General features: G+C 39.1%; 11 protein-coding genes and 1 non-coding gene across 12 annotated transcripts; 7 read left to right on the top strand and 5 right to left on the bottom strand.

The window, feature by feature from the left end:
• Nucleotides 1–10247: 10247 nt before the first annotated feature.
• On the top strand, nt 10248–14197 carry LOC117305445 (monocarboxylate transporter 13-like). Its single transcript, XM_033790316.1, has 4 exons — nt 10248–10551; nt 11115–11258; nt 12232–13152; nt 13394–14197. Exons 1-4 carry the CDS (start codon nt 10248–10250, stop codon nt 13804–13806), a joined length of 1782 nt encoding a protein of 593 aa, XP_033646207.1. The 3' UTR covers nt 13807–14197.
• A 1802-nt stretch (nt 14198–15999) lies between these two features.
• On the top strand, nt 16000–20937 carry LOC117305433 (monocarboxylate transporter 5-like). Its single transcript, XM_033790306.1, has 4 exons — nt 16000–16342; nt 16988–17131; nt 18809–19930; nt 20540–20937. The coding sequence occupies exons 1-4, from the start codon at nt 16000–16002 to the stop codon at nt 20935–20937; spliced, it is 2007 nt and encodes a 668-aa protein (XP_033646197.1).
• Nucleotides 20938–29207: 8270 nt separating this feature from the next.
• LOC117305423 lies at nt 29208–29585 on the top strand. Its single transcript, XM_033790295.1, has one exon. It carries the CDS (start codon nt 29208–29210, stop codon nt 29583–29585), a length of 378 nt encoding a protein of 125 aa, XP_033646186.1.
• A 7287-nt stretch (nt 29586–36872) lies between these two features.
• LOC117305401 (uncharacterized protein K02A2.6-like) lies at nt 36873–37820 on the top strand. Its single transcript, XM_033790275.1, has one exon. The coding sequence runs from the start codon at nt 36873–36875 to the stop codon at nt 37818–37820; it is 948 nt and encodes a 315-aa protein (XP_033646166.1).
• A 335-nt stretch (nt 37821–38155) lies between these two features.
• Nucleotides 38156–48994, top strand: LOC117307476. Its single transcript, XM_033792239.1, has 2 exons — nt 38156–38449; nt 46113–48994. Exon 2 carries the CDS (start codon nt 46121–46123, stop codon nt 48560–48562), a length of 2442 nt encoding a protein of 813 aa, XP_033648130.1. The 5' UTR covers nt 38156–38449; nt 46113–46120; the 3' UTR covers nt 48563–48994.
• Nucleotides 48995–51187: 2193 nt separating this feature from the next.
• Trnas-gga lies at nt 51188–51260 on the bottom strand. Its single transcript has one exon. It is a non-coding gene; the product is annotated as a tRNA-Ser (tRNA).
• Nucleotides 51261–53341: 2081 nt separating this feature from the next.
• LOC117306897 lies at nt 53342–73822 on the bottom strand. Its single transcript, XM_033791459.1, has 21 exons — nt 73769–73822; nt 72886–73125; nt 72369–72632; nt 71360–71863; nt 70287–70584; nt 69550–69752; nt 68056–68175; nt 66916–67137; nt 65938–66090; nt 64854–65160; nt 63997–64261; nt 62935–63106; nt 61838–62057; nt 61139–61314; nt 59985–60113; nt 59213–59393; nt 58387–58413; nt 57411–57489; nt 57106–57155; nt 55254–55514; nt 53342–54380 (listed from the first exon to the last, which is right to left on the bottom strand). Exons 1-21 carry the CDS (start codon nt 73820–73822, stop codon nt 54286–54288), a joined length of 4020 nt encoding a protein of 1339 aa, XP_033647350.1. The 3' UTR covers nt 53342–54285.
• Nucleotides 73823–74653: 831 nt separating this feature from the next.
• On the bottom strand, nt 74654–83647 carry LOC117305390. Its single transcript, XM_033790264.1, has 7 exons — nt 83631–83647; nt 83030–83124; nt 80355–80797; nt 78255–78533; nt 76159–76389; nt 75056–75242; nt 74654–74775 (listed from the first exon to the last, which is right to left on the bottom strand). Exons 1-7 carry the CDS (start codon nt 83645–83647, stop codon nt 74654–74656), a joined length of 1374 nt encoding a protein of 457 aa, XP_033646155.1.
• Nucleotides 83648–84450: 803 nt separating this feature from the next.
• On the top strand, nt 84451–85791 carry LOC117305379 (the record flags this gene model as incomplete). The annotated part of the gene is made up of 1 exon (XM_033790253.1): nt 84451–85791. A coding segment is annotated over exon 1 (1053 nt), but the record flags the coding sequence as incomplete, so codon positions are not given.
• Nucleotides 85792–101590: 15799 nt separating this feature from the next.
• On the bottom strand, nt 101591–128407 carry LOC117307242 (leukotriene A-4 hydrolase-like). Its single transcript, XM_033791930.1, has 16 exons — nt 128244–128407; nt 123138–123277; nt 120913–121033; nt 117894–117962; nt 117438–117595; nt 117060–117132; nt 115882–116022; nt 113396–113419; nt 110222–110378; nt 108927–108952; nt 107292–107436; nt 106384–106487; nt 105556–105626; nt 104421–104571; nt 103502–103689; nt 101591–101906 (listed from the first exon to the last, which is right to left on the bottom strand). Exons 1-16 carry the CDS (start codon nt 128400–128402, stop codon nt 101774–101776), a joined length of 1860 nt encoding a protein of 619 aa, XP_033647821.1. The 5' UTR covers nt 128403–128407; the 3' UTR covers nt 101591–101773.
• A 6044-nt stretch (nt 128408–134451) lies between these two features.
• On the top strand, nt 134452–136737 carry LOC117305360 (octapeptide-repeat protein T2-like). The gene is made up of 2 exons (XM_033790231.1): nt 134452–134798; nt 136671–136737. The coding sequence occupies exons 1-2, from the start codon at nt 134452–134454 to the stop codon at nt 136735–136737; spliced, it is 414 nt and encodes a 137-aa protein (XP_033646122.1).
• Nucleotides 136280–138206, bottom strand: LOC117307188 (melatonin receptor type 1C-like). The gene has a single exon (XM_033791864.1). It carries the CDS (start codon nt 138091–138093, stop codon nt 137026–137028), a length of 1068 nt encoding a protein of 355 aa, XP_033647755.1. The 5' UTR covers nt 138094–138206; the 3' UTR covers nt 136280–137025.
• Nucleotides 138207–144179: the final 5973 nt, after the last annotated feature.

The raw sequence follows: 144179 nt of genomic DNA, 5'->3' as shown, positions 1-144179 counted from the left end.
CATTTCAAAGGTTTGGTTTTAACCGTGTAAATTACACAGAAGTTTTTCCGTCCGCTTTATTACATATTGTTGCGGTCTAAACTGATGTTTAGTGTAATGGTATTTTAAAGTTAAAAGCAGAGAAATTATCAAAACATATGCAGTTGATATTCGTTTTGTATATAACAAACTACCATTTTGAATGTACATTTAAAAACAAGATAAATGAATACAAACATACAATGAATTTACATAAATTTAAAACCACTGGTTACTGTCTGTTTTTTGGCAATTTTATGACTTAAAAGTCATAACAGATGATTTGGCCAAAGGCCACATTTTGTGTGTGAAAAGTTAATGCAATGTTTTCGTCACTCCATGATTATTGACTTATTGATAAAAGGGGCAATGACTTCAGCGATATGATAAATTTGTCCATTTTGGAAACAACGCATGTGATTTGATAAGATCAATGACATTTTTTGATAGTTTAGCTGTTTTGGAAAACTACCGCAAGCTTCTATAAAGGGAATTTTAGTCCCCTTTAAAAACCTGTTGTATACAACAATTTTTTATGTATTTAGTGATGATTTCAGTGAAATCTGAAAACTTTGTAAGCTTGTTCAACACGTTTTGAGATGTAGGCCTATGTCTTAAAATTTTGTAAAGTCTGAATTTTGTCAGATGCGAATTATTTTTAAGAACTTTTTTTCACTACCGACTGTCTTATTAATGCATAAATGTGACATTACATTAAAATCTTTATTTTCTTTATTACTGAAGACGATATTTTTGGTAAAAGGTCAAAGTATTCGAAGTTGATTTCTGCACTGTAAAGAATTATTGTTAACCATTTTAACCCATAACTTTCTGAACAGAAATAAAACTTAACAGAATTTTTCAATGATTTTCACGCAGTCTACTTTGCTTGCCTGTTGTAAAACCTACATAAAACTTGTTATGCAATGTTAACACATGCAATGGTGGGTCTTACTGATTGTTTCTTAGCGGACAGTAATAAGGGAGGTTTTTCTAAGATCTTTACCTACATGACTCAAGGTAAAACTGTAAAAGATAATAACTGAGCAAAAACGTCAATATCTCTGTTTAGAACTATAAGATCTTTGATGTAATTTGTATGGATTTCGTAAAACTGCTTTGGCATATTTTGAACCTCCTAGTAACTTGGGTTTATAGATCAACAGTATTCATCAATGTATATTTTGTCGGCAAAACAAACATTCCTTTGTTTTCTACGTTATTGAATTTTGACACTGAAAAAAACAACCTGTTGATCTTTAGGTATTATAATTTGCCATTAATGAACTTATTTCTGAGCAGGCGAATATAGTGTGTTCATAATGAAGTAGGAACCATCAAACGAAGTATTGACTTTACGCAATGACGTCATAACGCTGCGCTCTGCAAAAAAAATGTAACGGCGTTTATACAGTATAATATGGAGGCCGATTTGATAAGCCGAGGCTTGAATAGTAATCAGCCTGCGATGGACGGACATAGACAAAAAAAAACCCGGACAAACAGAGGACGTACGAACACAAAACAACTTACAAACAGCAACAACGCTTACTAATAACTAATATGGAAATATGATGTTTTTAAAAGAACAAGTGATGATATATATACAAGGCAATGTAGTCAATAACCAAAAGGTATAACGGTGATAAAACAGATGAAAACACACTTGATGGGCCAATGAGCTTAATGACGTCTATTTGCGACACATGCTTATTCAACGCACTGATCGGATACGATGAGAAAAAAAGGCCTGTTTTAGAAAAACATCCAAAATTATGATGATGCGTCTAAAGTTCAAAAACCTAACGCGAGTTCAAAATTTAGGCTGGTTTCAATTTCAGAAGCAGATAAGACAAAAAGGAAAACAAAGAACGGTTATCGTAAAGAGCAAACACGCAATTTGCATGCACTGCTCCTGACCGGTGCCTGACACATTGCGTATATCAAATGTTCAGTTAAGCAATATTTTCCTAACCAAACAAAAGTCATGAGTTTCTTCAAACTTTTACTCCACAAAATGGCCGCCTGTGTAAGTTCGTACAACTTCGCACAAATCAACGCATTTTCGAGGCATATAATATTGTGTGGATCATTATATTATTCTACTTTTAAAATTATCTTTTTAACCAATGCATTCTATAACAAACGGTTTTGAAACGCTTTTATAGACCAACTCGCCCGATCCAAGGCATAAATTTTCGAAAGATGATCAAAATCGTTTATAACAATTAGAGAGCTTCCTTAAAGGTACTGTACACGTTTGGTATTTGTCAAAGACCAGTGTTCTCACTTGGTGTATACCATCAAAAGCATAAAATAACAAGCCTGTGAAAATGTTGGCTCAATTGGTCATCGAAGTTGCGTGAAAATGATGAAAGAAAAAACACCACTGTTTAACGAAACATGTACCTTCCCTCTGACATCAAGGGTCGTTAATATGCTATTCTGAGGAATCGGTTACCTCCTACAATACTATAGTTTTATTCAGACACTAATGGTAATGACTCAAAATAATGATAGCATAAGACCTTTCAGTGATTACGAATAATGGGGAGAGGTTGATAGAATAAAACATTGTGTGAAACAGCTCCCTCTGAAGTGATGTAGTTTGCGAGAAAGAAGTAATTTTCCACGAAGTTGATTTCGTAACCTCAGATTTAGAATTTTAAGGTCTCGAAATCAACCATCTATAAAACCCACACAACTCCGTGTGGCATTTTTTTTTTCATTATAATCTCGCAACTTCGATGACCAATTGAGCTCAAATTTTCACAGGTTTGATATTTATGCATATGTTGAGATACACCAAGTGAGAAGACTGGCCTTTGACACTTACCAAAAGTGTCTAGTGCATTTAAAGCCATTATACACTTTTGGTACAGCAAAAAAAATCACAGATTTACAAATAACTTACAGGGTTTACAGAAGGTAATGGTGAAAGACCTTTTTGAAATATTATTCCATGAAGTGCTTTACTTTTTGAGAAAACATTAAAACAATATCAATTCTCGAAACGTGTGGAAAGGGTGGGTTTCCCGTTATTTTCTCCCGACTCCAATGACCGATTGAGCCTAAATTTTCACAGGTTTGTTATTTTATGCAGAAGTTGTGGTACACGAAGTGTGGGCCTTGGACAATACCATTTACCGAAAGTGTTCAATGGCTTTAAGGAAGAATATGTATATTTTATTTATCAAAAATTATCCCCCACAAAGTTGCAACTCTCGTACAATATTGAAGAAAACCTAAACAATGGCAAAGCGGTGTTGACCTAAGTTTTACGAGAATATAACAATCGGCCAAAGGTTGGAATTGCTTTCAGGTTATCATCTGATAAAAACTGTCTACTTTATCATGATTGTGCACGATTGGTGTATAAAGACGTAGTTTTGGTTCAAAGACCATAAGCCATTTTGAGGAATGATGAGCATAATAATATGAAATTATTATTGGGTAAACTTGTCTATATACACTCAAACCAAACAGTGCACTCATATTGAGGGCCCAGGTGCATGACGTCACCACGAGAGGGTGAGAGGTCGTTCGATTAGCTCTTGTCAGAGGCTCACCCGAGCGAGCACCACGCGGTCGACATAGGGCGGCCTACCCCAAAGTATACAATGGATTCGTCGCAATGTCCAGTGAGTACAGACTATGGGTGCATTCGTTTAGCTTCCCTGGGTCGACCCCGGTGTGTGGCGTTTTTTTTTCCCCAGGACGAACGTGTGCAGATAATAACCCACGTTCGTCCTGGAAAAAAACCCCGCCACATACCGGGGTAGACCCAGGGCAGCTAAACGAACGCACCCATTATCTGCATTGCATGCCTTCATGTAAGCAACTTTTCATTAAAGGCACTACACACCTTTGGTAATAGTCAAAGACCAGTCTTCTTACTTGGTGTCAACATATTATATGCACAAAGTAACAAACCTGTGAAAATTTGAACTCAATTGGTCGTTGAAGTTGCGGGATAATAATGGAAGAAAAAACACCCTTGTCACACGAAGTTGTACGCTTTCAGATGCTTTATTTCGGGACTCTTAACTCTAATTCTGAGATCTCGGAATCAAATTCAATATTTAAGTGGAAAATTTCCTCTTTCTCGAAAACTACGTTACTTCAGAGCATAGAGCTCTATGTTCAGAGGGAGTCGTTTCTCACACTGTTTTATACTATAAACAGCAGTTCCCCATGCTTGTTACTAGGTAAGTTTTTATGCTAACAATTATTTTGAGTAATTACCAATAGTGATCAGTGCCTGTAAACTCTTCATGGCCAAATTGAAAATGCGATTTCTGATTGGCTTCCTCTCTAGTGTCCAAGACCTTGGGATCAGGGAAACAAAAACACAAAGCGCCCTCCAAGTCAATCGTGTTTACAGTTTGTGGATTATAGATCAGAACGTTACACACAGTAAATCGCAAACAAGGTACTCGAACAAAGACTAGCAAGGACGGTTACAACTGCGTTCTGGTTAAAACAATTGTCAGAGTTCAAAATAGTTAAATAGTCAATATGAAGTAATACAGTCTGCTTCGTCATGTGCGTAGTGTGTGTAACGAGACTCACAGGGCATACCATGTTGCAAAGTCCATCTAAGGTAATAATTTAACGTGTGACTTGGTCGTATAATAATTGTAATTGAATAAACTGCAGAAAATAGCCCACGCGACCCGGGCTGTCGACAAAATGGAAATTCCTCCACGGCAGACGGCTGAAATGGAAGCCAAATTCGACGACACAGAGGTTATTCCGGACTACGTGGAACAGCCAACGACAGAATCGAACGCCAGCCTCGGCAAATCCATGGCCACTTTGGAAGCCCCGTCTGCCCGACCGTCCAATACTAGCCAAGAGGGTTTACAAGCCACACCAGCCAACTCAAACGCATGTTTTGATTTTAAGCAACCTACAGACGATATTATACCTACGGATTCCATCCTCAAACCAGCTTCTTGCGGTGCCCCGCCTATTAACGATCCTGAGGGGACACCCCTCGATCCCGGGACGGACACGGGTTGGGCCTGGGTCGTGCTCGCCGGTGCCTTTGCGGTGTATGCTGCTGCTCTTGGTTCTGCGACATCATTGAGTGTGTATCTAAACGTGTGGATGGATTACTTTGGTGCTAACGCAGCAACCGTTGGATTCGTAATGTCCACACATTCACTCATGCGAGGAATATTCAGTAAGTTGTGATTTTTTTTAGTTAACCTACAATTTTCTGTCACTGCATTTTATAACCCGTTGTGTTGTCGTCAATCCTGGTAAAATAGTTATACTCTTTCAATTATTTTATGAAGTGGTGTTTTCTTTGTTAATGAAGGGTCCACATTTTTACTCGGAAAATGACTGCGGGGCTTGCTTTATTTTGGCAAAACACCACTTCTAGGTGACTTTAAAGAGAACCATTCAAGCTGTGGCGGTGGCTATGTCCTAGGGTGTAGGTTCGGATCCCGGTCATGAGACTTGTGATCAAGCTTAACGGTACACCTATAAAGGCGGAGATGGTTGTCGTGATTGATTTAGCTTGAGTGTGCTTTAATACACATACGTTGCAGCGAAGGCCGTCTCCAAGAGGAGCTAATATGGTTTAAGGAATGAACAAATTTGCCCTGTGATCAGGGGTAATAAAGTCCGAGTGTCATGAGCGTCACTGAGTGACGGTTTTGAGCGATATATAAGAAAATACTATTATTAATTATTAAAATTATTTAATTTCTTTCTTCTCCAACTATACAATAAAATTGAAGTTAACAAAAACTAATATTGATCTCTTGTTAATCACTCCAACTTTGTAATTAAACTGAAATTAAAGATTAGTGCATATTATTTGCAAAAAAAAACAACATATTTGTTTTGTTCCTCGGCACAGGTCCAGCATCGGGGGCGCTGTGCACCAAATTCGGTTCCCGTGCAGTCATGATGGTGGGCGGAGCTATATTTGCGGGAGGTAACTTAATGGCCGCTGCCTCTCCTTCAGTTGGAATTCTCATACTTAGCAATGGGTTCGTTTCAGGTCAGTGTTGAACTTTAAAGTAAATTTTGTTTCATTGTGGCATCTTTCTGAAGGTTGGGCATAAGATGCTCTCACCCCAATGATTATTATTTTTAAATACCTAGCAGGGGATGCGCGGCACCCCACTAAATGGGCACAATTAGTTGCAAATATTTTTTGATGGTTAAGGGGTTATGTAAGATCAGAGGAACCTAGAGGTCGTGGTGTAGAATGCGTGTAAAATTGCACATTAAAACCGCACCCTATGTTTTTGGTACGGAATACTTTTCAGCGTGCTAAAAGGTATTCCCCGTTCTTGATTTATGTTTTTTAGCCGGCCGGAGGTCTTATTTCAGTCGCAGATTTCTTTTCGTAATTGTTTTTTTTTAATCTGTTGTTTTTGTTGCGCCTTTGTTTGTCAGTTCTTGAAAATTTCTGATTGTCGCGACAATGTTAAAATATTTCTTGGATTTATTTTTGGTCGTTTAAAATAAAGTCAATATTGTAACGCTTGAAGTTGTAGCCTGTGATTGATGATTCAACGCCGTTAATCTTTCTTTACTCAAATTCTCTCCTTCCAGCATTTGGCTCCAGTTTAACGAGAGCATCTTCCTTCCAGACCCTTACAAGCTATTTCAAGAAGAGGTTCACCCTGGCCATTGGGATATCATCAGCTGGTACCAGCATCGGGCAACTAGCGTTCCCCCCTCTGTACACCTACCTGATTGACCTGTACGGCTGGCGAGGATCTATGCTTATCATAGCGGGAGTAAGTTCACATATTGTAGCAGCTGGCGCCCTCATGAGACCGATTGGGCCAACCACAAGAAAAATGAAGACAAACCGTGGTCTAAAAGAAGCGACTTTGGACAACACAACCATGACAACGGATAGTTGTTGTGATAAAGTGAATGGGAACATCTCTCGGAATATAGAAGTGGACTCGAGGTTGACGAAATCAACCTTAACGATGGATGATTGCAGATTGAACAACTCGCATGAAGAGAAAGCAGGTGGTCTGACCATTCGCGAATCGGCCAAAACTTTGTCTGTAGTTTGCTACGTCAAACATCACCTCTCTGAGTTTAAATACTTCATGCTGGAGACGTATGGCCTTAGAAGACTGTTCCATAACGTAGAATTTATAACTTTACTGTTCGTAGCTGTTTGTCATGGATTCGGGAAGCTGGGCTTGGTCTTCACGGTAGCTCGGGCAGAATCAGTAGGGTTAGAACTACGGCTAGCCTCGCTACTTCTGTCCCTGATGGGGATTGGAAGTACCATTGGTAGGATCTCACATGGTTGGTTCATTGACAAAAAGTACATCACAGCGGAGATGGCATACGTTTTAGCTGTGTTTTCATTTGGTGGACTGATCGCCCTTACTCCGGCTTTAGTGACTTTTGTTCCGTTGGCTATAATTTATTTTCCGATGGGAATGGCGACCGGAATAGCAGGAACGCTTCTTACTGTGGTCGTCCGCCTGCACGTCCAGACAAGGGATGCCGCTGGAGCGTTCGGAACTCAGCTTTTCTTCTGGGGCATCGGTGACATCATTGGAGTGTTCGTGTCAGGTAAGCAACCTTAAACAATAAGAGTCAATAGTGTGAAAACTCGCTGGAACATTATTTGGGGTTTTGTTTTGAGACAAATGTAAAGATCTCGGGGAAAACAATTTATTGAAAACCATGCTCTACGAAAATCACAAACTTTAAATATTATGATGTTTTTCTCTTTTAAAGGTTTGATATACGACAACCTGCATAGCTATAATATCGCTTTCTTCATCGGTGGGGGCGCTTTAGTGACTGCATCCACGCTGATCTTTGTCATCTATGTAAACCAGAAAAGAAAGCAAAGGTATACAGAGATGACGTCGCCGAAGGAGAACTGGATCCAACCAGATGACACTTCAACAAACCGGTCCAATCCAGAACTGATGAGCGGTTCCGTCCCACAAAGTGACCCAGACTGTGGCTTTTCGAATCCTGCTTACGTTCTGACCCCTGGCGTACCGATGAGCGGTGATGACGTCTCAGTGCGAGTGTGTGACTTGCAGGAAAATGTCTCCCCAAAAGACAGTTTGAGCGTCATTTTGGCGGGAAGGGCTAAAACACCACAAACAGAAGGTTTAGGGTTACCCGTTGAAGATAACTTAAGCACAGACTGCTGACGCACTTCCATTTGAATATTGCCAAACGAACACATTGTCTGTTGATGGAAATGTACCATGGGCCCCGAGCCGAGTCATCTATAAACACTTGTGTATGACCTGTACCGTTAAGATAGCTCCATAAGAGCAGTTATGTACTCATTAATAGCGTATCGAATATAACTGTCCGGTTTGTGGTTATTAGTCGATACGTTAACAATGGGGGTGGCTGGGGCTTAACATTATAGGCCGATACGCCCCCGTTATTGTAATTGGATCAACTAAATCCTGACCAAGTGCGACGACTCTCAGTAAGCATTGATCTGTTCAGAGTGCTCGTTTCATACAATACAATACAATACAATAACATAATATCATAAATCACAAAAAGGGTAATTCAAAACCATACCATACACAACAAGCTTATATGGATATACCATCACACTACCTTGCAGGTTTACTGAAAAAGGGTCAGTTGGCAGAATACCTGGAAATTTGACACGGTGCTATGCACATACCCAATCATGTGAAATAATTATTATTCACTTGTTTGTTGTTCGGCTTATGCATTATAGACATTTTTTATATTTAGGAATGACCCTCTGACGTCAGCTTGGTAGGGCGCACGTAAAAAGTTACTCATCAGTTAAGCTACGGGCAGTACTGCTGTTGCGTTGTTGTTGTAATTATATTAGTCATAATTGTCTTTTGTTTTATTAAATTGCAAGGAAACTTATAAACCCTTATAAGGTGCTAAATAATTGGGTCTCAGAATCTGCAATAACCTATCTTTCTGAAAGTTTGTATATACTCAGCGCCTTGAGTACCTTGTTTGGTAGATACGTGCGCTATATAAGACATTATCGACATTATTGTTAACATTATTTGTTATTAGTATTAGGGACTTAATTTGTGTGCATCTTCTGCGTGTGGACCCAACAGTCATTTCACTTACATGGGACAAGATAAGTTAGAAAGTTGAATTAATTCAAAAAACGGGTCTTCAAAAAAAATAATGTCCAACATCTTGGAGGGCAACCACTAACCCCTGCGTCGCCACAATGTATAATATTTCCTTTCGTACCCCCAACAAAATAATAATTATAAGCTAATAATTCCTGGTTACGGGCCTGAACAAATCCCCTTTTCGTCGCCTTCTTTCTGTCATGTTTTTATTTTGTTTTATAATAAAACTTGCCGTTAGTTCAGAACTAAAGTGAAAAAGGGTTCATAAAAAAAACCCGAAATTGTTACATCAACGCGTATGATTATAACGTAACACTTTACTTTGAACCTTTCTGATCAGAAAAGTCCAGATTTCCAATGGGGGGGGGGGGGGTGGGGGTGAGCAAGGGCAGTCAGGGAGCACTGGCCCCTCCCCTTCTAGTCACGCCACATGCAGTTTCGATAATGCATTGTAGTGATACATTACCACATCAGAGCCAGTGTCCTCAATCGACACAACAGTATTCGGTCAAATTTGTTTTCCTAATCCAACGCCTTCGACGTCATCGCTGTAGGGTGTCGCATGATGAGGAGGTACTCGTCCGTATCTAGGCCAGTTCTGTTGTTGCATTGTTGTTGATAGTATATTACTCATCATCATTTTGTCTTGCTTATTTACGAGGAAAAAAACTAAGTGTTGACTTTCGACACATGGTGTTCATCTTTTGCGTGCGGACAAGTATAGCTATTATTTCACAATATATATAGGACTAGACAAGTCAGAAAGTTTAGCTGTGATAGTCATTTGTGTCTGTGTGGTGTCAAGCGAGCAATTCCTTTACGGTATGGTAACTCTCAAGCGGGTTCAAGCCCACACTGTAATTACGAAATCATCAGGTGCCAGTCAAAAAGACCCAGAGACTCTCGATTCTCACGTCCTTGCAATCAGGCATGCTGCTGATGAACTTCAACATTTTAGCCTCTGTGAAGGTCACTAACAACTGGTCCCTTTGTATAAACACAATAGTTTTGAGTATCGTGTATGCTGTTTTAAGACTTTAATTTCCTCACTTGATTGTTGGTTTTGTACTGTGAGCATAGCAAAATACGGACTACTTCAAGCGAGCGGGCACGATGGTCCCCGTCTCTGACGATCACCAATCACAGCTGAACGTTGCTCAACAAGATCCAAGCCATGGGGCAGCTTCCTCCACTGTAACAATTGAACACCTACCGGGAGAGTCAACCCTCCAGCCCCGGACGGATACGGGCTGGGCTTGGGTCGTACTACTCGGTGCCGTCGTGGTGAATTTCGTAGCTTTCGGGGCCTCGGCATCGTTGAGTGTGTATCTAAACGTATGGATGGAGTACTTCGATGTTTCTGCTGTGACAGTTGGATTTGTGCTGTCGTTTCGAACTCTGATAAAAACATTGATGGGTGAGTCTTTGCACTTATTTAATTTGAAACAAAACCATTTTAGTTTTAAAGCCATTGGACTCTTTCGGTACAGAAAAAAACAAAATTCACAGATTTACAAATAATTTACAGGGATTACAGAAGGTATTGGTGAAAGACTTCTCTTAAAATATTAGTCCATGAAATGCTTTACTTTTTGAGAAAACGGTAAAACAATATAAATTCTCGTTAGCGAGAATTACGGATTTGTTATAAACACAAGTCATGACACGGCGAAACGCGCGAAAACAGGAGTGGGTTTTCCCGTTATTTTCTCCCGACTCCGATGTCCGATTGAGCCTAAATTTCCACAGAATTGTTATTTTATATATAAGTTGTTATACACGAAGTGTGGGACTTGGACAATACTGTTTACCGAAAGTGTATAATGGCTTTAAATTATTAAAATATTGAGGGGGGGGGGGATGCTTCATGAGTTACAACTATTCAATTATTGCGCTACATGGACGATTTTATAAAGGGAAGTAGACAATTATGAAAACACAGTATAATAGAGTTATTTTTTGACTTGTTGTTTACCGCAGGTCCTGTATCAGCCGCAATTTGTACAAAGTTTGGGCCTCGCGTGACTATGATGGTGGGCGGAGTCGCACTGGTGGGAGGGTATGCAATGGCAACTTGCTCACCCACCGTTTGGATCCTGATACTCAGCAATGGGGTCCTAACAGGTAAGGTTTAGACTAGATGTTTATTTTGGTTTACTTTTCAAGATGTATCAAGAAATAAAAAAATTTTCTGGATGAAAAAACTGCCCCCAGTCCTGTTTTTTGTATATGTTTTATTAAACCACAAGAGAAACTGAGTTGGCAAAGTTTAAATTATTTTGAGTTAAACAAAGGGACTTTACTAGAATTGGATTTGAACCAACGACCTCCGGTTATCGTGATGGCACTCTAGCAACTGATGAACTGTGTATGACACGGCCTGGACATGGCTCAAGGACGGTTTTCCTATGGGCACGGCAAAGTACGAAGTTGGAGGCCTTCGAAGGGGACCGTTGGTGTGGGCTATCGGAGTTTCGTCCCCCCACGAGCCTGCACGGAAGACACGGTCCGTTATTGCCGTATGGTGGAGGGTCCCCCAAATTGTTTCAATAATATAGGGAGGCTGCCATGGGGCTAGATATAATTCAGCTTGTAGAGTGCCGTTGTCGTGGGAATCTCAGTGTCTCCCCATAGATTCTGTTCCCAATAAAACATAGGCTTGAGTAGGAGGAGGATTCAAAAGAGGGCGCCATCGGAATAAGTTTGAGACCCACAGACATGTAATACCTGTCATAGGCCGTGTCCGATTGGCGACTTCGGCTACAGCTACGGCTAGGGCGCGCGCGTCTGCCATTCTTCACCACTGACAGACGCGCTGTTCTAGCCGTAGCTGTAGCCAAAGTCACCAATTCGGACACGGCCTAAGATTTGATCACAGTTCGTTGTTTTCGCTGAGGTGGGGGGGGGGGGGGGACAAAATCTCCTGCGCAACACCGGCACGTTGAGGTCGTTGGTTTAATACATTCGATTTGTCTTTGTTCAATCAACAATTTGTTTTAGTTTTGTCAACCTCCGTGACAAAAATATACATATATTTATATAGAAACCGCCGTAAATGCAAAAATTATTAATGTTTATCAAATATTTATTTTTGTAGCATTTGGATCAAGTCTATCGCGAGTGGCATCCTTCCAAGCCCTTAGTGTTTACTTCAAGAAGAGGTTCACATTCGCCGTTGGATTGGCATCAATCGGTCTTGGCGTCAAGCAGCTGGTCTGTCCCCCTCTGTACACCTACCTGATTGACCTGTACGGCTGGCAAGGTTCCATGCTCTTGATAGCGGGAGTAAGTTTCCATGTTGTAGCAGCCGGAGCCCTCTTGCGGCCAATAACTTTAAGAAAGACAACCCTTGGTCCAGAAGAGGTTACCGACGACTCTTGCAACACGTCTGCTACAACAGAAGCTAATGTCTCTCCCGGACTGGACTCGCAGTTTGCAAATTCTAGCAGTAATATAGAGGACACTGGCGGTGACTCAGACACCAAACCGTCGTCTGTTGGCTGTGTCATCAAACGCCACTACTTCGCCCTCAAACATTTCATGTTGGAAACGTATGGCATCAGACGCCTTGCTCACAATAGTGCATTCATCATCCTGATGGTCGTATCCGTCTGCCACGGCTTCGGCAAACTGGGCTTGGTGTACTCCGTAGTCCGTGCTGAATCAGTCGGCATCGAACCCAACCTTGCGGCGCTTATCCTCTCCTTGATGGGTGGTGGTAGTACCATAGCTGTCGTCGCCCACGGCTGGTTCGTTGATAAGAAGTACATCACAGCGGAGTTGGCCTACTCTATAGGTGCGTTACTCTACGGCGTGCTTGCTGCCCTCACTCCGGCTTTTGAGACTTTCGTTCCGCTGGCGATCATCGCAGTTCCGATGGGAATGGTGACCGGAATGACCGGCTCACTCATCACCGTTATTATATGCTCTCACGTGAAGAAAATGGACACAGCCGGAGCGTTCGGAGCACATCTATTTTTCTGGGGTATCGGCGAAATCGCTGGAGTCTTTGTGGCTGGTAAGACTCGTAACCGAATTTGTGAACGTTCAAATAGTGAAAGATATAACAATTTTAAAAGAACAACTTTTTCTAAAAAATTATATAAATGAGCACACCAAGGTAAAATACTCAAATTAACAATAGTGATGTTTTAATAATCTTAAAGGCTGTAAGGGCCGGCCACACAAACAGACAAGCATGATGCTTTTGGTATTTGTATTTATTCAATTTTTGTTTTTCATTTACTTTCTTTATAAAGGTTTCATGTACGACAGCCTAGGGAGCTATGATTTCGCTTTCTTCATCGGTGGGGGCGCTTTGCTAATCGCGTCCATGCTGACCTTTGTCATCTACGTCACACACAGGAGTAAGCAGAGACGCCAAGAGATCGCCACTGTCGAGAGCTGCGCAACGGCTACTGTCGAGAACTGCGCAAAGGCTACTGTCGAGATCTGCGCAGAGGCTACTGTCGAGAACTGCGCAAAGGTTACTGTCGAGAACTGCCCAGATGCTACTGTCGAGAACTGCGCAGAGGCTACTGTCAAGAACTGTGCAGACCCGAGTGATTTTCCAACCAACGTGTGCGGTGCGCAACGTGAAGAGAGAGGTATTTCCAATCCTGCTTACGTTCTGACCAGTGATGACGAGTCCAGCGAATATAGTGTAACGTGAAAGAAAAATCAATGGTTCAACGAAGCTGACTTGATTGGTTGTCATCGATGACGCAAAGACAACCGGTCGTGACGTCACTCAACTTGGACGGTCACGTGCGCTATTAAGTGCGCAGGGCTTAGTGTTGGGTCCTCGCTCCATTTAGGGATTCCATACTTCTTAATAACTTTCCCTGTCTTTAAGGAGATGACACATAAACAAGAAAGGTCTGACACTGGTGACGTTGATCAATGGCCACTCTTTGCCACAGAACTAACGCACACACTATTGACAGTCGTTGACGGTGAATTTGATAATGGCTCAACGTGATTACCCAGATTCAGGAATCGAGATGGTACAATACATCATTCGATGAATTTGATTATCGTCTGGTTCAAGTCTAACTTCTACTAAGATTTTTGTTTGAAGATGAATAGTTTTATTTTAATACAGCTTAGGGGAAACGACTAGTTACAAACTGAAAACACATCATTTATTATCGAATTCATACCATATACAAAGAAGTCCATCTGGATTGTTGTTCAAAATCCAGAAAATTGTATTTTTCAGACCTCCAAAGCACCTTCTTGTTTCAATCGCAGCCACCGAATTTGACACGTTTATAGTGAAAAATAATCACTGACAAAATCTAAAACCATAATGTTTTCACGAATAAAAAATAATCCGAATTACACTTTGTTCCGGACTGTGTTTATTTGAAAACTATTAAAAAGTGTATTAAATGCTATTTACACGATAGCAATTTAACTTTGGACCCTTGCTTAATTTAAGCATGGTTGTAAAATGTATCCATATTTGACAATATTTTAAAGAGATCTTTCACACGAGGTATCTTTGTAAAATTTATCATCCATGCTAGAATTTTGCAAATGACCCTTGAAAAATTGCTCTCGTGTGAAAGGGGCTTTGTACGACAAGGGATCCTATAAACTATACCACTTATCTCGCGTCATATCAGAAGTTTGTTCAAAGGACCTGAAACCGCATAAAGTGTATGAATGGTGATGTGGCATATAGCGAATAATTTGAATTATCAAACTTCAACCCAACAATTTTAGATGGAGACTTGGGTCGAGGGTGATTTCGATTATTAGCCTAATAATTTTGAACAAATTATTTATTCATTTTAAAATCCTTAAAATAATGCAAGCGCTCATATTTTGAAATAGTTTGTGTCGGTTTGAGGTATGCCTACTGAAAACAAATCTAGAATAATTTGTAAAACAACTGACAACATGACATGAAATTTAACGAAAAGTTATTGTTTTTCCTGTTATTATATAAACATAATCTCTCGAATTCTAGTTCTAGCCAAAACGTCTAACGTCAAACTTACCGATAAAGACTGGTGACCAGTCTAATAATAGTCTAGCCATCAAATAACATAATCTCAAACTGGTATCGACTTACAACAGTTTCATGGCAATACTCCAGTCATAAAGAAGAGCCTTGCATGGTATTAATCAGGTGACATTGCTTACTTAAAGGCACTGGCCACTATTGGTAACTACTCAAACAAATTGTTAGCAATAGCGTTCTTGGTAACAAGCATTTGGGAGCTATTGGAGAGCTGTTGGAGAGAATTGGAGAGCTATTGATAATATAAGACATTGTGAGAACGGGCCACCTTTGAAGTAAAGTTTTTGAGAAAGGGGTAATTTCTCACTCAAATATTGAAAGACATCAGCTGAAGCCTTTTGTGATGCATCTAAAAGCACACAAATTAATGCAGCGAGGGTGTTTTTCCTTTCATTATTCTTTTGACCATTTCAGCCCAAATTTTCAGATTTTGTTATTTTATGCATAATACATTGGGAAACATCAAGTGAGAACACTGGTCTTTGATAATTATTACCGAACGTGTCCGGTTGCTTAACTGTCCTCTAAAATGTCACATTAGTACTTCACTTTATAATAATCTCACTCATTGGAAGACCTCGGTTTACATGGAAGAGACAACAGATCTCGAATGTCACGCAACTATAGTATTACGTAACAGACTACATTGTTATCATCAAATAAATATAAGAAAAACCAACAATGCAATGATGGGGCAATTTACATCAGTATTTACATATGTTGCAATACATGTCAAATGTTTCAATCAATGTGAAGCGCTGAAAAGTGGACGCTTTGTTAAAACACTAATAATTCCATGGGGCTGTGTCTGTCCATGTCTGTCAAATTATAATAATGGACTCGAAGTTAGAAGATCGTGTACTTTCGGGGGTTGACAAGCTCGACGAACAACCGTTGAAGACAGTTCATACAGATGCGAACCACAACTCCAATGATGGTCCGCTTAGGGGAGCGGAGCTGTCGGAAAACCCACCGGGGCAGACACCCTCTGAGCCCCGTATGGACTCGGGCTGGTCGTGGCTCGTCTTGGTTGGTGCATTCATCGTGTATTTCACAGCACTTGGTTCAGTATCATCACTGAGTGTGTATTTGACGGTATGGATGGAATCGTTTGAGGCCAGTGCCACTACGGTGGGTTTAGTGTTGTCAATTCACTCCCTCATGCGGGGAATGTTTGGTAAGTCTTTTTCTTTGTGTTTTACGACCTGACGCATTTTTTTTCCCTGTAGTACAGAATTGACATTCTCAATAATTTTCCTGATTTTTGTTTTAAAGGCAGTGGACACTATTGGTAATTACTCAAAATAATTGTTTTTCATAAAACATTTCTTGATTACGAGTAATGGGGAGAGGTTGATAGTATAAACCATTGTGAGAAATGGCTCCCTCTGAAGTGACGTAGTTTTCGAGAAAGAAGTAATTTTCCACGAATTTGATTTCGAGACCTCAAGTTTAGAATTTGAGGTATCGAAATCAAGCGTCAGAAAGCACACAACCTCGTGTGACAAGGGTGATTTTTTTCTTTAACAGTTATCTTGCAACCCCGACGCCGACCAATCGAGCTCAAATTTGCATAGGTTTGTTATTTTATGCATAGGTAGAGATACACCAAGTGAGAAGACAATTACCAGTTTTTAATCGATTTTGAAAAGAAAAAAAATAAGAAACAAAAACGGCACATTGAAAAGAACTACGACAGTGAAAATGTTCATGTACAGAAAAACAAACTGCCACCCGGACGTATATACATCACGCTGATCATTTGTCGGCCATGTTGAAACACTTAATTTACAAAATTGTATTTTTTATTCTGAAACTGCAGGTCCCATATGTGGAATGTTTTGCACCAAGTTTGGACCCCGTATAGTCATGGTTGCAGGTGGATTAATACTCACTGGGGGTTTCATAATGGCTGCCTTGTCCCCTACAATAGAAATGCTCATTTTAAGCAATGGATTCGTTACAGGTTAGTATTTCTATATTTCTGTTACTTTTAGTTTGATTTTCTTTCTTTTTGTCTCCTTTTTTTTCTGTGTCTTTTGATGACAGCTTCATCGCTTCGTACGTCCGATTTATTTTTATTTGTATGTATTCATTTATTTATAAGTATACAATTTTTTCAAGTTTAATAAAATAATATATAACAAAATTTTAATTCTCATGAGAGTTACTACAAATATATATATACGAATAGTAAACTTGCGGGTACAACCATGAGTAAAATATCTTTTGAATGAGTGGTGGCTCTGAAAGGAACCGGTTTGGTCTCGACGTTTCGAGCAGTACACTCTGCTGATGCGTGGCCGATGTAAGGGATGGTGACGGTTGCCTTGAATTCTGGTGGTCTGTCTTCAGGCGGGAGGCTTGGTTTGGGCTCATGTTCAAGTTTTCAAGAGACTGCTCCTTATAAAGCATGAAGTTATTTTTATCGTGTCAGAATTACACATTAGCGTAGCCTTGTCCAAGGCTCTTAAGGCAAGCACATGCTCGCTCTGATCTCACAAACTGCATAATTAGATACTATACCGCACGGTACAAAACAGTACTTGATACCGTGGGGTCGAACCATGTTTTTTCGAGGTTTCAAACTCGTACAACGAGGCAAAATCAGACTTCGTTTGTACGAAGTTCAAAAACCTCGAAAAAACAAGCTTCTACCCCACGGTGTCAAGTACTGCGAAGTACCGTGCAGTCAGAGCGGGCCGGTGCTTGCCTAATATTGGCGTTGTATATCGGCACAGAGTAGGCCTAAAAGGACCGAGTCAACTCGAAATCTTGTCTATTCATTATTCAATAGTATAGATTCCTTGCATTGGCCGCCATCTTTCATAAAACTTCTACGCGTGAAAGGCTATCATTGGCAACGAGTCGTGGCGTACACGCGTACACCCTTTTTAAATTATTTTATATCAAACATGGCGATCAATGACGTTAGTAGCAATCCATCTAACATTCACTGACACTGCGTATACGCATCCAACAAATTTCAACATAAATTTTCTCACTGTGCATGGAATCTTGACTCCCAAAATTTAGTAATTATTGTGATGATCATTACGTTGCAAGCTAATGTTAGTGTGCATTAGTTACACACATGATGTCAAATCAGAGGAGCGCCCTCACCCAGACGTCAAAAAGCCGCCGTTCATTGGCCAAACCTGTGCACCGTGCATACTAATCTGAGCGTAAGAGCAACTACAAATTTAAATATTAATAGCAAACTTGCGGGTACAACCATGGGTAAAAAACTCTTTTGAAGGAGTGGTGGCTCTGAAAAGAGCCGGTTTGGTCTCGACGTTTCGAACTGTCTAACAGTATACTCTGCTCGTCTTCATCCTAACAATAATTTGCATATTAATTTACTTTTTCTCCTGAAGACGAGCAGAGTATACTGTTCAAAACGTCGAGACCAAACCGGCTCTTTTTAGAGCCACCACTCCTTCGCCAAGTTTACTGTTAGTATTTATATTTATAGTTGCTCTTATTCTCCACACCATGCAAAGCTTCAAACACCATTAATCTGAGCGTTTTGATTGTTCGTCATCGATTAACCTCTAAGATGACGGCTGGACGACGTCCATGCAGAGGTATATAGTTTGAAGTTTGATCCTAACAATAATTTGCATTTTGTTTTACTTTTCAGCATTGGGGGCGAGTTTGTCGTTATCCGCAGTTTTTCAAGCTATGGGGATGTACTTCAAGACGAGATTCACCTTTGCTGTTGGTGTAGCGACATCAGGTATCAGCTTAGGCCAGTTGGCGTTCGCCCCTCTGTACACCTTCCTTATTGACCTGTACGGCTGGCGAGGATCCATGCTTATCGTAGCGGCGATGGGGTTTCACATTGTAGCGGCAGGAGCTCTTATGCGAACCAATGTGGCGAAGACAACTCGACCTCATGTACCGAGGTCAGCTCGACCTAAACACGACCTGCAATCTAAGAATAGTTATCATGAGATGGAAACTAGAACCGCTTCGGAAACAGCGGGTATTGTGCATGGGGATATGAATCAACAATATGGAGTCAAACCAAATCTGACTTTGAGGTCAACTGGAGAAGGTCATGGACACGACAGTCCTAGCTATACAACATTGAGCAATGGTGATATTACAGATAAATATGCCGGTTCCACAGAACACAAGGCTGGGTTCCCTCCTCCGAGTGACGGCCCACCATGCGTCGCAGTCGACGATGACAGAGCCGATCAAACGCCCATTCGCGAATCGACCAGACAGTCCTCTCTTTATGAACGTCTTCTGGAATACCTTTTCGGATTTAAATATTTCTTGTTGGAGACGTATGGCCTGAGACGTCTTGCCCACAACACGCAGTTCATCATCCTAATGATCGGAGCAGTGTGCCATGGCTTCGGGAAGCTTGGTGTAGTCTACACCGTAGCTCGGGCAGAGACGATCGGTATCGAGCCAGAGCTTGCTTCGCTACTTCTCTCGACGATAGGAGCTGGAAGCACCTTCGCTAGAGTCACACACGGATGGTTCATTGATAAGAAATACATCACAGCGGAGATGACCTACGCATGGTCCATGCTTCTCTTCAGCGTAACGGACGTACTTACGCCGTGGTTAGTGACATTCTTACCGTTGGTTATCTCGTCAGTGTTTATGGGGATGGCGGCCGGGTTGACTGCGTCCGTGTTGATAGTTGCCGTGCGTTCCTTCGTGGAACCATCCGATGCGTCTGGCGCTTACGGTGCGCAGTTATTTTTCTGGGGCCTTGGGGACATCATCGGAGTACTGGTAACAGGTGAATTCAGTTTTACGTTCTAAAAACCCTCCTACTTTGTTGACAGTTAGTTGTCATTCGCAACCATTGCTGGGTTGTTTAGTTTGGAAATAGTGTACGGAACTGTGGAAATGCATTTTAAACAAATACCGACAACTAATACGTCCACATCGAGGCAAGGGGGGGGGAATTGTCGTCCATTTTGTTTTTAATTATGAAAAAGTTTACGGTTGATCAATTAAATCCATTTCCCCCACAATTTTAAACAAGAGTATAATATTAACTATCAATATAAACCACAAGGGAAACTGACTGGGTAATGATTTTGGGGGTTGAACAAAGAATTGACTAGAGTGAGATTCGAACCAACGACTTCCGGATTAACGTGCCGGCGCTCTACCAACTGAGCTATCTAGCCCTACATTGGCGGTGTCCCTATTTTGTCAATATCTTTGTTCGGGGTGCCAGTCAGAAGCCATACAACCGTTAACTGCCGTGTAGCCAGGGATCACACCTTATAATAGTAATTGTTAACAAAAAAAAACGTCACAAAAAATGCTGTCATGCACTTTGGCATCTTTAGGTGCTCATCTATTAATTTCTCATGTTTCATTTTATTTATAATTACAGGTGTTGTTTATGACAACCTTCTTAGTTATGATGTCGCCTACTTCGTCGGTGGGGGCGTCCTCTTCGTCGGATCTATGCTGACTTTTGGTGTTTCCATCAGCCGCAGACGAAACAAACCTTGCAAACTACTCGACGCGGAATCTACCATCGAGCCGCCTGAAGAGACTGAAATACAGGCTGTTTATTCTGGACCAAGCCGGTTAGAACTTGGCGGCGCAGAGCAATTTGACGAAGACGCTGGATGTGTCAATCCAGCGTACGCCGTAACCGATGGTGAGGACATTTCAGTTAGTGACGTAGCCGTGAAAACTGGACTTTTGATGCAATCAAGTGAGAACGAGTTGCGACATATAGAAGGAATAGTGAACCCCATGACCATTACACAAGCGGACTTTTAACTGTAATAGACTTTTAAAGTCTCGTGTGTATTTATACGTTGGCACCCGTTAAAGTGCGTGATTGTGTTTCCTTAACGCGTTAAAAGCAAATGTAAGTACATGCAATACTCACAGCTAACATTTAATGTATTTGTCACTTTATCTATAAACAAAAAACCCCACCGTTATGCCACTAATATATTTGGAGAATTGTTATCTCTTCGTAAAATTGTTTAAAACAAAAGTCTGGTGTGCACACATTACGATTCAAGAATTTCTAATATGAAGTAATTTCGATAAATAATATATCGTCTCCAGAAGACGATCAGAAACGTCGGGTTAATCCAACGGTTCTTTTCAGAACCACCCCAACTCATTTAGAGATAGTTATTACATGGTGTTACCGCAAACTCTTCTATATCTTATTTCCACCATGCAAAGTTTCAAACCCTACAGATAGTCATCCAACCCATGGCGTTAATCGGTAGCACATAGACAAACACCAACTTGTATCACGCTTGGCAAGTTATGGCCTAGCGGTTTGATCAGCAGAAGTGGGTTCGAGACCCGGTCGTGAATAAAACCCACCACGTTAAAGAAAGCTTTACGTCACTGTTGGTTTATCCAATGAAATCACTGGTTCCGTAAAACAAATACGTGTCTTTATCCTTGCGAATAAAAACAAAAGTCCAACTTCTCTGTCGCTCGAATGGATGACTTTTGGTGACACTTGGTGGCAGCAGACTTACCGTGTTAGGGTAATACTAAACATTTGTTTTTATACTAGGCTAAGTATCTCCACAAAATAAAACCTTTTCACAACATGTCAGGCTATCTGCCTTTATTGTGGTATGTGATAGTTTTAAGTGGATACAATAGCAGTGCATTGAATGGATGGGGGTGTACACAGACAAATTTACCCAAACTAAAATAGTATTGATTATGTCCACCATAATTAAAATGATTTCACAATGGCTTATAGACCTTATGCATATGACGTCATTTCAGTTGGGCGCCCTCACCTAGAGGTCAAAAGGAGGTTGTTCATTGGCCAATACTGTGCGCCGCGCGTACAAATCTGTGCGTCTCAATTGTTTCGTCACCGTTTTTCTCTAAGATGGTAGCCTTGTCCAAGGCTCTTTACGCAAGCACCGGCCCGCTCTGACTTCACGATACTATACCGCAGGGCACCCTTGATACCGCGGGGTCGAAGCATGGCTTTCGAGGTTTCAACGAGGTTACAAAACGAGGCCGGATCAGAGCCTCGTATAGTATCTGTGCATTTCGTGAAGTCAGAGCGCGCCGGTGCTTGCGCGTAGAGAGCCTTGGACAAGGCTACTAAGATGGCGGCTGGATGACGTCAATTCATACGGTCTATAGGCTTATATGTGGGTATTCTTTGTTCATTAAACTGACAATCATGTAGGCTTAATCTCGAATGATCAAGTGACCTCGCGGCTTTGATGTATCATTAAAGAGTTTAATAAGCCGCCGAGTTGATGTTCATGTTGGCCAAGGGTATGATAGACTTGATTCAAGCCCAGTTCTCGTGCGAGAGGTCCCTAACGCATAATTATTGTGCCAACTAGGAAACACAGAGGTTGGGGATGGCTGCAGCGCAACAGTTTTCTTGCGTCAGGCGATGGGACTAAAAAACAAAAGGATTATCACTGTATTGGGACTTGAGTAAAGTCTAAAAAGGGTACAACGGGCAAGTGTACGATAAAGCTTTGTCGTTGTGGCCGTGACAGTAAAACCAATATTTTAACAATGTGTAAACTATAGTTAAGGTATTGTACAGGGCAGATGCTTAATGTCCAGTCTGACAGCTTGCTGCTGATTATTTCGCTATTATAAAATGTAGTTCACAAACAATTTGTCTTTGTGAAACATTCCATATAGAGTGAACTAATATTAAAGGTGGACACTATTGGTAATTATTCAAAATAATTATCAGCATAAAACCTCACTTGGTAATGAGTAATGGGGAGAGGTTGATAGTATAAAACTTTGTGAGAAACAGCCCCCTCTGAAGTGACGTAGTTTTCGAGTAAGAAGTAATTTTCCACGAATTTGATTTCGAGACCTCAAGTTTAAAATTTGAGGTCTCGTAATCAAGCATCTGAACGCACACAACTTTGTGTGATAAGGGTGTTTTTTTTTCTTTCATAGTGGTGAAACGATGTAAGTCATTTTTTTGAAATTTTGAGATAAAGCCATCTCACAGTAAAGTGAGGGCGCTCTTTCCGATTCTGAAAATCTTATCGTCAACCGATGAGTGGTTCAGAAGATACAAACTGTATGTTGAACTGTACAACTCAAAGTTTGTGACTTTAATTCACAAACTAGACATTAAGTGTTTGTGAACAAACACGAAGCTGTTCCGTGATGTTTTGCTTTGATTATGTGCTTCATTGCCCAAGGAATATATAACTGGAAAAAAAGTTTCAAAAAAGTTGTGTAGCTCTTGGTATTAGGTCACACTTCCCGGTTGACCCACAAGTAAAGGTCAAAATGGGCCCACAGCTACCAAAGACTAATCTGCAATGCCAAGGAGTCTATAACTGAAAAAGTTTAAGCAATCGGTTGTGAAGATCTTGATATATAGTCCCACTTCCGGTTGCCCAGAAGTAGAGGTCAACATAGGGTCACAGTTTTTCAAAGTTAATATTTATTGCCTTAGAGTCTATAACTGAAGTTTGAACATTGGCTTTGTACTTCTTGAGATATTGGCCCACTTCCGGTCGACCCGGAAGTAAAGGTCAATATGGGGTCAAATGTGTTTCAAACTAATCTTGAATGTCCAAGGAGTCTATAACTGAAAAAAGTTTGAAAATCGGTTGTATATTTCATGAGATATGGTCCCACTTCCGGTTGACCCGGAAGTAGAGGCCAACTTGAGGTCACGGTTTGTCAAAAGTTATATTTTATGCCTAAGGAGTTTATAACTGAAAAAAGTTTTATAATCTGTTGTATAGTTCTTGAGATATGGTCCCACTTCCGGTTGACCCGGAAGTAGAGGTCAACTTGAGGTCACGATTTTTCAAAATTAATCTCCAATCCCCAAAGAGTCTTTAGCAACAAACAGTCTTAAAATCGGCTGTATACTTCTTGAGATATGGTGCTGCAAAGATTTTCTGATTGAATATGCAAATGAGGGTCATGTGGTTAATTAGTTACTAGTTGCCATTTTTCAAAAACAAATTAAAGATGCAAACATCACGACATCGTCTTCTCAGACTCTCCCCAAGAGTCCTCAACCCATCATAGAGATGTTTAAACATTGCAATGAAAGTGACTGCACCCAATTTATGAAGTACTACGTTGTACCCATGATGCCAAGATTCTAATTGATTAATTAATTAATAGACGAACATTGATTGCTTTTATGGACTGAAACAAATCTTATTAGAATCAGTGTATTTTTCTACACATAATATGATATTTAGGAAACTAACAAATAAATTATTTAGAAGTTATTGTGTTTTTGACCAGTTTAAAGTATAGATTTGAAGAGCCATTGTGTTTGTGCACAGACACAAAACGTGCATTACATGACGTCATGGTGACGTCGTCCAGAATTTTATGTCGGAAATCACATCAACAGGACCTGACTAGTGTATAGCTGAAAAAAGTTTCAGGATCGGCGGTCTAATTTTTGAGATATGGTGTTAACTAGGTTTGCTAATTAAATATTCACAAGCTTAATTAAGGCTTATTAATTAAAATTTTTTACATTTTTTACGATAAGAATTAAGCTTATGTTCTAAGCTTCAATTTGGTATAATAAACTTACTCTTTCGTATTATGGTTTAGGAGATTAGGCTGCCGCAAAAACGTGTACAAACACTATGGGATTTAGGCGCCTTGTCAAAACGTCCCGGACGTTCCTCCGCTGACAGTCTGCGGACTGGACAGCAAATACCGCCGTTGCTAAGGACCTCGGACAGTCCGCGGAAGAACGGCCATGTGCGTTGAAGCGCGGCGAAGTTAATGAGCTATCCATGCCGGGCGCTATTGTTGGTATAACAATAAGTCTCATGAATAAACAAGTTGTATTTTCAGGTCATGAATATCAGCGGCTTGGACGCGGACCGGCCGTGCTCTCCCAGAATGGTACATTTTCAACTAGTGAGTACCATCGTCCTGGAAGCGGACAGGCTGCACCGACAAGATCATTGCACCACGCACGTTGGTAGTGCCAGCCGACCATCCTGCTCACGTGATAATCGCCAGCTACATGTTTAGACATTATAGTCAACCAAATCGGCGACTTTGAACCTCAACATTCCAGAGGCATTCAACAGGCATCAAACAGGCATTCACGAGGCTTGTATTTTTGAAAAGGCACAATATGTTGAGTCCCGGCTAAACAACTCAAAATGTTAATCACTTTATGAGTACGTCATCACCAAATAAATCCCTTACTATAAAAAAAAACAAGTTTGATTCGATGTAAAATATTTGCCACCCTAGTTAATAAAAGTTTAATTTTGTAAAAACAAGTTTGCACTGGCTGCCAATTCCGATCATTTTAATGGTTTATTCACAATAAAAGGTTTTCGCGGCCAGAGGCCGAATTAAAACATTAATTTGTGCATTACACACGTTGGACCATCATGTAATTGTTTGGTGTTTAAATTTTATTTAGGATGAACTGCAGTTTAGCGGTAGTTTTGCATAATACGTTGTGGATGGGTCATTGATACAGTGATCGATACATGGGTATGGGGGAGGCTACGATGCATTGTTTGGGAAGTCAGGTTTTCTATTATAGCGAAACACTATGAAACGGCGTGGTAGTCACAGAGAAAGGATGTTTTGACCTTGCTCCAAAATATGGAAATTATTATTATTATTATTATTACTAAGATTATTTATTATTATTATTACTTATTCTGCCATTTCAACATTAGATGAAAATACAACAAATACTTCCAGATGGGCTAGGAGAAACAAAAGCAAAATAATTAATGTGGTCCATAGACCTGCCTAAACAAACCATTTCTACAATTCACATGTTTCGGTCATGTAACCAAGCCTTAAAAATCACTCGTACGAGAAAATGGCTTTACACACCCTTAGTTTGCTTTTGCCATGCAAAGGTAAAGCCATTGTTCACCACCTGGGTTCCTCCGCGGTTCCGCCGGCAGCCGGTCCGCGGAGCCGCCGTATGATCATGCTTATTGATATTTAAATAAGCTTGGCTTCACAATAGCTGACCGGTCGCTCCGCAGAGCCGCCGGAATATTCATGTTTATTGACATGTAAATGAGCCGTCGTGGCCGTGGACCTTCCCGGTTGCTACGGGTTCTTTTGTTACAAAAATCCGCGGACTCCCGCAGAATGCACGCGGAATGGATCAGCTTGGACGTTTTGACAAGGCGCCTTAGGGAGAAACAAAGAATAATAATAATAATAACTAGACATTAAGTGTTTGTGAACAAACACGAAGCTGTTCCGTGTTGTTTTGCTTGGATTATGTGCTTCATTGCCCAAGGAATATATAACTGGAAAAAAAAGTTTCAAAAAAGTTGTGTAGGTCTTGGTATTAGGTCACACTTCCTGGTTGACCCGCAAGTAAAGGTCAAAATGGGCCCACAGCTACCAAAGACTAATCTGCAATGCCAAGGAGTCTATAACTGAAAAAGTTAAAGCAATCGGTTGTGAAGATCTTGATATATAGTCCCACTTCCGGTAGAACCAGAAGTAGAGGTCAACATAGGGTCACAGTTTTCAAAAGTTAATATTTATTGCCTTAGAGTCTATAACTGAAGTTTGAACATTGGCTTTGTACTTCTTGAGATATGGGCCCACTTCCGGTCGACCCGGAAGTAAAGGTCAACATGGGGTCAAATGTGTTTCAAACTAATCTTGAATGTCCAAGGAGTTTATAACTGAAAAAAGTTTTATAATCTGTTGTATAGTTCTTGAGATATGGTCCCACTTCCGGTCGACCCGGAAGTAGGGGTCAACTTGAGGTCACGATTTTTCAAAATTAATCTCCAATCCCCAAAGAGTCTTTAGCAACAAACAGTCTTAAAATCGGCTGTATACTTCTTGAGATATGGTGCTGCAAAGATTTTCTGATTGAATATGCAAATGAGGGTCATGTGGTTAAATAGTTACTAGTTGCCATTTTTCAAAAACAAATTAAAGATGCAAACATCACGACATCGTCTTCTCAGACTCTCCCCGAGAGTCCTCAACCCATACAGGTTCGCAGTGTGTTACAAGAACCATAGAAATGTCTAAATGTTGCAATGAAAGTGACTGCACCCAATTTATGAAGTACTACGTTGTATCCATGATGCCAAGATTCTAATTGATTAATTAATTACTAGACGAACATTGATTGCTTTTATGGACTGAAACAATTCTTATTAGAATCAGTGTATTTTTCTACACATAATATAATATTTAGGAAACTAACAAATAAATTATGTAGATGTTATTGTGTTTTTGACCAGTTTAAAGTATAGATTTGAAGAGCCATTGTGTTTGTGCACAGACACAAAACGTGCATTACATGACGTCATGGTGACGTCGTCCAGAATTTTATGTCGGAAATCAAATTAACAGGACCTGACTAGTGTATAGCTGAAAAAAGTTTCAGGATCGGCGGTCTAATTTTTGAGATATGGTGTTAACTAGGTTTGCTAATTAAATATTCACAAGCTTAATTAAGGCTTATAAATTAATTTTTTTTACATGTTTTACGATAAGAATTAAGCTTATGTTCTAAGCTTCAATTTGGTATAATAAGCTCACTCTTTCGTATTATGGTTTAGGAGATTAGGCTGCCACAAAAACGTGTACAAACACTATGGGATTTAGGGAGAAACAAAGAATAATAATAATAATAAAAATAATAAAAATCTCGACGAAAACAATAGCTGTTCCGACTGGATCGGAACAGCTAATAATAATAAAAATAATAAAAATCTCGACGAAAACAATAGCTGTTCCGACTGGATCGGAACAGCTAAAAAGATGTATGTCACACTTACACTTATTTTACAAACTAAAAATATGGTAAAATGGTGTATCTCTCTGACATACACCATTTTAGCAAATTAATCAACATTCCAAAGGCTTTTCAGTGTACCATTGTTATGCATCAGTTTGACGAGATACGCTTTCCTGTGAGGGTACATTATTTCGGTGAAATGATGTATCTTTGAATAAACTGTCACAGTTCCTTCAATAATGTTCAAAAACTTATAATAAAATATGGAAACTTATTTTTAATTGTTAGATTAGTGAAAAACTTTAAAAAATGACAATCCAATATTCTGAAATAAAAAGGCAATTATTTCAACTTGAAACCTATTTTCTTGAAATTGTTTTTTTTTAGCTACATCGTTTTACCAAAACAGGGCCGTGCCGCAACTTTGACGACCAATCGAGCTCAAATTTTCACAGGTTTGTAATGTTATGCATATGTTGAGATACACCAAATGAGAAGACTGGTCTTTGACAATTACCAATAGTGTCCATTGTCTTTAAATCAATTTGTATGTAAAAACCTAGGAGGGTGGGGGACACAACGGCTTGGTTTCGGTTCTTACATCCAAAATAAAGAATAATGTGTGGATGACAAATAATTTGATTTAGGCAAACTTTCACAGGTTTGAACTCCATATATTCGGTTGTGTCTTATTTCTCGATATGTGAGAGTCATTGAGACTTGGTGTTAGTGTCTAAAAAATACTTGTGTTTTCAGGGTCAATGAACCCAATAAGAAAAAAAAAACTCATTTGGTTAAGGCGGCAATTTTGAATTGCAAAATGGCCTCCAATCAAAAGCATTTTTGCCCATAATTATGTCGGTCTACGAGCCTCACAGAAACTTGGTGTTGGTGCCTATACCCATGTTTTCAGGATCAAATATTTGAACCTAATAAAATGATTAAAAAACCAAATTTGATCATTTGGTATAGAGAGCCACATTAAATCTTAAAATGGCTGCCGATCAAATTAATGTGCTTGTTTTACAATGCTTGGTCTATTAAAGACGCATTGTACGGGCAAGTTTTACGGGTTAACAATTCCAATAATAAAAACATATACGTCCGAGCTAACCATGACAATCTGGCCCTTCAGAGGTCACAAGCCCTGGCTTGGTCTGGGCCAATCGATGATACTATCTGGGCTAGATCTGACCAAACCGGTTCAGATGTTAACACAATTTCATGTTATAATTTGTTTTATGACGTTTTAATAAATTAAACATGTCAATGTAGAGCTTGTCAATGTTGAGACTTCCCCTGAACATTGCGTCCAAATGAAATGGTATCCGATCCTAACAAAGAGGCATCACTGGCCACGACCAATATGAGATCCGATCCTAACAAAGAGGCATCACTGGACACGACCAATATGAGATCCGATCCTAACAAAGAGGCATCACTGGCCACGACCAATATGAGATCCGATCCTAACAAAGAGGCATCACTGGACACGACCAATATGAGATCCGATCCTAACAAAGAGGCATCACTGGACACGACCAATATGAGATCCGATCCTAACAAAGAGGCATCACTGGACACGACCAATATGAGATCCGATCCTAACAAAGAGGCATCACTGGCCACGACCAATATGAGATCCGATCCTAAAAAAAGAGGCATCACTGGCCACGACCAATATGAGATCCGATCCTAACAAAGAGGCATCACTGGACACGACCAATATGAGATCCGATCCTAAAAAAAGAGGCATCACTGGCCACGACCAATATGAGATCCGATCCTAACAAAGAGGCATCACTGGCCACGACCAATATGAGATCCAATCCTAACAAAGAGGCATCACTGGACACGACCAATATGAGATCCGATCCTAACAAAGAGGCATCACTGGCCACGACCAATATGAGATCCGATCCTAACAAAGAGGCATCACTGGCCACGACCAATATGAGATCCGATCCTAACAAAGAGGCATCACTGGCCACGACCAATATGAGATCCGATCCTAACAAAGAGGCATCACTGGACACGACCAATATGAGATCCGATCCTAACAAAGAGGCATCACTGGACACGACCAATATGAGATCCGATCCTAACAAAGAGGCATCACTGGCCACGACCAATATGAGATCCGATCCTAACAAAGAGGCATCACTGGACACGACCAATATGAGATCCGATCCTAACAAAGAGGCATCACTGGCTACGACCAATATGAGATCCGATCCTAACAAAGAGGCATCACTGGCCACGACCAATATGAGATCCGATCCTAACAAAGAGGCATCACTGGACACGACCAATATGAGATCCGATCCTAACAAAGAGGCATCACTGGCCACGACCAATATGAGATCCGATCCTAACAAAGAGGCATCACTGGACACGACCAATATGAGATCCGATCCTAACAAAGAGGCATCACTGGACACGACCAATATGAGATCCGATCCTAACAAAGAGGCATCACTGGACACGACCAATATGCCACACAGGGGAAATAATTAACCAGAAACTGTTGACAATCACCATAATAACACAAGTTGACAACATCAGCAAGTACATAGTCGAACTTCCTGCAGAAAATAATGAGGAGATAACTGGGTTAGATCTTCTCTTACCATTCGATGTCCTCAAGATCTTGTCCTACCTTGTAGAACGCCACATCGTCAGAAAAAACAATACCACACACTCCAAAGAAACCTTCAACTTCATCCAGCCAGCCAGCCAGCCAGCCAGCCAGCCAGCCAGCCAGCCAGCCAGCAGTAGATTTTCTTGTCACTTCCACTTCTAGCTGAACTTATTTAAAGCCATTAAACACCTGAACAGAACAAAAAATAAAAGTTAACATATTTACAAACAACTTTACAGGGTTTGCAGAAGGTAATAGTCGATTCCATAAAATGCATTACTTTTTTAGAAAACATTTACCAAAACAATATTATCAATTCTCGATGATAAACGAGATAACGGATTTATTTTAAACACATGTTATGACACGGCGAAACGTGCGGAAACAAGAGTTGGTTTTCCCGTTATTTCTCGACTCCGATGACCGGTTAAGCCTATTGTTCACAGGTTTGTTACTTGATGTATAAGTTGTGATACACGAAGTGTGGGCCTTTGGACAATTACTGACAACCGATGTTGTGCGATTGCTTTAAGTCTCGGCTACATGGATTCAAATTCAGCCATTCTTTTCATTAGCCAGGAAAACACATTGTACACGAAGAAGGACTATTATACACATACTGGCAATGGGGTAACCAGTGTACGTCTACTTCCCCGAGGACTTTGAGTGACCAGAATAGGGACCATTTTCCCAATGCCGAAGGAAGTAAAGGCCCCTCTTCTGGTCACTCAAAGGCCCGAGGGGGAATAGACGTACACTAGTTACCGAATTATGGCAGTCAATATGTGTTTTATATCAGAGCTCGGTCTTAAATGTCAAGTAAGAACAGCGGAAATTTGGAAAAGACAGGAAGTTTTGTAGCTGCAGTTCACGGTTCAAGTCAAGAGGGGGCGCTGTAACCGGGCACTATTTTCAAAGACGGGTACTAGTTCCCGCAAACACGCGCGCGAGAACACTAGACTATATTAGTTCATCCCACGTGACCGTGTTTCAGCCAACCAAAATACAGAACAAGCAAGAGGTGTGTTACAATAGAACATATTCTACGCTATTCACCCTGTATAAAGATGTGTTTTGCACGCGTTGTCCTTTGTACTCTTGATGCGAATTTAGTGACTTTCCCAATGATTTACACAATGCCTAAAAATGTTTGTACTACATTTTTAGATTGCATCAAGTCTCTCAATATTGGCAAATCAGACCCCACCCCTTTTGTTGTATAGGCCAACCACAAACGCGAACACTCACCCAAAAGTCCACATAATAGTCCGTCCGCTTGGTTCGTTGGTTAAACCGAATACTAGTTTCAGTATGATTCGAAATTAGTAAATACATATGAACCATTTTTACTTGTAAATGTTCTTTTTGGCCTGCTTCGCCGCCAGTGCAGTGATTATATTAACCTTGATGAGAATCGCGACAAAATAAGGGGACTTGGAAGAACCAAGTAATTAAATTGGGCCACTGATCGACAGAGAAAATATCGAAGCGTTATTTGCCAAGATTTCACACAAAGGAGCAATTATCATTGTTTCCATTGTATTGGTCCAGTGCTTTGTTATATAGGTTTTCTCGGCCAATTTCAGAAAAAAAACAGCCAATTTCATTTTCATGCGTTCGAGTTAAAGCTGTTTTGCCTCTCCAGTTGTTACTGCGTTTCAAAATCAGAATTTGGCCATTCAATTTCGTTTTAAGTCGATTCCAATTCCTTTAGCACTCTGTTTAATTTAGCGTATCGTCATTCTTTTTCGTGGCACACACGCCTCAAGAAGCGTTGCGAATTTGAATGCTGCTTTGATGAATTGTTAAATATTGAATGATTATTTTTGTTTAGTCGAATGACGCAACATTACATTTGACTAATCATAAAACGAAATCGAATGACCCTTTTCAGTAGCATTCGATTTCGCGCGAAATAGAATAGCTTGGTGGTTAAATTGGCTGCTCATTTGCCGAAATTGACCGAGAAAACCTGTAACTTAGAGGCAAGTTCTATCAAGGGACTAAAGTTGACAATTGTCGACCATTGGGGGATTTTGCCTGGTACCCAGGATGTATGTCATGCAAAGAACATTGATTAGTGGTTGACAAATGGTCGCTGATCAAACTTGCTCTTGATTTTGAACGCAGTTACTGTATTTAAAGAAGAAACAGCGGCCTCATCGTTGTAATCAACTGATATTGTCATTTTGCGCTGTACCTACGTTGTGAGACTGTGCCCCTGTTATTCAGATCCAGTGATTCCATTGGGTATAATGATATCATTGGATAAATGCAGTGACTGAAAGCTACCGTAGCTTGGTTTGTTTAGATTGGTCTGACTCACCTCGGTTGGCCAATCAAAATACATATGGAAAACTTACTTTCGGTATCATGGATAAATGCAGTGACTGAAAGCTACCGTAGCTGGGTTTGTTTAGATTGGTCTGACTCACCTCGGTTGGCCAATCAAAACACATATATGGAAAACTTACTTTCGGTATCATTGGATAAATGCAGTGACTGAAAGCTACCGTAGCTGGGTTTGTTTAGATTGGTCTGACTCACCTCGGTTGGCCAATCAAAACACATATATGGAAAACTTACTTTCGGTATCATTGGATAAATGCAGTGACTGAAAGCTACCGTAGCTGGGTTTGTTTAGATTGGTCTGACTCACCTCGGTTGGCAAATCAAAACACACGTGTCACATAGACCTTATCGCAAATACCGGGGCGCGCGCGTAAAGCTTGGAATTAGGTGCATTGTGGTCTTGCTGGTATCAAAATTTGATCCATATCTATCCCACAATGCACCTCATTCAACAGTCTGCGCTTGCGCATTGGTATTTGCGATAAGGTCTATTCACACATGCATACATACAGGACTGGCGCCCTCTAGAGTCTAACCCCTACTCATGTACCAAGTGTTAACGTGATTAAAACTACCAAAGTTCATGATACAAGCTGAGTCCCTCTCTCTCTCTAAATGCCAGCAGGAGGCATTACATGGTGGCAGCGGTAAACTGAAGAGTTATGTGAGTAGCAAAACAAAGTCATCATATCAATAAAAGTGTGATTTTCTTGCCGTTTTTGCTCACGTAAACAAAACGTTGAAAACAGAACTGAGAACTTCAATTATACTATACTGTGTAATACAATACATTACGATGGCGTTCAGCTCTGCAGTCTCAGCCCCCCAGATGGACTGGGAAGCGCCAGATATTGTGGCAACGTTCTCCAGGTTCAAACAAAAGTGTGAACTAATGTTTTGCAGCGTACTAAAATCAGCAAATGATGAAGAGAGAGCAAAATATCTCCTCCTATGCACTAGGAGAACAAGGTTTAGATAAATACAATAGCTGGACCTTTGAAGAAGAGGAAGACAGAAAAAAGCCAGATAAGCTACTGTCCCGCTTCCAGAAACACTTGGAACCAAGGTCAAACCATCGTATCTACCGATACAAATTGCAAGACATGCGACAGAACGTCGATGAGGCAGCTGATGATTTTGTAACAAAGATGAAAGCCATAGCTGTCAAATGCAAATACAGAGACGACAAAGAAATGGAAGATCGTCTTGTTGACCAGTTGATCTGGGGTTCGTCACACAAAGACGTACAAAAAGTGCTGATAGGAAGGGACGAGAAACTAACGCTAAATGATGCCATCGATGTTGCTCGAAGCCATGAAGCAACTACAAATCAACTCAAGTCCCTACCAGAAACAAGCCGCAACTCAAACACAGCCGGCAAGACTGAACAGTCCATAAACGCATCACGCACAACCAGATCCAAACAGCCAGGAAAAGGAAACAAACCGCCTACATGCTACAATTGCGGCCGGGTGCACGATCTAAAACCAAAGAGCAACTGCCCCGCCTATGGTAGTACCTGCCGAAACTGTGGAAAAGAGAACCACTGTCAATCGGTATGCAGATCTGGGAAACCCCCAAAAGGCAAACCTCCACACAAATCTCCACGCAGACGAGTGCATTACTTTGACGAAGAGGAAATTATTGATGAATACCTCACCATTGGCACCATAGAAGTCAGCAGTATTGGTTCATCGGACGACACGAGAGATGAAGTTTTTGCAAAGTTACGCATAAACCAGAAAGGCAGAAAACCAATCATGCTTCGGTGCAAAGTAGACACTGGTGCTCAGAGTAACCTTCTGCCAGTCCATCTTTTCCGCATCATTTTTCCAGAGAAATTGGACAGTAACGGAAATCCAGAGCCCAGCACGCTGGAAACAAGTAAAATGGCACTCACTGCATATGGCGGATCCAAAATCAAGCAACTGGGCACAGTGAAAATTCCCTGCATGTACAATGACACAAAGCACAACTGCGTTTTCTACGTCACTGATGCAGCGGGCCCAGCAATCCTTGGCCTAAAGACATGCCAAGCCCTGAACTTGATCACATTACACTGTGCAGTGGAAACAACAACTGTGGTGGAAAATGAGCAAACAAATAATCCTGTCCAACTTCAACAGGAAAAGCTCACGAAAGATACATGCAGCGGTCAACGCGTTCACTTCGCTGACCCATCGGTGACGAGAACTGAATCACCAACACCACATCGTTCTCCAAAATACATCCACAGAAATACACCACTTCTCGAGAGGCCGAATATCGGGAGTAAATCTGACCTCCTCGAAATGTATCCCGATTGTTTCGATGGCACTGTTGGCTGTTTTGAGAACTTTAAATACCACATCAGTCTCGATCCGGAAGCCAGACCGGTTATACACCCACCACGTAGGGTTCCCTTGGAGATCAGAGATAAACTCAAGGGAGAGTTAGATGAGATGGAATCCAAAGCGATTATCATGAAAGTTTCCAAGCCAACAGACTGGGTTAACTCACTAGTGATACGTGAGAAAGCAAACGGCCGACTGCGCCTATGTCTAGATCCCAAGGACCTCAACCGAGCCATCAAAATAGATCACTACCCTGTGCCTACTCTCGAAGAAATCACACCTAAGCTATCCGGTGCTAAAATGTTTAGCAAGCTTGATGCCAGAAACGGCTATTGGAATGTCGAACTAGATGAACAATCTACGTACCTCACCACATTCAACACCCCTTTTGGCCGATACCGATTCTTGAGAATGCCCTTTGGTCTCAGGATGAGTCAGGATGTCTTTCAACAAAAGATAGACGAAACCTATCGTGGCTGTGAAGGCACTGTGGGCATCGCTGACGATATACAAGTATTCGGCAAAAGCGCAAGAGACCATGACATACACCTTCATGAAGCTATGGAACACACCAGACGTGCAGGGATCAAGTTGAATGCCGAAAAATGCATCATCAAAACGACTGAATGTAGTTTCTTCGGACTGATATACTCACCCGATGGAGTGAGGCCCAACCCAGATAAAGTAAAGGCGGTTGAAATGATGCAGCCCCCAGGTGATAGGAAACAACTGCGAACCTTCCTAGGGCTGGTCAACTACATGGGCCCATTCATCCCTCAATTAGCTGAACACTCCGCATCACTGCGGACACTCCTTCGTGAAGATGTTGAGTACATCTGGTCTCCATCACACACAAAAGTGTTCAACTCCATCAAAGCTCTGATAGCATCAGACACCACACTCGCTTACTACGACCAGAAGCAGCCTGTAATACTGCAAGTTGACGCATCAACCAGAGGACTAGGAGCAACCCTAGTACAAAAAGGTCGTCCGATAGCATTTGCATCAAAAGCTCTCACACCAGCAGAGACACGATATGCAAACATAGAGCGAGAATTACTAGCAGTCCTATACGGATGTGAGAAGTTTCATACTTACCTGTACGGTAGAAGATTTCTCGTGGAAAGTGACCACCGCCCACTCCAGCATATCCACAAGAAAAACTTAATGCAGGCCCCACCACGACTACAGCGTATACTTCTGCGTCTACAGGCTTACGATATAGAAATACGCTACAAGCCTGGTAAAGAGATGGTCGTTGCGGATGCACTCTCACGACTCTCCCCAGTGGAAAAGCATGAGATACCAGAGATGAAAGTCCGTATACACCATGTCGTGAGCGTGACACCAACAAAGTTGGAGCTGATAAGGCAAGAGACAGCCACAGACATGACCCTCCAGCTGCTGAAACAACAAGTCACAGACGGCTGGCCTGACAGCATCAAGAAAATACAATGCTCCATCAGACCATACTGGTCAGTCCGAGATGACGTAGCCATAGAAGACGGCACAGTCCTGGTTGGCAGTAGAATCGTGATTCCAAATTCTCTGCGACAGAACATACTACAACAGATCCACAGCGGTCACCAGGGCATCGACAAGTGCAAGCTGCGTGCAAAATCTTGTGTCTACTGGCCAGGTATACAAAGACATTGACAATATGGTGACAAATTGCCATGCATGCCAGAAATACCAGCGTTCTCAACAGCGTGAACCAATGATCAGTATGGAAGTTCCACCACGTCCATGGCACACCCTTGGAGCTGACCTCTTCCACCACGACAAGGTCTGGTACCTGATCATCGCGGATTATTACTCCAAATTTCCGTTTATCCGCAAACTTGACAATCTCACTGCAAGCACGATCACAAGAGTTTCACGTGTGCTCTTTGCCGAACAAGGCATCCCAGAGGTTATCGTATGTGACAATGGCACGCAGTTCACCTCTTCCCAATTCCGAGCCCTAGCACAGCAGTACGGATTTCGGATCCAAACTTCTTCACCCTACTACCCCAGAGGTCATGGATTTATTGAAAGACATATCCAAACAGTGAAGAGAATCCTCACCAAATGCAGAGAGTCAGGGGACGATCCCAACTTAGCCCTCCTAACTCTCCGTGCAACTCCACTCAAGTCAAACCTTGCATCCCCTGCTGAGCTACTGAACAGAAGAAAGTACAAGACGACACTACCTTCAGTACATCACCCCCCACCAGATCGTGACGATGTGCGAGATATACTGCAGGCAGACCAGTCTTCGCAAACGCAATACTACAACAGACGCTCTACCAGTACCCCTATCCAAGAACTCCTCAACGACCAACCCATCTACATCCAAAATCCGAGTAACAAAACCTGGAGCCAAGGTAGAGTTATGAGCAAATCAACTACTCCTCGATCCTACAATGTGGAAACGGAAAGTGGAAGTCAGCTCAGACGAAACAGGGTTCATCTGCGACCAGCTCCCCTGAGTTTTACCAGACCAACTCCTGTTCGCAATGCTCCTTCACAACCCCAGAGCAGACCGCTTTCTAACCGCCCCTCAGGAACACCGACAGTGACGCGATCAGGCAGGAGAGTGAACAAGCCAAACAGACTTGATTTGTAACAACATACCATCATGTTACTAAACACAACAAATAAACACACAATCAGACACACAGTCATACAATAAAGAACAGTTTAATTTGTAAGTTTAATCAACCTGGACTCTTTTAAACAGAACAATGTTTCTCCGGAGGACTGAACTTTTTAAGGAAAAACTGGACTAATGAACATTTGTTTTAAAAGATTTGAGATTAATCTTCATTTCCATTGTATTAATCTTTAAAGAAAAGGGGATGTCACATTCACACATGCATACATACAGGACTGGCGCCCTCTAGAGTCTAACCCCTACTCATGTACCTTTCCATCAAGATGGCAGCCAAGTATTAACGTGATTAAAACTACCAAAGTTCATGATACAAGCTGAGTCCCTCTCTCTCTCTAAATGCCAGCAGGAGGCATTACAACACGTATATGGAAAGCTTGAAATATTTCATACTGGTTGCGCAATGTCCCAATTGGCGTTACTTCATTTACAGCGTATTTACGGAAGACAGTACGTGACCACCGCCATTGTAGCCTATGAGTCGTGGACTGTGAAGTTTACCCAAGAGCTTGTACCTGATTTTAAGGTCTAACGTAGTTATCTTTGCTGCCTATTTTAACCTCTCTGTCGTGGCAGAATACCAGGTAAGTGTTCCCATGGTGGAAGGAAACTTTGATACTTGTGTAGGCCCGTGGTAGGCCCAACTTACAAATTAATCAAGAACACTCAATATTTCCAAAGTGAACTCATGTGAACTCAAATCTTTCCATGATATTAAGATTTCGCTGAAACATTTTTTTGCACATTTTCCGGGAACAATGATCAAATCTCAGCACATTTGAACAAGTGAAGTAATATGTTGCTATTTAAGAAGCACATTCTGTGAGATTAAGCAAATTTGTGTTAAAAAAATGCAATAAAAACATAGGAGCTTTGTGAAAACTTTATTCATATTAAAAATACAAAGTTATTGCATTTTGACGCTACGTGCTCGGACAATAATATCTATGATTTGTAGAGTGTCATAATGAGATAACATTATCCAAGTTGGTCAGCCAAGAATGAGATATAAATATCCATGATTTGTAGAGGGCCATTTGAGATAACATTATCCAAGCTGGACAGCCAAGTATGGGATAATAATATCCATGATTTGACAAGGGTCATGTCAGATAGTATTATCCAAGGTGGTCAGCCAAGTATGGGATAATAAATATTCATGATTTGAAGAGGGTCATGTCAGATAGTATTATCCAAGGTGGTCAGCCAACTATGGGATATTAGCAAGATTTGAGGACGGTCATGTGAGATAACATTATCCACGTTGGTCAGCCAAGTATGGGATTATAATATCCATGATTTGTAGAGGGCCATGTGAGATAACATTATCCACGTTGGTCAGCCAAGTATGGGATAATAATATCATTATAATATCCATGATTTGTAGAGAGCAATGTGAGATAACATCATCCAAGTTCGTCAGCCAAAGATGGGATATTAATACTCATGATTTGTAGAGGATCATGTAAGATAATATTATCCAAGTTCGTTAGCCAATAATGGGATAATAATATCTATGATTTGAAGAGGGTCATGTAAGATAGTATTATCCAAGTTGGCCAGCCAACTATGGGATAATAATATAATGATTTGAAGATGGCAATTAAGATAACATTATCCAGGTTGGTAGCCTAGTACGGGATAATAATATCCATGATTCGTAGAGGGTCATGTGAGATAACATTATCCAAGTTTGTCAGCCAAGTATGGGATAATAGTATCCATTATTTGCAGAGGGTCATGTGAGATAACATTATCAAAATGTTGGTCAGCCAAGAATGGGATAAATGTATCCATGATTTGAAGATGGCCATGTGAGATAACATTATCCAAGTTCGTTAGCCAATTATGGGAGAATAATATCCATGATTTGTAGAGGGCCATGTGAGATAACATTATCCAAGTTGGTCAGCCAAGAATGAGATATAAATATCCATGATTTGTAGAGGGCCATTTGAGATAACATTATCCAAGCTGGACAGCCAAGTATGGGATAATAATATCCATGATTTGACAAGGGTCATGTCAGATAGTATTATCCAAGGTGGTCAGCCAAGTATGGGATAATAAATATCCATGATTTGAAGAGGGTCAGGTCAGATAGTATTATCCAAGGTGGTCAGCCAACTATGGGATATAAGCAAGATTTGAGGACGGCCATGTGAGATAACATTATCCACGTTGGTCAGACTAGTACGGGATAATAATATCCATGATGTGAGGACGGCCATGTGAGATAACATTATCCAAGTTGGACAGCCAAGTATGGGTTAATAATATCCATGATTTGAAGAGAGCCATGCGAGATAGCATTATCCAAGTTTGTCAGCCTGGTATGGGATAATAATAAACCCAAAGGAACCAACTTCAAAAACATTAGAAGACAACCTACAGTCAAATGGAATGAATCTGACAACACTATTGGACACGGGCCCTCCAAAAAGATTCTGCTCTCGAAGTAAAAACATTGTGACATTTGTTCACAATAAGTGTGACCTTGTACATTATTTGGCTTTTCTGGCAGGCAAGATACTGCACTATATTCATATGGGAAAGTTGACATTTTGTGTCATAATTTCCATCTAAATCCAAGAGTTATCAAAGAAAAAGCTAAACAAGCTTTGAGATGTGCCCCCTTTCATCATATCAAAAGTTTAGAATTAAACAGTGCAATCTTCATAAAATGCAAGATTTTATGTTTTTTTCCATTAGGCTGTGTAGAAATCGTGCCTGCATGAACTCTATGCTTGGTGGCTCTTTTGTTAACATGTGAAGTCACAGGTCACATCTTCTATATATGAAGGTGTCTAAATGCGAAACTTTCCCATTATCAGCATGTGTGTGATCTGAGCCTCCTAAGCTAGCCCAAACCTAGCAGTCTTAAAGCATAATCATGTTGCCCATTGAAGCCGCTACCCCGTAGTTGGTTTGACTGAAAAGAACTGTGTGTTTAATTTTGTTGTACTGTATTTGTTTATTTGTTATTTACCCTGGGGAAACCTCTCAGTGAAACAATGTTTTTCAGAGTTGCCCAGCAACTACAAACACATTAAAAGTTTAAAATTGTGTTAATATAAAAATATGTTTAACTAGACATTAGGTGTTTGTGAACAAACACAAAGCTGTTCCGTGTTCTTTTGCTTGGATTATGAGCTAAAATGACCAAGGAGTCTAACATTGAAAAAAAGAAGAAAATGCTGAATGAGTTATGGTGCCACTTCCGGTTGACCCGGAAGTAGAGGTCGACATGGGGGTCATGGTAACCTAAGGCTAATCTCCAATGCCCAAGGAGTCTCTAACTGAGAACAGTTTGAAAATCGATATTGCCACACTTTGGGTTGACCCGGAAGTAGAGGTCAACTTGAGGTCACTGTTTTTCAAAATTAATCTCCAATCCCCAAGGAGTCTTTAACTACAGTCTAAAAAACGGCAGTTTACTTCTTGAGATATGGTGCTACAAAGATTTCCAAATTAAATATGCAAGTATGGGTCACGTGGTTAATTAATTACGATAATTAACATTTTTGGGGGTCGGTGGTTTGATGTTTGATCTAGTACGATTTGATTTCACAGAACTCTTAACCACCAAACTCTGCGCTTATGATCACCATTTTCCGCTTACTGTGTTTTTCAAACATCATCGTGTCATGCATGCACACAATGTTATGTTGGGCTAACAATTGAGAAAAAGAAAAAGCAACACTATCGATATAAAGATAAGAATCTAATTTAAATATTACAAAAAGAAATATTTTTTTAGTTTTGGGGGTTAACAAAAATATTGTTCCTGTGCGCAGATTCGAACTCGCATATATCAGTTAAATAAGCGCGACTGATGACCACTAGGCTATGAAGGCCAATACATAATTGAAGGGTTTACATGTATTTATATCAACAGAGGGGATTATGATCCGGCGAATTAATTCTCGTGTCATGATTTTGCGAACATTGTCACTAAATATGATATGCTAACGCGTTTAACTATTAAGTAGGGTTGAAATGTAGTATTAGATGCCTTTAGGGGTTTTTGACGAGGACGTCGTCGTCGTCAAAAACCCTTATTCAATTACGCACGTTAGTCCACGGAGGACGCCACCTCGGAGTCTAAATTTGAATTTTTTTTTTTTACTCATTTCTCAAAAACTACAACACCACAGCAAGGAATATGTATAAGGGAAGCTTTCAACTGTCATTATCTTGAAACTGCTGAAGTTTAGTGTTATTCTGTGGACACCATGGTATGTCGTCGTCGTCAAAAACCCCTATTTATATACGCACGTCCATTAAACGAAAACCCTTCACATTCGTGTGCAAAGTATGTTGGTCCAGAACTCGGTTAGGAAACGAATAAAAAGACACTTCGCTGTGGTCCAGAACGTAAGTAGAAAAACAAGAAAAGGAGACTTGAGTAGACTCCTCTCAAGAAGTCACAACTCATGATAGGTACATACTGAATTGCATTTACCATAGATAATGTTTAACAATAACATGGAAGCGACTGCATCCAGTTATATAGAAGTCGGATTTGTTTTCATAATCTCCATATGTTTTGTACACGTTCGAAAACTCACTATAAATGACGTCATTGTGACGTCGTCCGTGATTTTAGGCCGGAATGCACATCTACAGTATCCCAGAAGTCTGAAACTGAAAAAACATTGACGATCGGGGTACACTTTTGGAGATATGGTGCCAACAATGTTGACTAATTAAATATTCACCTCGCTGTAAGTGGCTAATTAATGAAGAATTTTTACATTTTTTACTTTCAGGTTAAAGTTTATGTTCTAAGCTCCAATTTAATATAGGATCTAACTCTTTCATATTTACGCTCTAGGATATTAGGCTTAAAATAAAAACGTGTACAAACCCTATGGGATTTAGGCAGAAACACAGAATAATAATAATAGTAACAATAATAATAATAAAAATACTAAAAATCTTGACAAAAACAATACCTGTTCCGACTAAGTCGGAAATGCTAATTGACGCACTCTCCACCAGTAGGAATAGCGAAACTGGCGGAGGTATTTATGAATTAATATTAAAAATAGAAAAACAGCATAATTTAAATAAAGACTACGGATATACCACAATCAGCACAACAACTTTACAACAAGCAATTTGAGGTTTTTATGAATTAATATTAAAAATAGAAAAACAGCATAATTTAAATAAAGACTACGAATGTACCACAACAGCACAAAACTTTACAACAAGCAATTTGCCATCAAAAAGAAAACACGTTTTAGCAGTTTGATTTCCTCGAGCAAGGGCTATGTACAAACCATGGCAGACACGGCATCACAATGAAACCTGTATTTGCACGTACTGTGTGTATGTGCCCATTCATTGTTCATCGAGCCTATTTTTTATTTTATTTTTGTATGATTTCCATTCTCTACCATACGTGCAAATATCGTTCTGCATCAATACACAAAAGTTATTTTGGCTTGAGCTAAAAGCTTTCACATTAGTCTGACGTCATCATTTTTGATGTAGGTGAGCGCTACGGGTCTCCCCCTGGTTTCCCCAATATTTCATACTGATTGCGCAAGGTCCCGATTAGCGTCACTTCATTTAAAAAGTATTTACGAACGACAGTGTGATTACCGCCATTTTAGTATATGAGTTGTGGACTGTGAAGTTTACTTGATGGATTCTTATTCGATTTTAAGGTCTAACGTGGTTCTCTTTACCGCCTCTTTTAACCTCTCTGTGGTGGCAGAATACCAGGTATAAGTGTTACGGTGGAAGGAAACTTTGATACTGGTGTAGGCCCAACTGACAATTAGGTGCCTTGATGTATATTATGCGTTGTGTGCATTGGAAGGGGCAAAAGTTGTCAGCAATGGTTTCGGGCTGGTTTTAACTTTTAACAGTGACAAAACAGACATACAATTATTGTACATTTTGATCAATACGTCTAACAAATTTCTTTTCGCACAAAAAGTATTATTTGCACTCGTTATCCTGTCAATAGAGCTTAGTTACCACTTTCCTTACTGAACATTAATTTTTTAATGAGACTGTTTTTGTAGAGTTTTGAATGCACTATCCTATTACTAATGTTTGCAACAGCTTTAATATTGACGATATGTGGGGACTCGGAAGTAACGGCCTGTACAGAGTGCCCCTTTAATAGTTGTGGGCCGGGGTTGTTCACTGTCCACTTTATGGAATGTATAAACATAACTTAAAGTAGTGCGTGTCTTATTATTCTAATCCATTCAAACCGTATAATAAATACTGTCGTTGATTCTGTAATCATGTACGTAGTGGGTTTACACATCACAAATTATTGTACCCGATCGTTGCACCTGGCGCATCGATAACCCAGGGGTTAGTAAAGTGATCAGGGGTGGATTTCACATGGAGTTAGGACTAGTCTTGTCTCGAGTTAGGACCAGTTACTTGTCCTAACTTAGGACTATCCATGCAATTTGTGTATCTCCTGTGACTAGTCCTAAGTTAGGACTGGTCCTAACTCTTTGTGAAATCGACCCCTGTCCACTGTGGGCCATTATGCGCCAGGGCACTTTTGGGGTGGAGTTCAATGACTCCGGACCTAATATGATTCATGTGCTCTCTTCTTGACAGGGCATTGTGTCCGAAATATCTTTGGAGGAAATAATATTATTTGTTGATTGTCGATGTGCAATTGGTGTAAATGGCGTAATTGCCCCATAAAGGCGCGAGGTGCCGGTACTGACGTACATGTAGCTCAAGTCACTCACGTATTAACCTTTGATATTTGGGTATCTGGATGATTGGATGATGATTTGATGGACAAGAACAACAATACATTATGGGAGATTTGGGGTCCCCTTCATCCTACTGAGTATACCTCAGAGAGTTTGCTGTCCCCCGCTGGAGAAATCCATCTGATCACCTATTGCTGTACTCCAGGGTCCCTTCGTAAGGATCGATACATAAACACAAGTTTTCTAATTATTATATTCAGTTTCCAACCTTTACAAAAAGATGCACAGAATGCTTCCGCAAGTTCCAAGTAACTAAGTAAAGGGGAGTTTTTTGTTGCCCGAGGTATCCAATTACCTCATGCTAGCACGCCAGTATTCTTATACACCCTACTTATGACTAATTTCAGTGCTGATAAAGCTATTCTTTTCCTCCCCCGGAGAACTTCCTCACACACTATTTTATCTACTCTTGGCTGGGAGTTTTTAAGTGCCAGGAGAAGTTTTCACTTAAACATTTTAGTATATAAAAGTCCTACTTCCACACTGCTTCCTCAACTTTGTAATGTTTTTAAAGGAACACGTTGCCTTGGATCTGTTGAGTTGATCTTTGAAAATCGTTCTGTAACCGTTTTTTGTAAAATGTATTTTGTTAGAAAGATATTGTAAAAGTAGAATACAATGATCTACACAAATATGCCTCGAAATTGCACGGTCTTCTTTTTACCCTGTCGACTATTAACACAGTCGGTCATTTATGGGGGTCAAAACTTTGACTCCCATAAATGGCCGACCGTGATAGTTTGCGACGTAAAAGGAAAACCGTGCAATTTCGAGTGATACTTGTGTGGATCATTATATTCTACTTTTAAAACATCTTTCTAACCATATGCATTTTATAACAAACGGTTTCAAACGCTTTTAATAGACCAACTCGTCCGATCCAATGCAACGTGTTCCTTTAACTATGCCGCCACTGCCCACTCATACAATACCGGATCGGGCTCACAAGGTCTTTTAGTTCCCCCACTTCCTAAAACAAACTCAGGTAAACGTCGTTTGGTCAACTCATTCAACCAACTCCCCCTTACACTGTAGCAAGTTTTAAAGTTCAATACAAAGATTTGAGTTTTTAATAATGGGGATTGTGTTTTTTTTTTTTTCCCTGGCTGGACCAGAATTTTAACCTTCGTCTCTACTGTATATTTTGCTTGTGAAGTTTTTGTGCTGTTGTGGTATATCCGTAGTCTTTATTTAAATTTTACAATTTTAATGTGTATGCAGTTGCTGGGAACCACTGAGAGGTTTCCCCAGGGTTAATAAGAAGAAAGAAAATTATTATGTTTGGTTTTTCAAATACTCTTTTGAACATAACTTGTGACTTTGTATGCAACGTTCTGGTTTTCCGTTGTCGACCAAACATACGATGGGGAAAGGTTGATGTCAACAAATTGTGCTACTTCTTTAATTGTAGGTGCATCTTTTGTTGTCAAAGTCTAGAATTTAGAAGATTAATAAGTTTGTTATATTTTGTTCCTCTTTGTAGTTACAATCATGGCTTCAAACATTGAACCCGTCCAGTCTGTGCGGTGCCCAGCTTGCTTTGCCAAGGACCCCGTGGTAAGAAAACTTGACCCGTTGGATACCCAGGATTTGAGTATTACTAGTTCAGGAAAGACGATATTATTCAAAGACGCAACAAAGATTTACCTTCAAGACCACTACCCAAACTTATCTTGTACCACTTACCGCGTTCCTGCCGCGCTCTTTTACAACGATGATGGAAATCTCGACTTGGCAACAGATGAGGAACTATTCAGCAATCCAAATCTCTTTGGTAAGGTTAAAAAGACAACTCCAGCTAAAGAGGTCGCACGTCGTTTCCAGAAAGACGCCGTGGAGAAGGTGGTCAAATGTTTCCACGCGTGGGGCTGTGAGCATGGGGGAGGCATGATGGTTCTCAGTGAGTATGACATGGGGAGATATCTAAAAGCTGTGAAAACAGGCAGTAAGAAATGGGAAACAATTGACGGCGAGCATGACGTCATGGTGATTAACCTCAACCATGGAGTTACATTCGTTCAAGTCAAGAGTGTCAAAACAACCAGCACCGACAAAACCATGTGGAGGCAGACACAAAGTGCCTTCAAACAAGTCACTAAAGATGAGAAAGCCTTCCGCGAGATGAATGCTGACCTAGACTTCATTTCAACGGTGCCCGTTGTTGGCTTTGTTGCACTGCCTAACCTGACACGCGATCACTTAAGTAAAATGGTAATGTGTGACGCTCACAAAAGACAAGTGCTGACTAGTGAAGATTTAGAGTCGCCAACAGAATTTAATGAGTCGGTCGGGAAACGGTTGCAGGCAGGAGAAAACCTTGGCTTAGAGAACTACAAGGAATTGTGCGGGAGATACGTTGGACTGGCGTCCATTGTAAAGATTCGAACTCTGCCAGACGCCATCAAGTTAACCAGTGCGAAGGTTGGGAAAATTCGGTTAACTCCTGAACAGAATGAGATAATCAAAGTTGGCAATCGAAAACAAGTTATCTTCGGAGATTACGGGACGGGAAAGTCTCTGGTCTTGGCTAAAATGGCCGAGAAAATAGCGAAAAGTGAAGAAGGACGTGGGATCATCTATGTTGTATCGTGTACAAGTATAAATCTGTCGAGTCGGTTTGATGAGGAGACGACACACGCAGGTTGTGGCTTGCTGTGCTCTCCAAGTCTTCTCGTGTCACAATACCGGAAATTCTTCTCTGAGCCAATGTCACCTTCCATCAAGATCATGTCCTTAGCTGATCTTTACTGCGACTGCTTTCCTATTACTATATATAATTACCCGACTAGTAATCGTAATCCGTTCTATCAAAGTTTCGAACCCAAATTGTTGGCAGAGCTCACCCGTCGCGTCATGTCAAAGCACCCAAATGCTCATATCATGTGGGACGAGGTCCCGTTTACCCTTGGTGGTTTAGACTGGAGCCACCTTGAAAGTAAAACTAAGTCTTGCATAAAAAACTTTGTATGGGTTAGCATAGCAACAGAATCATACGCCGAATTTTTTTTATCTACGAATTCCAAGAATTTAGTTTTAAGTAGACTTCCACCAAGCTTTCAGGTGGCATGTCTCACCAGTTGTAAGCGAATGGCGCGGAATAATTTTCGGCTTTACACGGCCTTGAAGCCACCTTGCAAAAACAAGTTCTTCCTTTCGACAAGTGGGAACGCAGTTGATGGGGGTGTTCCTCAGTGGTACCCTGTACATAATTGCTTCTGTGGAACCACCGACCCTTTGAAGTGCACATGTATTCAAACTCGTTTCACTCATACACTGAAGCATATGTGGGAGCGTCTTCCGGAAATCGACCCATCATCTGTTTCCTTTGTCTTGGGTGACTATGGTGTCAAGACAAATCGCTTCCTAATGGATGTTGTGAGCAAGGCGTGTAAAACATTAGAAATCCCCAGTACCTGCCCGAGTCCTGTGAGTCCTGTGCGTCCTGTGAGTCCTGTGAGTCCTGAGGGAAAAACATTATTAGTCTGGCGGGATTTGGACCCACGACCCTTAATGCAAGAGACGTCAGAGGTCGTCGCATCAGGGTCTAAGTGTCGCATTGTGGATATCGTCAGCTACAGAGGTTGCGAGAGTCCTGTTGTTATTATGGTCATTGTGCGCAAGTTGCCACACGGTTGGAGGGAACGCCGTATGATGATTTACGCACAGTCCAGCTTGTGTTCGATGATCTCCCGCGCTCTCGGCCAGATCTTCATTATCACTTTGCCACATTATCTACTGTTCCCGCCGCCGAGGGAAAGTTTGTCATATACGAATAATAATAATAAAAAAAATAATAAGACATTTGTAAAGCACGATAATAATGATGAGGATCGCTGCTACCCAGACTTAGAAGACCTAGTAGAAAAGAAATATCTCGTAAAGTGCCCGCTACAGAAACTTCATGCAGACACTCCCCCCACCAACGCAAGCTAGACGCAGACACATTCATCTAAAGGGACATTAATTTGTGACATCTGGTTTCCGATCGATGAACAACCTAACCAGTCAGAGCTAACGCAAAATAACACTTTAAAATAAATAGTTAAAAAAATAAAACAACTGTCCCAACTTGTTTCTTGTCAGATCATCGTCCCTCTATAATATCTTTGCTATGTAAAAATTAAGTTAAGCTAAATTGTAATAAGCTAAATAAGTTTGTTTGTTCGGGTTTTCCCCCCAAAGGCGCTCCACAACAAGGCCTGGGGTGTGTGCCCACACAACATTGCTTTTTGTTGTACCTTTTGTGTTTGTACAAAGTGGAAATAAATTGTTTGAGTTTATTGAAGTCATTAAAGTTACCTGGAAATATAATTTTTTTCTTCAAACATTAGAGTATAATTATGTTAATGAACATTAAAACAATACTTTCAGTAATTGTTTGTAACGGTTTATATGTTAAAAAAATATAAAGTTGTTTGGGGGTGACTCGGCCTACTCATTTCGTGACGTCAATCGAGGCAGACTTTGACTCGATCGAACATCGAACACACGTACGTGCAACATGCAAGTCCTAGTCGTGAGTTTGTACGTTTAAAAAAAAAGGTTAATTTCTTGCATTTTTACGGCAATGTCGACCAGGTGTATTGCTGCTGGTGTATTGCTGCTGGCAATGCCGTCGTGCTTCAAATATCGCGCCTCGATTGACGTCACGAACAGCGCCCTCTCAGGTCGGGCCTACTTTTAAATTTATTAACAAAATATTCTACGCATCAAAACATATAATTTAGTGACAAAGGCTTTATTTTGACAAAATACCACTTCCAGGACACTTAAAGTAAACACATGTAAAAATTTTATGCTTTTCACACCCGGCACATTTTTGAAGGCAACTGAAGTTATATAATTTGTCTTATTTGTTGGACACTTTTAGCAACTCTACAATTATAAGATTTACATGATGGCTTGCTTTGCATTTTGTGTTTAGTAACTTTTGACTTTGTATTGGTCTTAGCTAATGGGTTATTTCTTAGGGTTTTATTTTCTGACAACCACTGTATAGTAAATTTTAAATCTTTTGAAAACAATTTTTTTTTTTTATTATTAAATATAAATATTAAATTGATTTTCTTGTAGAACAACTTGGCTTCATCAAACACAAACTTATTATCAGACATACAGAAAACCAAGATGGATGTGATTCCTCTATGTCAGGACGTGACAGTCAAGGGTCTACTAAAGGTCGCTTGCGCTCATAATAATTCAGCATTTCTCGCTCCCTGGACTAAAATCCAAAAAGTCAAAATAACAAATTCGACTAGCAGAATTTGGAAATATGGTTTGGTCCAAAAAGTAAAATCAAAATTTTTGCTAGTAGATATTTTAAAAATTGGTTTGGACCAAAACGTTCAATTCAAATTTTTGCTAGTAGAAATTTAGATTTTTAGAAAATTAATGGTTTAACTTGAAAGTAAATCCTCATTTCCTTCTACAAAAAAATAGGCAAATTGCGTTTTCCACTTTTGATTATCCATAAGCCGGGTTTATGCGGCAAAAACTTCTGTATTTTCGGTAAATTTGATTCACCAGTATTTGAAGGAAACAAGCTGCAATTTAGAAATTCTAAAATAGTTTAGAAAACAGCATAGTTACACCAAAATGTGTATATTAAATTTGAGTTTTGACTGCTATATTATAGTATCCGGCTATAAATTTGCATATTGATGTCAACCTAAGACAACTTTAATGTCAACCAATATATTGTTAAAGCTATGGACACTATAGGTTATGACTCAAAATAACAGTTAGCATAAAAACCTACTTGATAACACGCAATGGAGAGCTGTTGATAGTATAAAACACTGTTATAAACGGCTCCTTCTGGAGTAACGTAGTTTTCTAGAAAGAATTAATTTTCCACGAATTTTATTTCGAGACCTCAGATTTAGAAGTTGAGGTCCCGAAATCAAGCACCTGAAAGCACACAACTTCGTGTGGCGAGGGTGTTTTTTATTTCATTCATATCTCGCAACTTCGACGACCAGTTGAGCTCAAATTTTGACAAAATTTGTTATTTTATATGTTAAGATACACAGAGTGAGAAGACTGGTCTTTGACAATTTCCAATAGTGTCCACAGCCTTTAAATTTCTTCAAGTTAGGATTTGGTTTGTATCGACATAATGCTCATTATGCAGTCCAACTTATCAATAAAAACTGCCATAAAAGTCAAAAGTGAAAGTTTAAGCTGATTACTTTACTTTAGGCCGACTATCTACGTGGACAACGTCAAAATACACGGTCGACGAGGCTGAAAAGTGAAGTCTTTTTTGCATGAAAAGAAGCCAAAACAGACTTAAGTTTCTTTTGTTTTAATCGCAAGTGCCCCCCCCCCTCCTCCCGTCAAAGACATCAGCCTCACATTATAATGTTTTTACCAACAAAACAGTAGTCGCTAAGTCAAGTAAACCATTCCTACCAAGCGACAAAACATTCTACGTTTTTATTATGAACCTACATTAGCCTTCTTTCATCAATTTTGGTTTTTACCCATACACCGATGTGTGTTAGCACTATATACTCAGTACTTTCCCGAGTCCTGTGAAAAAATATCACATGCATGTTACTCGGGTGGGATTCGAACCCACGACCCTTGCAATTCCAGAGCAGTGTCTTACCAACTAGACTACCGAGGTTGCCCGGTAGCAAGAGGCAGTTCGAATCCTAAATTGCAAGGGTCGTGGGTTCGAATCCCACCCGAGTAACATGCCTGTGATTTTGTTCACAGGACTCGGGAAAGTACTGAGTATACAGAGCTAACACACATCAGTGTATGGGTAAAACCAAAATTAATGTTCTTTATCCCCGATGCAAATTTAACATCTCTTATACTTCTTTCATCAAGAAAATATCTTTACTAGTAATTTTGAGAGTAGGCCCTAGCCTAAAGGATATTTTCTAGAGCAGTCATAATGTTTGTGTTGCATCCAATTTCACCGAGCTGTTTGAGCTTATGACTAAATGACAAAGTTAAGTTTTCATTCAAAGAATTGAACTGTGGCAGCGAATCGTATTAAACCAATAAGTTTCTTACCCTTCAGGTTTGTAAACTTTATTGCAGCGTTACACATTCCATTGTTCCGTCGGTTGAACACTCAGCGGAAGCAGCCGTCCTCGCTGTGGTGCCGGGTGCTGCAGCTCTGCCCTCGGCTACATGAGCGGTGCAGCTCTGGTACACGGCAGGCGGTGTATCACCGCTCTGGTACGGCGGGCTAAAGTCTTCTAGGTGGTGTTTAGTACCGTCTCCGCCAATAAACTTTTCCAAAGTGAATGTCCTCCTGTTGTCACTAATCCAGATTACCAGTGAGATGGAGCACGCAAAGCAACTGGAAGCTCAACAGTAAATCAAGACCAATGTGATGAGTAACTTGAACCTCTGGTCGTTCGAGCTCAACATCAATGTCAACAATTATTGTTGTATTGTTCGGTACTCAACTCCAAGGCGAATGATATAACAAGCCGAATCCTTACATGTTTAAACAAAGGCCAACTCACTGAGCATTGAGTGTATGCATAGGTTTTGAATGAGAAAGAAAGAGGGAAAGTTTCTTTAGCAGACAAGCAATGTGTAGAACCGCAAGCTGTGCCCTCTCCGTTGTATCATTGTATACGGTACATGTTTTCCCCATTCGGTATTGTCCAAAACAGCTGTACTAAAAGTACAAGAAACGCGCAAACTTCATTTGCATAACAAAGAGATTTGCACATAGGAATGCCAAAGAATTTAAGATGCTTAGAAACTCCAGAAGGAACAAAAAAGATGTTTCTGTGCTGTGGTACTGTATCGAAGGGTGTTTTGTGTTTGTTCAATAGCAACAGCTTTAGCGCAGGGAAGCGTTAGTGATTGAGTGAGAAAGAATAAAAAGTGAGCAACAATGTAACGTAGTTTTTGAGAAAGAACTAATTTTCCACGAATTTGATTTCGAGACCTCATGATCAGAACTAGATTTTGAGGTCCCGAAATCAAGCATATATAACAACTTTGTGTGGCAAGGGTTATTTTTTTTCATTATTCTCTCGCAACTTCGACGACCAATTGAGCTCAAATTTTCACAAGTTTGTTGTTTTGTGCATAATGTTGAGATACACCAAGTGAGAAGACTGGTCATTGACAATTTACCAAAGGTGTCCAGTGTCTTTAAAGTATCACTATGGTTTGTATATTGTGCAAGCTATATGCTCATCAGAGTCTGGCGAGGTACGCTGAGGGCCCTGTTGGCAGAAAGTTGAACCCTGCGTTCGCTGCGACCTCTGACAATCGAGCGTCTTTAGTTCAGGGTATCTGTGGAGCAGATTGGCCTACGTCTTTTATACTACACAAATGAACAAATATATAAATAATTTAACAAATAAATTAGATCAAATCAAATTGTCAAGACTTTTTTATCCATAATCAAGATTACATTTTATTCTCGGTAACCTTTACGTCAAAAACAAAATAATCATAGGTGTCGTCCCCCCCCCCCCCCCCCTCTTTGAAAAAAAGACACAATTTTCTTTTCAACAAAATTTATACTAATTCAATAACATTCAATAATGTAATCTGCTAGAATACCAAAAGATTCTTTTGAGATTACAGCGACATTAACATTATTCTCTTTTGGCAAATAGATACAAGTCAATAAAATTGGATCCACTAGACTTTTTGAACTGTCTCAAGAATCGTATTAGTTTAAATCTTTATATTTGTATACGCTTTTATTTGAATATGTCTACTCTCGATTTACATTCAAGTCGCGGCGGAATTGTTCTTAAAGTTTAAGATAAGTAAAAACACCAAGTAGCTAGTCGCTTGTGGTAAGAAACTATTGTCTTTAAATGTATATACTATTTTTCAAATTTACAAATATTGCAGGAAATGTACAAAGTCATTAATAAAACAAAATGTAATAAATAATCAAATTTAACGTCATCTAGGTTTTCCCTTCAACCAACTGGGTGGTGGCTTTTTAAATATTTAGCAAGTGATAAGAAATATATCAAACCTTTTTGCCCATTTTTATTTAAGTAAAATGCTTGTATATTATTACATACCTTTTTCTGATTTTGTCATCAAATAAGGTCAAATTTTTACAATCTCCTTTTTGCTCTTGAGCTTTGGCAAAGTAACTGTGTGCATTATTTAAGTAAATTGGTTTTACATTAATTTATTAAAAACACAGTAAACACGTTTTAAGACTATTCAGTGTACGTGCAATGCCTATACCCATCTTGACAAATGAACATTTATTAAAAACTAAAAGGACAATACTTGTGAAATGATGTCAACAAGCAGCATCTTTATTAGGAATAACACATTTGTCCCCTCATTTTCCATGGTTTCAATAAAACAATAGTTCCTATCATGCAATTAAAACACACCTGGTAGCAACGACCTTTCTACCAAAACATCTGCATCTGCGAAACCTTGTTTACAACTTCTAAATAACTTTTTTATATAGAAAACTAATCTACTGGCACTTTTTAAAGCATGATTAGCTATCAATACAAACGAGAAGGCCTTACGTCATCAAGAACGAGCTTCGTGATTGGTCAATTCATCTGGCTGTACACTTCTCCTCCATCATCAAAAGACCGTCCGAAATAAGCTGTGCATTGCACCTTTAGTCTCGGTGAACAAGTCAACTCGACCGACAGTGCAAAGTCTAAATGACGTAATGTTCAGGGGAATCCCCACGTGCCGATCAGCTCCCATGCACTCGTTGCATTGACGTCTACACTGGACACTTCTCGGCGGTACAGTCCCTCCGTAGCCGCTGAAATCAAACAGAAGTAAAGTTAAGTCAGTTAAAACTTGTTGTAGATTTAATAAGTTGAATTTGTTTCCTTTATTTTTCTGAAACACAAAATAGAATAAGTGTTTTTCCATTAGCTATTTTCAGGTACTATGGACACTTTTCTATGTCACTATTAGTTTTTTTTTTATACACCCAACCCAAACAGTACATACTGTTCAACATACCTCGACAGGCTAATTAGGTTGGTGAAGTGGTGTATTGCCTCGGACTCCCACCTGTGACCACGGTTCGAATTCCACCTGGGCACTAAGTGGATTGGGTTTTTAGTTTATTTCCTACTTGACTGCATTAGTTTTCCATGGAACAACGGATTTTCCTACATCTAAAACTGCAAATGTCTTGATTGTCTTCTCTCTTTTCGTTTGGCTATAATAAGAGTGTTGAGGAATATATCCAAATCCAAATATATCTACCCTTTTGGACACATGAAACATTTTAAAATTGCTGGCTATCGTCGATAGAGCATTTTACGAAGAAAAAATAACAAAAAAATGTATTCGCCCTCATTAAAATGCCCTAGCATGCCGAAAAGACAAAAAAATAAAATGACCGGCTTAGGTTTGATAATTTCTTTAGACTCGATGATTACAGTTTGCAATCCATTTTCTGTATAGCACAAGTTGTATGATTCATTCTTAATCTGTTTGTGTATTAGTTTTTGAATTTTTTTTCTCTGCATTTTTTGCATTGCTTGTTATGCGCAGTAGAGTATATTTAAATAGGTCACTGCGCAATATAAATTCCCGTATTATTTTTATTATGATGAGACTGGTCCTTGAAAAATTGATACTTGAATTATTTTTTAAATAATGCGTAAACTCAAAAACTTACCTCCCCACTCAAAGAATGCATTATTCCCCTCCGTTGCCATGACAATATCTGGAACATCAGAGACCTCAACAAACGGTACCCTCGACATTTCCATCAGGTATCCTTTACTCGATAAGTCCAGGTACCGTTCAGGCTCCATACTGGACCACGTTACGCCAAGGTCTCCACTGCGCATGATCGCTCGTCTGTTTTGGGACACCCCGAAGAGTTCCACCGTGTCCGGTTCCAAGGCAATGATACTGGCTACGTTATTGTCGATATCTGAAAGGATAATAATAATGTAGATAATGCACATTTTAAAATACATAAGTCATCATGGCACATTGGCATTAAATGAAACAGAAAATAGATTTGGAAACATTAAATACATGGACACTATTGGTAATTGTCAAAGACCAGTCTTCTCACTTGGTGTAGCTCAACATATGCATAAAATAACAAACCTGTGAAAATTTGAACTCAATTGGTCGTCGAAGTTATAATAATAATGGAAAAAACACCCTTGACACACGAAGTTGTGTGCTTTCAGATGCTTGATTTTGAGACCAAAAAAAATCTAATTCTGAGTTCTCGAAAATCAAATTCGTGGAAAATTCCTTCTCGAAAACTTAGCTACTTCAGAGGGAGCCGTTTCTCACAATGTTTTATACTACCAACAGCTCCCCCGTTACTTGTTACCGATAAGGTTTCATGCTAATAATTATTTCGAGTAATTACCAATAGTGTCCACTGCCTTTAACATTGTGAAAAGTAAGTTTGCTTGGGTAAAAAGTGGTGTCTTCAATCTTGTTTTGAAAGTCTCCAGAGAAACAAAGTTTCAAAGATGTTTTTTTTTTTTTTTGCATCGTTTATTTTGTGACACACACTATTAACGCCTACCTAAATATATATAATGAGTATGGAAGATGACCTTAGCTTTCGATCCAAACCGGACCTTCTTCAGAGGCATAAATATATAAGTATAAATAACATGTACGAGTAACATGCCTGTGATATTTTTTTCACAGGACTCGGGAAAGTACTGAGTATACAGTGCTTACACACATCGGTGTATGGGTAAAAAACTAAAATTAATATTTTTTATCCCCGATGCAAGTTTAACATCTATTATGTACAAGTATGTTTAACCACAACCATAAAATAAATGTCAGGTGAAATAAATGGAATTGAAATTTTGTGCCCTCTGTGAGGATTGCTGACCTAGACTTCCCCGATTTGTATAAAGTCGCAAGGCACTTGGTAGTCAGAGGTCAAAGGGTGGATTTCACAAAGAATCAAGACCAGTCTTATTTCGAGCTAGGACGAGTTACTCATCCTAACTTAGGATTAGCCTTAAGTTTTTAATATCTCTTAGGACTAGTCCTAAGTTAGGACTAGTCCTGAGTTAGGACTAGTCCTGAGTTAGGACTAGTCCTGAGTTAGGACTAGTCCTGAGTTAGGACTAGTCCTGAGTTAGGACTAGTCCTGAGTTAGGACTAGTCCTGAGTTAGGACTATAGCTCTTTGTGAAATTGACCCCGGCCTAATTGTGTACAAGCGACACCAAAGATCCAATCCCTTAGCTAAGTATAAGAACAAAAATGTGTAACGATCAAAATGAATGTGTATTTGGTTTGCTTTATTCTACTGCCGCAGAGTAGATACTCGGAGGTTCGGGAGATTTCTCAGTTCTGGTATAGAAAATAGACTGGAGTACTACTTTAGCTTATAGGATCGTAATTAACTGTACTGCCGCGGAGTCAGTTCTGAATTGGTCTCAACGTTTCGACACGCTTGCTCTAGTCATCGTCAGGAGACGATCAAAATGAACTATTTTATTTTAGTGGGAATTTACATATAAAAACGGCGCTTACCTTCCCAAGTCGTGCCATTGTCAAATGTGTATGAACACCGGGTCGGACCGCTGAAAACAAATAAACAAATCATATTAACGTACTGTTAACTTGATTGAACAAGAGCGAAACATCTTTTGAGGGATAACACAACAACCTTTGTTGGTTGTTTTTTGTGATTTATTTCATTTGTAAGCCTTTGTTGCATTATGGGGAAAAAAACACCCAAAAAACAAACTTTATTCTAAAATAATAATAACGATATTCTTTCATCAAACATAAATAAACGTTAAATGATGGCGGCACATTGTTTTCTTCCAACTTACTCGATGTACTCAAGAATGCAAACATAGACATATCCTGATTTGGGCTCCACGATGAAACCACGCTCGTAGTATGGGTAATCTGAGTGGGTGAATAATGTCAAATAAGTAATGTTATAAAACATTGTGAGAAACGGGTCCCTCTGAAGTAACGTAGTTTTTGAGAAAGCATTCACTTTAATACAATTGCTGAGGTTTCAACCATAATTGCTGTGGTTTCAACCATTTGTACATAATCTGCCTTGTCATTTTGTCAAGTAATCTTTATATTGTATATTTCTCTTTATATTTTTTATATGGAGCTGGTCTACTGTTGTAATTGCCTGCAAAGCATGATTAAAGTTTTTTGAATTGAATTGAATTGAATTGAATTGAATTTCTCACTCAAATAATGTTTGAATTGATTTCGAGACCTCGCGCTGAGGTCTGGAAATCAATTGCATCTTGAGTTCAAATTTTCACAGGTTTGTTACTTTGTGCATTTTGACAATATTACCAAAGTTGTCCATGTCTTTAAGTATCAATGTATTTATCACATCAATTGAACAATGACTAATGTCTAAAAGTTGCTCACTTTAACGGAAAAGTTACTACGGACCGATGTTGTATTTCATCCTTTTCCAGTTTTTTTTTTTATTTGGAAAAAATATTGAATAACATAATGGAGAAACCTGAGGTTCATCCACAGCCATTAAGAGAAACACTCTCAGGTCATAAATGTTGAAATAAAGCAAGTTTTAATATAAACTTTCACAAGTTCCCGACAACACTTTCAATAATTTTTCATTGAGGCGAGATCATCTAGTTTTTCTTGCTTTAATGTTCACTCTTATGTTGAAGGGTGTAACGGTTGTGAACTAATTGATTCATTTTCCCGAATGTTAAACAAGCATAATGAAAACGCTAACATTTACTGCGTCTTGCAGACTACAAAATATCTTTTAAAATATCTCTACATAATCTGAAATGTACAACTTACCGGGAAAGTCTGTGGTCTGACAGGCAGCTAAACAGAAATAGAAATAGATTTGATGAAAAACTACCGTATTCACACAATATTTCACTCAATGGTACATTCGTATGCAATGGCTGACATGGAAAATAACGTACAATACATCAGATGCAACCGAAATAAAAGGAACTGTAATGTGACGACTTCCAAATTTGTTTTGTTTACATTTTTTATTTGGTTGAACAAATAAAATCTAAATAATCCAGGATCCAATTTCATAGAGCTGCTGAAGAACAAAGTATGCTGAAGTAAAAAAAAAAAACTATCTTTGCTCAGTAAAACAGATTACCAGCCAAGTCTCCACACAACTGTTGTTGCTAAGTAAACAACAGCTAAATACCAATCACAAGCAATGTATATGGCATGACATTTTGGCCAGTAAAATAATAATAGTATAATAATTTATTTTTGTTATTGCGTCTTACATGAAAAAAAAATACTCAAAACGCTGTACAGAATTTTTACATAATATAAACATAAGCTAAAAAGAGATTACACTGTACAAGAAAAACGACAAAAATACAAACAATTAGATACACCAAAATCTGTAAAATAAGAAAGCTGTTTTCGTGCTTAAACAAATTTTGTGCTTAAGCAGTTCTTTAAATTGGCCAATCCAAGGCTTTGAATCAACGACCTCTGGATTAACGTGCCGGTAATACCCATAATTATTATTCACATATCCAGAAACAAATGTCCAACAGCCCTAATATTATATATTGTCATTTTTATTTAATGGCAAGATAATGCTGTTTATGAAACTGAAACATTCGGCGGGAAATGACAATCTTACCAGCCAGGTCAATAGTAACAGATCGTCTGCATCCAAGCAGCTCAAATCTCATCAACGGGAATGATGTATTCTCCAGGTAGCTCTGGGGACGTATACGGAGAAACGCGCCGTTGAACGGTAGGGGGATGATGTTCAGAGACGACGTCACGTTTTCGGTGTAGTTAAAATCGTTCACGAAAACCTGAAAAGTTTCATATGAAAAAAACAAAAAACTAAAAATCAAGAAAGAAGTGAGTGGGATCTATGACTTTATGTACCCGTTATGCGGAAACTATACTCAAAGATCAAGTATGGTGTTTTCTGGACTTTGTAATGAACATTTTAGTGATTGTCAGAACAAAATGTGTCCATAGGAGAGTGGATGAAACTGTCTTTGGAATGCTCTAAAACCTTTAAAGGCACTAGACATTGGAAATTACCCATAAATAATTGTTTCCATTAAAGCTTACTTGGTAACAGACCAATGGAAACCTGTTTATAGTATAAAACATTCTGAGAGACGGCTCCCACTAATGTAACATTGTTTTGGGGAAAGAGGTAACTTCTCACTCAACTAATAAAAACATCTTCAGCTGAAACATTTTAGGCTGATGAAAGCACACAAGAGAGTTGTTTCTCTTATTAGTCTCTTGCAACTTCGATGACCAACTGAGTTCGAATTTTCACAGGTTTTGTTATTTTGTGCTTTTGTTTAGATACACCAAGTGATAATATTGGTCTTTGACATTTTACTTAAGGTGTCCAGTGCCTTTGAAACAACAGCTCGGCATACCTGATCATAGTTGAACCACTCTAAACCGTCTTCGCTGTAACTCAACTTGTAAGACAAGACAGATTCACTGCTGTTAAATCCGGTCTGCATCATCACTCCACTGAAACGATGCATGCCACCAAATCGGATCTAAATCGGTCATGACAACAAACAACTTTATAATAATAAATCATATTTAGTGGAGAAGGCTCATCACTGAGACAACAAATTATTTTTCCTCAATTTAAAAAGAAAGAAAAAATACCATGGTTACTCCACAACCAAACTTAAAACAAAGATATTCATGTTCAAAGGTTCCGCACAGTGTAACCGGTAGGCTAAACAATTTTATCAATCAATTTTGTTTCCACAGTTTCAAAATCACAATCAGTATCAAATCATAGGCAATGTAAGTTGGAAATTAAGAAATAAATAGTTGTTTGATAAGATTAATTAAATGAATAATAAGCATGGACATTCGTGAAACTGTGGGGGACCCATACAGAATGCAAGGCTTAAGAGTATGGTTCCCTGAGCAAGCTTGTGCATTGAGCCGATAATTATTTAAATTAAGCCGATGATTTTTTAAATTCATTTAAAAACCAAATAATTATAAAAAGTTTAAGATGTGGGGGGGGGGGAGGTGGCATATGGGAAATCCCATGCAATCAGTTGTACGGACCCACTCCACACGCAATGATTTGAAACCAAGTGCAACTCGAATCAGCACCCACTGAGGTGAAAGAAAGTTAATAAATCAAGAAAAAACAACCAATTTTGGTATGTAAAAAGTCAGCGTAGACTATTTTGAACAATCCTTTTTTTAAGTCCAACAGAATCAAACGAAACTTGCCGTTGGATGGGTTTCTAGGGTGCCATATTTAAAATTAATATAAGATGAAGATGGTAACAATTATCTCCCCCATAGTTGGTTCGAAAAGAGCATTATTTTGGTAACAACTCACAATCAAGACAGGTGTCCACGACTCAGACAGCATTAACATGCTCCCTTTTCTCTCATAATCTGAGCTCTTTCTGGACTAAATTTTCGGCACTCTGGTGTTGTGGTATGGTTACCATTGTGGCAGCGCGAGGCAGATTTCTAATTAGCCCACGTGATTAAAAAAATTGTCCCGTGACATGATAATTTACATACAGCTCCTTTGATTCATTACCTCAATGTAATCGTTTCCCTGGTATGGATTCATATCTCGTATCGCTGGTGCCCATCCAGATTCAGAGTTGAGTCGAGCCATTTGTGGGGAGTAGGAGTCATTGAGATAGGAACTGGCTGTTATTTGGCAGTCTTGGATCTGGTAGTCATTCTCAACACCAAGAATCTCAAAGCATCCTGTAGTTATGGAAACACAGACAACAAATTGTAACATTAAAGGCACTGGATACTGTTGGTAAATGGATACAATAGTAATCATAGATGTTTTACCAGTATTTGTATGAGGGAGAGAATTTTTGTCGTTTTGTTTATTCGCTCTTGGATTTTACTCTTTGGTGTTTGAATGTATTCTAGTATAGTAGCTTAAATGCAATTCAGCCCTTTGACTGCAAAGTTTGACTATTATAAAACCAATAATAACATCCCCTTGTGTGAGTTTACCAACCTCCCTCGAAGGGAAGACCATCTAAACAAACAATGGCATAATTATAATTTTCTGCAAGGTGGTTTATGGGGCTAAAAATAAGACCTTTATATCCCATGACTTCAAAATGGAAATCCCACTTTTCCTAGATAGGTATTGCCTTGATTTGTATAATTCTTCTTGCATAATAGTCTGGGCATAATGGATCGAACATCGATCTTTTACCAGTCAGTAAGTATCGATTATCGATCTTCTACCCGTATAATAATTTCTTACTCTCAGTGTTGAATGACAAATCCATGATCAGGGTCTCTGTCTTGAAGACTTCTCCCAAGATGATGTTCCCATCATCGTCTGCTCCGTCGTGCTTGTAGTAGACGATCTCTATTGGCACGGTGGTATTGATGAAGTTCATATCAATTGGCATGTATCGATTAGGATCCATCGATATATTGAACCACACGGTGAAGGTATCGGTAAAATACATTTCTGCAAACTGATTTGGAAAAGAAAATTGATTATCTTTTATTGTTTTCTTTCAGGAAAGGCGTATCTAACAAAAGTTGTGAGTTACAGAATATGGTGTTTATCACAGCTTGACGAATTATATAGCTAGGATATAAAATTATGGAACGAGTTAACATTATGACGGTTATAAAACGTTGGTTTAGGCTTAAAGCTCGTCCTTTTTCCTATTTATTACGCATTAGTGCATATTAGGCCGAAATGGACACCCTTTGTTTTGTAGCCAAAGGACAAGTTGTTTCTGTATTTTCGTATTATGGGGAAAATCAAATATAAACTGTTATAACTCATTCATCCGCACCAATGTGAATTGAGTCTTATCACTACATTATGTTTTTCTGCCCCGTCCAGATTGAAAGTGTTGCAGTCTGGGCCCAATTTTATTGAGCTGCATAAAAAAAATCAAAAGAAGTAGCTAAGCATAACAAAATTACGCTTAACTGAATAAGGTTCCTAGCTAAACTACCATGTCACAAAAGCAATTTCTGACTGGTATCCTGCTAAGCTTAGGCAGCTTTTTCAAATCGGGCACAGGATGGTCTCATCCCACTGCACGTCGGTTCAACTTTCTCAGCCGAAGTTCTTCGAAAAAGCAATATGCCCTTTTCGAAACGACGGCTTCGGCTTTGGATTCGGCTCAGGCTAGCATGGCACCGCCGGTTGTTTTGATAATCGCGCGTGCTTTGCGTACGCGCTCAGGGCTTCAGACGAGAGGACGGAGCCTCGTGCCGAATCCAAATCCTATAAGCAGTGGTTTCGAAAAGGGCTATAGTACAGCAAGTCACCGGTTGGTTTATCAGTCTTTGTGGTTCTATGTGATATTGGTACAAGATATTTAAGCTGCTTACGTGAAGTTTATAGCCGGCCTCTGTGGTCTTCAAGCAGAGTGGGGGACCTTTAATCTCAACATCGGGGTCCAGTTCGAGATAGTAAGGAAGCATGAGGTAGATCATGACACTATGGGCGTGGCTGCTTGAGGTGTTGAGGTGGTAGACTGATAGCTCGGTTAACAACAAGTCACTGTAAGCAAATGATTTGTTGTTAGAGAAGTCAGTGTTCTATGCAGTTGTTGTGACATGGTTATTAGTGTAGGAAGAAAAAGAAAAAAAGTAAACTTGAGGGTACAACCATGTGTACATCTCTTTTGTGAAAGTGTTAGCTCTGAAGAGAGCCGGTGTTGTCTCGATGTTTCAAACAGTATACTCTGCTCGTCTTCAGGAGAAGGTTTATCAGTTTAATAGGTTTTAGTTTCCTTTCTTAAGTTAAAGGCAGTGGACACTATTGGTAATTACTCAAAATAATTATCATCATGAAACCTTAATTGGTGACTAGTAATGGAGAGAGGTTGATGGTATAAAACATTGTGAGAAACGGCTCCCTCTATTGACATAGTTTACGAGAAAGAAGTAATTTTCCACGAATTTGATTTCGAGACCTCAAGTTTAGAACTTGAGGTCTCGAAATCAAACATCTGAACGCACACAGATTCGTGTGACAAGGGTGTTTTTTATTTCATTATTATCTCGCAACTTCGACGACCGATTGAGCTCAAATTTTCACAGGTTTGTTATTTTATGCATATGCTGAGATACACCAAGTGTGAAGACTAGTCTTTGACAATTACCAATAGTGTCCGCTGTCTTCGAGTAAACTCAAAACAAAAACCAACTAAAACAGGATTTGAACATGAGACATCCAGTCGATATACAGGCGCTCTACCATCTGAGCTATCTAGCACTATATTTGGTTTTCTCCCTACAATGTTCTGGGTGCCAGCTGAAGCCATTCAGCTATTTCAATTCGTCAGGGAGCCGTTTCTCAAAATGTTTTATACTACAACAGGTCCCCATTCCTCTTTACCAAGTGTTTTTTTTGTTAATGCTAACAATTAGTTTGACTGCGTGACCTACCCTTGCTGTGTGACCAAAGGATCATATTCTGGTATTGTGATGTTGAACTCCACCTCCGGGTACTCGGCTCCCGTCTTAGTCACCCCGATGGTCTGGTTGAAGTGGGTCTGTCGACCGAGGCTGTAGTCGAAGTAGATGTCGAACATGAGTTCCGATCCGTCGACCAGATCAAAATGATCGGCGAGCTGGATCTCGAGTGAGATGAGGATTTCGTCTTCCTCGGGGAGGGCGTACTCAGGGTTATACTGATAGTAGTAGGTCGTTCCTAAAGAGAGTGGAATACGTTGGAAAATATCTCATTTTTAAAAATTACATAATTCATAGTTGACAGGGGTTTTTGTAATACTTGTGTATAACATTGACAGCCCATGTTGACACTTTCTACATAAATAGGCTTGTGCACAAAAATACTGTTTTACTACCATGTGTAAACACATACTAATTAACATAAACGATCATGTTTGTAATTTTCTTTGTTTTCTTTGTCAAACTGTCTCTACACTTATGGAAAGATGTTAAAAGTGTTAAATCAAAACGAGTTACCCATGTTTTCCGACAGTCTACTGGTTGAAGACCGGTGATGGGGAAGCCGTGTAAATTTAACAGGGCCGAGGCAGCGCAGGGTTAAATTATTACAGGAAAATCACATCTACATCTACATAATATTCGGCTACTTATCAAAGCCTACTCAGCATCTAGACAAGGGTGCGGCTGCCGACGGTGGACGGTTTGTGTGCTCAGTGGGTGCCAAATTATGTACAAAAATAGAGAAGTAAAAAAAACCATGACTGTTGATGCCTACTCCTTTGTGATGGCCTCCTTGCACATTGGCAGCGTAAAAACGAGTGCACACTTACCGTGATTTGTGATGACTCCTAAGTCAATGAACGCAGAGTCGTTCTGGCTCGTAGAATACGTTGAGTTATACACGGGTTCGATCTCATACAGCTGATGGCACGCATAGTTCTTACCGACGTGTAGGAGCTTCATATCAACCACCGTCAGGAACGCTTCGTTCGCGGCGGTCGGCAGGCTGATGTTGATGGTCATCGGTGTGCTCATTGCCGGAGTTGTAATCTTCATGTGGTACGTCTCCTTCGAGCCGATCGTCATGATGACGACATCACTCGGTGGTATGATTTCAAACCTCGGCTGGGGATGAGTCTGATCATTGGAACAAGAATGATTGTGTTATTATAGTATCCACCAATCCGACGCCCGTTGGTATGGTCACGGACTCTTCAGTGGACATCTCCATTATTTCTTATTCTAGGTTTAATGCAATGCGTGCTTTGTGGACCAGAGCCTATACAAGCGTTGCTTCATAATGAACCCCTCTTACCTTTTTCCTCATCGATATTTATTTCATTTTTACAACTGCCGGGTATTGAAGATGAATTTGGTGAACTTAAAGAAAAGGTGTTTTTTCAGCTGCTCTGCTATTAAGTGTTTATCTTCAGAAAAAAAGTAGACAGATGCAACATGATATGGTAGCCTATTGAGATTTCAATTGACGGCATCTCGGAGTACACACAGGTAGTGCACAAGTTAGGTCAATTTGCAACTCCCATTTTGAACCCATTTGATGAGATGCTGACCTTTCGTCAGGTGACGTCTATTTCTACGATTAAATGTCAATTTTACTCAAATCTTAGTCGCTAGACTCTGCTGTTTTGTGCGTTCATGTTTGAGATCACATTGTACCAATTTCTCTTTATAACGAATGCTAGTTGTATATTCCATTCCCATTGTGTTCTTAGACTTTAATTTGTTGCTTTTCCATTGTTTTACATGAATCATTTTGTCATGTTTTAAAATGGGTACAGTTTTTAAGCAATTTTTAAGCAATTGTTACTTTGTCCTCAAGTGTATTTAATACAACCGTTTTTATATTAAGGTTACAACTAATTTTCGTATTGTATTCTATTTTATTTTACCTACCTCTGAATAGAGGTTATCTTGCGTGGCATTAAAGGCTGCTCGGAAGTAGTACTCGTTGTGTTCATTCAGGGACAGTGCGCCCGACAACCAGATCTGATCATCCTCCATAACAGTGTCATTGTTCTCTAGACGAACTACCAGTTGTACTCGCACCTTTTGTTCAAGTGAGGAAAAGATGAAAACAAATATAAAGACCAACACCTAAAAAGTTAAAGTATGATTTGCGGTCAATGAAAACATGTGCCAATAAGGAACGTGACAGATTTTGAGAGAAAAAAAAAATCGTCTAAGATCACATTCTAATGATGACTATGATAGTAGGAAACAACCCTTGAAACATTTATGTCAGAAACGCCAAATTTGATGAGAAATAAATAAAACAAATTCACGTTTGCGGTTTACCGCCCAGTCAGCGTTTTGTACATTGTTATTTTAATCGATGTCATGCAAACTGTGTAATCGGTTTTTCATTATTTTCTGGTGAGTAGACACGGATGGTCGATTGGTCTCAAATTTCTACAGGTTTATCAGTTTATGTATTTGATGGCTTACATAAAGTGCTTTTGCCAGCAACTGTTTTGTTAGCAAAAACAAATCATGTCTTTTAAAGGGAAGGTACGTTCGGTAATTACTCAAAACAAACATTAACTTAAAAACTGACATGGTTACGAGCATTGGAGAGATGTTGGTGGAACAAAACATTGTGGAAAACGACTCCCTCTGAAGTAGCGTAGTTTTTGAGAAAGAGGTAATTTCTCACTAAAACAATAAAAGACTTCTAGCTAGAAGTCTATTCCTATCTGAGAGCACACAAATTCGTCCAACAAGGATGTTTTTTTCCGTCCTCATTTTCTCGCAACTTCGATGACAAATTGAGCCCAAATTTTCACAGGCTTATGATGGGATACACCAAGTGAGAACACTGGTCTTTGACAATTACCAAACGTGTACAATGCCTTTAAGTCAATTTATCCTTACCTTATTTAAATCTGAGACTAGCTCCGGTCCGTAAGGCATCATGTTAGCGATTGCTCCTGCATCGATTGACGCCTTATCCACATGATCATCTCCGGTTGTGGAGTTATACATAGTCGTCAAGAAGGTGCCATTAACACACGGGACGTTCCATCCCGACCCGATGAGCCTAGCTTCACACACTGTGGTGCGATACGGATCGATCCGATCGCTGAAAAACTGAACCTGAATCATAAACAAATTGATAAATTTAATCAATAAAACTGTTGATAATAAAAACATTATACTTGGGTCTTATGTAGCACGTTATACAACCAGGGATGTATCAAAGCGGTCATTATTTTGTATGTGGAGCTACGTTTTTTAAAAGTTTGATATCTATTCTTTTACATAGCACCATGTAATGGTTCGCAAGGTGCTATGGTGCAATATCATAGCCAATCAAACCAGGAACACCTTGGTTCTTTTAGTTACGTGTGTCATTTAATACAACACACGGGACTAAAACGGATTTACATGTACGTCCCATCCGAAGGAAACAGCAATGGTTAAGTGTCTTGCTTAAGGACACAAGTGTCACGACTGTGACTCGAACTCACACTCTGCTGAATATTTGCTTGATAAAATGATTATCATAAAATATATTGAAAACAACCTACCAGAAAACGTACAGAAGGAAAGGGATTTGATATTATTGTAAGAATTATCAATTACGTAGAATCTCCGCTAGTCCATCAGTCAAAGCAACCGGTCGCCCAATATATCAATACATCAAATGATCAATCATTGATCAATTATTCTGACAATACATATTTAGATATTATTGATCGAATGACTAGCCAGCAAGCAAACCAGTCAATCAATTGATGAATTCCATTTAACAATCTCTGTAAAACTGTATTGATCATAAACTGATAAATTGACCAGTTAATCTTGGAGCAATTAAATAATCATTCACTCGATCGATCAGTTGAGCACTTAATCAATTAATTCAATTAGTCGATTGGTAAATTAACAAAAAACTATTTTTCTTTCAATTACTTAATGACAAATATTTTAATGAAATAATTAACAAGTTATAAAAATCAATCAATTTTAATTCCGGATATTCTTTAATTTTTTTATGGAATAAAATGAACTAACCTTATAGTCTGATATCGATCCGAATGGTATATAAATGTCAAGATTGAAGACAACAGCGCCCCCTATCGTGACCATGGACTCAGAATTGAGCTTGGTGAACGCAATCTCAGGAATATGGGTCTGGAAAAGAACAAGTCAAACTCATCAATGATTATCTCTCGGGACATTCTTAAATTCTTTATAAAATGATCGTCTTCAATCTCGAATAGCAAAGACAAACTTTCTGGACTTAAATGTTACAACACAATTATTTTTGCAATAGCCTTCAATACTTCTTTCTGTATCAATTAAATTTTGGTTTTGTAATTACTTCACAATCTCTATTAACTTTGACTTCTCTTTTGTTTTCATCTCAAAGCGCATAGAGACTTCTATGTGATTGTGATATGCGCTATACAAATAATGTATTATTATTATTCATCAACACCAGTCGACTGCACAGCAGGCGGACACAAGCTTTTCCCATCCTCTCCTGTCTTGTGCGATTTTCTGAATCTCAAGCGGGGAGAGAAGAAAATCCGGGGAGACTAATCTTCCAATGTACTCAGGGTACAGCAGGCGCTGACGACCTTGTTTGCGCCGGCCATGCGATGTGGAGTACAGAGCGTAGATGTTGAGTGGCTCGTTGGTGGGTTTCCGCAGGATGTGTCCGACCCATCTGAGTTGTCGTTTTTGGATGGTCTGGGTTAATACACTTTGGTGGCTGAGGTTGTACAACGTGGTGTTAGTAACCCTAGGCTGTCGAGACGTTTTATTCTCAGTATGATTCGGATGCAGTTAGTGTGATAGCTATTGGGATATGCAGTGAGGTGCTTGGTCAGGATCCATGTCTCACAGCCAAAACGTTTTCGTATAATACTTTCTCATATGCAATCAACGGTTGTACTTTTATTGTTTAACTTTCTTTTTGTGAGCGATCGCCAAACACATCACACACATCACAGGCTATACGGATGGCCACTACAAGGTGAGGGCAACAGATACTTGGGATATTAACCCAAATCAACTGTCACCATACCGGAATACCTTGTCCTCTGCTCCTAGGGCTGAAGCAGGCTTACCCCTTTCACAATCTGTAAGGATGTAGACTTGGGCCCTTTTCGAAACCACTGCTTCGGCTTTGGATTCGGCTCAGGCTAGCTTTTCAATTGGCCCCGCGGTTGTTTTGACAATATTGCACGTGCTTTGCATGTACACGTTCAGGGCTTCAGACGAGAGAACGGAGCCTGAAGCCGAAACCAAAGCCGAAGCCGTGGTTTCGAAAAGGGCAATAATATCATCCAATTTGGTTATTAAAGTAGAATGTACTTTCGATCCTTACCAACCGTTTATGAAGCATCCCTTTACACAGGCACACTTTGTATATAACTTAAAGCATATACCTTTTTCTGCTCATAAGTTAAATACATATACTACAAACACAAGACAATATTTACAGAACTAAGAGTAATTACAATTGTTTTGTTCTTCTTTAAAACCAATGAAAATACTTACAAAGTTAGTAAATGCAGGCTCGACATCAACTCCAATTTCTTCTGGTACCACAAAGAGTTGAGTGTCTCCAACTTTGACTGTGGCTTCAAACTCTTGCTTCTCTGGCTCAGTCAGGTTGTCGGGAGGTATGGCATCATCTTCCAGTTTGACGACAACTTGGGCAATCATTTTATTGGCGCCAGAATCAGTGATTGGTTTGGAGCCTGCATTTGGAGACGGGAAGATGAATTAATTTGGTGTTTGTCCCTTGAGGCAAAGTATACATTTGGTTCTTGCAAATGTTATATTATTGTTTTAATCATATGCAAATGCAGATACTTAGGAATAAAACTAACCTGTACAAATTTAATATTAAAGTGGTTAGCGTTTTTGAGATATCCGCGCCTAGACAATAATCCGTAAATGTAATACCCAATCTCAGAAACGCAGAAAAGTTTCTCAGATTGAAATCTTGATTCCCTCTTTCTAATATCTCATTAATTTGAAGAGAATTGTTTCTCAAAACGTTATACATTATTAACAGCTTCTTTATACCAAGAATATTACGTATATTACGACAAAAAGGCAAAAGACTTTATTAAATACAATATAAAATAATATTTATAAAAACAATTGTAATTTTATCAATTCCACCGAGGTATTGTTTTTGGATGGCCGTGATTAGAAACAACCATCGAACAACAGATATTCGTGTGCATGTATGTGGTGCTTAACGTACTCGGTTGTTGTAATCATACCTGTATTTTTCACTGGTCCAATGTCCAGCACAGACCTATCCCGGTGTCCGTCCTCCTCATAGGAGAGGTACTGCACGGGTCGATCGGTCTGAAAACACGGCAGGTTGCGTCCCCCGCTGATGAGCTTGGTCCGACAGACGCTCAGGCTGGTATTGGTGGTGACTACGTCCATCCAGTAGGTCGCTGCGGAGTTTGCCGGGGTCGAGACCGTGAGGTGGTACACAGCTAAACCTCCTGCCCGTAGAAACTTGCTCTGTCCCGGCACGAGGCTGAGGTCAAACTGGGGAGTGTCGTCGTCCTGATCGGAGAGTAAAAAAAAAAAAAAACAGTCCTCTATTAATAACTTTATTTATTTGGATTATATAAATACAAAATCTTTATAAAGGATAACCATATCGGCAAAAGCTTTTTTGGTCAAAGTACCGTTAGATATAACTGTCACCAGCATAAGCAACACCGTGAAAAAAAAAAAAAAAAAAAGAGAAAATAACGCAAGCGTGCTCATGTCAAACATGTTTTTGCTTGTCCACTAACCTAAAATAACACTCTTGATCAAAAGAAATGTTAACTGACATCTCTTGTTTGTATAGTTTCCCATGCAGCCAATATATTGAATGCAAATTTTTTCTTTTAAAGACACGAACAAACTGAACGAGAACAACTTTGTGACTGGAGGTTCTTCCTCCCCTGAGATTCTGTCTCCCCGGAAATGTTGCCCCCATACGGCAAACTATTTGTTTCCTGATCCCCCACCCCTGGCTATGCCACTAATGAAAACAGTTGACAGTTTTCGCATTGTTGTAATTTAGACAGTGGCGTTCAACTGTATTTTTATTAAAGTGGTGCTAAAGATAGGTCATTGTGTGATAAACTTGATAACAGTTTGGTAATACAAACATGCATGAAATTTGGTTATTTGAAAAACAGTAACCCTAATCGAGTACAATAGCTGACCTAGTTGAAGATGAATACGTGGTGTGAGCCCTAATAATAGGCGTCTCATGACTTAGTAACGGAAGAGTAGAAAGAGTAAGAATATCCTGCCCGCTATAAATATGAAGGTTCTTAATTACCTCTCGAAGCTCAGGCAGCCCGAAATTTACAATGTAATCCATAGACCCCAGCCATGTTCCCGTCCATCCGTACTCCGCCTGGACCGTCACGGTGACATTCTCACCATCAACCAGCTCAGCATGGTCCTCCCAGTGTAAGCTGACCTCCACCACAAACTCCCCATCCGCCCTCTCCGTCTGCATCCACGCCTCCAAGCTGTTGGTGACCACGCCCAGATCTACCAGGTATTGATAGGCCACGCCCTCCTCTGACGTAGACACGTTGGTGTGCGACGATCTGTCCAGGGTGTGACAGTGGAAGTCCGGGCCGATTTTGACCACCTCGACGCGGCAGATGCTGAACATGGGCTGGTTGTTGACGGGAGCTCTTTGGGAGGTGATGTTGAGGAGGAGGGGGTAGTAGGTTGTCTCTGGGGGAATGTTGACGGTGATGTTGAAGGACACGGCTGAATGGTTGTACAGGAAATAATCTTTGCCTCGATTCATCAAATTAAACGTTGGTTTCTTTATAAGGGGAGAAAAAGAGAGCAAGAAAAAGAAATCAAATAATTGAAACGACAAATCTTGAGAAGTGGAGTTTCAGAGACATGACAAAATAGGTTACAATGTTGTATTCCTATAAAAACGTACGTCAAAGTACGTATGTTTTCTTGGGGAGGTTTCGATTTGGTGGGTGTAGGCCTAACGCATTCTTAGTTCGATCGTCTACATAACATATGTTAATATTTGCATCTGGGATAAAGCATATAATTTGTAACCACTATTATCCCACCCAAGTGATCTGCATGTGAATTTGTTTCACAGATCTCGGGGAAGTACGTCATTCCAGAGAGTTTAAAGTGTTTAATACAAATCGGTGTAAAGGGTTATAACAATACATACACATGCTGTACGACATGCTTGGTCGATATTTGAATATTCATAGGGTTTAACAGTTGCATTTTGTTTCTGAGAGGACGTTGGGATTGGACTGAATGGGTTCATTAATTATATGAATAACAAAATGTACCTTATCAATGCTTGAATATTCATGATGTTGGTTATCCACGGCCGTGATTGGTGCTTCAGACACCCATAGGATATCTTGGTCAACCATCTCGTAACGGACACCGGCCGTGACGTAGAACAGCGACCCGTTGGAGACGTCTGGGTGATCCACTAGAAGCTCGGCAGTAACGAGTAATTTCAGTTTGCTGTCGTCAGTCTGGTGCCGTCTACCAAGATTGGTGATACCGCCAAAGTTGAACTGGACGTAATCTGCATGTTCGCCGTCCTGTTATTGAACAACATAAATTTAAAATTTAAAATTAAATAATAAAAAACATGCAACTGTCGGCGGTCTCTCTATTTTTTATCATCTTTGTTGGGTGCCAGTCAGAAGGCATTGAACCTGTTAGATCCGGTAGTCAGGAATAACACCAAAGTTGTCCATATCAATCTTGAAAATGGCACGATGAGATCGCCACATAAGGGGGATTTGACTTTTCACAAACTGTCGTTGTTTTTTACAAACTACCATTCCTCACCTCTTGGTTAAACTCCGGCACTAGGTTGCCGGCACAGGGTACATTGTAGCCTCTGTAGACCACCTCAGCACGGCAGATTGACATGACTGCCTGGTTGGAGAGGTACGGCATGGAGACATCAACAATGAAGACCGAGGTGGTATTCTCTGGGATGTCGATACTGATCACGAAACCCACAGTACCACCAGCGGTTACGGCGTAGCCATCTACAGCGTAAAACTCGATCACAGGATCAACGGTCTAATGGGAAATGTTTTGAAAAAGGAAAAACAAAATGCTGAACTTGTTGTTTTGTAAACAAACAATTGTTGTTGTGAGAGACACCTTACATCACAAGCCCGGACAACCACTTCAAAGTGAGGGCACTTAACTGTTTTGTGATCTAGACCCAAATCTACTGCCACCAGAGGGCTTACACAGCAACCGGCGTAGCCAGCACCCCTGTTCCGGTTGGGTGGGAGGGGGGTGGGGGTATTGCTCTAATAAGTGGGGCCCAGGGGAATGGGTTTGTCAGTGGGTTTGGGGAAGGGGAGCGGTCATGTTTTGTTCCCTTTTTCTGAAGGGGCACGCTGCGGTTGGTCACAATTCACTTATGTCATTTTCTGGTCACAGAAGCGATCCGGATTGCGATCGCTTATACATTTTTAATATTACAAAAGCGCATGTTCCTCAGTATCCTCTGATAGTCTTCAGAACAAAACAAAGGTGAAGTTTGTGTGAGGAATTTTCAATGATGCGCGTAGACGGGGAACAAAAATCTTATATTAAGCTCATCACCGTGCAAAGTTTTAAATCTTAAAATGCTAAAACTGTTAATTTATGCGACAATATTTCTCAAACTGCATGGGTGCGAAAGTTGTTGAATCTACAAAACAAAACTTACCATGTCCGGCATCATTGTGGTGAGTGTCGTAATTGCACGTTGACTGGAGTACATTTGAATGCCATCTACCACCACGGTGACCCCTAACCAGTACTTGGTACCGTTGATGATGTCAGAGCTATCAGTGATGTAAACAACCGCTTCCGTTGAAATTGTATTCTTCTCGTTGCTGAGTTCACCATCTCGAAGTCCTGATTTTTAACATTGAATACATTTTTTAAAAGAAACATTATAGAAATTTTAAGAACAAGTAAAATAAAAATCGTCTAGAATCACAGTTTACATAAAACGTACACGATCTAATGATGATGGTGGAAATCCTTGAAATATCTATGTTTGAAATGTCGATGAGAAATAAGTAAAACTAATTTCCCGTTTGGTGTTTATCGCTCAGTGATAAATCGATGTCATGTTAACAATGTGTAAACGGATTTAACTATTTTCTTGTGACCCAGATAGCCGATCTATCTTCTTCAGGTTTGTCAAAGTTTAAGCATAATGGTGGAAAACATATAAGTGCTTACACTGAGAGCAACTGTTTTGTTAGCTAACCATTTGTGCATTGATCATTTTAAAGGTTCGCTGATATATCATTGTTGGTACGTTGAAGAAAACGTTTGTATTGTAATTTTAGTAAATAATTGCTAAATAATTGGGTCTCAAAACTCATCACTGCAATTACCTATCTTTCTATCTTTCTGAAAGTTAGTATATACTCAGCGCCTTGAGTACTTGTTTGGTAAATACGTGCGCTGTATAAGACTTCGATATTATTATAATTATTATTATTATTATTAAATGTTTGGTTAGAACCAACAATTATGTACCTTTAAGCATTAGTCATAATAGCCAAGAGCACGGGTAAACTAAAATTGTGTCTTTTGTTTATGTACCTGTGTTGACGATATTGCCAAAGTCTAGCCTTGCCTTAACCGTTGCGCCTGTGGAGTTATCAGAAACACCAGAGTACTGGGGGAGCTCATCCGGCATACAGTCGAAATTATCGCCTGAAATTAGAAACAGTCAGATCACGGATAAAGATTAGTATAGAATGAACAGACGATTAAGGTATTTCAATAGAACACGCCCACCCCGTGTTTAAAGGTCCCATACACTTTGTGTTGAAGGCGCGCGAATTCAAACTCGCTAATCGGGGTCTATAAGCCGGCGTGGCAAGAAATTATAGTCCTAAATCTGAAATCGAAGCCTTGTTGTCAAAAAGGGTCCGCAACGAAACCAACCATTCCGGAATACTCCGGATTAGCCAACTTATTATGAAATGAATACCTTTTCCAGCGAGTTGAAGTTCGCCAATCTTCATGATAGGATCAGTGGATCCGGATTGATCCGCTATCACATCCAAATAGAAGTCTGTAGCGTAGTTCTTGATCACCAGATCAATTTGAAAGATGGCGGCACTCAGTATGGTCATTGTTTCAGGACCGGAAATGATAATATCTGGAGAGCTTGTGGACTGTAAACAAAATTTAAAAGCAACTTCAATAAGAGTTAAACCTACAAACTAAAAGTCACAGTTTGCATGTGTTTCCTGGTACATCGGCCTAATTCCCGTGTTCATTTTGGAAATAATGAACGCTGATTCCGAGCCGTGGTAATACCAGAGTATTTTCATTGACAATGGGTCAATAATTATACATTGATCTCTATGACATGGATCAATGTTTAAATAACAGAAAAACAAAATGGCGGTACAATAAGATGTAGTGAGAGTGAACTATTACAAAAAGGGAAAAATAAATAAACTTCAGCAAAAGTTCTAAAGTAAGGAAGGTAATTCGTAGTGTGAAAAGTGTCTCAAAACGGCCACATAATTCGTACCATCCCAACTTTGTACATGTAATTTTAAATTCAGCATCATTCCCTGATGAAAGCATATTGTAAAAGCCTGAATATCTGACGTCACACTTGAATAACGCCAGAGACTGGACTCCAGCCGTCGTGTATATTCACCTTTGACCTACATTCATTTCACATAGAGATACGCAGTACATTTATTTACCAACATTACATGCAAGTACAGTGTCGCATAATGCATGCTGTATACATAATACACACATTGTCACAGCATGCAGACAGCCAAAGTTATGCTTTCCAAATGATTTTGATTGGTCCGTGATGTCACTGCATTTTATCCAATGAAATCATTGTATCCAATGGAATCACTGGATCTGAATCCTCGCTGATACAGATAGGGCCTGTCTAGCATTGTTAACAAATCAATAACATCATCTTTCTATCTTACACTGAAAAATCAATTGTATAATTTTATGATCCCCAAATAAGTCAACAAAAGCGGATGCAAATCTGAAAATAACTCGTGTATAATTAATATGCAGTTTGAAAACTGATCATTTTTTCATTGTACCTACCCAGCTGTCGATATCGCTGACCGGGGTGAACGACGTCTGGCCGACCCAGACCTCAGCGAGATTCACCCCGTAGTTGACACCAGCCGACACCCAGTAGGTCTCGCCGTATTGTGTGGCGTTGGTCTGTTGTAGAATCACCGTGAATTCCAGCTTGATCTTACTGCTCTGATCATCGGCGCTGTCCGAGCCGTCGTTGGTTACGGAACCAAAATCAAACACAATGCGATCGTACTGTGTAAGGGAAAACATCAATCAGTTCATTGTGATTAAAAATAATTTCATTCATTTATTGATTTCACATGTAAAATTACAAAGTAAAACAAAACAGAACGATAAAGAAAACATAAACATACATGTGGGAGCGAAAAAAAAGCAAGAAAAAAAAAAGCAGCACCCCGATGGATTTCAAAAAAAAAATTTAACTAAATTACTGATCAAGTTAAACTCCTGATACGTACAAAAGATTGGGTATTTTAATATACAAAACTGGTAAAAGAGAGATTCAGGTAAGTTACTTGTTCTGGTAACTACTTGTTCATGTTCTGGGGCGGTTTTTATAAGGTTTTTGAGTTGGATTTTTGTTATGCTAGTATCAACTTTCTTGACTACATTTTCACTTTTATAATTTTGTGGTTAGGCATAACCGACCCCATTTTTACAGTGTGCGTTTTGCGGTCGCAGAGGAGAACTAATTCTTTTATTCAATTTGTTTCCCTTTCTTATCAGATGTGGGGTTCGCCTGACGCTTATTTTTTTATTTTATTTTCGATAATATGAATGTTTGTATTGAAATTGTTTTACTAAATTGTTGCTTCTTTTTTAACTGTTCTGTATTTTTTAAACCATATCGCTATTTTTGCTCATGTTTTTTATTCTGAATTTTAATGTTTTTTTTCTTGGCTGTACAGCGCTTTGAAACAGTGTTAAAGCGTATATAGGATTTGAGGCATTGCATGGTGAGGTATCAATGTAAATTTGGGAGACTGTGACGATGACTAGACCAAGCTAGTCGAAACGTTGAGACCAATTCAGAACTGACTCCGCGGCAGTACAATTAATTACGATCCTATGAGCTAAAGTAGTAGTCCAGTCTATTTTCTATACCATCCGCCCTGGTAATAGTTAAAAAGCAGGACAGTTCTTCTCAGAACTGAGAAGTCTCCCGAACCTCCGATTATCTACTCCGCGGCAGTAGAATAAAGCAAGACAGTTCTCTAAGAACAAGTAGATACGCACATGGTGTTACCGCAAACAAAATATACAATGTTAAAGCGCTTTATAAATGCATTTAAGTTAAGTTAAGTTACTTGCATTGTTAGCAGCTTGTGCATTGAGCCTTCTTTGAATAGAATACACCTGTCCTTCCATTAACATTTTTGCTACATGGAGTACACAAGACATCACAATAATTATTGGCTCAATGCTCAAGCTTGCTCATCATGGAACCATAACCTTACAAGCTTTGCTTCTTTGTGGGTCCCTCCACAGTTTCGAATGTCCATGCTTATTTTTCATTATCAAACAACTATTTGTTTCCAACTAAAATTGCCTTTGATTTTATTTTGATTGTGTTTGCTTGATTGGTCCCGCCCGGATGACGAAGCATATGGTAACTGGTTCCTCGCTTTTGGAAGGCCCAATCGTCACGACCGAGAATCGAACCCATACTCTGGTATTCCACTTGCAACATGAAGACAGCAAAACAAGTCACTCGGCTGTTGTAAAAGCACATATAATTTTCAAATTGTTACTCATATTCTAAAAATTTAAATACCAGGAGACGGATTATTTAATCACGGTGATTTTGACACCTTGTTTGTTACAATCGGTCGAGTATTGTTATCGCGGTATGTGCTTACAGGTGAAAAGTGCCCATTTCCATTGTCGCAGTAACTCCTATTGACATCTCTCTGATTCAGCGTGAAGCTAATAGCGGGAATTTTAAAAAGCTGTTCTTGTTGAACGTTGGGCAGATTTCATATCAACATTCCCGCTATTAGCTTCACGCTGAATCAGAGAGATCAATCATGCTTTTACAACAGCCGAGTGACTTTTTGCTGTCTATAATTATCATCATTGGTCGTTTAAATACTTACCCTATGGTCATCTCCACTAGCATAGAACTCGGCTACCACATCGCCGCTACTAAACCCCGGGTAGTTCGAACCAATGTGGCTGAAAACTGGATTACACAGGACCATGATGGCGCTAGACTCGTATGGTGTGAGCAGCTCTACCCGTAGTGACGTAGACTGCACCGGAAGCCATAGGGTCAGGAGGAGGTCAACCTTCTGGCCAATCAGAATCTCTGTTACATCCGTGAACGGATCGAGTTTCTCCAGGGTGAAGGTCTCACTGCTTGGAACGCCGCTTGTCTGAATGCAAACATGCAAGGTAATAAATTATTTAAAACTGTTACATTTTTAATGACAGCACTGCCCGTCATCAAACGAGCATCACAGCGTCCCATCTCCTATAGTTTAGGAGTATGCAGCAACTAAATGGCATATTGTTTTTTTTATGTTAAAGGCACTGGACACGTTTAGTAGTTGTCAAAGACCAGTATTTCGAATTGGTGTAACCAGCACGAAAAACAACAAACCTTTGAAAAATTTGGCTAAAATGGTCATCGAAGTTGCAAGTACAATATAACAAACATTTGCACCGTTGTTGCACAAATTCATGTGCTTCATGTCTGGCGTCTGTCTCAGATTCAATTATTTGGTACTGAGAAATTACCTCTTTCTCAAAAACTCTGTATTTTCAGGGGATTCATATCTCATAATGTTATCAACATCATTTGTTTTTCTTTTTTTTATGTAAGTCGCCAGACACACAAGGCCTGAAGACCACTTCAAGGTGTTGGCTACAGTTATTTTATTCCAGAGGCTGTTGCCACCTACTCCTAGGGCTGAAACAGAGTTACCCTTTTTTACAGTCCATAAGGACGTTATCAAGTAAGTTGTCACAATTATTGTGTAACACTGTAACACATAGTTTTATCTGTAAATGGCGGCTATCCGCTGTTGGATTTCAATTATGAATAAAACAAATCAAAACAAAACTACAAATATCTATTTTGAGTAATTACCAAACGTGTCACGGTGCCTCTATTAATCAACATTACAAACCTAACTTTTGCAACTTGACTGCCAAAATTATGGTATGGCCTTAAAGACATTGGACACTATTGGTAATTGCCAAAGACCAGTCTTCCCACTTGCTGTATCTCATTATATGCATGAAATTACAAACCTGTAAAAATTTTAGCTCAATTGGTCATCGAGGTTGCGAGGAAATAGTGAAGGAAAAAATACCCTTGTTGTATGTGTGAGAAGTCTCAGATTAAAAATTTGAGTGAGAGCTCTTTCTTAAAAACTATTATTTTGAACAGCTCGGTGTTGTTTGTTACAGATTAAGTTTTTATGCTGACATATTTTTAGTAATTTTTTAGGCATGGCATGGTGAGGTATCAACATATATTTGGTTTGCGGTAAAACCATGTGACATAGCCCCATATATCGGTCCAATCCACTCCGTATCCTTGGCCCCAGCACCACTGATATCAAAACCTTTCGCTTCCTTGAAAAACCATCTGCAACGTTCTGCATCATGAAACTTACCGATCTAATGCTTCAGAAGTTGCAGATAGCACTACACTTGGAGTTGTTCAAATAGGTATCATTGGACACGCGTCTGGGAACTACGAAGAATAGTTCCCAGACGCGTGTCCGTATGCTTGTACACGAAGCGCGGATTGGGTATCTTTTCTTCACAGGACGAACGTGCATGCAGATGGTTCTACACGTTTTTCCTGGGAAAAAAATCTGCGCACGGTCGGGGGACAATCGGCATATCGGCATTAGCGGTAAAAGAGCGTTAGTTGAGAAAACTCACACGCAAAATTCACTTGATTTTTACTCAAAATCTGTGATACCTATTTGAACAATTCCAAGTGTAGTGCTATCTGCAACTTCTGAAGCATTAGATCGGTAAGTTTCATGATGCAGAACGTTGCAGATGGTTTTTCAAGGAAGCGAAAGGTTTTGATATCAGTGGTGCTGATGGGGCCAAGGATACGGAGTGGATTGGACCGATTTATGGGGCTACATGTGACACTACATTTTTTGAGTAGTTACCAAACTAATTTAAATATAGTGTCCGTGTACTTTTACTGGTCCAATCGCATATCTTACCGATCTCCTGTGTCTTGAATGAACCTCCACAACCTCCTCCTTAATTCCGGACGAGAATAAGATCCTCACTAGCATTTTAGATACTCTCTGGTCATTCTGTACATCATCACCATCCATCCGTCTCCTTCGACCCCGCGTTCTGTGCACAGGGTTCTTGGCTGCGATCTGCAGTTCAACCTCGTCCTTGTCAATCTCCGCCATTCGTTTTTCAACCGAGATTGAGAGTTCCCCGGTTCTGGGATCGATCCTGAATAAAGAGTCATCGTTCCCCTGCTCGATGGAGTAGAGAATGATCGAGCACGGGCACCCGTCCTCGTAGGAACATAGTTCTGCATCCGGGTCATTGGCCACCACGGTGGCTATGACGTCATCACGGAATGTTTCTTTCAAATTGACGTCGATTGTAAGAAGTGTTTGCTGGAATACTGGCACGTGAGAATTTTCTGTAAAAGAAAGTAGTCAAAAATTAACTCTCAAAATATTAAAAGAAAGTTGTCTTCAAGTAATGGGAGACTTTCCAACGCTAGGTGGCAGCAGACATACCGGGCAAATTTCCATTGTTTACGTAGTTCTGAACATGCGCATAATTCTGAGAACAATGGATTTACCCGGTAAGTCTGCTGCCCTCTATCGTCCCAGAAAGTCTCCCATTATGCAATCAAGTGATTTTTAGGTTTTCCAAGTTTTTCAGGTCCGACTCAAATGAGGGGGATCAAATGGACTGACAACCCATCAGTTTAAACCAGGCCCTCCGTGCGTGGCGTTTCAACATTGCAAATTATAGCAAACGGTGCCAAAGATAACAATACATTTACGTGTCAGGGTGAATTTTAAACTTTGTTTGGACAACTAACACTACCTAATAGAATTCGCACTCCCAACAAACGAACTTCTACATCAACCAATCAAATTATAATTAAAATTGCCTCAAGTTTGCCCAGCAATCCTTGCTACAAAAAAATTAAATGGTGTTTATGGTCCTTGACACAATCCATATTTTATCAACAAACATCGAATACTTTTTATTCATGCAACCTTTCTATCTTGTTCTTTGGACTTTTGAACGTCTCGAAAAAAAAAATTCCTCTCGAATTTGTTGTGAAAAAAAAATTATATCACCCTCGAAAAACAACAACACTGCCAAACAAACATTATCCCGGGTTTTACGCAACATGTTGCAAAAACATTCACGAACAAAATGTCTTCGTTTCCACCCTGCACTGCAAACAGCAGGATGGCCCTAGTTTTCTGGTTAATATCACTCCGCCGAAGTTAATCGATGAACTACTTAATAAATCATGACTTAAAAATAGTGGCCCTATTTTGGTGCAGGTTGGAGTTTCTATAATGCAATGTTCCTCGATCGATACAGCCCTAGAAAGAAAGATGTCAAACAAAGAGCAAGATGTATTGATTAATTAAATACAAGGCCCAAAATGGGGGACTTGTACAAGTACCTTATACTCGTTTTTTGACATGACCAAAAGATAACAAACTTTCTAATTTTGCGAAATTGAGTAAGCTGTGCTAAGGGATAAACTGCAGTCTTTACAGGTATCATACCCATCGTGAGTCTGGATGTTTGGTAACTTCTTAAAATGATGACTTGAGTGAGAGACTCACGGTAATAAATATAATAAAAATATGGATTTTTAATGCGCATATCTCCAGAAAACCGATCAAGGCGCCTTTACAAAAAGAAAACATTATACAATTGGAATGAAGAATAAACACAATTATACTTCAATTAAACCCAAGATAAGTCTATAAAGTGAACAAGTGTGTTTTTAGTTCCCTATTGAAGTTGTTGAGTGATGTTGTTTTGCGAAGTGAGACATGGTGCTTATTCCATAGGGCAGGAGCAGCTTTGGCGAAAGCACGGTCTCCGTAACGAATTGTTCTAGACCTTGGCTCTACTAGCAGATGAGATCCAGCAGACCGTAGAGCACGACTGCTTTGCTTGCCAGTAGAGATGAGTTCACAAAGATACTGTTGGGGGGGGGGGGGGGGGGGGGTACGGAGCTCTAGGAGTGCCATCCCACAAACTGAGTTACTGGTGGGGCTTGTCCATGCAGAACTTTGAACACGGTATATCATGCCTATAAAGCCTTTCTTAGATTCAAATTTTGGGGTAAAAAATATCTCTTTCTCAAAAACTACATTAATTTAGAGGGGGTCGTTTCAATGCTTTCGGGTATCAACAGCTCTCCAGTGTTCTTCACCTAGTAAGTTTTTATGGGCATTCATATTTAGAGTAATTACCAAAGGTTTACCCCTCCAAGTACCGTCTTCACATCGTTTTAACTGCTACTTGTTGGATGTTTATTTGGTAGAAGTATCTGTTAAAAACGTGGGCGTATTACCCATATCAAAATGGATTTATTCCCGTGCTATAATTAGCAGTGTGAGGGAGGGATGAAAAAGTTAACCCAAAGGAGTCTAACTGTAGGGAACAATCCTTTAAAACTAAAACAATAACGGCATAAACATTTACATTTTAAATAAAAAAAAAGATAGATTTTAAAAACAATTCCTATACGAATTTCAACTTCAAATAAAAAAGATTTAACTTCGAATCTAAATATGGATTGGTCCTGAATCACAACTATTTGGATTAACTTTGAAATCCATCCCATTTAGAGTATCTATGGCATGATAAAGACGAATTGACTTACCGAGAGAATCACAGCTATCCCCTGTCCAACACGGCGAGCAAACGCACTCCCCGCTACTTGAGCATGTCCCGTGGTAGCACTCAATCTTTACTTCCCTAATAATAAGAAACACAGAAAAATTCCACGATGAAAAACGTTATCATTTCTTTTTTTTTAACATTTAAAGATATAGGCCTACTACTCAGATCATTGGTCATCGTTCCCAATTTACGAACACTAAAGATCGTTGCCTTTTATTATTTCACTGAGCTGTTTAGAAGGAAACTCTGTCTGACAAATTTGTTTTAAAAGGGAAAATTGAAGGGGGCACCAGTCACTACCATGCAAACTTAAATTAAAGGAACACGTTGCCTTGGATCGGTCGAGTTGGTTTTTGAAAAGCGTTTGTAACAGTTTGTTGTATTAAAATGCATATGGGTAGAAAGATGTTGTAAAAGTAAAATACAACGATCCACACAAACATGACACCAAATTGCACGGTTTTCCTTTTACCTCGTTGACTAACACGGTCGGCACTTTATGGATGGCCGACAGTGTAAGGTACGACCACAGACGACCACACCATGTGAAAATCAGCTCCTTGAAAATCAGCTAAAATTACCTTAATATCTCCTCCATTTCCACCAATAACCTCCAAACGTGAGTATAAACAACTTGTCATCACTTTCACAAACCATCGAAGTTAAAGTCAAGCAGTATGCCCCCCAAAAAAGACAAAACTAAGTCGGCATCCACTTCGATATCATCAGAGTCAACTTACGCGCCACACTCATCAGGTGATCACCCCTGCTCGCCCATTGCGTCATCAGACAATGACATAATCACCTTGCGTCGGGAACTCCGGTCAATGGCGTCTGATCTCAGCAGCAAACTGGACACAGTGATCAACAAACAAGATTCCATTTTGAAAAGAATTCAAACCCTGGAAACAAAACAACGTGGAATGGAGGAGGCCATTGAGTTCTCGTCAAAGTCCATCGAGGAAATCCAAAAAAAACAAAAGAACTTATCCGATGGCGTTTCCACCCTGACGACGCAGCTCAATACGGCCATTACAAAGATTAAACACCTGGAGGACGACACACTTAACCTGGAGCGCCATTCCCGAAGCTTCAACCTCCGGCTTGGGGGAATCCCGGAAAACCCAAAAGAACCCACCACCTTCCCCTACGACACAGTCAAGAAGATCCTGACGGAGCGGTACAACATGCCGGAAGCTGAAGTTGAGGCTGCACATCGTACAGGAAGACCCCCACAATCCCCATCGGACAAGCCCCGCCACATCATCGCGAGATTTCTGTATCGGTCTGAGCGCCAGGCTGTCCTGTCGAGAGCCAAACATAGTCTTGCAAACACCGGGATGTTTATCCTGCAAGACCTTCCTGCCGCTGACGTTGCCAAAAAAAGATCCCTCAGAGATGTAATGAAGAAAGCGTACGACGCCGGCAATCGCCCCGTCTTCAAGAATGGCGAGCTCTACATCCAGGGCAGGAAGTATACACCCACCCCATCCAGCTAAGATTGTTACAGTATAATAGTGCCGTTTATCATTCATAAAACCTGAGTTGATTTTCCTGGTTCAAGTAAATTAAAGTGTTTCCATCATGATATATTTATGTATTTGTTTATGTTTGTCCGTGTGTACAGGAGTAAGGCATTGCTATACAGTATGTGCTTATTATCAAAACTAAACTAACCACGATGCTCCTATGATTCCAAGCCTAGATCCAGATACAAACTTTCAAGCTCCTGTCATAAATTGTGATTACTATGATCAAGATCAATTCCTGAATGCATTTAACAAGAAAAAATGTTCAAATATGAAATTATTACATATAAATGCACGCAGCTTGCCCCGAAATATTACTTGTATTAGGAACTATGTAAACCTCTTGGAAAACACATTTTCAATTATTGGGATATCCGAATCATGGTTGAAAGATACTCAAGATCCGCTAGTCCAAATGCATAATTTTTCTATGGAAGGCTTCTGTAGACAAAATAAACGAGGTGGTGGGGTAGCACTATATATTAGAGATGACATCGTTTACAAAACTCGTAACGATATATCAGTGAACAATTCAGATATAGAATCATGCTTTATTGAGCTTGTTAATAATCACAATAGCAACGTGGTTATTGGAGTTGTGTATAAATCACCAAGCGCCCCGTTAAATAATTTTATAGAACTAATTAATGACATATTGGCTTGTGTTAACAATGAAAACAAAAAGTGTTATATTATGGGTGACTTTAATATTGATTTATTGCAGTATGATACACACAATGGTGTACGTAATTTTATGGACACTTTGCAATCCCAATCTTTTTATTCCACTATTAACAAACCAACTAGAATTACTGCTGACACTGCAACAGTAATTGACAATATCTTGACAAATGATTTCAACAACCACCATGCCGGCGTTTTAGTTACTGACATAAGCGATCATTTACCGGTATTCCTAGTTACTGATAATCTTAGGGAAAACCCGCAGAACGAACGAAGAAACAGTAAGCGTGACTTTAGCAGTAACCATATTCATAATTTTGTCGACGAACTTAACCAAATTGACTGGAGTTTTATAACATCATTGAATAATTTGCATGAAATATATGGTAACTTTCAGGAGCATGTTGTTAAACTGTATGATAAACATTTCCCCTTGCAAGAGGTGAAACGCAGATATGATTCTTGTAAATCACCCTGGCTATCTGATGGCGTTTACAATTCAATAAGGAGGAAAAACCACTTGTATAAAAATTTCTAAGAAATCCTAATAACCAAAATAAATCCATCTATACTCTGTATAAAAATAAATTGAATGCTTTGATTAAAATATCAAAGAAAAATTACTTAAACAAGAAATTTGAACAGGAAAATGGCAATATCAAAGGAACTTGGAAGCTTATAAATTCTTTGCTAAATAAGGGTAAGCCGAATTCCAACCCGTCTTATGTTGTTAAGGAAGACTGTGTTAAACTAGAGGATAACAAAGAAATTGCAGATGCATTCAATGAATACTTCGTTAGCGTCGGTGCGAAGCTTACACGTAATCTACCATTATGTAATACTTCGTGTGAGTCTTTTCTTGCAGGAAGATGTTCACACTCTATCTTTTTAACTCCAGTTACGCAAGAAGAAATTGCAGATTCTCTCAACAAACTTACATGTAGCAAGGCTCCTGGTTTTGATGGGTTAAGTCCGTTTGTAATTAAACAGGCTAGGTACATTCTTGCTAAACCACTTGCTGAAATCTTCAACAGGTCCTTATCTTCTGGTATTTTCCCCGATGCGTTAAAAATAGGTAAGGTTATACCAATACATAAAGGGGGTAATAAACATGATATTGGAAATTTTAGACCTATCTCAGTTTTGTCCACGTTCTCAAAGGTTTTTGAAAGGATAGTTTATAATAGACTAATATCATTCATTAATAAAAATAGCATTCTTGCTGAGTCGCAGTTTGGCTTTAGGGAAAACCGATCTACAGAGTTAGCAACCTCATACGTAGTAAATAAACTACTCAAGGCCATAGACGATAAAACGTTTTCCGTTGGTATATTCTTGGACCTTTCAAAGGCTTTCGATACCGTAAACCATGACATTTTAATTTCTAAATTGGAACATTATGGTGTGCGTGGAATAGCATTAGCCTGGTTTAAAAGTTATTTATCTAATAGAAAACAATTTGTATTGTTTAAGTCAACGCTGTCTAAAGAACAATATATTTCCTGTGGAGTTCCACAGGGCTCTGTGTTGGGTCCTCTATTATTTATTATTTATATAAACGACATATGTAATACTTCTGATACAATATCCTTCTCTTTATTTGCAGATGACACAAGTTTAGTGTACAGTCATAGTAACGTAGATACAGCTGTTAGTCACCTTAATTTTGAACTTTTAAAAATAAGCACTTGGCTGTTGGCAAATAAACTATGTATTAATGTACTGAAATCAAATTATATAATATTTTGTCCGAGACAGCAGAAATATACTCAAACGGTTCCTTTAATATTAAATGGTGTTAACTTGCAAAAAGTAAAAAGTACAAAATTTCTAGGCATTTATATTGACGAAAATCTTAACTGGAAGAGTCACGTTGATGTAGTGTCAAGCAAAATATCAAAAACCATCGGTATAATGAATCGTTTGAGGTTTTTCTTACCAAAGAATATCTTAATAACTCTTTACAACTCATTAGTCCTCCCATATTTAAATTACTCAATTCTCACTTGGGGTGGCTCTTCATCCTGTGATAAACTTCTTATTTTACAAAAACGAGCTGTTCGAATAATTTTCAACGCTCATTATCGGGACCATACCTCTCCTTTGTTTGCCGAACTGAAACTACTACACTTTAATGATCTCTATAACCTCAACCTTGGAAAATTCATGTACAGGTATATAAATAATTTGTTACCTTCCTGTTTTAGTTCATGTTTTACTCTCACTTCAGATGTGCATTCTTATAACACTAGAAGCAGCTCGAACAAGAACATTTATGTTAGTTTTAACAGAACGTCAATGTTTAAAAATGGCCTCGTTCAACGAGGTACACATTTTTGGAATAGTCTACCCACCCCTCTTAAAACATCATTAAGTTTATCTACATTCACCAAACAACTAAAAACACAACTGCTCCAATCATATTCTTAATCTGTAATGGAAAAATTGTCATTTAGCAATAGCTCAATTATGCTCCTATATGTCTGTCATTGTCCTTTTTTCGTTTGTCATTTGCCAGTCTGTGTTTGTCTGTCAAGGGTACGGGTACAAAAGCTTTGCTTCACCCTTTGCCCAATGTTGTTATGTGAATAATGTTTAAACTAAGCTTCGTTAAGTTAATATTGTTATAAATGATTATTTCGTCTTTTAAAATATGTTGTTATAATAGTGTTAACTTAATGGTGTATGTATTATGTATTATCATAACAATGTTGAAATAAATGTTCTATGATTGATTGATTGATTGATTGTTATGTCGCAAAGTAAAAGGAAAACCACGCAATTTCGAGGCAAATTTGTGTGGATCATTGTATTCTACTTTTAAAACATATTTCCAACCATATGCATTTTATAAGAAACGGTTACAAACGGTTTTTTATAGACCAACTCGTCCGATCCAAGGCAACGTGTCCCTTTAACTTTGACTGACAACCAGTTTTTCGCTAAGCAATATTTTCCTGTGCTTAGCACATTCGTTGTACTAACAGCCTTTATGAAATTGTGTCCTCAAGTTAGAATCAATCTTAACTGCTAAACAAAGTGTGACGCCACAATACAAATCACATGGTGCTACTGACAACGCATTCTTAAATGAATCTTAGCGCTTTGTAAAAAACGAGCCAACAAAAAAACGTTAAACAAAAATGTCTGGATACATGTAGTTGTTGCTTGACAATTATGATATACTACGTCATAAGGAAAACCCATGGTTTTCGAAATTTTTGTCATAATAATGGGATGCTATATAAGGCATCTGGAGGAGTGTCAAAGAACTGATCAAGAAAATTTGGTTTGTTCACAATTGATTGATTAAATCATAACTTCGATTGTTTACAAGATTAGTTTGAAACTCTATTCCTCAGATGAAAGTATCATTAATGGGCGTTTAGGCCGCACGTAAATTTGTGTAGTGCATCAGGAAAATAATGCTTTGCTGAATCGTATATTTCTTATACAAGTTTCTTTCTTATTCTTCTTCTTATCATGTCCATCCACACACTAGTTTCAGCCAGGACTGAACACAACTCCTTGCAATATCATTGTACTCTGCAAGGTTCTCAATTCTGCATTCTTGCTCCAGATAGCGGGCATCCCAGGAGGTGCTCATAGTTTGTGGCTCTGTCTTACATTATGCAGGTCACCACACCTGAGACCCAACATCAACAAGGAGACTTGTTTCCTCCTGTCGTCATACCAAACAAGCCCGATAATCAATAATCTAAGTGATTGGTCATGTGACACACAACAGACCTATTGTAGAAAACACCTTAGACACTATCCTTACCGATCAATATAACGAACATGCCAAACCGCCTTTCATAGGTGCGGCGAGATCTATTTTTTGTGTTGCAGTACCAAAAACGAATACAGTACGACAATACACTAGGTGAGGTTTGCGGTAACACCTTGTGAAAATCTCTTTTAATAATAACAACCGTACTTTTGTTAAAATGAGAATTATTATCCGAAATCATGAAATAATGCTCTTTTGAGTAGTGGTGGTTCTTAAGAAGAACCGGTAGTTGGAAAGTACTGACAAGAACCCATGACAACTCGACGTTTCGATAAGGAGGCTCTGATCGTCTTCAACACGTCTTCAAGTCTTTTTCTCAAATTGTTTGCGATTGTCTTTAGCCATTGAGAACATTCACAAGTCGAAGAGGGACAACAAATCGTGTATGGGAAACCATAACAAAATAGATAAGATGGAAAACATAGTGAATGGTCTGACAGTTAGACCCTATATAAGAGCCTTTCTGGAAGGTCTCTTTCAGAGTCTGTCTCATTACGCCTTCGAGGTAGACTCTGTTAAGATCGAAACGTCAGGCCATTAACTATGTTTTGCATTAAACACCTTAGGACATTTTGGTTGGTTAGCACTTTGCAACAGCTTATTATATTTTCTCAACAGCAAAAATTATACTCAAAAGTTCGCATGGTGGAGAGACAACAAATTTAAGACATTTGCAGAGACACCATTGTAGATAGATCTTTTTTTGAGTGATTGGTGGCTCTGAGAAGAACAGAGTGGCTCAAAGTTTTTGACAGTATACTCTGTCTGCATGTCTCTTGACGACAGACCGCCGCAGAGATATACTGTCCATCGGTTCTTCTCAGAACCAGGAGTCACTGTTTTTCTTTTACGCACAAATAGTTAGTGGACTGACGTTTCGACCCAGGCAGAGTCTTTCTCGAAGGCTAAATGACAACACAAAAAAAAACCTAAACAGGTAGTTAAAGACACTGGACACTAGTGGTAAATGTCAAAGACCAGTCTTCACACTTGGTGTATCTCAACATATGCACAAAATAACAAATCTTTGAAAATGTATAACTCAATTGGTCGTCGAAGTTGCGAGATAATAATGAAAGATAAAACACCCCTGTCACACGAAGTTGTGTGCGTTTATAGATGGTTGATTTCGAGACCTCAAATTCTAAATCTGAGGTATCGAAATCAAATTCGTGGAAAATTACTTATTTCTCGAAAAAAACTACGTTACTTCAGAGGGAGCCGTTTCTCACAATGTTTTATACTGTCAACCTCTCTCCCCATTACTCGTTACCAAGTAAGGTTTTCTGCTAATAATTATATTGAGTAATTACCAATAGTGTCCACTGCCTTTATTAATTGTAACATAAGCAGCGAAGTGGAAATACATTAATAATAAAGGTTTAACCGCAAATTTCTTATGTTTATCATCACAAATTACATTTTTCATATTTCCATGTGATCGACGAATGTGAACCACCTTACGTTGGTAACCTCAAACACAACCGTTCATTTTCAAGTTCTTGTTATTGTCATCATTCTTTGAAGGGATAGGATAGGAAAGGATTGAGAGCACGCATAAACAGGTGTAATGCAGTTATTTCTTTAAAGACACTGGCCACTTTTGGTAATTTTCAAAGACCAGTATTCTCACTTGGTGTATCCCAACATATGCATAAAAATAACAAACCTGTGAAAATTGTGGCTCAATTGGTAATCGAATTTGAGAGAGAATAATGAAAAATAAGAAAGAAAACATCCTTGCTGCATCATTTCTAGTGCTTTCAGATACATAATTAAAGGACTCAGCTCGTTATCAAGCAATTTTTTATGCTAACAATTATTTTGAGTCATTACCAATAGCGTCCCGTCCCTTTAAATTCCACTTTACTACAGTAGTATTTCTTACCTTTCACATACTCCAATGTCACACTCTGTTTTGATCTTTCTGCTACAAATCGAAGGTTTGTATCGAACATCTTCATCTGAAACACCATATAAAATACAAAAAAATCAATTATATTATCTTATCTACGTGTGCAACTTTGGTAACTGTCAATGACCAGTATCAACACTTAATGACCCAAAATAAACATGAACAAAAATTAACAAGCCTATTTAAGTCCAAGCTCAAGCGGTCATCATAGCCATGAGAAAGTAGTCAAACCATTACCATTCTTGCCATGTTAAAAAAAAAAAAAAAAAAAGAGTTTTGTACTCAGAGGGAAACAAAAAAGTATTTCATTTTGTGAGTATATACGTAATTACAATACTTCGTATCCTTAGTTTTAACCGAGTCTAGTCCAACGGGTCATTAATTACATGTGTGCGGTGTAACTTATGCTCCAGTGAATATTCACACACTTTCGAAACACAAATAGGCACCCTTTATTTTTGAAGGTAGTGTCAAGAAAAGAAAGCGCACCGAATTTCAAACGAACAATAATATTGACCGCCGAGTACAGAAGGCGCCGCAACCGAAACAGTAGTTTCAAAAATCCACCTTGGCCCCTTTCGAATCTGCAGCTTCGGTCTAGATTCGGCTCAGAATAGCTTGGCCCCACGGCTGTTTTGGGACAATTCTGCGCGGCTTGACGTACATGCTCAGGGCTTCAGACGAGAGAACGGAGCCTGAAGCCAAATTCAAAGCCAAAGCCGTGGTTGCGAAAAGGGCCATATAGTTGGTTCCAACCTAAGATGGCGATCAATAAAACAATGGCGACTTTCAGACCAATCATTTCATTGACATTCTTTCAAAAAGCACAATTAGAATAAATTGTTTGAAATCTACTTCTTAAAAAACCCCGGAGCTGATGATTTTTCATATTTAATGGAATGGTAGATGTGAGCTTACCGAACAAAGCAGAAGTAGTGGTGGGTAGAAGACACAGCAGAGCCACTACCCTCCAGAAACCACACCCAGAGAACAACCCCATCTTAGCATGAAGGCCACTCACGATCAAACTTTGTAAATCCATCCATAGTTTGGTAGAAATGTCACTACAAAAAAAAAAACACAATAGCCACCCAACTGCGATGTTTCAGGTTGTTTTCATGCAGTTCTCCTTCTGCTAAATCGCCGATAGGGCATGTTTTAAAAGAATAAAGATTGGTGGGAATGTTGTTGGCATGTGTAGTGACTGGTATGAGACGAGGCGGTGAGAAGGGCCACATATGCCGGGGATGTGACCAGGCGGAGCACACCGATCGATACGGTTAATCGAGAATATTGGACGGAGCATTTTTCTCAAGGCATGGCTACGCGTTTACACAACAACGGGAACTTTTTACCGCCTTTGTCAATATCAACGGCTGTTTTGAGCTCTTAAAAATCACACCACGACTCGAATGGTTAAGTACGCCTACATGTACAAGGGACCATCTAAGAAATACTCACTCGGTATAGGGAAGATAATAACGAGCAGTTCCCTCGATCTACTAAAGCAAAGGTACTTAGTCCCAGCCGATTTCATATCTTCACCAATGAAGTAGCTGAAAGGCAGAACAGTTCTTTTCAGATCTGAGAAGTCTCCAGAATTTCGAAAATCTGTACTCTGCCGTAGTGGAGAAGTCTCCCGAGTTCAGAAGAAAAAAAGCTACTCCCGCGGTATTAGAATATAAAACAAGACAAGTTCTCAAAAGAACATAATCTACCCAGTAAGAATGTAGGCCCACTGTACATGTTTACAGATGTTGATGCCGCAAACCAAATACACATCAGACAAGATCAAAAAGCACAAGCGACACGACTGTATAATTTTGGCCCAATTATTAACCTTGCTCAAACGTTTCCTCTATTTTGAAATGGCATGTTTGGTAAAATAAGTTGCCAAATATCAGTATTCCCACTTGTTGCATCCCAAGATATGCATAAAATAACAAACCTGTGAGAATTTGGGCTCAAATGGTAATCGAAGTTGCAAAAGAACGATGACAGAAAGAAAAAAACACCCTTGTTGCACTATCTTTGTGCGCTTTCAGATGCAGAATAAAAGGCTTTAGCTGAAGTGTTTTTTTATTATCTGAGAGTGAGAAATTGCCTCTTTCTCAAAAAATACTTACTTCAGAGGAAGCCGTTTCTCACAATGTGTTATACTATCAACAGCTCCACATTACTCGTTACAAAGTAAGTTTTTATGCCAACAATTTGTTTGAGTAATTACCAACAGTGCAAGATGCCTTTAATATGACCAAGGATAAATCAAATGGTGTCGCTCACGTCTCTTTCATAGATTCACGAAACGGCCGTCAGCTTAACAATGATCTTTCCTGTTCGATTCATGGGCAATTTCTTCTGTTAAAATTTCATCAACAGCTTAAATTTTCCCATAAATTGAGGCAGAAAAGATCAAGCTAAATGTTACAGGTAAAGGATCGATATTAATATTTGTCATATGACAAAGATCAAACAAAACCAACATCAATATTAAAGCATGGAGGATCCTCCATGATTAAAGGCAGTGAACACTATTGGTAATTACTCAAAACGTATGTTAATAGCATAAAATTAGCATAACAACTTACTTGGTAACAAGCAATGGAGAGCTGTTGAGCGTATCAAACATTGTGAGAAACGGCTCCCTCTGATTTTTTCGAGAAAGAAAGTAATTTTCCACGACCTTGATTTCGAGACCTCATAATTAGATTTTGAGGTCCCGAAATCAAGCATGCGAAAGCACACAACTTCGTGCAAGAAGGGTACTATTTTTTTCTCCCATTATTATCTCGCAACTTCGACGACCAATTGAGCACAAATTTTCACAGGTTTGTTATTTTGTGTATAATGTTGAGATACACCAAGTGAGAAGACTGGTCTCTGACTTTTACCAATATTAACAGAACAATTTTAATGAGATCTATATTTTCTTGTCACATATATCCTTTTCATCGGCTGCCATTATACTTTCAACACTCTCAATCTATTGGAAATTTGAATCGAAAAGTAAAAAACTCTTTTTTTAATCTTGCAGTTAAGTAATTGAACCTGTATGTTTTTTTTAGTAGAATGTACTTTTTAAGTACTGTCAATATTACTGTTTTTAATACTTGCTGATGTAAAGCGTTGATAACTGTTGTTTTGTGAAGATCATGCAATATAAATTCCTAGTTATTATTACATTTATTATCAGTATTAAAGCATTTTTATTCAAACTATCTGGTTTTCAAGAAATGTATAACAGCATACAAAGGTTTCATGATTTGTGAAGGATTTACTTCAGTTAATTTTATTTCCCAGCCAGGAAACTATTGTGCCTAAACTCAAATGAAAACTTCTGTACACAGAAAAACATCAAATAAAAATGTTTATAGGACACTGACTACCAGATACCAATATTTCAAACTAATAAAAAGTTACCTACAGACGCACACATAGTGTCTAGGATCTAGGATCTCATTGTCCAGGCAAATTCATAAGGTCCCTAGCGCCCCTGTTATGATCAAATTTTTGAGCTTTTACTAAAGGAAGACCTTCCATTTAAAGTTATATTAAAGGAACGTTACAGAATTGGTAAGAAACAAAAATCGTGAAGATCACAGATTTAAATAAAACTTACACGATCTAATGATGATGATAAGTAGAAAATATCCCATTAAATATTTCTGTCTGAAATTTCATATTTGATGAGAAACAAATAATCTCATTTCTCTGTGTGCTTTCAGATGCTTGATTTCGAGCGCTCAAATTCTAATTCTGAGGTTTTGAAATCAAATTAGTGGAAAATTACTTCTTTCTCGAAAACTACGTTACTTTTCAGGGGAGCCGTTTCTCATAATGTTTCTTACTATCAACAGTTCTCCATTACTCATTACAAAGTAAAGTTTTACGCTAATAATTATTGTGAGTAATAGTGTCCACTGCCTTTAAAGTAATTGGACTCTTTCGGTACAGAAAAAAAAAAAAGTTCACAGATTTACAAATAACTCAGAGGGTTAACAGTAGGTAAAGGTGAAAGATTCTCTTGAAATGTTATTCCATAAAATGCTTTACTTTTTAAATAAAAAAATTAAAACCATATCAATTCTCGATATCGAGATTTACGGATTTATTTTAAACACGTGTCATGACACGGCGAAACGTGCCGAAACAAGGGTGGGTTTTCCTGTTATTTTCTCCCGACTCCGATGGCCGATTGAGCCCAAATTTTCACAGGTTTGTTATTTTATATAGAAGTTGTGATACACGAAGTGTGGTCCTTGGACAATACTGTTTACCGAAAGTGTCCAATGGCTTTAAAGGATTGGGGTACTTTTTCAAAATGTCCACAGATTTACATTAAACTTACAGTGTTTGAAGATAATGATAGTGGAATTCTTCCCTTCAAATATTACTAACTGAGGTTGTGTAGTTTTTGAGAAATGAGTAAAACAAGTCACAAAATAATGTTCGTCTAAAAAGACCAAAATTATTTTAGCATGTAAAATCCCCTAAACCAGTTAGTATGATATTATACCAAAAACCATGGCATAACTTCGATTTGTACATAATATGGTTTGAGTGAGTAGGTGGACGTCTTTCGGAATCGCTCCCCTGAATTTTACAAAATTAATTAAATCTCGCCATAATTATACAGTCTTCACTACAAATTTCATCAACTGGTCATACTTCAAACATGTCACACTCAACTGAATCACCCAAAACGTAAAAAACAAGCAAGAAAAGAGCTTCTAAACGAGGCCAACATGTGCAGCCCTCGGAGTTGAACTCTTCGGCGCATGATGGCGCTGATTACAACTGTGCTTGCGTTGGTCACATCACCACAATCAACGCAAAGCTGGACAAAATTTTATCGTCACTAGACTCATTGGAATCCAGACTTACCGGTCTTGAAGTCAAGCTTCATGAAGTTGCTGCCAAAACACAAACTCAACATTCCGAAATTGAAGACCTTACATCGGCAATGTCAGAGGTGGAAAATTGGAGGAAGACCATCCTTCCGCACATCAACCGTCGCCACGATGCCTACGAAGAAATATCTGTCCTGAAGAACCAGATAGATGATCTTCAGAATCGTAGCCGACGCAACAATATCATCTTATATGGAATTCCAGAGGGTTCAGAGGGAGATCAACAATGCGAGAATTTCATGTCTGACTTCATCGCAGATCACATGCAGCTAGATGGTGGTCGAGACATAGAAATTGAAAGGGCCCACCGTACCCCTGGACGTCGACCAACCGCTAGTTCCTCATCACGACCCCGGCCAATCCACTGCAAACTACTCCGCTCTGGGGATCGTGAGTACATCCTCAGAAATGCTTCGAAATGTCTCCGAAATAAAACATTTAAGAAGTCCAAAGTTTTTATCACAGACGATGTCACTGAACGAGTTCGACACGCAAGAAAACGACTGAGGGAAAACGAGCTTCAGGAAATTCGTAACGACGACGGAGTGCATTTTGCGTACATTCCTTTCTCTCTTCCACCTGTAATTAAGTTCAAACTACACACGGGCGCATTCAAGACACATCGACCAGGGGACGAGATATCATTGAGAGTTGCCCAACCTAACCACTCCACAGCTGAGTATTCTATGTATTTAACACCACTTCATTGATATCTCGCTACAACCATGAGTTTCAATCAGTTCAATTACTGTTATAATAATATGTTCAATTGTTATATGTTGTTTTTGTGTTTGGCTATGCGTGTTTTACAAGTAACCTCGGTCCGATTATACCTATCACCTAGTTGTTTGGCTAAATTGTTAAGTTATGGCACAACAAACAAATAGTGAAGCTGTTCTTAGCCCAGGTATTGACCCAGATTTAAATTTTGAAACACCTAACATAAGCTGTGAGTACTATAACCACTGCAGATTCCTTAATGACTTTAGTGCAAATACTGGTTTGAAACTCTTGCATATAAATGCACGTAGTCTACAAAAAATGTTTCACATATTATTAACTATATTAACCTCTTAAAAAATAGTTTTTCTGTCATTGGAATATCAGAAACCTGGCTAACGTATATTAATGACCCCCTTATCCAAATTTACAATTATTCCATTGAAGGCTCTTGTAGGAAAAATAAAAGGGGTGGAGGGGTAGCGTTGTATATTAAGCATGGTGTCGCTTATACGACTCGTAATGATTTATTTATTAATAATTCTGATATCGAATCATGTTTCATTGAGGTTGTGAATACTTCCCACAGAAATATTATTATTGGGGTTTTATATAGACCGCCCAGTGCTTCATGTAGTGGATTCACAGATCATTTGAATTACATTTTCGGTAAATTAAACAATGAAAATAAAAAATGCTACATTATGGGAGACTTTAATATTAACTTACTGGAATGCGAAACAGACAATGCAGCAAAAAACTTTGCTGATACTCTTGCTTCTCAATCCTTCCTTCCAACAATAACGAAACCAACAAGAATAACTGAGGGGACTGCAACATTAATTGATAATATTCTAACAAATGACTTTGTGAATCACACTACTGGTATTCTGGAAACTGACATAAGTGACTGTAACCCGGAAAAAGGGTACACTTAGAAAATGAATGAATAAAGCTAAATAAAAATGCTAACTATGGGGGCACTCGCTTGAACAAATGAGAAAAACCAAGATCGGATAGGGCTAAGACGCGAGGAGATGCAAAAAAATAGGAACAGTGACTCAAAGTGTAGGTTTCTCAACAAAAACAACTAAAAATAGCTTTATTGACTATAAATCAATCAACAAAAGCAGTATTAAACAATAAAAACCTCTAGACCAAAACGAATGGACTTGGACCTCGCACTTTAAAATTACTCTGTTTGAAACCTCAACTTCAACAAAGGAAACCTAAACCAAGAACTATTATAAAACTCAACTAAAGCAAAACTAAAATACAAACACAGTTAAACCATCAAACACAGTTAAACCATCAAACACAGTGCCATCAAACACAGTTAAACCATCAAACACAGTGCCAAAGAAAAGTTACAAATTAAAATCAAAATGGCTTTAGGATACCTGTGTAAATAAAACAACAAGAAATACAATTGATTAAAATACAGTTCTATCAAGTTTAGGAAGAAACACATGGTCTTTAAAAATGCAATCCAATGTTTAAGAAAAGCAACTTCCAAGACAGAATCTCAACAAATATAACTTTACAAATGAACTTCCAAAGAATCACAGGAATATTACAATGCCTCAATTGTCAAAATTATCAACAAAGAATTATACAATAACAAAATGAAAGTATATGCTTACCGAGTCCAAAATAGCAGAAAATACACTTGACAGATGGCAAAATTACATGGTGAAGAAAATCACACTTAAGAAGAGAGCTAAGAACACATGTGCTCCCTGCGCTGCCAGGCTGCTATCTGCTTATTTACATGTACAGGATGGGTGACTACACTACCTAAGGATTAAGAAACTGTTTACCAACATGTAACAAAAGACTTCTAAGAAATAACAACCTACATGTACAGGGGTGCAATAAAACAGCTGAAGGGACAATGTAAACAGGAAAAGCAATTAACTAGAACCTGGAATTAACTAACTTGAATAATAATACAATGAATTTTCAACCCCTACTACATGACCATTTACCAGTTTTTCTTATTGCCGATACAATGCACAATCATGTACAAAACAAACAGATATATAAAAAGCGTCACATTACCGACACTATTATCCAACACTTTATTCACGATTTAAGTACAAGTGATTGGAATGTAACGGCTGCACAGAATAATGTGCATGATGTGTATGATAATTTTTTAGACCACATACTTAAATTGTATGATAAACACTTCCCCCTAAAAGAAGTCAAATGCAGGTATAACCGATGTAAATCGCCATGGCTATCTGCTGGTATCTATAATTCAATCAGGAGGAAAAACTTTCTATATAAAAAATTCCTTAAAAACACAACTCTGCAAAATAAATCAACTTATACTTTGTATAAAAACAAATTACATTCTTTAATTAGAACATCTAAAAAGAGGTATTTTAGTTCTCAATTCGAAACTAGAAAGGGAAATGTCAAAGGTACTTGGAATGTGATAAATTCGGTTTTAAATAAAGGAAAACACAAGCCAAACCCTTCCTGCATTATTCAAGATGGTGTGACAATTGAAGGTGACAAAGAAATTAGCGATGCATTCAATGATTATTTTGTTAGTGTCGGTGCTAAGCTTGCCAGTAAGCTCCCACCATGTAACACTGCATTTGAGTCATTTCTTGATGGTAAATGTCACAATTCTCTTTTTCTTAGCCCAATTACACAAGAAGAAATCATCGACATTCTTAGCAATCTTCCTTCTGGTAAAGCCACAGGCTGCGACTCACTAAGCCCTATTGTTATCAAACAAGCAAGGTATTCCTTGGCAAAACCTCTTGCTGAGATCTTCAACATGTCTTTAACTCATGGAATATTTCCTGATGGTCTTAAAATAGCTCAAGTTACTCCAATTCATAAAGGTGGTGATAAGAATGTTATCGGGAACTATCGGCCCATATCAGTTCTATCGACATTCTCGAAGACCTTTAAAAAACTAATGTATGCAAGACTAATAGGCTTTATATCTAAGCATAACCTTCTCTCTGAATCTCAATTTGGTTTTAGAAAAAATCGCTCTACAGAGGTAGCAACATCCTTTTTAACAAACAAACTGCTCGAAGGCATTGAGGACGGAAACATTTCTATTGGCATATTTCTGGACCTTTCTAAGGCCTTTGACACGGTTAACCATAACATTTTGATACATAAATTAGAGCACTGTGGAGTCCGTGGTATAGCTCTGGAGTGGTTTAAAAGTTATTTATCAAATAGGAAACAATCAGTCTCATATAACTCTGCTACTTCATTAGAGAAACCTATTACATGTGGAGTGCCTCAAGGCTCTGTTTTAGGACCTTTGTTGTTTATTATCTATGTCAACGACATATGCAACACCTCTGACATTATATCATTTTGTCTTTTTGCTGATGATACAAGTTTAGTTTACAGCCACAAAAATGTTAACGTAGCTGTCAATAATTTAACTATTGAGCTTGCAAAAAAAAATAAGTACTTGGCTTAAAGCTAATAAGTTCTGTATTAATTTGTTGAAATGTAATTATATAATATTCTGTACAGCACAGAAAAGATATAATCAGTCTGTTCCGCTAGTTTTGGACGGTGTGGGGCTTAACAAATTGGAACACACTAAATTTCTTGGTTTAGAAATTGATGAACATTTATCCTGGAGAAATCATATTAGTGAAGTTACTAGTAAAATAGCTAAAAATATTGGTATAATTAATCGTCTAAGGAAATTCGTACCCGGTTATATTTTACTAACACTTTATAACTCTTTAGTTCTGCCGTATCTAAATTACTCAATTCTTACATGGGGTGGTTCCTTGTCACAATGCAATAAACTTCTTACATTGCAAAAGAGAGCTGTTCGCATAATTTCCAATGCTGGTTTTCGCGAACACACAGCTCCATTATTTTTCAATCTTAAAATACTACAAATTATCGACCTTTATCATCTTAATTTGGGTAAAGTTATGTATAAATTTATGACTAACGCATTACCAAGCTGTTTTAGTTCATTTTTCACTTTAACTTCAAAAGTCCATTCATATAATACTCGAAGTACTGCAAAGACAAATTTGTTTGTTTCCCGCCAAAGAACATCATTATACCAAAAGAGTTTTGTTCAGCGTGGAGTTGGGTTCTGGAATGGTCTGAGTAACTCAATTAAAAAATCAATTACTCTACCTGTCTTTACAAGAAATTTGAAAAAGCAACTACTTGATGGATATTCATAGATGACTGTTTCTGCATTGCCTAGGTTATGTTATCTTTCAACACACCTTACATTAGCCGTTGTTGTGTTTGTCTGTCAAGTCTATTGTCTGTACAATATGTGCTGGTGCTGTTATTTTTGTGTTCGTCTGTCCATAGGTTAAGGAACAAACGCCACGGCTTCACCTGAACCTAATTGTTGTCCAACCGCTTATTACATATAAAATTGTTGTTAATTTATTATTTATATTGCGTATACATTGTAATAGCCTACTTTATCATAAACATGTTATTGTGTAACTGAATGTAATGTTAATCTATGTACTGTAAGATGAATGGGCAACGATGAAATAAATGTTAATTAATAATTAATAAAATAACTGGTTAATACGTTTTAACATGCTAAAACTGAGACGAAAATTATTACTTTTACTCTTTTCTCAAAAACTAAAGCACCTCAGTAAGTAAAATTTCAAGGGAAGCTTTCTACTATCATAATCTTCAAACTGTGTAAGTTTAATGTAAATCTGTGGACATAGTGTTTTTTTTAGTTTTTTTGAAAAAGTACATATACCCCTTTAACCAGCCGTTTGAAAACATTAAATTACTGGTTGAGTTTGTGTACAGTTGTAAACATGTACGTGTACATTGTGTAGATGCATATATCACATGTTATCATACCTGGTATTGTTATCAAAACTCATTATTATTTAACGAATGGCGTATTGTATGACCAGGGGTCGATTTCACAGTTAAGACTAGTTCTAACTTAGGACTAGTCCTAGGAGATATAAAAAATGTATGGCTAGTCCTACGTTAGGACAAGTAACTTGTCCTGCCTTGAGATAAGACTAGTCTTTCAACTCTTTGTGAAATCCACCCCTGGTTCTGATTAGACCCGAGTATTTTAATAATTCATATTTAGATGTAGTGATTATGTCTGTTAGCTTTGTTAGACAAATCCAACCAAAGCTGATGCTTACAATGATCCTACAGTTCATACACTGGACTGTTGTCCTTCCAGCAGGTCTTTCTCTACCATGGCGGCTGTTATAGGGTGCATATCTGCTTTGTGTTGATGGAACCTCGCAATGGCTTGGTCGCGGGCAACTCCAAATTTGAACAGATCCCTTTAAAGAGAAAACAGTTGGAAGAGAAGTGAAACATGGCATTAATATTGGTTTTAAAGGGCGATACAAAACACAAACGTCCACAGATTTACATTAAACTTACATGGCTTAAAGATAATGATGGTAGAAAAAAGCTTCCCTTAAAATATTACTTGCTGAGGTGCTGTAGTTTTTGAGAAATGAGTAAAACAATTTCACAAAAATAATTTCGACATGTAAAACAGATTTTTACTTGACTCTCCTGAAAACATTGCTTTGTGATTTTCAAATTTTTTTTTCTCCAAAAATTTACAACTAGGGAAGTAGCCTTGCTCAAGGCAGTCGAGTTATTCACTCCGAAAAAAAGACCGCCGCTGTATAAAAAAAAAACGTATTCACTGTGCGTAACATCGCACGACACGATGCCCCCGTACACTATGCGCATGCGGAGGCTGTCAGGCCGACAGCCTTGTAGGGTCTGTGTTGAAGCCACTGACCTCATTACTATAATAAGCGAAGAGTTCCCACGGTCAGCTCATTACCATAATGCCCGCGAAATACGAGACATGTCTACATCACACACCACCACCCTGGACGCTCAGCGAGCATGATAGGCATGCGTGATTGGACGTCAAAATGAATAATTCATTTGCCTCACATCCTGTGTTGTCTGATAGGTCTGACGAAAGATATACATATTCATGGGCTGCATACTAGCATATCCGAGAGCCCCCCAATTTTTTCCACTAGTGGAAATTTTTCAATACAACACATTAAACCCGGAAGTTACAGACCCGACAAGGCTGTCGGCCCGACGGCCTCCGCATGCGGTTAGTGGTACGAGTGCGGATGACTTGTGTGCACAGTAGTCGTACGATGTGAGTGTGTATACGGGTGGGTCATGCGGTGTGATCGCATGCACCACGCACAGGGTATACGGGTGGGTTTACAGCGGCGTCTTTTCTGAGCGAATAATGCGACTGCCTTGAGCAAGGCTACTAAGGAAGCTGAAACTTCTGCAGGTAGATTATATTACTATACATCTTCATTGAGTAGGGATTCATGTCATGGAACATGGCCAACAAAAGGTGGCAAGACCCTTTAATGCATGGTGAGGTATCGGTGTATAATTCTGGTTTCCAGTGACACCCTGTGAGCTGTGCAGATCGTCTTGAAAAAGGTGTACGGTTTTTCGGTGGCATAACCGAGGCCCCCCCCCCCCCTCCTCCTCCCCCAAGACATCAATCTGCAGGGGGGCATTGTTGGTGAGTGATTTATACACCGTCAAAATCAGAAGTCTGTACTTAATCTTGTACTTCTTACTACATGTTGATGTACATGGAAGTTTACTCTAGTATGTCAATTCACATGCAAACATTCAATGGAGACTTTTGAGACGCTGACGGCACCAGACATACATGTAACAGCCCTTTTTTGCGGCTCTGAGCGTGCGCGCACATGTTCAGTTTTGTGCGCGTCTGAGCACGCACATTACTGGCAATGAACTGTGAAAAATGACCGTCCAGAAGTCTCCCATAATGACTGCTGAATAAAAACAGTATCCAACACAAGGCGAACAAAATCAAGAATTAAACTGGAAGATCTCCCAGTCTTACCCAAAAAGTATTCTGGCAAATTTCAGTCTGCCCCACTTGACGGCAAAGTCCAGGGCCTGTGGTATGATCGGCTGGTACTCTGCCCGAATACACAGCCGGTACCAGCGAAATTTGATCTCAGCATTGCCACTAGCTCCGAGCTTATAACAGTCCTTCATTGACTCGATGTGCTGCAGACTTAGCGGTGGCTAATCGGCAAAACAAAAAGACAAAATAGTTTGATCAGTTTTACACCAGAATAAAAAAATAAAAAAGTTTTTTTTTTTTGGGGGGGGGGGGGGGATAGCAATAAGCCTTTTTTAAGGTATGGCGGACGTGATAGGAGTGTACTGTTTGGTCTCGGTTTATGCAGACAAATTTATCCAAACCTTATATTGTTTAAGCATTGTGTCCGCCATATCTCAAAAAGGCTAATTGGAATACACATTCTGAGAAACTTTACTGTCGGTTACGCTTCTCAGATTCAAATTTTGGAGGATAAAAACTAATTTTTCTCAAAATGTGTTATACTATCGAAAGCTGCTGTAGGCTTCTTATCAAGTAAGTTTCTATTGCCATTCATAAAAGTTAAACAATGGGTCTTTAATTTAAATTCAAAACAAATAAATAAATAAACATCCCATATTGCTTTCAATGCTTCACTTCAAAACAAGATTCCCGGTCAGGTCGGTGTTGTGGTGTCTTGCCTTGTCCTTTCACCCCTGTTCGTATCCCATCGGCGGCACTATGTGGATTGGGTTTACAGTCCTTACCTGACTGCATTGGTTATAATAAGAGCGTTGAGAATAAATATCAAAATCAAAATCAAAGACCTCTTTGGATTTTCTCCCTAAGTTTTTACGTGGTAGCCATTTTAGGGGGATGTTTGTGTCCCCAATCCCTTTCCCTCTCTAGGGTGTGCTACTCAAGCACCACCTACCTCTAACAGTAGCAGTGACAAAGTTTCAACGACCTGTTTAGAGGTCAGCAGCTTGAGATCCTCCGAGCTGAAGCTGTGGAGGTCAGTGGACGACGAGTGACACCAACGCTGACAGAGATCTAAGCATCCACTACTCAGTGATGTATCATAGCTGTGAACAAAATCCACAGATTTGGGGTTTCAAACACCATTTTGTGAACAGCGTAAATGTTCTACTTCATGGCACAAGGTTTGTAAAGGGAAGGTATATACAACTGTACCTTTGGTAATAACTCCAAAAATTTACGGCAGTTACAACTTTTGGTCAAAAGCCTTTATCAGCTTTCGGTAGTATGAAGCATTTTGAAAAACACTTCACTTCAAAGTAATGTGGCTAAACATATAAACAGTTATACGTTTTTACGCCCCGAAATTTGAATCTGAGAAGCGTTACTGTCAGTAACTTACAGATTACGGATGTTTTCTTCCTGCAGAGACATAACCGCCCCCGAATTTATGGTGATATCTCAAAAACATGACCATCTTTTGAAATACAATTTTTCACAAGTTAGTTTTATTGTACACAGCTACATTTATATAGGATTAAAACAACCGAACAGTTAAAAAAAAAAAAAAGGGTATACTTTGCCTTTAAGTTAAAGGCAGTGGACACTATTGGTAATTACTCAAAATAATTATTGGCATAAAACCTTTCTTGATTACAAGAAATGGGGAGAGGTGGATGGTATAAAACATTGTGAGAAACAGCTCCCTCTGAAGTGCCATAGTTTTTGAGAAAGAAGTAATTTTCCACGAATTTTATTTCGAGACCTCAGATTTAGAATTTGAGGTCTCGAAATCAAGCATCTGAACGCACACAACTTTGTGTGACCATGGTGCAACACGGGTGTTTTTTCGTTCATTAATATCTCACAACTTTGACGACCGATTGAGCTCAAATTTTCACAGGTTTGTTATTTTATGCATCTGTGGAGATACATCAAGTGTAAAGACTAGTCTTTGACAATTACCAATAGTGTCCACTGTCTTTAAACATTGCGGCTGAAAATGTTACTACTCCGTGAATAGAATGAGTTCACTTCAAATACTTTGTTTCCCTTGGGAATTGGGATCTGTTTACTAAATGCACACATACCTTGGTTTGATAGGGGGCATCCCAGGTTGAAAGAACCAAGCATCCCAGTCCACATCGTCAAACACAGATTGCTGAAACAAACAAAATAAGTAGAATATTCATTTTGGTTTTCCCCTTACACAGAGCTAGCTGCCAACCTTCAATTATTGAGAAAATTAGTATTCTGAAGCATGAAAATCAGTATTCTGCCAATGAAATCAGTATTTTTCTGTGCGGCACTACTCGACTACCCGACTACCCTTTTAATTTTTTATGGAGAGAAAAAACCCGGAAATCAACAATTTCTGTAAAAAAAAATTGTTTAAACAACCACGCTGGTGATAAAATGCATTGCATCTTTATCACAACATTTAACTTCGCACAATAACGCCGCAAAAACAAAAAGTTCAATGTTTTTTTTCATTTATTGTCACACACAAACTAAAGAGATAGCAAAGACTAATAGCTTGTAAGTTTATGATACAGGGTTAAACAATAAACTCAAATCAGTTAAAAAGAAATACTGAAAATGCCCTCTGACGTCCACACGCTTGGTTGTTCCTCGCTCCTACAAAAAGGCTGGAGACAATCTATTCTTCAATGCAGCTCCTAAGCTTTGGAACCAGCTGCCCTGTGAAGTCAGAGAAGCAGTGCCTACTTCGGTCCCTCAAAACGTTTTTGTTTCCCACTGAGAGCAACTAGTAGTTTTTCTTTTGCTATGTTTTCTACTGATGTTATTACGTCTTTCTTGTGAGACGCTGTGTTCATTGTAGAGCGCCATAGAAATGTTTACTATTATTATTATTATTATATTTCCATCAATTACAAAAAAGCTTGAATTGTTTTTACCTTATCTTGGAAGTAGGAGAGGAGGTAATCTTTGAAGTCTTGGGTTGTAATACTTTGATGCTTGAACTTCTGAATGTAGGAACGCAAGAACTCCTCAAACTCATCTAGTAGGAAAGACGGAACTGACAACTTGAATTTAGCAGAGCGAGGCAGAGGTACACTTGGATTAAAGACACTGGACACTATTGGTAATTGTTAAAGACCAGTCTTTTCACTTGGTGTATCTCAACATATGCACAAAATAACAAACCTGTAAAAGTTTCAACTCATTAGTCCTCGAAATTGTGGGATAATAATGGAAGAAAAAACACACTTGTCACACGAAGTGGCGTGCTTTCAGATGCTTGATTTCGGGACCTCAAAATCTAATTCTGAGGTCTCGAAATCAAATTCGTGGAAAATTACTTCTTTCGCAAAAACTAAGTTACTTCAGATGTAGCCGTTTCTCAAAATGTTTTATACTATCAACAGCTCCCCAATACTCGTTACCAAGCAAGGTTTTATGCTAATAATTATTATGAGTAAGTACCAATAGTGTCCACTGCCTTTAAAGAGGAAGGGAACTGACAAAATTCAATTTGATTACAATTATTGTAATTACTTTTCATGAGAGAAAGCCCTTATACGAGTGGGGTTGAAACTTAAAGTCTCTAAAATACCCGCTTGTTAAAATGGAGTTAGTTGCCATTACTTAATGAGTCTAACGAATCCAGAACATTTGATGATATACAACTTAATTCTGAGCAATATGGGTCATTAATTTGTTGTATGTGGATGTTTTGGTACATAACTGACTGTTTCAGAGTGAATTTGAAACATTGATTTCAACAGCTGATTGATATTTTCATTCCAATGAGGAATTTTTTTTCAGTCATAATTAAAACATTAGCTTCTAGACAATTCCATACCTTTACATCCAACTAGGGTCTCCAGGTAAAACAGTAGTGTGGAACCTTTCTCATATGGCACCGCTGAGAAAGCATCATCAGGGTTGACCCCCTTTAGAGAAGGAATGAGATTCGTATACCCATGGGTTACACCAAATCTCTCCACCTGCAAAGAAATGCGGCAACATTTTGGATATCTTAGTTATGTTATATATTTTTGTTTCGTATAATAATAATCAATAATAATTATTTGGGAAGCTATTCATCCTTACTCACTGCTTAGAGCTGAGTTGCGAAGGACGCGGCTACAACGTGTTCAAAGAAGCAGGCATGTTGTTCACAATAAGCCATTTGTGTGTGAAGTTTGAATATTGTCTGGAACAATGACATGCTTGATCACAAGTAAACACTTAAATTTGAATTCCTCAAACAATCAAGGGCGCCTTTGGCAGCCAGCCATATCAACCCATTATGACCACGGAGCACAGCCAGAGATCGCAACTGTGTTTGATCAAGCATGTCATTGTACCAGATAATATTCAGACTTAACACGCAAATGGCTTATTGTGTAAAACAGCCCAATCAGAAAGTGACCAATGTGGTATCTGGTACATGTAGGTAAATCAACTGGTACACTGTAGCCCTGGTGGTCTTACACTTATGTACTACAGTGACGTCCTGGATATCAGGGTACATTTCTGGGGCGAAAAATTTCCACTAATTTCATATATCATCATATATTCTTCACAAGTCCGTCATTTTCATGAAATATTGCAGCTCCCAACGTTAAGGAATACGTGTGTACACAAGACGCGCAAATCTTGCGTTGCGTTTGCGTGTTAACACTGTGCAGTCAAGATACGGAGACCTATAATTCATGCGTCTTGCATCTTGTATCTTGCACACGAATGTATACGCGTACGCGCGCACAGCAGCAGACAACTCTGTGAGAAAACGATCAAAACGGGAATTTTTTAATGTTGGGAGCTGCATTATTTCACGAAAATGACATATTTGTGAAGAATATAATACGACGGCCAAAACCCACCGCAGAATAATGTATGCCGCCATATAATGTGAATCTGTTGAAATTAGTGGCTTGTTGCAGGTAAGATTTGAGTTATGAAGTTATGAAGCTTTGAAAAGTTTCCCCCCCAGAAACGGGCCCTAATACAGATAGGACTATGTATCTGTGTACAGAGGAAGAGTCCTATATAGGGCTAGGTACACTGTAACTCAGAGTAGAAAGTAAAGTTTCTTGGTGTATACCATGTATATGCGGGAAGAATACAAACTGAGTAACTGTGCAGAGGTTTAAAGGACTTGGGTTCATTTACATTAAACTTACAGGTTTTGAGGATAATGATAGTGGAAAGCTTCCCTTCAAATATTACTTACTAAGGTTCTGTAGTTTTTGAGAAATGAGTAAAACAAGTCACACAATAATTTTCGTCTTTGTGAGACGAACATTATTTTAGCATGTAAAAACCCATTAACCAGTTATTATTTACCATAATAAATAGCATAACTGGTTAATAGACTTTTACATGCTTAAACTGAGACGAACATTTTTCAAAGCATTTTGACTTTTTTGAAAACCCACTTTTGAAAGGAGAAACAGAACTGTTTTGTGGTAAAGTACCTACTTTTACTTACCCCATTTTGCAAGTCTTTCCATCCACCTAAAAAGGATTACAAGATAAGGATTTGACAATGAATTGTTTTGAATAATAAAACGGACTATCCCCCAACAACTTAACCCTTTAATTTCCAAAAACTCAATTACCCAATTGGCCATAACATGATGCGATTATGTTTTCCCTGCTAAAATTTCACTTCTTCACACGTACACCTTAGATGACAATTCCTCACAGGAGTTTTCCCTTATGAATCCTTGCTACAGTGCTTTTCTAACCTAACCCCCACCCCTACCAAGCTGCACCCACCCAATGTTCTTCCGACCCCCCATAAGGTACATCCTAGCAGCACAATCCCAATCACACCCTTTCATCACTAACCCTAAACCCCAAGCTACACCCCATTAACACCCCTATTACACACTCAATCATCAAACCCATTACAATCAGCTACACAACCATTTTTTCCCCAATCCCAGGCAACACCCCAGCAACACGACACTCAGATTTCTCCTAACTTTTAACAACCCATATCCCAGTTACATTAACAAATCCACAAACTAGGCTACACCCAGCAACACCTTTACTTCACCGAACTAACTTCTTTACATCATTCAAGTATCAATACCAATTTACACTTTAAAAACACTGGACACTATTGGTAATTGTCAAACACTAGTCTCCACAGTTGGTGTATCTCATCTGTATGCATAAAATACCAAACCTGTGAAAATTTGAGCTCAATCGGTCGTCGAAGTCGCGAGATAATAATGATAGAAAAACACCCTTGTCGCACCATGGTCACACGAAGTTGTGTGCTTTCAGATGCTTGATTTCAAAACCTCGAATTCTAAATCTGAGGTCTCGAAATCAAATTCGAGGAAAATTACTTCTTTCTCGAAAACTAGGTCACTTCAGAGGGAGCCGTTTCTCACAATGTTTTATACTATCAACCTCTCCCCATTACTCATAATCAAGAACGGTTTTATGCTAATAATTATTTTGAGTAATTACCAATAGTGTCCACTGCCTTTAACATCAACGTATCATCCACCACCCAAGTATTAGGCCCATGTCACACGAGGCAATTTAAAGGCAACCAGTTCCAGCCTCCAACATGTCCAAGAGGAAAAGGCAGTCACATTTGAGTGTTCACATCTTGGGAATCGTAAGACATTGTTTGACAAGTAATACTCATGTGCTCCAAGATGATCTTGTAGCATGCACTGCAGTTGGTTGCCTCCAAGTTACCTCATGTGACAAGGCCCTTACACTCAACACCAAGATTACACTAAGGCAAAAGTATTTAATTACCAATGGCTTCAAAGTGCCTTTGTTTTTCTCCATGCATCCTGGCGGCAATCTTCCTCTCCACAAAGACTGTGAATCCCTCATTCAGCCAGAAATGTTCCCAACTGCAGTTTGTGACTAGGTTGCCCGTCCAACTGTGGGTAATCTCATGGGCTACAACCTGAAATCATTTAGGATAGGACAGGTAGGGTCATTTAAAATTAATACTGAAAATAGAGAACGGTTTCGGCTCACAAGTCCAAACATTGATAATACACAAAATAAAAAACTTGTTCAAAGCCAGCATCTCGAGTACAGTAATGCATCATGAAATCTTTTACTCTACACAAAAGTTGTAAGAAGATATTGTAAGAAAAAAAAAACACTGATGCACGAAAAAAGTTTTTTTTTTGAATAAAATACTTTAGTGAGACAATTCTTGCTCAAAACTTCAGAGGGAGCAGTTTCTCACAATGTTTTATACTATCAATAGCCCTACATTACTCGTTACCAAGTAAGTGTTTGTGCTAACAATTTTTTTTTCTGAGTAATTACCAAAAGTGTCAAATGGCTTTAAATTGACATACAGGCTGTCTAAATCATTCACTGTCATAAAATCTGTTAAAATCTTTTAAAATGCAAACGACTGATAATTCATCCTTGGCTGACAACAGAAAGGTCTGAAACAAGGAAACAAGGAACCAAATTTTAGATGCTTCACTGTCCAACTTGGATGAAAGAAATGGTTGGAACGATGGCACTTCAACTTTCAGGCAACCTCTGCATCTTAAAGAAGTAACAGTTAACTTTAAATACGGGTACAACCCTGAGTGCAAATTTCTTTTGGAGGAAGCATCTGCTCTGAAAAAGAGCCAGTGTGGACTGGATGTTTCGATAAAGTGTACATGTACTCTGCTCGTCTTCACTAGAGTGCATGCAGGAGACGAGCAGAGTAAACTGTTCCAAGCGTAGAGGACCACACCGGCTCTATTCAAAGCCTATACACCTATCCGGGCGCGCACCGGGCATGCAAGTGTTGAACACACCACGCCAATTGCTGCGATGTCATCAGTGGCTAGATTATGCACAAAATGACACAGCAGTTGTAAATTTGTGGCGCTACCATTTTTTCCCGTCGGATTGGTGTATACTCCTCCAAAGAGAATTTATAGATAGTTGTTTGTACCCACAAGTTTACTTTTTACAGTAACTTTTGTTTTTTTAAATCAATGCAAATCTTCAAACTTCATCTGCAGCTATAGATAGCAATGAGCTTATGAGATCATCAGTGCTTAAAGGCAGTGGACACTATTGGTAATTGTCAAAGACTAGTCTTCACAGTTGGTGTATCTCAACATATGCATAAAATAGCAAACCTGTGAAAATTTGAGCTCAATCGGTCATCAAACTTGCGAATTAATAATGAAAGAAAAAATACCCTTGTCACACGAAGTTGTGTGCATTTACTAGATGGTTGATTTCGAGACCTCAAGTTCTAAACTTGAGGTATCGAAATCAAATTCATGGAAAATTACTTTTTCTCAAAAACTATGGCACTTTAGAGGGAGCCATTTCTCACAACGTTTTATACCATCAACCTCTTCCCATTACTTGTAACCAAGAAAGGTTTTATGGTAATAATTGTTTTGAGTAATTACCAATAGTGTCCACTGCCTTTAAGTATCCAAATAATAACAGCTGGTTAAGTGTGGTGTCCAATGAAACCACAGATGCCTCATTAGCCAACTAATATTCAACTGTTTCAAATGTCAAGCTTAACAACTGCTATAGGGTTTTTGCGGTCATGAACCCAAAGATGCCTCATTAGTTAACTCCGTAAAGCTCACAAGCCTTTGTAAACATAGACACAAGGACACTCGTGAAACCATGGTATAACAGAAACACTAGGAGTGGCCTGTACTTTTTTTACGATATGTGCTTTTGGTTCTTTAATGAGCACTATACCAGTCCTTGTACGGGGTACGGCTTAATTATGTCCTGAAGCATGTGAAGTATCTTGCTTAAAGGCACTGGACACCTTTGGTAATTGCCAAAGACCAGTCTTCTCACTTGTATCTAAACATTGCATAAAATAACAAACCTTTGACAATTTGAACTCAACTGGTTGTCAAAGTTGAGAATAATGGAAGAAAAAACGACTTGTCGCACGAATTGTGTGCTTTCAGATGACTTGAATTGTCTTGATTCAATTCAAATATTTTAATGAGAAATAACTTATTTTAATGAGAAATAACTTATTTCCCAAAAACGAAATCAAATTCGAGGAAAATTACTTCTTTCTCGAAAACTTTGGCACTTCAAAGGGAGCCGTTTCTCACAATGTTTTATATGTTCAACCTCTCCCCATTACTCGTCCCAAAGAAAGGTTTTATGCTAATAATTATTTTGAGTAATTACCAATAGTGTCCACTGCCTTTTAAGTATCCAAATAATAACAGCTGATTAAGTGTGGTGTCCAATGAAACCACAGATGCCTCATTAGCCAACTAATATTCAACTGTTTCAAATGTCAAGCTTAACAATTACTATAGGGTTTTTGCGGTCATGAACCCAAAGATGCCTCATTAGTTAACTCCGTAAAGCTCACAAGCCTTTGTAAACACAGACACAAGGACACTGGACACTATTGGTAATTGTCCAAGACCAGTCTTCTCACTTGGTGTATCTCAACATATACGCATAAAAATAACAAACCTGTGAAAATTTGAAGGTCAGCGAATATGCAAGATAACTATGAAAGAAAACAAAACCTTGTCACATGAAGTTGTGTGCTTTCATATGCTTGTTTTCGAGCCACAAATTCTAAATCTGAGGTCTCAAAATAAAATTCGTGGAAAATTACCTCTTTCTCAAAAACTACATCACTTCAGAGGGAGTCGTGTCTTACACTGTAATATACTATCAACCTCTCCCCATTACTCGCTACCAAGTAAGGATTTATGCTAATAATTTTTTTGAGTATTTTACAAGTGTCCACTGCCTATAATGATGAATTGTATTCTTTGCAATTATAGTGAAACTCCACTGAACTAAGCTACTGCTATTAACAGCCATGATATTCTAAGAAAGATGTGCGCTCCACAGGACACTGAAGCAGAAACTTTTGTAAAGGGTATAATATTGATGGAGACTACAAGGCCAATGTTGTACTTTGTAAACTTAAACCTGTATACTTACATTGGCAAGGGATCTGTCTCCAGCCTGTTAAAAGGAGAACAATTTGAACATAATTACACTTATAATAATATTTATAAAAAAATATAAAAAAAATTCCATGTCACAAAGACATCACAAAACGCTGTTCAAATACAAATCAAACAACTATTAAGAAATACACTATTATAGGTTCTTCTTCTTTGTTCCCCACATCTCTTGTTGTTAAAGATGCTATGTCAGATTTTTGGCCGATTTGACCCAAAAATTTGATGGGGGTTGAGAAAGTTACAAGCTTTCATTTGAGCCATTGCTCGAAAAAGTCCGCCAATTATGGAAGTGTCGTGGCCGAGCCGTTAAGATCACCGAATTCAAACTCTGGTGTTTCTGATCAGCGGAGTGATGGTTCGAATCCCCAGCCGTGACACTTGTGTCCTTAAGCAAGACACTTGACCATTGCTTCGTCCTTCGGATGGGACGTAAAGCCGTTGGTCCCATGTGTTGTGTTACGCATGTAAAAGAACCCAGTGCACTTATCGAAAAGAGAAGGGGTTCGCCCCGGTGTTCCTGGTTGTGGCTGCTTAATGCGCCGTAGCACCTTGTAAACCCTTATAAGGTGCTAACTAATTGGGTCTCAAAATTCATCACTGCAATAACCTATCTTTCTGGAAGTTTGTATACACTCTGCGCCTTGAGTACCTTGTTTGGTAGATACGTGTGCTATACAAGACTCCGATATTATTATTATTAATTATTAGTAGCAGTAAAATAAAGTGCTCAAAATTAGTTTTTGTCGGGATCTCGACAATATATCACGTGACCAATTCTTATGTGTTTTATAAGAAACGTTTTAAATTTTTGTCATGGTTCCTGACCATTAAAAGTAAAAGTTAAACTTTTTTTCATTAGAGCGGGTGATACTCTTTGAAATACCAGTCACTCAAAAAAAAATCAATTTTTTAATGTTTGGGGCCAAAAATTCTGACATAGCATCTTTAAACAAACCCCATTCCCCTACCTACACAGAGTAGCATGGCCGAGCGGTTAAGAGCACCGAACTTAAGCTCTGGCATGTCTGGTGTTTCTGTTCAGCAGAGTGTGGGTTCGAATCCTGATCGTGACACTTTGAGCAAGACACAGTTAAAATTATTTGCTTCTCTCCACCCATATTTGTTGTACAGGCAGTATACTGAACTTGAAGGTTTAAAATTAAACCATTCAAGCGAGATGGGTGAGGCAGCTTACAGCCTAGCGGTCTTGAGCACCGGATTCAAGCTCTGGTGTTTCTGATCAGTGGGTTCGAGTCCTGGTCATGACAAGACACTTAACCACATTTGTTTTGTAAAGTTGCGGAGGGTAGTTATCTCTGCTCTATTAGCCAGGCTTAACATGAATAGATACCCAAGCCTACAACCGTATGGACTGTAAAGGGGGGGGGGAGCCCTGTTTCAGCCCCAGGAGTCGGTGGCAATAGACGACGTGACCTATGTTTACATTCAAACCGCCCTCTGTTGACAAAACACTACATACGTCATGTTTCGCCGGGCACTGAGTTGCGTAGTCAAAGTAAGATTGCATACACTTTCTAGCTGGCTGCCAAAACACAAAGGTTTTGCCCGGCGGTATGCACGCGAATCATGTTATGGTTTTCGTGTGACGTCAGAGGTCACATCGTCTATAGCCCCTGGAAAAATAGTTGATTTTAGCCCACACCTTATTAGGCCTTGTGTGTATGGCGACGTGAAAAATTTATTTTTAAATTGTAGTGCATTCTAAGAATAGGATTCTCAGACCAGAGCCTTGCATGTGGATTTTGTTTTCAAACCCTAGCTGATTGCACAGGTTTTCCCCATTGGACATAATTGGAGTTTTCCTACCAGATATAAAACTTAAAGGAACACGTTGCCTTGGAACGGTCGAGTTGGTTTTTGAAAAGCGTTTGTAACCGTTTGTTATAAAATGCATTTTGGTAAAAAGATGTTGTGAAAGTAGAATACAATGATCCACACAAACATGCCTTTAAATTGCACGGTTTTCCTTTTACCTCATCGACGAACACGGTCGGCCATTTTTGGAAGTCAAAATTTGTGTGGATCATTGTATTCTACTTTTAAGACACCTTTCCAACCATAATATGCATTTTATAAAAAAACGGTTACAAACGCCAACTCGTCCGATCCAAGGCAACGTGTTCCTTTAACATTTCTTTTCAGTTCCTATTCATCCTGTTATTGCAAAAAATAGTTAATTGCCTGGCGTTTTGACCCTAGCAGAGTCTTTCTCAAAAACATTTCAACATTACAGCAGAGTCTTTCTCGAAGGATTCTTTTTCGAGAAAGATTCTGCTTGGGTCGAAATGTCATGCCATTAATTTTTTTTTTACATTTATACCAAAAAAGGTCTTTTTGATTGGTAAGCAGTTTGAAACGGCTATTCTATTTTCTCATCTTGTTACAGGACTAATTGTGCCGTGTGATGAACAAAAAAATAACTTTAAAAAAAGTACTTACCAATAAAGTTGCTGTGACAAACGTAAGGCAGGGATTTTCCATTCCACCATAGGGGAAGGATGGCGGGAGTATGAGAAGGTCATACTGCCCCCAGACATAAGGGCCCATCAGCTCCTCGGCTATCGACAACATCTCCTCCGTCTTGAAAACAGAAGTTATTTTGGAGTGAAAATTTTACATCAATGGAATTTGAAATGCAACCTCTGGATGAACATGCCGACAAATGAGCTACATGTATCTATCCCTATGAAGAGAGAAAACAGAACATTAAGCATTCGGTTTTCAGCGCTGTCAGTAGTCATGTAAACTGTCTGACTTCGAAACAGGAAGACGACTACCCAAGCAAGAGTCCAGCTGGAACCCAAGCTGGAACCAAAGCTGGAACCAAAGCTGGAACCCAAGCTGAAACCCAAGCTGAAACCCAAGCTGGAGCCCAAGCTGGAGCCCAAGCAGGAGCCCAAGCTGGAACCCAAGCTGGAGCCCAAGCTGGAGCCCAAGCTGGAACCCAAGCTTGAGCCCAAGCTGGAACCCAAGCTGGAGCCCAAGCTGGAACCCAAGCTGAAATCCAAGCTGGAACCCAAGCTGGAGCCCAAGCAGGAGCCCAAGCTGGAACCCAAGCTGAAGCCCAAGCTGGAGCCCAAGCTGGAACCCAAGTTTGAGCCCAAGCTGGAACCCAAGCTGAAGCCCAAGCTGGAGCCCAAGCTGAAGCCCAAGCTGGAGCCTAAGCAGGAGCCCAAGCTTAATCCCAAATTGGAACCCAAGCTGAAGCCCAAGCTGGAGCCCAAGCTGAAGCCCAAGCTGGAGCCTAAGCAGGAGCCCAAGCTTAATCCCGAATTGGAACCCAAGTTGGAACCCAAGCTGGAGCCCAAGCTGGAGCCCAAGCTAGAGCCCAAGCTGGAGCCTAAGCTGGAACCCAAGCAGAAACCCAAGCTGGAGCCCCAGTTGGAACCCAAGCTGAAGCCCAAGCTGGAACCCAAGCTTGAGCCCAAGCTGGAACCCAAGCTGGAACCCAAGCTGGAACCAAAGTAGGAGCCCAGGCTGAAGCCAAAGCTGTACCCCAGCCTATAAGCTGTCGATAAAAAAATACCCTACCACAGCTGCTAGGCATGTCTACTGACACAAGGCATGCAGAATTTTTGATATACCAATTAACAAAAAAGTTCAGAAACATTACACACCTCAGCGAATTCATAAGCTCCCTCGTCAACATTCTCCTTCTCAGACCACACTTTAGAACGAGGACCAATCGTCCTTAAAAAACAATCAATCAGTAAGAGCAATATCAAGAAAAAGCACTGTGCTGTGAATACTTCATAAAGATGGTTTGCAAGACTCACTCTCATTAAAAAATTCAGGCCTGAAGCCTTTCTCAGGCATCTGAAAGCACACAAACTTGTGCAATAAGGTTTTTTTCTTTTCTTAATTTTTGTCAACTTTGATGACCAGTTGAGCCAAAATTTTCACAGGTTTTGATACACAAAGTGAAAGTGTCCATTGTGCATTGCCTTAAACTTGTCAGCCCCAGGAATCATTCAAACTTGTTTTCAAATACCAACCTGCTCTCTAGGAGTCCAACAACGATAGCGATGAGGTAGCTTGGAATCGGAACGGACTGCTTGAAGAGGAACGTCTTCTTTGAAGAATCCGATGGACACAGTTCATCTCCAAGCCGCTCCGCACTCATAAGGGCCACTAAATCTACAGGTACCGTCACCTAGATGAAGATGGTTCACAACCTGTTTTAATCTTATTTATTTAATTTTTAATTTTGATTATTTTATTTAATTCTATACACACAAGCCAAAATCCCCCGCTAACCTGTGAAGTATGATTGACGTAAGTGCAGCATTCCCTGCTTCCGCAAGCACTGTTTCTTTGTTTAAGTTACATGTAAGCGTAGCTATGAAACTGTGCCCAGGAATTCAAAAAGGCGAGTTATTTCAATTTTAAATAAATGTAAACAATATAAATTCGAAAGGAAACTTTGATTGTATCTCCCTGTTCAAACTGACCTTTGCCTCGTATGGTGCCTTGACTCCTGGGGTGTCTTGACAAGGTATCATGCTGCGTGCATGAATAGCCTGCAAAATAACGACACAATAACAGTGCAACATAATGACCAATGACATACATGTAAGAAGGATGCTGGTCCTCTCGTTAAAGTGAATGGGCATTCACTAAATGCAATCAGCAAAATCCAAAAGATGACGCCTACAAATTACCACTTGCACATGATTAATGTCAATCTTCCAATTAAAGCCATTGGACCCTTTCGGTAAACAGTATTGTCCAAGTCCCACACTTCGTGTATCACAACTTATATATAAAATAACAATCCTGTGGAAATTTAGGCTCAATCGGACATCGGAGTCGGGGGACAATAACGGGAAAACCAAATCCTGTTTTTTGCGCGTTTCGCCGTGTCATGACATGTGTTTATAACAAATCCGTAATTCTCGCTTACGAGAATTTATATTGTTTTACCGTTTTCTCAAAAAGTAAAGCATTTCATGGACTAATATTTCAAGAGAAGTCTTTCACCATTACCTTCTGTAAACCCTGTAAATTATTTGTGCTTTAAGCACTCCTCAATGCAATGAAATAGCACAACCCAGTTACTGTTTGAAGAGCAAGTGAATAACACGAGGCTGGCTAAATAATAATAATAAAGACATTTAAAATGAGCAAAAACATATTATATCCACTCAAACATTTGTCAAAGCACTAACAAGAAGAAAATTTATCAAAATTGGCGTGTCATAAGGTGTGTTTTCAGTTTGGTCTTGAAACTATCAACAGTCCCACATGTCTTCACCGAGTTGGAAAGTTTGTTCAACAAGCGAGGAGCGGCGGAAGCAAATGCTTGATCACCCCATGATCTTATTTGATTTTGAGACTGCTAGAGATAGATCACTGGAGGAACGGAGCCCTGAGCGAGATGGCTTATGGACATTGATGAGAGAAGCGATGTATTTAAGTGAGGAGAACCTCAACATGTTTAATGGAAGTTGGAAGGTAGGCCTATTTGTATTAATGAAAGGACTTTGTACGCATGTATGCAAAGGACTTTGTAAAGTATTCTACACAAGTTTCAAACAACAATACCAGATCCAACAATCTAGCCCTAGAAAATACAATAGTTAGTTATCTGATAAAAAAGACTTTCAAACAAAAAACCACAAGGGAAACTGACTGGGTTAATTTTAAGTGCCGCTCTAGTCAAATGTTCTTTGTTCAACCTGAAATCATTTTCAAATTTACCAAGTCAGTTTTCTTTGTGGTTTATTATTTGATATCTGAAATAAAAAGGTCGCAAACAGTTTACAAGTACATGTTAAACGGCGTAGAAAGTTCTTTTTCTTTATGTTCCGGTCTTGTAAAATAAATCTTGGTCGTGTAAAAATGTTAAACTACAGTCTTGAGTTTCCCCCCTAAATTTGAGCGAAAGTTCATGATGACACTGGATGACGCTGCAATCCAGCCTTGGCAGCCAATTCATACACAGCTGGACACAAAACACAATGTCCACAGACATAACAGATTAACTTTAAACTGACACAGTCTGTTTGAAGGTAATGATAGTAGAAAGCCTTACTTGCTGAGGTGCTATATATACATGTAGTTTTTGAGAAATGAGTAAAACAAGTCACGAAAATTATTTTAGCACATATAAGTATTTTCATGACACTGTTTTACTAGTTTCTCAAAAACAACAGCACCCCAGCAAGTATGCTTTCTACATGTACCATCATTATCTTCAACCCGTGTAAGTTAAATGTAAATCTGTGGACATTGTGTTTTGTGTTACCAAATGTACCAAAGATCCTTTGAACAGATTGGTTATTTTATGCATTGTTGGAAGACACTAATTGAAAATACTGGTCTTTGACAATGACCAAAGGTGTCCATTGCCTTTAATTGATCCAACCCTCATTAGCACTGAGCAGACTGACTGTCATTATCAATACAATACCTTCTCTTGATTGAAAGAGAGAAATCAAACCCGCACTATTAATCTTGTTGAAATTGACACTGAAAGTGTTAGCCAGTAGGGTGTCTGGGTGTCTTTTGGACACTACATAAACGTCATGCCTGGAATTTCACCATTGAAAGGGCAAGACCATTTTTATTTTGCAAAGGGCACTTCCATTGGAAAACTTAAAGTCAATTGGAAACTCTTAAAGGAGTACCAAGGCCAAGTCTAGCGGCCCGTGGTCTGTGTGTAATTCCAGGTCTGTGCACTGTAAACTGTTTATCTTAAAGGGGATTGGACTTTTATTTACGATATCAAATAATAAACCACAAAGAAAATTGACTACATGTAGGTAAATTTTAAATGCTGCTCTTCTAGTAAATTTGTCTTTGTTCAACCTCAAATCATTTCAAATTTACCTAGTCTGTTTTCTTTGTGGTTTATTATTTGATAATATCTGAAAATAAATGGTCGCATCCCCTTTAAGATAAACAGTTTACAAGTACATGTACATGTTAAACGGTGTAGAAAGTTCTTTTTTTTTATGTTCCGGTCGTGTAAAAATGTTAAACTACAGTCTTGAATGATTCTTCCTAAATTTGACCAGGTGTTGCTAAAGACAGCCTATAATTCAATTCATGATGACACTGGATGACGCTGCAATCCAGCTTTGGCAGCAAATTCAAACACAGCTGGACACAAAACACAATGTCAATAGATTTACCTTGAACTCACATGTAGGCCCTAATAGTTTTTGAGAAATGAGTAAAACATGTCATGAAAATAATTTTCGTCTCAGAAGACGAAAATTATTTTAGCATGTAAAACGTGTTTTCGTGACATTGTTTTACTCGAATTTCTCAAAAACTACATTCACCTTTTAATGTTTTAAGGTAAGCTTTCTACTATCATTATCTTCAAACAGGGTAAGTTTAGTCTAAATCTGTAGATAATGTGTTTTGTGTTAAAAAAAGTACCCAAGTCCTTTAACATTGAATTGAATGGGGAACAAATAAGATGGCCGCACCAAGGTCTACCGGGTGGTGAGGGTTGCCTACCTGACATTGACTGAAGAGATATGGGTGATTCTTGCCAGCGGTTTGCGATGGCTTCAACCATTGCAGAGCTAAGGCGCTTGGTGAAGTCTCATAGGTAATCCTGATCGTACACTCCGCCCCTCTGTAGGTAAAGACAAGGTTTACAACTGACAAAAGAGTTCTGCATCTGGCATGCTTTATAGGCTCTTTGAATCAAGATAAAGTACATCATTGACCATCAAGGCTTTAGCAAGGTTTTGGTGAAAGGGTATCAAAATTTGCTGGAAGTTTAAAAACTGGGTGTCCGATTGTACAATGTTCACTTTAATACATGTACATTTGTGTACAATAAAAACTTACATGCAACCGACAGAAAAAAACAAGTCTTCCCTAATTTAAATTACAGCAGACCTGGAATTACACACAGACCACGGGCCGCTAGACTTGGCCTTGGTACCCCTTTAAGAGTTTCCAATTGACTTTACGATTTTCCAATGGAAGTGCCCTTTGCAAAATAAAAATGGTCTTGCCCTTTCAATGGTTAAATTCCAGGCATGACGTTTATGTAGTGTCCAAAAGACACCCAGACACCCTACTGGCTAACACTTTCAGTGTCAATTTCAACAAGATTAATGGTGCGGGTTTGATTACTCTCTTTCAATCAAGAGAAGGTATTGTATTGATAATGACAGTCAGTCTGCTCAGTGCTGATGAGGGTTTGATCAATTAAAGGCAATGGACACCTTTGGTCATTGTCAAAGACCAATACTTTCAACTAGTGTATCCCAACAATGCATACAATGACAAATCTGCAGCTCTCTCTATTGCTCGTTACCAAATTAGTTTTTATGCTAACCATTATTTTGAGTAATTACCATGAGTGTCCAGGGGTCGAATTTCACTAAGAGTAAGGACTAGTCCTAACTCAGGACTAGTCCTTAAAGAGATATCAAAAACACACAGCTAGTCCTAAGTTAGTAGGACTAGTAACTCGTCCTAACTCGAGATAAGACTAGTCCTAACTCTTTGTGGAATCCACCCCAGTGCCTATAAGTTTTAAACTATCAAGAAACTTGATTTATGTACTTCTGAATCCAAGCAGAATGTAGTTTGCATCTGATTGAACTTGCGATGCCATTGTTAATACTTTTCTTCTTGTTAGCGCCTTGAGCACCCCTGGGTGGATATGTTTTGCGCATTATAAATGTCTTTATTATTATTATTTAGTAAAACACTAGGCTGCTAGGAGGCCTACATGATTGCCATAGATTACAGCAGCATGCACTAAGCTGGGTAGCCTTGCTCATGGCAGTCGAATTATTCACTCCGAAAAAAGACCGCCGCTGTAAAAACCCACCCGTATACACTGTGCGTAAAATGTGTGTAACCGACACGACACGACACGCTGTTGGGCCGACAGCCTTGTAGGGTCTGTGTTGAAGCCACCGACTCATTAATGTAATGAGCCCGAAGAAAGAGTACCCACGGTCAACTCATTACCATAATGCCCGCAAAAGACGAGAATCCATTGGTCAGTGGCGGAAGTCATGTTTACATCACACCACCACCACGGCAATCAGCAAGCATGATAGGGTCCAAAGGCAGTGATAAGGGAAGTGCGTGATTGGGCGTCAAAATGAATAATTCATTTGCTTCACTTCCTTTGTTGTCTGATAGGTCTTACGAAAGATATACATAATCATGAGCTGCATACTAGCATATCCAAGAGCCCCTCATTTTTTTTCCAATATTGGATTTATTTTTTTCAAGAAACACATTCAACCCGGAAGTTACAGACCCAACAAGGCTGCGGATACGTGGTACGAGTGCGAATGACTTCTGCACAATATTCGTACGGTGGGCGTTGAGCGATGTGACAGTGTGTATACGGTTGGGTCGTGCGGTGTGATTACGCAGACTACGCACAGTGTATAAGGGTGGGTTTACAGCGGCGTCTTTTCAGAGTGTAATGCGACTCCCTTGAGCAAGGCTATACGCTGGGAAAATGTGTCACGATACCTCAATTGCAATGTTGATTTGATACTTTTTTCTAAGCTGACAGCTTTTCCTGTTGAGATAGCTTACAGTACAGTTCAGCCCTACCAAAAAACCCAAAACCATCAGTCGGAGATTGTCTTTTGTTAAGTATTGTTTTGACACTGGAAAAACGCACAATTTGTTCACACTACCCCAGATATATAAAGTGTTTTATCAATAATGTCATGAATGTCATGATTTACTCTCACTTTGTTTGAGCACTTGAGGGAAGCTTTATACTTAGGGATGTACCAAGAGCCTTATCGGGTTCAGCCAGATGGAAGTCAAGCTTTTCGCCGGTCACTTCATCACACACGCTGAAGATTGTTAGATCTTTGGTGTCCAAAACCTGAAGAAAAAATCAAAACGATGTAAACTAATAATGCTTTTATTGTTGAAGTTATAAAGTCCCTGATTCTGCTACATAGTCATGATAGTGGAGTGGGTGAATTTTGGAAGCTAAATTGTATAGTGTAGTTTTTAAAAGTTTGTTTTAAAGGCAGTGGACACTATTGGTAATTACTCAAAATAATTATTGGCATAAAACCTTTCTTGGTGATGAGTAATGGGGAGAGGTTGGTGGTATAAAACAATGTGAGAAACGGCTCCTTCTGAAGTGCCATAGTTTTCGAGAAAGAAGTAATTTTCCACGAATTTGATTTCGAGACCTCAGATTTAGAATTTGAGGTCTCGAAATCAACCATCTTAATGCACACAACTTCGTGTGACAAGGGTGTTTTTTCTTTCATTATTATCTCGCAACTTTGATGACCAATTGAGCTCAAATTTGCACAGGTTAGTTATTTTATGCATATGTTGAGATACACCAACTGTGAACTACCAATAGTGTCCACTGTCTTTAAGCAAGTTGTCAGACACACAAGGCCTTCAAGGTGCGGGCTACAATTATTTTTTTCCAGAGGCTGTGTCCACCTCTTCCTGGTGCTGAAACAGGGTTACCCTTTTTACAGTCCATACGGATATCGTAGGCTTGGGTATCATCAATCCGAAGCCTGGCTAGTAGAGCAAAAAGCGCTAGATGTACCTCCCCCATTATAATACATACTAGTACCGGTATATAACATCATTGTTCACACAGTTCTAGCATGCACAATGCATCATTTCCAATAAAATAGATCACACAGTGACTTTAGGAGTTGGTCGGCAGTGAGTTTTGTGTGATGATGCATTCTAATCTCACTCAAAATTGTATCCACGTACAGTCCACGACATCAGAATTTTTTTCTTCAAACTTTCCATCCTATATCAGGGTAGATAATCTTGGTCTGGTGGGGAAATGGATTCTGCGACTGAACTTTGCAAATTAACATGATTAAGCGCATGTCGTTAGGTCAGGGCAACAAGGTCGAAACTCCACTTTCAGTTGTTCTGCGAAAATCACTTTTTAAGGTAATGTTACTTTAAGGTTTGGGCAGTTCTGGGTTTGGAGATATTTTAGACAATCACTAGCTATTTAAGACAAGTCCACTTGTACGTATAGTTGTGAAGACATACAGAGTAGATTTATATAAAACCTTTAAAGTAAACAAGTGTTGCCTTAATGCACCACCTAGACAGCTCAGATAATCTGACACCAAACTTCTACACATTCCATGTATACGCCACTAATGGGGTGACCGATCCTTCTTACACTCTGGCCCATCACTATGGAGCGAACTCCCCCCAAATCTCTGACAAGTCACTACTTATACCAGCTTCAAAATTCAATTCAAAACTTATGTTTGTGCTTAAATGTTTGTATATTGTCAACTTGCTTTGCATCTCTCCTGCGCCAGGAGTGTCTTTTACATGGCGCATTATAAGTGGCCACTATTATTATTTTTCTGATGAATTATCATGAAAATTATCACCTACATGTAAATTAACTTAGACACAGACTGCAACGTTCATGATTTTAGACTGGCTTACGAGCAGTCAACAGGGAAAAGTGTTACATGTAGGTTCTCAGTGCAACAAGGTTGAGTACAACTTCATATGTATAAGAATACCTAAATACAGCAACTCTCCAGGGCCCAATTTCATAGAGCTGCTAAGCACAAAAATTTGTTTAGCAGCTGTTTTTATCAAGGAAGAAGTTTCATGTTCAGCAAATTTGTGTGCTTAATTAGCAGCTCTATGAAATTGGGCCCAGATCAATTAGTTACGATTACATAACCCTGGATACTCAGCTAATTGTCAGAATGTTATGATTTCTGTAATTCTTGATCATCTAAAAGGCCAGTGTATTATGGGGCGCCGTTTGTCCATTAATTGTTTGACACTTTTAAGGCATGTTTTTACTATGGTTTACAGCAATTAGATGTAAACCATAGAAACTGTTGCCAAATCCTGTTATGGTTTACATACCAGTTAAGTATTTGTTGTGTATAAGTTTATGGTTTACAAACCATGAACATACAAAAAACATTTACAAATTGTGGTTCATAAACCAAGAAAATTTACGCATCTGAAAAACATGGTTAATAAACCATAAAAACTGAAGCATCAAATTCATGGTTTACAAATCATGGTTTATAAACCATGAAAATTGAGACATCTAAAAAACACGGTTTATAAACCATGAAAATTGAAGAATAAAAATCGTGGTTTACAAATCATGGTTTATAAACCTTATCAAATGAACCATAAAATCATGGTTTGTGACCATGGTTTATAAACCATGAAAATCGAGACTTCTTAAAAAACATGGTTTATAAACCATGAAAATCGAGACTTCTTAAAAAACATGGTTTATAAACCATGAAAATCGAGACTTCTTAAAAAACATGGTTTATAAACCATGAAAATTTACACATCTCAAAAATGTTGTTTGTAAACCATAAAAAAATGTGCGCTTACAAATCATGGTTTACAAACCATAAAAATGTGCTCACAAATCATGGTTTACAAACCATAAAAAATGTGCACTCAGAAATCATGGTTTACAAACCATAAAAAATGTGCACTCAGAAATCATGGTTTACAAACCATAAAAAGTGTGCACTCACAAATCATGGTTTACAAACCACAAAAAATGTGCACTCACAAATCATGGTTTATAAACCATGAAAACGTGCACTCAGAAATCATGGTTTACAAACCATAAAAAATGTGCACTCACAAATCATGGTTTATAAACCATGAAAACGTGCACTCAGAAATCATGGTTTACAAACCATAAAAAATGTGCACTCAGAAATCATGGTTTACAAACCATAAAAAATGTGCACTCAGAAATCATGGTTTACAAACCATAAAAAATGTGCACTCAGAAATCATGGTTTACAAACCATAAAAAGTGTGCACTCACAAATCATGGTTTACAAACCACAAAAAATGTGCACTCACAAATCATGGTTTATAAACCATGAAAACGTGCACTCAGAAATCATGGTTTACAGACCATAAAAAATGTGCACTCACAAATCATGGTTTATAAACCATGAAAACGTGCACTCAGAAATCATGGTTTACAAACCATAAACAATATGCACTCAGAAATCATGGTTTACAAACCATAAAAGTGTGCACTCACAAATCATGGTTTATAAACCATAAAAACGTGCACTCACAAATCATGGTTTACAAACCATAAAAAATGTGCAGTCAGAAATCATGGTTTACAAACCATAAAAAATGTGCACTCACAAATCATGGTTTATAAACCATGAAAACCTGCACTCAGAAATCATGGTTTACAAACCATAAAAAATGTGCACTCAGAAATCATGGTTTACAAACCATAAAAAGTGTGCACTCACAAATCATGGTTTATAAACCATAAAAACGTGCACTCACAAATCATGGTTTACAAACCATAAAAAATGTTCAGTCAGAAATCATGAACAAAACTTTACGCAACTGCATAAGTCCACTTACGCAACTTTATACTGTTATAGCGTAATTTGCGCTACAAATTTATGGTCGAGTTTCTGCCGATTTCACGAAAGTTAAGCCACGTCTGAAAGTGGCGCAAGTCTGAAAGTTGCACCACAAACATTTCACAACTTACGCACTCGACTTTGATGGCGCAAGTATTTACTGCCATCGGCACAGCGTGTTTTCATGGGTTAGCCTACGCTATTCCTTGGGCAGCGACGACGGTTCAGTGCCGAAATGCATTTCATTCTTTCTTTTAGCGGAAACAAAACAAAAACATAGTCATCAGCCATTGGTTTACAAGTACGTTTTACTGTAAAGGAAACCACACATTTTTTAATGAAATAAACAGTAAAATCGGCCATGATTTGGAGGGTCATTATAACCAGTGACTGTCTGTTGGAGTTGGAATTCCCACCATAAACACAATTTCAGTAAATACTTTCGTCATTCATTGTTTATTTGTCAATCATGAACTCATCGGTCCCGATCAACAGCCCCCCATTCACAAATCAACCCTGATTTTTTTCATTTCCGTCAAACTATCATCATCATTAGACCATGTAAGTTTTATGTAAATCTGTGATCTTCATGATTTTTGTTTCTTACCAATTCTGTAACGTTCCTTTAAATGCATTTTTTAATTAAATTTATTTTTCATTTATAGGCTAAATATTGTTTTATTTATTGCAGCAAAATATATAACAGTTTTTTTTTTTATCGTTCAGTAATAATAGTAATAATTTTTTAATAGTAATAATTTATTAAACTTATTATTGCGCTCTCTCCAGGACCAGCCTGTTCGAGAGCGCATAACAGTTTAACACAATTCCAGTATTAAAAAAAATTATGAAAATTAATCCATACGAAAACAATTAAATTACATCAAAAATCCATTAAAAAGTTACAGCAATCCATTAAAGGTTACAGCAAAAAAACAAAAATCCATTAAAAAGATAGAGCAAATAACAATCAGTAAAAATTACAACAAACCATTTGAAAAAAAATAATTCAAGGCCCAACCCCCACCCACCAAAAAATACAAAAATTAAAATATAAAAATTATCAAGAATTGTTTTAAAACTACAATCATAAAGATATTAGCTAAATTTAGCTGCCAGAATATTTGGAGAGAATTCGTTTCATTTTGTTGAAAGGATTTGCTGTTGTAAAAGTAGGACCCAAATAAAAGCCCTAAAACTAGCTGCATGCGTACAGTGTTTTGAAAGACCCAGTAACTGAGGTGCTGTACTCTTTTTTTTTCCCGAAATTTGTCATTATAATTTATAAATACCACGCCCCATGCCAGTTACTGGGTCTACGTTCGATTCAATACACTAAATTAACTATACAACATACAGACGATCTGACGTTAGTCCGGAAATCTGGAAACTAGTTAACTAGTTAGTTTGTTATAAAAGTAAACATTTTCTCACCAACTTGGCAACATCGTTGCCCAGAGTTCGGACAGCTACTTGGACAGACCCATTAATCTTCCTCTCTGAGAAATTAATGTCCCAATCAAGGCTCAGTTTGGTGGTTACTACTTGTTGACGATCGGAAAAAGAGCAGAAGTCCGCTTTGCTGTCCGCCATGATTGTTGGGAGCCATCAGTTCGCGCGAGAGCAGTGATCTCGCGAGACCACTATCTCAGCGCGTGGGGCCGATTTAACGACTTGTCCACAAGTCTAGGCGCTATACGATCTTTGCTAAAAACTAACCTCTACAGCGGTTCGGAACTTTTCGTGTGCTCTCGGAGTTTGGGGAGTTGTTACATAAGAGTGAACAAACCACTAGGACCTGGTTGTTAATGATTTCATGTCTAAAAGATGCATGTACTGCTTCAGACCTCTTTATTCAAGTTTATAACACCCCTTACTAGTATTCTCCCTGCTCATTGGTTTAGAGCGCGTCACATGACATGTCTTAGTTTTGCTAGACGACGGCCGTGTGATAGTGCGTCGGTTTGCCGGGCGCTAATTGGCCCCCACGAGCCACCTCTGCCACGGTTGCCTCCTACTCTGCACTTTGCCGTGCACCCAGAACACCGTCTTTCCACCAAGTCGGGGCCCCGTGCCGGGCCCCCACTGCAGCCGGGCGAGAGCCCCGCAGCGGCCCCCCTCGGCCCTACTTTAATAACGGACCGGGTCTTCACGCTAAGTAGTCCTAAAGCTACGTCTAGATCAGCGCGTCTACCAGTGTTGAAGAATAGGCAGACGCGCGCGATCTAGCCGTAGCTGTAGCCGAAGTCGCCGTTTCGGACACGGCCTTAGACTAGCACAAGGCGTGCATTACCCAGACGCCCGTTGCGTGTACGAGGATGATAAATTAATAGTCTGTATAACCATTTCGGATTGCACGACACTACATGCAGCACAGTAAAAGTTTTTTTCAGTCTGTATTCGCGTCGTCCGTGGATTGTAGGATGGTCTGTAACTTAATAATAATAGTACAGTATTAAGAAATGTTTGGGGTGTTATCCAACACATATTGACTGCTTTTACTCGTGCAATGGTTAAAACGATGACTCCCTCGGTGATCCCCCTAGCGTTCTATTTTCCCGAGGCTTCGCCTCGGGAAAATAGAACTCTCCGGGGATCACCTCGGGAGTCATAGTTTTAACCATAGCACTCGAAGCAGTCAATATTTGTATAACATTTTGTAGCAGCAGGTTTGGGGAGTTGTTACATAAGAGTGGACTAACCACTGGGACCTGGTTGTTTATATTTTCATGTTTAAAAGATGCAAGCACTGCTTCAGACCTCTTTATTCAAGTACATTTGTAGCAGCAGGTTTGGGGAGTTGTAACATAAGAGTGGACTAACCACTAGGACCTAGTTGTTAATATTTTCATGTCTAAAAGATGCAAGCATAATGCAAAATGACTTCATAAGGTCATTCTCGCTCGGGTATTCTCCGATGGGCCCGAACCGCTGTGTAGTATTTAGTGCCTTCCTGTACGTCGGTCGTACGCAGAGCTAGGTCAAAGGTAAGCGTGGATGTACGCTTTACCGGCCGTTTTTGTTTGCAAGTGTCATGGTCATTTCGTGACACTCCTGTGCGGGTGCAAAGTTGCTCTTTCAAATTACATAAAAAGAGCATGTCAGTCTATTTAAATAACTAATGTGAGGCATGAGGATTCAGTCTGCATAAGACCCATAGACAAATGTAACCTTTGTCGACAAAAGAACCCCATTCGTGAAACTTCTGGCTAGAAAATCATACGGAAATAGACCTTGTTTGCAACGCATAGGGCCGAGTTTTTGCCAACTTGGAAACTATGCAATAAATGCAAAATATAAATGCAAATCAAAAAAAGATCGCTAATGTTTGTAACAATAATACAGAATTATTCACAAATTGTGTTGATTTTGTTGAAAACAAAACGGAGCTCTGGATCCAGAGCTCCGTTTTATTTTCCATGGAATTGCCGTCTGCGCGGCACAGGTCCGGGCTACATTTAGGTACATGTTTGGGGCTACGTTTAGGTCCGGTGTGGCGGCCTCAGCGCTCCGGCGGTCTCAGAGCTCCGGTTGACGTCACCGGAGATTTCGGCACGCAGTAATCAGGGTCTCAGATCTCTGGCGTGCCAAGCTCTCTGGGGTGACGTAGCATGCTGTTGTTGCGGGCGTGAGTCGAAATCTGTAAATTATGGTGTCGCCTATAGTGCTGTATCACAAATTTACGTTAATATTTACGTAAATATTTGCGATGTTAGGGGGCGAGTTTGTACCTGGAGGGGCGAGAATGCTGTGGGGCGACTTTGCATTTGCAGGGGGTGACTTATTCACCACATAATTTATAAACGAATCCCAATAATAAAAAAAAAAAAAAAAAAAAAAACATACATGAAAAGATAAATCCTTCATCTACTGAAATAATATTGTATAAAACAATTCTTTTGATGACCAAAAAGGACAACAAAATGTAAGTTGTTGTTTTTACACGGTTACAGATACATGTATAAATCTGAAAACGGTCGTTTAACCGGCCTCCCTTGTCAAGCCTGACCGCAGTGGTGTGTCAACGTAATGTGTAATCTTGATCTGACAATCTATTGATATTATATTTAGTGGTGCATTTTTTTGGTATATAAAAAAACACATTAAAAAGGAATGTACAATTATGACAACTGATGGGTCACGGTACATTGTAGCCTAGTAAAAAATTTCTTTAAAAAGTGATAAACTGCTAAAAGAAAGGTTTTAACACAATAACAGATTAAACACACAATATGTAATGAGCAAGAATTAAAACAATTAAAACACTTAACAATCAACCAGCACTTGAGGACACTGGACACCCAGTCTTCTGACTTGGTGTATTTTAACATGTACACACACACACAAATGTGAAAATTTGAACTCTTTTGGTCGTCGAAGTTGCACAATGTTAATGGAAAAAAAAACACCCTTGTCACACGATATTAACCCTTTTCTCGAAATTTATCATAAATACAGAGCCCCAGTTAACTGGGTCTACGTTCGATTCAGAAGTCCGGAAATCGGGCAACTAGTTAAAAGTAAACATTTTCTCACCAACTTGGCAACATCGTTGCCTAGAGTTCGGACAGCTACTTTGACAAACTCATTAATCTTCCTTTCTGAGAAATTAATGTCCCAATCAAGGCTCAGTTTAGTCGTTACTACTAATTGTTGACGATCGGAAAAGAGCAGAAGTCCGCTTTGCTGTCCGCCATTATTGCGACTGCATAGGATAGTACACAAATATTTCGACTCCCGAGGTGATCTCCGGAGCGTTCTATTTTCCCGAGGCGCAGCCGATGAAAAGTGGAACGGTCCGGGGATGTTTTTTACTTGGGGATATACAAAACGTGTGGCTAGTCCTAAGTTAGAATGAGTAACTCGTCTTAAATCTTTGTGAGATCCACCTCAGGTCTCGGATTTTGTGTATATCTGCTTGTTTTCTCTCCCCTAAAGTTATGCAAAACGTCTCTACTATGGATATTCGGCATGTTTTGTTTTCAGCAAGAGTTGTGGGGCCCATTTTATGTGCAAGAATGGATCACGATCTTTACTCATGTATCCATGCATTTATACGGAGCTCTGATGGTGCCATCCGACATGTTGAGGTCCTGACAAAATCATGAACAGTATGTGATGTCACCAGTCATATTGGTCAATTCGACGGGTCGGCGCAATTTTCTCAATGGTACGTAAACAAATTCTGTCACACCCGGTGTTGCGGTCTCAGATGTCCGGCGTGCTAAAAGCTCAGGATTACTAATACGGTAGTATTACGTCCTTTCATACCTGCGCACAGCAAGCAAAATTTTAGTGCCGGACTATGAGATGAGTCAGTTCTGCGCTAGTATAGGGTGTTACTTTTAACATGTGGATCGAGAGCCAAAACATGAAATGTTACACTACCACCTCCCCAGAATTATTTCAAAAAGGGAATTCAAAGAAAGCCCGAATTCCATAACGAGGCTAAAAACAGTACGCACAATGCGCAGTTCAGGCACAACCATCCGTTGTTTAGCTTCATACGTCTTGGGGCAATTATGGCGCCATCCACATGTAGCACCGTACCTTAAAGCCATTGGACCCTTTCGGTAAATAGTATTGTCCAAGGCCCACTTCGTGTATCACAACTTATATATCAAATAACAAACCTGTGAAAATTTTGGCTCAATCGGTCATCGGAGTCGGGAGAAAATTACCACCCGCACGTTTCCGCACGTTTCGCCGTGTCATGACATTGTGTTTAAAATAAATCCGTAATTCTCGATATCGAGAATTGATATTGTTTTACTGTTTTCTCAAAAAATAAAGCATTTCATGGAATAATATTTCAAGAGAAGTCTTTCACCACTACCTTCTGTAAACCCTGTAAGTTATTTGTAAATCTGTGTTTTTTTTATTTATTTTTTTCTGCACCGAAAGAGTCCAATGGCTTTAAGTACGATCCAAGTGCGCCAATTCTGTTCGTTGTACGTCCTTCTTCGCTTAATACCCACCTCGCGGGAAAAAAAAGTCGACTCTTGCACGGCATTCTAGCGGACAATATTCCTGCTAAGTATAGCCACGAAATTGGGCCCCTGGGCTAAAGCGGATGTCATGTTGACTTCGATGAGATTACTTTTTTCCTTGTCAAACCCTCGAGTGGCGAGCACCCACTCATCCACTGTGGAGGTAATCAGTATTGAATTGCTATGCGCTGGATCCATTAATTCTCAGATAACAAGGACTTGCGCATTGTGCATTGTGCAAGTCATGCCTGATATCTTCACACGAAAAAAAAAAACATTTAAGTGAAAACAAAATTACTTCTTTTTAAGAGTCATTTCACGAATACTTTGACCTGCTTTTGTTTGGGTCCATGGCAGCAACCATGTAACGCACCATTAGCCTTTTTTGAGGTATGGGCACTTTTGATTTGGGTGTATGCAGGCAAGTTTACTCTAACCAAACTAGTGTCATCGTGTCCATGTGACCATATCTCTAACAGGAGACAGGATAATACAACAGTAGTGACAACGACAAACGACCAGAGCAGCAGCAGCCACATCTATAAGCTGGTTTTGTGGGGTTTTTGCGACATCTGGCTGGGAGAACAGCCAATCATGTGTAATATTTCATCACCGTCTGTCTGTCTGTCTGTCTGTCTGTCTGTCTGTCTGTCTGTCTGTCTGTCTGTCTGTCTGTCTGTCTGTCTGTCTGTCTGTCTGTCTGTCTGTCTGTCTGTCTGTCTGTCTGTCTGTCTGTCTGTCTGTCTGTCTGTCTGTCTGTCTGTCTGTCTGTCTGTCTGTCTGTTTAGCCTATTTTACTCCACTGCAGGAGGAAAGCCTCTCCACCAATTATCCATTTTCACTCTTTCCTGAGCTGTCGGTTGTCAAGCAACGCCCATACTCATCTCCTCATCTTCTGTTTTATCATGACCCTGTTCTCTTGTCCGGTCTCTTGGAGTCCAGTTGGTTGTTTTGCATGCCCACCCATACCTCATTCTATAGGTGATCTGCCAATCTCTACTTCTTTGATGTTCTATTATCACCCTTAGTTTTGCTCTCATGTGTTGTCCATGTCTCGGCACAAGCCTTAGGAACTGATCCGTCAAAATACGCCAGCAAGCTTATTTTTCACTGAGGAGTACGAGGTGCGTTTGAATGTTACATAATAATGTGATTTGTTACGCGATCTGGCAGGTAAATTCTATCTAAATAATTTGGTTTCATGAAGAAATGGATGCGAGGACTTGTGATGTCTAGACAAACTGCTCGTCATAGAAGAATAATCTCGTTATGTCCTATCCCCAACCCCACCCGAATGAATACAACAAAGGAAGGTTAGACCGTAAGTGCACAATAACAGTAATTATTTTTTTGTTTTATTTGAAGGCCCTTTTTATAGGCCCTTTATAAATTGTTTCCTTCTGTTTTGACCTTTTTTCTGTCTCATCTGGCGTTTCACTCACAATTGTCATTTTTAATCCAATTTGAAACGAAAAGTGAACTCATTCATTTACGCCACCAAGGTTAAACACGCAGCTTTGCGTATAAAAACCCGGGTCAGATTAAACAAATTAGCAATAGTGAAGTTTATTCTTTTATCCGTTTTTTATTTAAAGACATTGTAATGTGGGTTTGTCACTGAAAAACTTTGGATGTGGCAAACAGATCCATCGATGTCAGAAAAAGCGCGCAAATTAGAAAAAAAGCAAGAAAGCAAGCAAGCAAGGCAGCAAGCCATCAAGCAAGCAAGCCATCAAGCAAGCAAGCCATCAAGCAGGCAAGCAAGCAAGCCATCAAGCAAGCAAGCAGGCAAGCAGGCAAGCAGGCAAGCAGGCAAGCCGGCAAGCAGGCACGCAGGCAAGCAGGCACGCAGGCACGCAGGCAAGCAGACAAGTAGGCAAGCAGGCAAGCAGCAGGCAAGCAGGCAAGCAGGCACGCAGGAACGCAGGCAAGCAGGCACGCAGGCAAACAGGCACGCAGGCAAGCAGGCTAGCAGGCACGCAGGCAACCAAGCAAGCAGGCAACAAAGCAAGCAATCAAACAAACACACAAAAAAACGAACAAACAAATACCCAAATAAACATACAAACAATGACACTATTTGACATCATAAGTTCCTTCACATAATCGTTACCTCCTTTATTCAGACATACAATTGCAAACCATCTTCATCAACATCCAAGTTGTTTTATCATGTTTTGTTAAAACGTTTGCAGTGAGTTTTACTGTCATTTTTGTGCAGTTTAAAAGTGATTGTCATAATTAATTTAAAAGAATAGTTGACAGCCACTGGCATGGTTCTTCTCATAACCACCACTTCTCAAAAGAGATACCGACGGTGCTGCCGCAAGCCTCGCCCAATGATTAATTTTGCTCTAATTTTAATATAGTGAGGTTTGCAGATCGACATTGGCCAAACTTATAGATCCTATAATTAACTTCAATTCATTAGTAAGACGTTCTATACTCTTTTAGAAAAATAGTACAATGTGAGAATACATCAGTACGTAGAAAGGTAAGCTTATCCTGTTAGTTTTTGACCTGTATAAGTAGTGTTACTAATCAACATAATGTTGTATTTATACTCAATCTGTCTTGGGCCATATTAGTTTTACAACTCGACGTTTCAGTTATGTTTGTAATTGTCTTCAAAAGACGATATTATAATAAATTGAAGCTTTTATATATATAGCTCCTTATGCAATGCCTCAGTGTGTTTGACAAAATTACATAAATCAACAACTACATTAAAGATATTCATTTTTGGTTTAACCCTTACATCGATGTGTGTTAGCACTGTATACTCAGTACTTTCCAGAGTGCTGTGAAAAAAATCACAGGCATAAGTTACTCGGTCGGGATTCGACTCCACGACCCTTGCAATTCTAGAGCAGCAGATCATACCAACTAGACTACCGAGGTTGCCCGGTAGTTAGAGGCAGTTTGAATCTATATGTTTTAGCAGCGGGTAACAGCAACCAATTTAATAGATGTTAAATTTGCATCGGGGATAAAGCATATTAATTCTGGTTTTAACCCATATACACCGATGTGTGTTAGCACTGTGTACTCAGTACTTCCCCGAGTTTTGTGAACAAAAAAATCACAGGCATAATTATAAGCAGTACAAAATACACAACAATAAATAATGATAGTTATAGGAATTTAAAGGAACACGTTGCCTTGGATCGGTCGAGTTGGTCTTTGAAAAGCGTCCTGTATAACCGTTTGTTATAAAATCGATATGGTTAGAAAGATGTTGTAACAGTAGAGTACAATGATCTACACAAATATGCCTCGAAATTGCGTGGTTTTCGTTTTACCTCGTCGACAAACACGGTCGGCCATAACAAAACTTTGACTCCCATAAATAGCTGACCGTGTTAGTTCGCGACGTAAAATGAAAACCGTGCAATTTTGAGTGATACTTGTGTGGATCAGTATATTATACTTTTAAAACATCTTTCTAACCATATGCATTTCATAACAAACGGTTTCAAACACTTTTCATAGACCAACTCGTCCGATCCAAGGCAACGTGTTCCTTTAGGAAGAGTCGATAAAATCATAAGTATTGAGATGTTACCAGAGTACAGTTTACCTCGGCCAAGACCGACCCTCAACATCTGGTTGACCCAGAAACTGGAGAAAAAAAACACGTGATTTTGTCTCAGATTCTATTACCCTTTTCGAAACTACGGCTTCGGCTTTAGTTTCGGCTTCAGGCTCCGTCCTCTCGTCTGAAGCCCTGAGCGCGTACGCAAAGCACGCGCAAAATTATCATAACAACCAAGGAGCCAAGCTAGCCTGAGCCGATTACAAAGCCGAAGCCGCAGTTTCGAAAATGGCATAATGTCAGTTTGATTTTTTTTTTTTTGTGATTTTGAAACAGATTCCAGGTCAAACTGACACAGAAATGCGTCAGACTCACCGGGGCTCGGAACCCGGGTCGTTTTTGACCCGGGAGATTAAAGAGTGCGGGAGATACATTAAATCGTAACATTTATTCATAATAAATAGTGTGAATTGTGGGCCTTACAGTTATTATCATCAACAAGTGACGCAACGTGCACAACAGAAAGCAATATAGTTACCGTGATTTACAAACACTTTAAAACAATTTGCAGACTATTTTTAATGACGCAGTAAAATCACTTCTATTATACCGACGCGTAGACTCAACGTTTCGATCAGTATGCTCTGATCGTCTTCTGGAGAAAGCAGCTAGAGATTAATACAACAGTTGATTATTGTTTCTGATTGTTCACACTTGCACTGCTAGTCACAGCCATTGAACTGTTGGTCACTCCGGACACCGTGTTTTCGCGGCTCTGGTCACCGTCGACCTTACGTCGGCACAGCAGGGCGAACACGGTAATTGGAGATCGAGCAAGGATCAGAAAACGGCGTCTGTATGTGTCGTTCATTACGAAGTAGATGACCACATTCCATAAGCTGTTGGAGTAATGAAGCCAGTACAACGCGAAGTAGACGTCCCACGGAACCCTTATCTTCGCTACGATACTGACGAAACCAACCGTGACGTGAGGGGCCCAGCAAAAGTAGAAGGTAAAACACATGATGCAAATCATCCGGAAAAACTTGATGGCCCTCTTCGTCTGGGTGGCGCGGTCCCCATGCTTCATAGTCAGGAGCGATCGCATCCGGGCGTTCTGTTTGAAGGCCCTCAAAACTAAAAAAGAAGTAACACAGATGGTGACCATGCTGGGCAAAACAAATATAATTGTGTTTAGTAAGACAGAGACCACCTGATCAATGTAAGTTGCTGTGCATGAGCTGAGTCGATAGACAAACTTGTAGGCTACTTGCTCTTTCAGGAAGAGCGGTATGAAGACAACAACGGGGGTGCACCAGGCGATGGCGATGCCGAACAGGACCAGTTTCTTGGTGACGATACGGCTGTAGCGGAGGGGATGCACTACCGCGATATATCGCTCGATACTCATCACGGTCATCGTTAGGGGTGATATCTTCTTTGTTGACGCTTCGACCGACGCTACCAAGAGACAGAGAAGATCTCCGTGCGGCCACTTCTTAAAGATTGTCGGGTAAATGGATGTAGTCGCTACAAGACCGGTGAAAAGATCGGCGAGCGAGAGAGAGATCACCAAGTACCCGTGACAGTTCCGAAGTGATTTGGTGGAAACGAGTGTCACTAAGCTCATGAGGTTGCCCACAACGGTAAGACATGAAATGAGGCTTACAGCGCTAGTTTTCACGACGCAAGAAACATCTTCGGAGCAAGTTGAAAAGTCTAGCTGATTGTTCCAAGATGACGAGTTATTACCTGCCATTTTTGTTCTTTCTTTTTGACAACTAGGCTTTCTTTTGCAGAAAGAAATAGGTACTGAATGTGAAGAAATAAGTACTGAATGTGATGAGATTAGTTTTTCAAAGTTGTCAGACAAAGTTGTTGGATCTGTACGCAAGTCTATAAGCACGGACAACCGTCACTCGGTCGAGAAAATACAGGTAAAAAAAAGTGAAATAGTTTTGCCTAAATTCTGATAAACAAACTAGGCAAGCCCGTTTCTAAGTGAATAGGAAACTGCTAGAAGATGAAACAAATTGTATTTCGTACAGAGCAGTACCGTTATTTGATAATATCGTAGACGAGCAACAACACGTTCTTTATAAGTACTGACCGAATCCCAGACAAACCACGCCTCAAAAGAAGCTTATTGGTCAACCGTCTTTGCACTTAGTTGCTGAATTAGTGGCTAGCGGATTGGGTCACTGCGTTGTGCTGAAGCATGCAGCATTAAGCCCGGTTCATACTTCATGCGAATGCGAATGCGAAGCGAATTTGACGTCACTCCCTCCTTTCGCAGCGATATTCGCAAGGGAGTAGGGCAAAGGGCAACTAACGTCAACTGCGACTTGTTCGTTGCGAATTTGTTACGTCAAGATTCGCTTCGCATTCGCATTCGCAGGAAGTATGAACCGGGCTTTACATCGCAACCCCACTAAATGTGAGAAGAAAAAGCATCAAGCTCATAATAATTATAATTGTTAGTACATGCATACCTTCCACATAATGTTCTATGGACAGATTTGAGAGCCCCAAAGGGCATACAAAGTGTGCCCAATATTGTGTTATGGGGTTTGTTTGTAATTGTAATTTTTACTTTTTAGTGTAAAGAGTAATATTTTCAGATACTTGAGTTGTTTGTAGTAAGTTTTAAAGGTTTCATTTAGGTGTCAGCTGGTCTGGCCTAAGTTTAAGTTGGTAAAAAAAATATATATATATATAAAGCACGGACTATGTGAGATTAGAACCAGTTTTAGGAGTGTAATATCTGAGAAACTTTGCACAGTGTAATAAACAAATTAACAACAAACAAAAACAGAAAAATTCCTAAACACTTAAATAATGTTAAAGAATATCCAAGTAGAATGCCAATTAAATATAAGTGACCAAATCTATAAAGAGAAAATAAAAAATCCATAAAAAATATGTAAATAAATAATTTAATGAGTAAACAAACAAATAAATTAATAGAAAAATACAAACATAAGTAAAAAAATTAATAAACAAATAAACACATTTACATATAAATATATAACCCCTTGAGATATAGTATAAGTTAAAAGTAAATTGTGGAATTGCACATAGTTGTTATGAAAATGTAAACGGATTCAGCAGAGACCAATTAAGAAATTTGAGCTGTAGCTACACGATCTTCATGCTTCAGAGCTTTTAAAAAAAGATGGCAGAGAAGTTAAAATGGCACAATAGTCTAGACCAAATTAAAAAAAAAAAAAATTCGAGCGGCATTTTTGAGTAAAAGTTGGTACCATACCTGATTTAGTTAATTTGGGGGTGCTGAATCCGAAAATGGTGGATACCAAGGCTAATTTTTAGTCCTTGTCCCTGAAAATTTTTTTTTTTTTAAAACAATACAGAAAACCTAGCAGACGACGGACTTCTCACGTCAAAAATAGTCAGGTTCTGCTGTGGTTCAATGATGTTGTCAGGTACCTGGGTGCAGGTCAGTTATCCGTAACAAACTTTTGAGTGTACTGGATGGTCCTGCAATCAAATTGCACTTTCAGAGGGACCAACATGTGCTTTCAATGTCATTTTGAAAGTATTTGAGTTAGTGTTTTTTCTAATAAAGAGTTATTTATTATTTGAACATAATTCCTCTGTTGTTAAAAGCACAAACCGTTGATTATTTTCTCTTATAATGTAGACCTATATACACTACTTAAACAGGTAGGCCTACCAGGTGTAGTCTAGACTCAACAATCATACTTCATGGCTTGAAATTATCATACCAGTCAAATAAAACTTGATTTTAAAGGATTTTAAAGTAACAAATTGTTCGATTACAATTCTCCCTCGTTTTAAAAAAGTATTCTTCACAGTTTTCGAACCAATCCTAACTATTGTAGGCTAACAATTGAAAAAAATCCAGTTTGTTTGTTTGTTGGCAGTATAACGCATCGTTGGTCGTGTTTGTACACACGGACAAATTTCACACAAGAAGACGATAGTAAGATTCAGAAACAAAGGACAACAAAATATGTATCCCCTCCATTGATAAAACAATCCACCCTCTCTTTTCAGCTGGGTGTGAAGAACAAGGATAAAACAAATATCTCTTTATTCATTATTACCGCTCAATCCACAAGTATAGACTCGTACTTTGTTTTTGTATGTCAGCTTTTTTTGTCAGAATAGTTCAAGATACTTAGAGTGCGAAAATCAAGCAACATTTTGAAGTGTTTCAGTTGGATGTCACTTAATATTATGTCCAATAAATAACCCAATGTATATAAATTATAAACAAATGTTTTGTAGTATTTGGGCTCCCATCCCTGTCCTTACAGAGACATTTCTATGAAAGAAAATACAGAATTAATAGTACACAACACATTGCAATTCGATTGAATAATGACTTGCGAAAAAACACAAATCATCATGCAGATGGACTATCATTCAGGAAACTGATAAGCAAACATATAACTTTGTAAACATGTAAATTTCCTTTGGGGAGATACAGTTACATGACATTACAAAAATGCCTCTATGGAATCGACACATCAAAGCATTCCATTCAAGCTGATATTTTCCAAAATCCAATAGTGTTCTACCTAAAATTAACCTGATTTTATGTTATGTTATGATAGAAGTATACCGGAGAAGGTATCCTTGTAGTACTGAAACAACACTGAAACACATACAACAGCTTGGTGCAAGGAGGCATCTTCTTTTCAGTGTATGTCATCCTTTCCAGCATCCACTTATGTACAGAGTCATCTAAAGTAAGAATCATATACTATCACATTGCAAAGAAGTCTACTTTTTTGTTTAGCAAAACAATTTGCCACAGTTTGTACTCCAAACTATGATTGCTAATATCGAAGATACGCACACACACCTTTCATGAATGATTCATTGCTGGGACCCGTCCTAGCTGACATACAAAAATAAATAGGAGTCTATGTCATATTATATAGCTCTATGGAGTCTATACTTTTGGATTGAGCGGTAATAATGAATAAAGAGATATTTGTTTTTCCTTGTTTCTCACACCCAGCTGAAAAGAGAGGGGTGGATTGTTTTATCAATGGAGGGGATACATATTTTGTTGTCCTTTGTTTCGGAATCTTACTATCGTCTTCTTGTGTGAAATTTTTCCGTGTGTGTACAAACACGACTAACAATGCGTTATACTGCCAACAAACAAACAAACAAACAAACTGGAATTTATTTTTTCAATTGTCAGCCTACAACAGTGAGATTGATTCGTCAACTGTGGACAATACTTTCTAAAACGGGGGAGAATTGTAATACAAAAACGAGTTACTTTAAAATCCTATGAAATCAAATTTTTGACTGGTAAGATAATTTCAAGCCATGAGTGTGAACACTAAAAGCTAACCTATTCAAAAACAGGGAGCACTGAAAGTTGATATACAATACAATTTTCTGTATCATTGTTGAGTCTAGACTACACCTGGTAGGCCTACCTGTTTATGTAGTGTAGGCCTACATTATAAGAGAAAATAATCAACGGTTTGTGCTTTTAACAACAGAGAAATTATGTTCAAATAATAAATAACTCTTTATTAGAAAAAACACTAACTCAAATACTTTCAAATTGACATTGAAAGCACCTGTTGGTCCCTCTGAAAGTGCAATTTGGTTGTATATCTATCCAGTACACTCAAAACTTTGTTACGGATACCTGACCTGCACCCGGGTACCTGCCCTGTATGGTATCCCGACAACATCAATATGGAACCACAGCAGAACCTGACTATTTTTCACGTGAGAAGTCCGTCGTCTGCTAGGTTTTCTGTATTGTTTTAAATTTGATTGTTCAGGGTGAAGGACTAAAAATTAGCCTTGGTATCCACCATTTTCGGATTCAGCACCCCCAAATTAGATAAATCAGGTATGTTACCAACTTTTACTCAAAAATGCCGCTCACTTCCTTAACTAGAGCCCTTTTTGGAAATCTGGTCTAGACTACAATTGCGGAATTCGATCGGATGAGCTGACCAGAGTCTGGGAAATATGTGGATAGCACTCGGATGCAAAGATTGAGTTCTGGCAAATAAATGTTTGAATGTTAAAGGCAGGGGACACTATTGGTAATTACTCAAAATAATTATTAGCATAAAACGTTTCTTGGTGACGAGTAATGGGGAGAGGTTGATGGTATAAAACATTATGAGAAAAGGCTCCCTCTGAAGTGCCATAGTTTTCGAGAAAGAAGTAACTTTCCACGAATTTGTTTTCGAGACCTCAGATTTAGAACTTGAGGTCTCGAAATCAACCATCTAAACGCACACAACTTCGTGTGACAAGTTTTTTTTTCTTTCATTATTATCTCGCAACTTCGATGACCGATTGAGCTCAAATTTTCACAGGTTCCTTTACTTTATGCATATGTTGAGATACACCAACTGTGAAGGCTAGTCTTTGACAATTACCAATATGTGTCCACTGCGTTTAAAGCGCTATAACACTTCCATAGAGGATAACAGGTGCTTTCATGGACGTGGCTTTCGGAGAAAGCCGGACGTGTGGAACTCATTCCCTATCAATTAAATTATGATGAGAAACTGTGAGTATAGTGACATTGTGCCCTTTCGGCACCGGGGGCGCTTTTAATAGCAAACTTACAGACGTAATTACTACTCGGCAGTTGACGTGGACACGCCTGCAGCGAGGAGAAGTCGTTTCAAGGTACGTACTGATTACACACAATCCTTGAAGATGATGCGTTTACCACTTCACCGGGCTCTCAAAAGACTCTACTATTCACAAACTCATATAGATTTACCAACGGGGCCTTCAAACATAGCAGACTACTGGAACCCAATGATGGCACCTGAACAGTCAATCACATCGAGGAAGTCGATCAGGTCTCAAATTTCACCAAAATTACACCAAATTTAACGTTTGAAAAAAGTTGGAACCAAACTTTGGATTTGTATAATTTATTTACACCATCTTTTAAAGGAACAATTTCGTTTACGCACCACATGTGACCCATTTTTTCCTTGTCTTTCGGGCAAAAGCGGAAGTTTTAAAAACGTCAAAAATTTCAGCCCTGCAGTCAATATCAAATGGAATTTGTACATAGGTTAAGTGATAATTTATTTGAATTCATCATGATATGGTCGTCAGTTTCGGGGGAATGAGACGTGAATTCTGTCGTCAATGTTCACGACTTAAGGCACAATAATTCATGTGTTTTGTAACGAAGTCGTAACTTTTGACGGAAAGATTGGCGTAAATATTCACGACTTGGGACACAAGTCGTAATAATAATAGTAACAATTTGTGTCAAGACTAATTGATGTCAGTATTTATGTACGATGCCTTTCATGGCCAACATTGAATGGGGCTTCCAGGAAGTAATATCTACTTGTAATAAAGTCATTCATGGTTTAGCTGGCACCAATGTACGTTCAAGAGCTCACAACCTCCCTCAAACAACTTATACCGTTTCGGTAGTTCGCAAGTCCATACATTTTGCCCAACCCGTCAAGAATGTCATACCATATAGACGATGTGACCTGTGACATCACATGTTTACAAAAGAGCCACCAAGCCTGCAGGACTTCATGCAGGCACCATGTGTACACAGCCTAATGTAAGAAAACATAAAATCTTATATTTTATGGAGATTGCATTGCTTAATTTTAACATTTGATGGTGAAAGGGGGTACATCTCAAAACTTCTCCAGCTTTTAATTTCATAACTCTTGGTTTTATGTGGAAGCTATGACACAAACTGTCAACTTTTCCATGGCCAGTCCAGTATCTTGTCTGCCAGACTAGCCAATGAATGAAAAAGGTCTCACTTATGTAAACAAAGTTTACATGATCTATAGGTGATCATGTACTGTGTACGCT

This window comes from Asterias rubens, chromosome 2 (genome assembly GCF_902459465.1).
Source record: "Asterias rubens chromosome 2, eAstRub1.3, whole genome shotgun sequence".
In the NCBI taxonomy this organism is placed as follows: Eukaryota; Metazoa; Echinodermata; class Asteroidea; order Forcipulatida; family Asteriidae; genus Asterias; species Asterias rubens.
This window is presented reverse-complemented; position numbering and strand designations above follow the sequence as displayed.

Excerpts from the sequence above, each read along its gene's own strand:
- LOC117305445 (XM_033790316.1), top strand. The coding sequence starts at position 10,248 with ATGGTCCCCGTCTCTGACGATCACCAATCACAGCTGAACGTTGCTCAA. Across the intron at positions 10,552-11,114 it reads TCTGATAAAAACATTGATGG|GTCCTGTATCAGCCGCAATT; the intron begins GTGAGTCTTTGC and ends TGTTTACCGCAG. Across the intron at positions 13,153-13,393 it reads CGCTGGAGTCTTTGTGGCTG|GTTTCATGTACGACAGCCTA; the intron begins GTAAGACTCGTA and ends TTCTTTATAAAG.
- LOC117305433 (XM_033790306.1), top strand. The coding sequence starts at position 16,000 with ATGGACTCGAAGTTAGAAGATCGTGTACTTTCGGGGGTTGACAAGCTC. Across the intron at positions 16,343-16,987 it reads CCTCATGCGGGGAATGTTTG|GTCCCATATGTGGAATGTTT; the intron begins GTAAGTCTTTTT and ends CTGAAACTGCAG. Across the intron at positions 17,132-18,808 it reads AAGCAATGGATTCGTTACAG|CATTGGGGGCGAGTTTGTCG; the intron begins GTTAGTATTTCT and ends TTTACTTTTCAG.
- LOC117305423 (XM_033790295.1), top strand. The coding sequence starts at position 29,208 with ATGGTATCCGATCCTAACAAAGAGGCATCACTGGCCACGACCAATATG.
- LOC117305401 (XM_033790275.1), top strand. The coding sequence starts at position 36,873 with ATGGTGACAAATTGCCATGCATGCCAGAAATACCAGCGTTCTCAACAG.
- LOC117307476 (XM_033792239.1), top strand. The coding sequence starts at position 46,121 with ATGGCTTCAAACATTGAACCCGTCCAGTCTGTGCGGTGCCCAGCTTGC.
- LOC117306897 (XM_033791459.1), bottom strand. The coding sequence starts at position 73,822 with ATGTACTCCAGTCAACGTGCAATTACGACACTCACCACAATGATGCCG. Across the intron at positions 73,126-73,768 it reads CCACAATGATGCCGGACATG|ACCGTTGATCCTGTGATCGA; the intron begins GTAAGTTTTGTT and ends ATTTCCCATTAG. Across the intron at positions 57,156-57,410 it reads TGCATTCTTGAGTACATCGA|CGGTCCGACCCGGTGTTCAT; the intron begins GTAAGTTGGAAG and ends ATTTGTTTTCAG.
- LOC117305390 (XM_033790264.1), bottom strand. Across the intron at positions 80,798-83,029 it reads GGATAGCTGTGATTCTCTCG|AAAATTCTCACGTGCCAGTA; the intron begins GTAAGTCAATTC and ends TTTCTTTTACAG. Across the intron at positions 75,243-76,158 it reads TCAGCGATATCGACAGCTGG|TCCACAAGCTCTCCAGATAT; the intron begins GTAGGTACAATG and ends TTTTGTTTACAG.
- LOC117307242 (XM_033791930.1), bottom strand. The coding sequence starts at position 128,402 with ATGGCGGACAGCAAAGCGGACTTCTGCTCTTTTTCCGATCGTCAACAA. Across the intron at positions 117,963-120,912 it reads ATCTCTTCAGTCAATGTCAG|GCTATTCATGCACGCAGCAT; the intron begins GTAGGCAACCCT and ends GTTATTTTGCAG. Across the intron at positions 116,023-117,059 it reads GAGCTTATGAATTCGCTGAG|ACGGAGGAGATGTTGTCGAT; the intron begins GTGTGTAATGTT and ends TCTGTTTTCAAG.
- LOC117305360 (XM_033790231.1), top strand. The coding sequence starts at position 134,452 with ATGTCAGAAAAAGCGCGCAAATTAGAAAAAAAGCAAGAAAGCAAGCAA. Across the intron at positions 134,799-136,670 it reads GCAGGCAACCAAGCAAGCAG|ATTCCAGGTCAAACTGACAC; the intron begins GCAACAAAGCAA and ends ATTTTGAAACAG.
- LOC117307188 (XM_033791864.1), bottom strand. The coding sequence starts at position 138,093 with ATGGCAGGTAATAACTCGTCATCTTGGAACAATCAGCTAGACTTTTCA.